Source organism: Camelus dromedarius, chromosome 3 (genome assembly GCF_036321535.1).
Source record: "Camelus dromedarius isolate mCamDro1 chromosome 3, mCamDro1.pat, whole genome shotgun sequence".
Taxonomy (NCBI): domain Eukaryota; kingdom Metazoa; phylum Chordata; class Mammalia; order Artiodactyla; family Camelidae; genus Camelus; species Camelus dromedarius.
The window spans coordinates 7,407,245-7,550,697 of NC_087438.1; the positions used below are offsets into that span (position 1 = coordinate 7,407,245).

Sequence of the window (143,453 nt, forward strand, 5' to 3'; positions counted from 1 at the left end):
AAGATGCTCAAGCCACCTGATGTGAGAGGTTCTTTTAAGGAAATGCCAGGTAAGGGTTCATTTGGATATGTCGACTAAAATAAAAACGCACAATATAAAAGTTATGAGTTGACTTTTATTCGGGGACCTTCCTGAGAGGTAGGAAAACCTCTTCTCCCAGCCTCTGGGAGACAGCCTCTCAGACAGCTCTGAGGGACTTCTCTGAAAGAGGTAAGGGGAAGAGACAGGATATATATCAATTTTTTGCTGGAAAAAACATGGAGTCAAACATCAAAAGATTACTGCTAGTCACGAAGAACAGACACCTAGAGTTCATGATTTTTGTGCTTTTCTATGTTTGGAAAGAAGCAAGAATCTGGGATCATTGAAATTTTTCCTTGGATGCATATCTTAATCATCTAGGGGCCACTATCCAAAGCACTGAATCCTTCCTTTTATCCCCATCCTTAATTACCCTGTTGCTGGGTGATTGCAGTAGCTTATGACTTGATTCTTGTAGGACTGGAAGGGCAGGCAGGCAACATTTTTCCCCCTTTACAGATAAAGTGAGAAAATGCTGTAAATATCCTAAATATCAAGACTAGGGGATTGGTCAAATAAACACTGGTATACCCAGTAACAGAGCCAAATCTAGAACTATTATGGTTGCAATCCAACAGTGGAGGAGCCGTAATCGGGAGATGGTTCTATCTGATATCACAACCGCTCTTTATCCCAAGCTACACTGCCTCTGAAAAGAAAAAAATAAAATGCATTTCTCATTCACCTCACGTGGGCTATTCTCTCGGCAAATAGGGCAACACATTTGGAGAAGCAGCTTCTGTAGAGCAGTTTATATCATAAGGCCAATGGATACTTCATTTTAATAATAATGAAAGTTCACACTTACTGTGTGCTAAATTCCAGACAACGTGAAATGTTTAAAATCACTCTGGCATTCAATCTACCAGGGGAGGTGGGACCCTGGTTATTTTATGGGCAGTGGGGTGGGTTCACCATTTGCTTCACCATTAGGTTCCCCTCCACTCAATTTCCCTTCTAAACAAAGTTGGGCGGTGGGGGTGGGGGTGGAAATCACTACAGGTGCACTTGGTTTTCAGTCTTTAAATCCACTGCTTGTAATTTTAAAAGATCTTCCTGTTGTAGGTGTTACAGTTAGGCGGCCTATTTGAGAAATATAACTCAAGTAGTGAATTTTAATGGCTTGAAGACAAGTTATTTAACTAAATCAACAAGTTGTTTAATCACCATACATATGTAAACTTTAAAAAGTCATAAATTAAAATAGTTCATTGAAACAGAACAAGTCATGGATAAAATACAATTTTGCAAAATGTGATTGGTTTACATTGAGAGTCTAGTCTTTGTGGAAATAGGCGTGCATTTCTAAAAGAGAAATTAATCAGCATGGGTTTGGAGTCTAACCACTCACAAACAGCTAGCTCTTCTTTGGAGCAGGGCTGTTCCCAAAGTTTATCTTTAAAGGTTAAACCATTTAGTGCTATTTGGACCCAAATTACTGAGGAAGGAAAGGAGGAAGTGGTGAACTCTTAAGACAGAGCTTGAATTTTGCTGCTAAGTGACCAGGGATGAGGACCTAGGGACTCCAGAAGAGGGTAAGTGGTGCTCCACTACAGGATTGCAGCCCCAAGCCCCCTCCCAACCCCCCAGGGGACCCTGTCACCTGCTGGCCGCTGAGGTTCTTTCTTTAATACAACACAGTGCCGGTTCTGGCTGGGAGAAAAGGAGAGCTAGCAAACCCAACACTGTCCTGGGCCATCGGAAAGGCAGGGGTGTGGGGGAAGGTCACTTCCATTTGTAAATCCCCTGACTTCATTGAACAGGCCTCTGGAAACACCAAAACAACCAACAACCTTGAAAGGGGGAAATTTCCAGTGGGAATTTATGTAAATAGGACCAGTTAGAGGAAAAGGTTAAAATCAAACCATGATTTGGGGTATTTTTGCCTTCAGAGAGAAAGCCCCGGACTACAGGAGGGGCCAGTGTGCTAAGGTTCACTTCTGCTCAAGGGCTCGCTCAGGCATCCATCGTTCTTTACCAGAAGTCGCTGTTCTCTGGCCCCTGCCCTCTCAGCCCCCGGGATGCGGGCATCCCAGAGGGCCCAGAAGGCATTGGAGGCCCGGGTGGTCACCACAGTGGGTCGGCTCAGCGCAGTGTAACACCTGAGGCCCAAGATCCAGAGGCCTCTGCAGTTCAAACCTCGCTCTGGCCCCCACCGCCCTCACCGGGTATTTTGGACCATGTTCCTCACTGTGCCCCTCAGCTTGTCCGCCTAGTCCTGGGGTCTTCAAGCTTGTCCCCAGTGCCTGCGTCCACCCAGTTTTGTTCACCTTTGCACCCCGAGGACCTCTCACAGGCTGGTACCTGGTAGACACGCTGTAAAGGTTGGGGGTGCGGCAGCGGAGAAAAGGAAAGGAGGGAGAGGGGACAGAAAGAGGTAGTGTCTCCCTCCTGGTTTCCACATCCGCCCCTGGACCGGCCACGCTTTCTGTCAAAGATGCTACATCCCTAATCCAGGCTCGGGGCGCGTCCTCACACTGCGCCTCCACGCAAAGCCTTTTCCACGAGGATTTGGCCCACAGTGCGCCCTCTTCCCAGAGGTGAGGGGCTCCCCGCAGCAGATTCTCACACGCGAACCGGGACAGACGGAGAGAGGCCCAGTTTCGGCCCGGGTGGGTTCGGGGAGCGGACCACGGCCATCGCCTGCATGTCTACTCTCTGGGTTTGGCAGCCAGCTGCAGAGTCAGCGCCCCATCGCGGCTTCACCCCGTTAATCGTCTCGGCTCCGCAGATCCAGGCACGGTGACATTGGCCAAGCGTGGGGGAGGAGGAAACCCTTCACCACTCTGGCCTGGAGCCGTCCTTTCCCGGTCTAATGTCTACCCCGTCTACCCCGAGGCTCCTGGACACCTCCCCGGGGTCGCTTTTCTAGGAGCAACCATCAAGCCACAGTTGGCCCGGGTCTGAATGACCTGGGGACTCTGCGTCCCGGGTTGGGACTTTCCCGTGGCAGCCCGGAGGTCCCAGTTCAGAGGGGCAGGGTCCGCAGCGCAGCCCTGGTCCAAGTCCCCTAGGTGGACACCACCTCCCATGCATCCACTTGTCCTCGTGCCCGGTGTGCCCCGAGGATCCCGGAGTCTTGAGACTGGAGTGAAGTCGGCCCCGGAGCCCAGGCTCCCTGGGGGGTGAAAAAACGGGCTCCGTGCCTCGGACGTTGAGAAACTCCCCCCACCGCAGTACGGAGGCCTGACTCCCCGCACGGCTCGGGGCCTGGGAGATTGGCTTCCCGACGCCGGAGCAGGCTCAGCCGGCGGCGTCCTCCGACCCCCACCTTCGCCCTCATCCCTGGGCCGCCGGAGGGGAGGGGGGGCGCTCGCCGCCCGCTGAAAGGGCGTTCGGGTTCTTTAGTTACTGCTTCTGGTTCTCCAGCGCGTGCATTTCTCAGCGCCGGGGCAAAGCAGACGGATGCACTGTCCCCGCGGTGCCGAGAAGCCCCGGTTTCGCTCTTAACTTTTGCCAGGATCGGGCCCGCGGGCGCGGGACCCGGGGCGCGCGCCTCCTCCCGCGCGGCCGCCCCGCCCGCCTCCCGCCCGGTCCCTGCCCGCGCCCGCCCGCGCCCGCCCGCTGCGTTCGGAAAGCCCCCGCGGCTCCTCCCACCCACCTCCCCGAGGGGTTTTCTCCAGCCTCCTGTGAGTCGAGTCTTGGAGTGCAGCCGCCGGGCGCGCGTTTCCGCCGGGCTGGAGCGCGCCGAGCACTGCTTTTCTCGGGCCGCCAGGGACAAGGGGCGGTGACCTCGGTGCGCGCCCGGCGTCCCGGTCTCCCCGCCCGCTCCCCGGCCCCCGGCCCGCGCCCGGGCCGCCAGCATGGTGCTGCTGGCCGGGCCCGGGCCGGAGGGCGGCGGGGCGCGCCGCGTGTCTCCGCAGCCGCCGTCCCCACCCCGGGACGCGCAGGCCGGGGAGGACCCAGATGACTACGAGGAGTACGAGGACTTCTCAAGTCTGCCTGACACCCATAGCATCGCTTCAGACGACTCCTTCTACCCTTCTGAAAGCGAGGAGGAGTACAGCTCCGTGAGCGCGGAGAGCGTCCCGGAGGGCGTCCCGGAGGCGGCGACCCTCCTGCGCGCCGCCAGCGCCAACGACGTGGGGTTGCTGAGGGCGCTGGTGCGGCGGGGCCCCAGCGCTGAGGAAGTGCAGGAGACCGATCGCAACGGCCGGGTAAGCGGGCGTCCCTGCTGGGTCCGAGTTCCCTCCGCCCTCCTTTCTATTCCCCGCTCCACCCAGATCCCGGCTGCGTCCCGGTCCCGCGGTGACTCTGCCGCGGCCGAGAGCGCCTCTTCCTCGCTCTCTGGGCGTTTGGCGCGTGCGGAGCTTAAGGTGGCCTGCCTATCCCAGGCTGCGGTGGGCGGCACGATTGCCTTGCCGGAGGTCACAGCGCCGCGGGAGACGCCGCTCGTCCCTCGTGCTCACCTCAACCCCTTCTCGTTTCCCTCCCCCGGAGTCTTCTGAATCCCCCGGGGGCCTTCGGTGGGATCCGCGTTGGAAGCCTCTCGCCGGGTCCCTTCACCCTGGGCTCCCTCTGACCATTACCCTTCCTCGCCTGCAGGGGAAACCCCTTTTGCCTAGCGGTTCTCGGCCTTTCGCGCCGCGCCTGCACTTTCCCTTCCACGCCCGAGCGCGGAGCGGCTCCTCGGGGCCACCCGAGTTCGGAGTTTCTTCCTGGACCACCTGCTAACTCGCACCCCTCCCCCTTCCCACGCCCGGCAGCGCCTGGTGACCCGCTCCTGGTGACCGGCGTGACCTCCGGCTTGGCTGTCTGCACGGTCACCGCGGAGAGCCAGTGCCACCCCCAGAGGCAGGCGCTGGGGAGGGCAAAGGAGGGGCGGGCACACACGCGGTAGGGCAAGCGGCGTGGGGGTGGGGAGAGGCATGAGTATGGGGTATCGGGGTATCCATGAGTCACGACTAGACTCAGCCGGTGAGAAACATTGAGAGAAAGAAAGAAAAAGTTGGCTTGAGAAGGGCTGGCTCGCAGAACACCACCCACCAAAGCACCTGGAGGGAAAAAACAAAACCAAACCAAACCGCAGAGTGACCACCGTGGCCAAGTGCCCGTGAATCTGTGCTGCGCAAAAAGTGGCCTTGGTCTCCTTTGATGTCACATTCCCCCGGTCCCGCGGGATCTGCAGCCTCTGCCTGGTACAAATCGGGAGTGGAAGTGCTTTTGCTCGGGGAGCCCACAACTGACAGACAAGATGTGCTTTTCAGGTGTAGAGCAAAGCGATTCAGTTATACATGTATGTACACACATACATACAATGCAATTAAAAAAAAGGGAGGGGGGAGATGTCCCTTTACTTGGGAACTCGTGGGACCCTGTGCCTTTGGTTTATTTCAGAGGGCAGGGTGGTCTGTCCCTGACTGTGGTCTGGGCCTGGCTTAGGCATACAGGAGCCTGTGAATGTCACTGTCTAACTTGACGCATTATTTGAATTTGGGGATGGTTCTTTGCTTGGTGTCCTGTGTCGGGCAGTGCTGGCCCAGAGGTCGCTAAGGCTACGAGAGCTAAGGTGGGTCCTCGCGGGCAGCATCACCGCGGTGGCCCTGAGACACCAAGATTGCACCTCAGTCCTCCCTCTGCCCTCGCTGGTGGCCGAGGGACCAGAGCTGATTCTTCTGCCCTGCTTTCTCTTTTACTAACGTGAATTTTCACACACATTTGTTAATATGAGATCTCCGTTTCCTGAAGCAGGTAACCGGGACTGCTTTAAAGGAAGTCCCAAAAGGATTAGGAAGAACATGGTTGGGGGAGGTCTCTCCCGCGTTCTGGACAGCCAGGGGTCTTCAGTGGGCTGGGGAGGGGGGCAGGGCAGGGGCTGGCTGGCCCAGCCCCCACTCTGAGGCTCCCCTGAGCTCTGCTTTACTGGGTTTCCTTTAGGGGCAAAAAATAAAAACTTGAAAACAGCTGCACTGGCGTCAACAGAGGACAACGTAAACCGTCCCCAAGGGGCACGGGTCTGACAGACTGAGTTTCTGGGCCACTTTTGAAAGCCCCTCCCTCACTCAGCACAGAGTCAGGGGAGGGTGACAGAACCGGAGGCAGGCTTTCAGCACCTCACGGCCTCAGTTTCCCCCTGGTGATGGAGGGCTGACAGCACATACCTCCTGGGGGCAGTGAGCATGAAATGGCGTAACACACACAACACCCTGACATGGCCTTGGTTACTATGTTGTCTTGGTTTCCACTCACCTGCCTTCTCCTTGCTCAGATGGGACATCCTGCAGCTTTTTTCTTTTTTCTCTTCTGCCAGGCAAAGCTATTTTTTTCTCTGCTTTTCCCCTTGATTACAGAGTCTCCCTTTGGTTTTCTGCTTTGAGCTGCCTGCTTTGCTCCCCATCAAATCATGATGGAGAAATGACACATGGTCCACCAATGGCCAGACCTCCGGCTCTTTTATCTTCTGATAGAGGGAGCCTGTCCTGTGTTCTGTGCTTGTGAGGGGGTGAGGCAAGAGTTTCTGTTCTTCCCAGTGGCTTCTCAATGCTGTTGATCAAACAGCCTTTCTGAAACACAGGGAAAGAATAAAGTGTCGCAGTGTCCAAATGCACAACCTGGTGGCAGATGGGGTAGTAAGTCACTGACAAGTGACTGTGTGCAGGGCATGGTTAGGTACTACAGGAGATTCGAAAGTGAATCAGTCTCTCCCTGGAGAGTCTTAATCTTTTAGTTGAGGAGAGAAGAACTCAGAGTAATAGTACCCAGTGCTTAGAGAGTAAGAGTCTGGTGCTTACAGCCAGAGGCAGGAAGTGAGGGGGGCACTATAGAAATATGGAGCAAGGGGCCTGGAAGCAGGGAGCTGAGGACAATTTTAGAAGCCCAGGGAGGGGAGACTGGCAGAGGAGGTGGTGGGGGGACATTCAGTTGGAACCAAGGAGTTGGTGGCAGGTGCAGTGTGGTTGGTGTTGGTGCCGGACAACGTGGGCACTGAAGCTGGAGAGGCCGCCTGGGGCTAGCTGATGAGAGGCCACCCTGGAATAGGAAATGGAGAAACAATCTGGTTTCAACCTGCCAATGTAGGGTTTTGGGGCTGTGCTGTGCTTCCCCAGATGATCACGTGACTCGTTCCCTCATTGCCTTCAGGTTCTGGTCTTAAGGGTATCTCCCCACAGAGGCCTATCCTCCCATCTTTAGCTAAGCCAGCAGTACTGGGATCTGGGTAAGACCATCCAGATACTCAGAGACTGAGGGCTAAAATTATGGGTAGGATGGTCATCTGACAGAACAGATGACATCTGAGTAAAGATGTAGAGAAGATAACAGGAAAAGCTCTCCAGGCAGCTGGCACAGCAAGTGCAAAGGCCCTGAGGCAGGAGCCCTTTGGATCTGGTCCATGAGGAGTAACAGTAAAAGCTTATGCAAAGCCCCAGCGCTTTTGGTGGAGGAGCAGGGTAATTGCATTAACTCCAGAACCACAGGTGCTGCTGCCAGCAGCTTCCCAGAAGTAAAATGCCTATAAGGGCTTTTTTTTTTTTTTTTTTTTTTTTTCCTTTCTGGAGGTGAGGAGTGTGTTTGTTGAGCTGCCCATCTCTGGTCAGCTAAGACGAGAGTTTGCCTTAGCTGACAGAAGTTTCATTTGGTTTGTGTAATTAAGGATCAGATGGGTTTTGTTGAAGAAACTGTGTTCTTTCCTGGCTCCTGAGATTTTGGATGTGCTCAGCACTCAGTCTCCCTTCTGAAATATTTATGGCTGTAAAAGGACTGCATAATTTAATATGCAACATGTAAATATTTGTCAAACAATTCTTCAGTAACATTCAAAACGCGCTCTGCTGTCTCTTAGGTTTCTGCTTGTTTTGTTCCCGCCAGCCTGGGGACGGTGGAAGCTGCCACAGTTCTCCTTCACTCTTCACTTCTCTCCTGAGTTTCAGCCTCCCCGCCCTGGCTGCTCTGGAGAAAGTACTGAAACCAGAGGAAGTGTCTGTGCTGTCTTCAGTGTTGCAGAACGGCAGTTTGAATGTCAGACAGCTCTTGGACCAAGTTAGGCCCAATTATGCTAAATTTAAAATAGCGCACTCCTTTCTTGATGTGGTTCCCCTCATGCATGCTTAATTTCCAGGGCCTCTCGCTGAAATTTTTCAAAGGCCCCTCCACCCTTTTGCTCTGTTGGCTCAGGAAAGCCCCCATCACAGACCGAGTACAGGGGTGTCTCCCTTTATTCCTGGGGGGGGGGGCTTAAATGTTTCATAGATTTGTAGCAGTGATTGGGACCTTTATCTTAAAAAACAAATTTTTTTTTTATTGCCGTGTAGTAAGTTTACAATGTTGTATTAATTTCTGGTGTACAGGATAGTGACTCAGTTATATATATATATTCCTTTTCATATTCTTTTTCATTATAGACCATTACCAGGTATTGACCATAGTTCCCTGTGCTGTACAGTAGGTCCTCGTTGTTTAGGGACTGTTATGTTGACCTGTACATGAGAAATGTTTTGTTTCTGGGTTTGGTTTTTCGAATGCCACAGAAGGATTGATACATTTTGGAATCACCTTTTCCTAAAATGAGAATCCAGTTTGGATTCACATCCAGCTCTTTGGCATCTACCAGGCCTCAGTATCCATGGGCCTGCGTGTGCTTAGAATCTGCTGGTTGGTACAGAAAGTGATTTCTGGCCTCAGGCCTGGCTTTGCTGTTTGGGGATGTACGCTAGTGTGTTAGTTGCAGATTCTGATGTGCGGGAAAGGGGATGAGAAGGGAGCATGAGCCCATGAGCCTGGGAGCCCAGGGGCCCAGAGCAGAGAAGTGAGTCAGCTGAAGGGAGCCCAGAAACCCTGGGCTTGGGGCCAGTGGGCTGACGGGCCTCGGCCTCTTCTTTCTCTGCTAACCAAGGTGGGGGCTGCTCTGGGCCCGGAAGAAGTTGAGAAGCCCATGTGTTTTGTTTTGTTTTGTAGTTTTCTGAAAGGACTTAATTTTTTAAGAGCAGTTTTAGGTTCACAGCCAAATTGAGGGGAAGGTACAGAGGTTCCCATATACCACCTGCCCCCACCATGCACACCACCAGCTACATTGTTAACACCCCCCAGGGAGGTGCCGTGGTTATACCTGATGAAGCTGCACTGACACAGCATGATTAGCCAAAGTCCCTAGAATTTCACTGGGGTTCACTCTTGGTGCTGGACATTCTGTGGGTTTGAACAAATGTATAATGATACATATCCATCATTGTAGTGTCATAAAGAGCCTCCCCAGTGTTCTTCATGTAAGTGTCAGTTATCTGTGGACACAGCAATGCTGTGTAACAAATAAGTGTGACATCTGATGGGTGTACATGCCAGTCACAGTTTGCTAAAGGGAGGCCCAACTCAGCCCATCTCAGCTGGGTTTGCTTTCGGCTGGGGCCAGCTTTGGTGGCAGGGCCAGCTTTGGTGGCAGGACCAGGGACATCTTGGCTGGGGTGGCTGGTCTCCACTCTGTGTGGTTTCTGGTTCTCTGGCAGAATGGCCTGGGCTGCTTCTCCTTGGTGGGGGGCAGGGTTCCCAGGGAGCAAGCAGAGCAAATGAGGTTTAGTGTCAGTTCTGCTCAAGCAAGTTATAAAACCAAGCCCAGATTTACCCTTAAGTGTGTGTTTGCTTTTGTTTGTAAAGGATGCTATTCACTAACCCTAAACATTTATGTTTATTTAAATTTTATTTTCATTAGAATCTGAAAAAAAATATACATACCTATGTATATGTGTAACTGAATCACTTTGCTGTACACCTGAAACTAACATTGTGAATCAACTATACTTCAATAAAAAATAAAATAAAAAAATAAAATGTATTTTTATATAAATAAATATACATAAGGACAATTTTAGCTAGGGGCCCAAGTGGAGGGTACCAGGTACCTCCATGTCCTAATCAAGAAGCATCAGACCCTGAAGGCCTGACTTAATTTGATGGAAAGGCTGCTTTTGGTGTATTTGTGTGGATGATGGTTTCAGACACCTAGATGGGCCATCATCAGGGGATTTTGAAGCTGGAATGGATCTTAGAGGATAGTGGTCCCCGTCATTTTGTAGTTGAAGAAAGTGGGGCTCAGAGAAGGGGGCATCTGGATGTGTCAGGAAAGCTGGGTTCTAGAATGACCCGGAAGCTGTTCATGGTGCTGCTTTTGATGCCAGTGGGTTTCTCCACGGGGCCCTGAGCCCTTTCCACCTTTGCCTCCTGGCTGCACATGAGAAGTGGGCTACCTAGGAATTCCGTGGGGTGGTTTTGAACATTTGATTTCTTTTCCATCCTCTGCCTGTCAAAGAAGGCTAAGGGAAGGGTGTTACACAAATCTAAAACAAGAGGGTATAGGAACTCTTTTGGAATCTCATTTATTCATCTAATATTCATATCGGTATAACATGGGAGCTGTTTTGAATGACGCCTTCTAGTAGATATGGCTACAACATAGGAAAAGCTATAGGTGTTATTTAACTAAATGCAAGTTGCTAAAATTCAAGCCCCCCATCAGACCTGTAGGTCAGTCACTAATGGTTAAAGGATTATTTAAATTTTCTCTTTCTTCCTGAGTCCGTTATAGTAACGTCTGTTGTTCTAGGAAACTATTCCATTTTTTTCCTAAGTTGTAAAGGTTAATTATATGGTGTTTTTATAGAGTTCTCTTTTAAATCTCTGCTATAATGGGATTATATCCTGTATTTCTACATTTTTGAATTTTTGCTATTTTTCTTTTGTGACATATTGTCAAAGGTATCTTATTTTATTAATCTTTTGAAAGAGTCAACTTTCATACTGCGTATAGTTCCTTCTTCACTATTTTATCAGTTTCTGCTTTTCTTTTTATTACTTTCTTCCTTCAGATTTATTCTACATGTAACTTTCTCTAAAAGTATCACTTTTGTTTTTCTCACAAGTTTTGATATGTAATATTTTAGTACTATTGTGTTCTCATTTGCATTATGATTTCCTCTTTTTTTGACCTAGAAGTTATTTAGAATTAAGTTTGCAATTTTTAAAATATATACATTTTTAAACTTTATTAAAATAATTTTTTAAACCTGATTCAGAGAATATGGCTTGTATGATACTTTGAAATTTCTTGAGACGAGATTTTCAGCCTATTGGGCCAGTAATTCTAAATCATAACCATGTGAAATTTTATGATTTCCCCAGTTAAGTCAAAACAGTTCCATGTGTAAAATAGTACATAATCCCTTTAATTAAAAGAAGTAAGAAATATGCAGAGAAGTTGTTAAAAATATGTGAATAAAGGAAATACGTTTCATTGCAGATGATTGGGAAGTAATTCTTTTAGACAGTGGTGGAATGATGGTGTGTGTGCGTGTCGTGTGTGTGTATGTGTGTGTGTGTTCTTCTGAGGTCAGATTTTATGATGAAGTAGGATGTTAAGAATCCTTGATGTCGGTGTGTGTGTTCAGAAAGAAGAGAGACTATTTTTAAATGATGTTCCTGAATCTGAAAGACAATTTAAAGTGGCATTTACTTACTTCTACTAAGTCGGAGACAGGGAAATTAAGGTAGACGTGAAATCCCGAGTGACAGTTGGCTTGGTGGCAAAATTGGATTGGAGTGGTGGGGATTTGAGCAATTTCAGAGTAACATAAAACAATGTATGCTTCTAAAGGCATATTTATGTCAGCTCTGAACATGTTCGGATCCAAAGTAGGCATGTGATGGATACAGAATCGAGCATGTTCCTCTGCTTCCGTTTCTGAGATTTAAGTGACTCCTGAACTAAAGGCCACACCTGGGGAGGGACATTCCAGCTGGGAGAGGCGTCGCAGGAGGTGCGGAGGGGAGGCCGTTGAAGAGGCAGGAGCCCTGCTCACGGGAGGTGCCCAGTCAACGGTGTTAAGTTTATAGTAGCACTTTCTCCGAGACCAGGGAAGGCACGTGAAGTTGGTTTAAAAATGAAGGAAGACGGAGGAATTAGGCTGAGTGAAAAAAGTCCATCTCAAAGGATTATATGCTGTATAATTCCATTTATGTAACATTCCTGAAGTAGTGCAGTTGTGGAGATGGAGAACAGATTAGAGGTTGCCGGGGTTAGCGCTTCAGGGAGAGTGGTGGATGCTACCCTAATTGGGGCAGCCCTGCATCTAGATGGTGCTGGTGGTTACAGGGAGTTGTACGTGGGTTCAAATGGCATAGAACCACACACATGCACACGACTGGGGACCCCTGAACAAGCCCTGTGGATTGCAATGAGGCCCATTTCATGATGCTCTTGTCCTGTATTTATGTGAGATGTTGATGTGGAGGAGAAAGGACGAAGAGGGCAACTTCCTGTCGGTCTGTCAGTATTTCAAAATCAAAAGCTTAATAAAAATGAAGGAAGGCATGCATTACCTTTTATCTGCAGCCTTACCACCACGAATAGACCGAACTTCGGAAACTAAAGCAGCGTCAGACCTGGTTAACATGGGGGAATGGGACCGACTGGAAATACTGGGGGTTTAATCCACTGATACTCAAGTGTGGTCAGAATTGCTGGCAGCATGGCATCACCTGGGAGTTTTTTCCCAAATGCAGTCTCCCAGGCCCTCCCGGACCTACAGAACCAGGATCTGCACTGTAAGCCAGTCTCGGTGATTGGCATTGTTTTAATTGAAGTACAGTTGATTTACAATGTTGTGTTAGTTTCAGGTGTATAGCAAAGTGATTCAGTTTTATATATATATATATTCTTTTCCAGATTCTTTTGCATTATAGGTTATTACAATATATTGATTATAGTTCCCTGTGCTGTACAGTAGGTCCTTGTTGTTTATCTATTTTATATATAGTAGTGTGTATCTGCAAATCCCAAGCTCCTAATTTATCCCTCTCCCCCACCCCTTTCCTCTTTGGTAACCATGGTGTGTATATATATACACACACACACCGCATCTTTATCCATTCATCTGTTGATGGACACTTAGGCTGTTTCCATGTCTTGGCTATTGTAAACAGTGCTGCTAAGAACATTGGGGAGCATGTATCTTTTCAAGTTAAAGTTTTCTCCAAATTGGCATGTACTCTTGCTGGAAGAGCTCTAGAACATTATTCTTAGAGCAGAAAACAAGCTTAGTGGCCAAAGATGGCAGGCTTAGGTTGATCACAGGATCCTGGACAAGTCACATGATCTTTCCATCCTCAGTTTCCTCCAGATCCCCGTACAGAAAACAAGGATGCTGTCTGTGAGGCTAGCAGCACCTTAGGGAGCGTCTAGGCAGAAAGAACCAGTCATGTACACAGGCAGTGTGTGCCATGTCCTGGGCACTCAGTGACTGGACCTGTTGTTAATGTGGGGGAACTGACCTCAAGATGGGGTTTCCAATACTGCTGCTTCCATTTTAGCCAGGGGAAAAGGAGCCAGTTAAATGTCTAACCAAGGAGGAGGGGTCAAGAAAACGGTGTGTCCACTTGGTTTACAAAAGGTGTTGTCCTTTTGTAAGCATCACAATTAGTTAAGAAGGTGGATCTCAAGTTAAGTGTTTATAGCGCCAGGAAGGTGGCAGCTGGGCCACGGGTGCAGGTAAAGCAAGGCGGGAGGGTGAGGAGGGGTGGGGCAGGGGCTGCGGCCACATCCAGTGCATCTTGGAAGCACCTTTGACTACAGGTAGGTGGAGGCCGAGATGCTCGCTGCCTCAGGAAGAGGAACAGAGGCAGTCTGGGGCTTGGAAGAGGATGAGCAGGGTCTAGACTCGTGACTGGTGAGGAAGGAGGGTATCCCAAAGGGGGCAGGGATGGCTACCATGCCAGGGAGTCGGCACACGCCCTCTTTCTTTCCCCAGCACCTCCCGTGACTACCAGTTAGTGCCAAGAGCCCCCGGGGTTGGGGTGTGGGAGCCCTCCTGCATCCCGGGACTTTCAGGCCTGATTCTGTCCTGATGTTCTGCTGTGAACAAGCAGCCACAGGGGGTTCCCGAAGTTCCCTTCCATTTCTGCTTCTCCTCGACGGCGTCACGCCAGGCCTCCCAAAGGGCCTGGCCTCCCCATTCCTATCAGGAGGATCAGGCTGTATTGCTTCCTTCCAGGCCTTCCAGCTTTTGTATATGAAAATACAAGTCCTGTGCTACAAATAGCAGCAGGGACAGAGCCCTGGGACAGTTTTGAAGCTGTGCGTCAGGCTTTCTTTCCCTGATCTTAGGCGACCGGCAGGTTTCTAGGAAATGAATTCCACTTACAGTAACGCCGTGTTTCTGGGAAATGCGTCTCCCCGCTGAGCCTCCGCTTCAGAGGATCCAGGTCTTTGCGGGGCCTGCTCACCCGCAGTGGAAAGGGACACAGGAGCACCGTGGAGCCGGGAAGGAGTGGCTTTGGTGCGTCATGTCACCGCATGCCCTCCTCTGTTGGGGGGTATGGCTAGAAAAGGCCACCTCTGAGGTCCCCAGGCTCACCCTCCATGCTCTGTGATGGATGGGAGGTACCTACTGGCCCTCCCCTGTGCCCCTGGCAGACTGGGACGGCGGGTCCCCCTACCTAGGAGAGCCGCTCCTGTGTCGGGGCCACACATGAAGTGTCACCTCAGAGAAGCGGAAAGGCCCACAGACCACAGAATTCCTCCTTTAGCAGAATCTGGAAACCCTACTTTGGAGGAGTGCTGTTGTGCTAAGTTACAGGATCTGGGGCACATCCACTGGGAGGGAAGTTTTTGCCCAAACGTAGTCGCTTAGGCTGGGTTCTCCTATCACACGAGAGAGCTGCCACCCAAGGGGACCCGGGACTGACGCATCTTCTAGGCAGGTTTTTGGGAGACAGGAGAGCCTGCGACTGGGGAGGGCCCATTGCGGGAGGGCCTGCAGTGGGTGGGGGCAGACTGTCTCCACGGCCACACATGGAAAGCAGAGTAAACACATTTCTTTAAAAGTTCAGTTACTTAAAGTGCACCAGGGAACCTATGGTGGATTTGTTTATAATCGAATTAATTATTTAAAAATGTCGTTTGGTGTAAACAAATCTAAATTCTTTGGGTCTGTTTAACATGAGGTGCAAGTGTATTGAGTTAACTTAAAAAAAAAAAAGCCCGCAAAATCTTATTTCATTTATTAAAGGCAGTGACTTAACAGTGATTCTTCTAATGACACTATTGGGTCCAAGAATACTATTCAATTATTTTTTTTAAATTACCTAATGTGAATTCAATTGAGGGGTCTTTGAAAGAAACTAGAAACTTACCAAGTTTTTGTTTACATCTAGCAAGTTCCATCTGTCAATCTGCAAATGCCTTGATTTCAATGTAAGTGTTTTAGCAAATACATGGAGGCCGTGTTTCCTTATCAATGACATGGGTACTTTAGGAAGAAAAGTCAGTGTAAGAAGGAAAAAGACTTTTCCCAAAGAAATGGAAATTCCTGAATGTTTGCTATTAAAATGTGTTTTGGTCCCTTTGGGCTCCTGTGACAGGACACTGCAGACTGGGCGGCTTAGAAGCAACAGACACTTATGTCCCTCAAGTCCGAGGTCAGGGCCCTGCAGATTCAGTGTTTGGTGAGGGCGCAATTCCTGGTTCACAGACCGCCGTCTTTTCTCCATGTCCTCGCCAGACAGAATGGGGGAGGGAGCTCCGAGGGCTCTCTTTATAAGGACCCTCATCCACCCTCAGGACCTAATCACCCCCTGGTACCATCACACCTGGGGGTGAGGATTTCAGCATATGAATTTTGGGGGACACGGTTAGTCTGTAGCAAAACATAACAAAAGTCGAAGGAATAATTTTAAAAATGCACTTAAAGTATCTTTCCACCTGCAGAAGAGGTATGTAGTTTTTCAATATTTGAATGGAATTATATGTACATGACTTTCACTCAAAAAATTCCAGAGTCTCTACGTGGAAAGTCAGATGGGTTTATATACAGATGATCACCATATCTAAAAATAGGGAATTCTGCTATTCTGTGATTTAAAACCAAAGTTTAAATGAATACAATTAAACAATTAAAAATTAAGTAGTCACAAGGTGCCTAGGAATAGAAAACAAATTTTTAAATTTTTGGGAGACAGGAGAGCCTGCGACTGGGGAGGGCCCATTGCGGCTTTCAAGTTCTAAGTGGTGGGAAATCTCCAAAGTGCAAAATAAAAGTAACCTGAAAAGGAAATGGAAAAAAATCGATTGTTTTAGAAAAAAAAAGTAGTATTGATGTATAATTCACATGCTTTACAATTCACCCGTTTAAAGTGTACAGTTCAGTGGTTTTCTGTATATTCAGATACATGTAGGCGTCGCCATGGTCCGTTTCAGAACACTGTCATCACCTCAGAAAGAAGCTTTGCTATCACCCCGCTGTCCCCTGCCCCCCCAAGCCCAAGCAACCACCAATCTACTTTCTTTGTTTACATTATTTATAAAAGAGTTTTTATGAAGGATGAACTATACCTTGACATTTTTCTCAGTAGAAGAATACAACTTCACATCACCGCAGGCAGTGCCTGCCAAACGAAGTGACATATGGGTTCTGTCTTCAAGGGTCTTAACCATAAGTTTCCTATAAATTATGATGTGTGATAAGAAATTACGTTTTTGGGTAGGAGGGTACAGCTCAGTGGCAGAGCATGTGCTTAGCATGCATGAGGTCCTGGGTTCTACCCCCAGTAACTCCATTAAAAAAAAAAAAAAAGAAATTACATTTTTAAAGAAGTATGCAAAGCCCCAAACTTGACCCATTTCCCGGTGAGCTTGGGCCGAGCTGTCCTCTTGTTCACCTCCACCTGGGCTTGCTGACCTGTCGCTGAGGTCCTCACAGTGTGTCCCCTGTCCAGCAGTGTCCGCAGCACCTCGGAAACTCTGGGGTGGGGTCAGACTCTGTTCAGCAGTCCCGCTGGTGACCGCATTGACATCTCCTGTTTAATGTTTCTGTCAACTCAACCTGGGGGCTTTCCCTCCCACCTCGCGCGGCCTGGCTTTCTAGCTGGAGAAGAGGATGGAGGTTGGTGTCCTCAGTCTTGTCTGGCTCCCCTCCCAACCTTTTTTGCTCCTGCCTCAGAGGGTGACAGCCATGTGGAAGGCAGGGCCAGCCTGGTTTTGACCTTGACTGGGTGTCCGGGGCAGGGGACTTGGAAAGTGCCCAGTAAAGGCCGTGGATGGACTGTCTGTCACCTCCATCCCTGCCCCTCTGAGCGCAAACCTCTCCCCGAATGGGTTTCGCCCCCATTCTCCCCTGACCCAGCCCCTGGCCATTGTCACCTCTCACCGCCTTTTCCACCTCTCCCTCTCTGCTGGTTCTTTCCCTTCTTCTTACAACATCTTTGGATCTCTTCTGTCATCAAAAACAAAAACAAAACCCCAAACTCCAAGTCAGGCAAAGCTGAAACCCATTTGCCTGCAGGCTCCTGAAGTCCTCTGCTTCCCAAGGCCGGGGGTGTGTGGGGCTGGTGGTGCCCGCCTGGTACCCGGGGCTCAGCCTCACCGCGGGGCCTGTTCTGCCCTCACTCACTCTGTTCCTGCAGCTTCTCCGGCTGCCCCAGCACTCAGTCTGCAGCTTCATTGTTGGGTGTCGTGAAAGCACCCATTTCTGGGTCTTGACCTCACCTTCTTGAGCTCTGATTTCTTCCCTCCCAGTTCACCCACTGGAGCTGCTCATGGCCTTGACAGGGCTCCCTGCACCCTCCCCAGCATTTTGGGCACTATTGTCAGAGTCGGAAACTGACAGCCCCTCCCCAGAGTGGGTGGAGACGGGGCCGGCAGGCTGTTCCAGGCGTAGGATCGGTACACAGAGCCTCACCTCTCAGCCAGGTGCCTGTGGTGGAAAACAGCTGGCTGCATGATCTTGACAGTGGCCTGACCTGGGGTGAGAACATCCATTCCCTGAAGCTGGGACCACGCCCACCAAAGCCACCTCCTGGGACTCCGTGGGTTTCCTGCACACTGCCTACTTCCTGGTCTCCCCTGGGGGCACTGTCTGGTTTCCCTTTGTCCTGAGGCTCTTTCAACCTGCTTATCCCTCTTTGCTCCCTGTGGCGGTTATTTTTGCGCGTTAGCTTGGTTAGGCTAGAACACCTCGCTGTTCAGCCACACTGATCTAGTGCTGTCAGAGTGTTTTGTGCATGTGGTTAAAGCTAGAGTCAGTTGACTGTAACTCAAGATTACCACTGATAATGCAGGTGGGCCTCATCCAATCAGTTGAAGGCTTTAAGAGCAAAACCGGGTTTCCTGGAGAAGGAATTCTGCCTCAAGACTGCAGCATCAGTGGGGAGGGTATAGCTCAGTGGTAGAGCACATGCTTAGCATGCACAAGGTTTTGGGTTCAATCTCCAGTACCTCCATTAAAAAAAAAAACAACCTAATTACCGCCTCCAAAAAAAATTTAAAAAAGGAAAAAGAAAAAAAGACTGCAGCATCCGCTCCTGCCTGAGTTTCCAGTCTGCCAGCCCCCAAGATCATGTGAACCAATTCCTTAAAATACATCTCTTTCTGTCTGTATCCCCTGTTGGTTGTGTCTCTGCAGAATCCTGACTCATGCATTCCTCCTTGGGAATTTTACCTGCTGGCAGAGGCCCTCCCAGCCCAGGCTTGTATAGCTGATGCCAGCTCTCGACAGCTCTCCTGAGCGACAGGCTTGTCTTCAAGATTGACTGCAGGGTTTCTCCCGCCGACCTCCGAGCAGCTCCTACTTTATGTGTTTGAAGCACAGTCCATCGCTAACCCCTCCACCCCCCAACTCTTCGGCATTGTTTCTGCTGCTGAGGCTTTTGTGGGTGTGTAACTCATGCAGCCCCAGGGTTCTGTGCTTGAAAGTGTCCTCTGTGTGTGGTGTGTGCTGCTCTGCTGTTGCTGTCTTGAAATTCTTAAGGATTTTGAACCTGGGGCTCTGTTTTCACTTTGCACTGGAACATACCCTGTTCCTCTCTCTCTACTGCAAAGCTGTCTCAGATGTCACCTTCCCTGTGAACTCCCGTGTCCCTTGCCGGATGCCTTCTTTCTGACCTTGGAACCTCATCACAGTTTGCAACTCATTTTTGAAACTCTGTTCTTCCTGCTTTGTTTTATAATGATTGGTTGATGTTCTCTCTCTGAGCTTGATGAGCTCTGTAAGGAGAGGAAGGTCCTCAGCATCATTCATTCATTTATGTTCTCTTCAGTTGAGCAGAGTTTGTTCCACATAGTAGGTGGTTTGTACCTGCTTGGTGGATAAAATGGGGGTCCTGTGTTGTCTTGCTGCCAGTTACCCACCCTTGATTTGAAAAGACTTAAAAATACAGTTTCAGGGCTTAAACACTTAAGTCATTAATCATTTTGAGTTGATTTTGTGGAAGGGGTAAGATAAGGATTCATTCTTTTATAGATGGATACACAGTTTCCCCAACACCATTTACTGAAGAGACGATCCTTTCTCCACTGTGTATTCTCAGTGTCTTTGTCTAAAATTCGTGGACCATACATGGTTGAGTTTATTTGGGGGTTCTCTATTCTGTTCTGTTGATCTATGTGTCTCTTTTTGTGCCCATATGATACTGTTTTGATTACTATAGCTTTGTAATATAATTTGAAATCAGGAAGTGTGATGCTTTCAACTTTGTTCTTCTTTCTTAAGATTACTTTGACTATTTGGGGTCTTTTGTGGTTCCACATGGATTTTAGGATCGTTTTTTCTATTTCTGTGAAAAATGCCATTGGAAGTTTGCTAGAGATTGTGCTGAATCTGTGTATCACTTTGGGTAGCATGGACATTTTAATGATGGTCATTCTTCCAGACTCAAGATATCTTTCCATTTATTTGTGTCTTCTTCAATTTCTTTCACCCATGTTTTATAGTTTTCAGTGTACAGATCCTCACCTCCTTGGTTAAATTTATGCCTAAGTATTTTTTTCTTTTTGATGCTATTGTAAATAGGATTGTTTCTTGATTTCCTTTCAAAATAAATCTTGGTTGGTGTAAAGAAATACAACGATTTTTGCATGTTGATTTTGCATCCCGCAACTTTACTGGGCTTTATTCTAACAGTTTGTTGGTGGAGTGTTCAGGGTTTTCTATATGTAGGATCATGCCATTTGCAAACAGAGATAATTTTACTTCTTCCTTTATGATTTGGATGCCTTTTATTTCTTTTTCTTGTCTGAGAGCTCTGGCTAGTGCTTCCAGTACTGTGTTGAATAGATATGGTGAAAGCAGTCATCCTGGCCTCGTATCAGAAGTTAGAGGACAGGCTTTCAGTTTTAACCCGATTATGATGTTAGCTGTGGGCGTCTCATAAATGGCCTTCACTGTGTGAGACTTCTCAGTCCTGGCACTCCTGACATTTGGGGCTGGATCATTCTTTGTTGTGGGCGGTCCTGTGCATTGTAGGATGTTGAGCAGCATTCCTGGCCTCCACCCGTGAGCTGCCAGTAGCACACCCACCCTGCCCCAGTGTGACAACCAAAAATGTCTTCAGATGTTGCCAAATGTCCCTTGTGGGGAGGTGCAGGTACAAAACCACTCCCTGGTTGAAGATTACTGAAATAGAGAATAAGGCAGCAAAATTGCTCGAGTTGTGGCCATGAGAGCCTTCTTCCATGGACGACTTCCTGAGGTTATTGAAGGGCCTAGGTTATCTGGCAAGCCTGGTGACTCTCTTCTGCCTCTTCTCACTAAAAGTTCTGTCAGGTGTTTTTTTAAAAAGAATTTACATGGCGTAGCAGGAAAATTGTATGTGCCAGCTCCTCCGAGATGCTCTGATTCCATAAAGTGAGAGAAGTCTATAATTAGAATTCCCAGCACTGTAAACACTTCTCAGTTTCTTATTTGGAGTGTTTGTTGTCAGAATCTTAACATTTGACTGTATTTTCCTTTTGAGAAACACTCAAAATTGGACAAGTAGTGCTTTTAAAAGTGTAATAGGAGGAGGTTCGCCCCAAAAGGCATGACGCATCTGCTCCAGATGTCACCAAGTCTGCCTTTCGTGATGATCGCTCCACCTTATCCAGAGCCAGGAGGACCTTGGAGGCGGCACCACACACTCAGTAGACATTTAATTGATAACGAAGATTATGAGCAGCCAGAGATGACAATCGCGTGCCCAGCGAGACCGCGTGCTGCGCACTCTACTAAGAGAACAAGCGGACCCTGAGCTGTAGCTCCTCCTTTAAAAAGAAATATCACCAAAAGTGTGTGCCCGGCACCGGGCACTGTTCTAGGGACCAGAGTGCTGAAAAAGATGGAAAGTCCACTGAGATGGCGCTCGCGGGCTTCTGGGGAGGAGACGCGGGGGAGCAGGCCGGGCGTGGGTTACGCGGGGCAGGTCCCTCCGCACCGAGGAGGGGGCCTTCGAGTACAGACCCCATGGAAGTGAAAGTCTCACTGCCTGGCTGTCTCGGGGACAAGCGGTCCAGGCAGATAGAGCAGGAGGCTCTGAGGTAGAAGTGCCTGGAATGTTCTGGAACAGCCAGGGGGCCAGAGGGGCTAGTGCAGACTGAAGCGGGGGAGCCTTCAGGAGAAGAGGTCAGAAGTGACTGGTGGTGACCACCCAGAGACAGAAGGACAGGCCTGGGCAACGAGTGAGAGCAGAAGGAAAAAGACCCTTCGTCTCAGAAGTGAGCGTTGTAGTCGCGGGTCCCTGAAAGTCGGTGCTCTTTCAAGAGGACAGAGGGTTCCAGGCCGGAGGTGTGAAGGACTGGTATGGTGAGCTTGCCTCTTCCGTTGTCCTTGACCGGACTGCGGTCTTTTCCGTATTCATGTAACTGAATCAGGTGTTTCATAGATGCACACAGCTTTGGAAAATGAGGTCCCCGGACACTGTCTGTGGAGCGGGAGGCTTCGCTCTTGTGAAAGGAGACCCGTAAAACTAGAAACCATCTCTTGTGGGGCTGGTGGCTTCCTCTGTCACCCACCCCTGCCTGGCTGCCAGGAGGCCTCCCTGCCTAACAGGTGTGCTGGGCGCCCCCTTGGAAGAGGAGGTGCTGGGCTGTGGGGTTTGAGGGGTTTCCATGCAGGGCAGGGTTAAGGGCACCAGATGGGGAGCATATCAAGCCGAGAGAGATGTGGTTCTGGGGTCAGAGATACAGGACTGCACCTCTGAGCACCTCCTAGCACTGCCAGGCCCACCCACCTCCTTCCTCGCCTGCACAGACTCACCCATCCATCCTCCATCCTTCTCACACCTCCCCGATGCCTTTTCTGCACCAGGCTTTCCACCGGAGCCTGGAGGCCCAGAGAGGGACACGTCCTGGGGGCTCCATCCTCAAGGAACTGACAGATGGCAACGTGAGTCTTATGCGTTTTCCATCAGCTCCGGTCAGTACCGAGCTGAGAGGTACAGCTGATTTTCGAGCAATGCAGCGTTGCAGCTCCACCCCACTGAGCAGTTGAAAATCCGTGTGCTGCTGTCTGCCTCCAAAACGCAGGAACTGATGGATGACTCACCTGAGGGCAGGCGGCTGAAACAGCCTGGAGAGAGGACTCGAGTCCCAGTTCTTTTGCTTCCACAAATTGTGATCACTGATTGAACAGAAACTTTCCCCCACACTTTGTTAATTTAAAGATCTGTTAAAGTGAAAGTACAGGTATTATGTCAATAGAAAAAAGTACGTGCATAAGTGGGCCCGTGCAGCTCAGACTCCGGTGGGAGGGTCAGCGGCATCTCATTTTTCTGTGATGTGACAGGAGGAAATAATGCAGCTGCACATGAAGGAGAAGGAAAGGGCCAGTGCTGCCCCAACGGCCAGCGGTGTTCTGCCTGGTTGGAAGTCATTGTTTAAATCTGATATGCTGAAAGGGGAGGGTATAGGTCAAGTGACAGAGTGCATGCTTAGCATGCATGGGGGCCTGGGTTCAATCCTCAGTACCTCCTCCAAATATAAATAAACCCGATTACCTCTCCCTCATAAAGAAAAAAGAGAAAAAAAAATCTGATACACTGTGAAGACACCATGTGTGGGGGTCCCTATGACCCTGTGTGTGTGTGTGTGTGTGTGTAATGCTTTCTAATCTCTATTTTCCATCCAGTTCGTAACAACATTAGGCCAACAGGATGGCTCTCACCTTCAGTCTTTTCATGCTTAGCTTGTGTGTGTCTGTTATCTTAATGCATCACTGAGGAAGTTAATTGCTATTGGTCTCCTGTAGTCAGAGCAGATTCAAACACGGAAAGATCTTTTCATGGCAAAATGCGGGCCTTTTCCAATACATTTACATTTACCAGGACCTTATTCACGTGTTCCTGGCTCCCAGCCACACTGTGTGCTTGGCTAAGAGGTGAGGAGAATCTTTTGCTATCTGAATTTCAAGGGGCAATGAAGTTGGGGTACATGGAATTTTCGCTGTGGCAGGTGTTTCTGGTTTCCGTGATCTGTAAAGGCTCTCCTGGATAGAGCTTGATTCTTCTCTGTGAATGATCATTTCCCTCTCTGATCCTTTCTCCTTTACTGTGACATTGAACAGTAGTATTTATTAGATTTTTTTGCTACCTCCAATAGAAATACGTAGGTGTAGAAAATGAAAAAAAAAAACAAACAAAGAAGGAAATGAAAACAAGTCACCTACACTAGTGGTACCTGGAGATCATGAAGTTAACATTGATATGATCTGTCTGTCTATCACCAAAATTTGTCTTATAAGTACAGTTTTTGGAGCCTGCTTTTTTCACTTACGAGCATACTCTGAGCTCATTTCAACATGTAAAGTATTTTAGAATCTTGATTTTCAAAAGTCATTTCATTACCCATCATCATTGATTTTGTCATTTGGAGGCATTTTGTTGGTTTCTGAGATTTTGCTGTATAAATAATGCTCTGATGAATGAATGTCTTAGTGTGTCTTCTCCTGGCACGCGGGGCATCCCCTGTTAGATCAGCTCTTAGAATGTGTATTACCAGGCTGAGGAGTATGAGTCTTTCAAAGGCTGTCTCGCTATCTAGGAGATTGTACTGATTCCTCCTTCCACCAGCAGGGTTGGAAACTGCTGTTTAGCCGTATCTTCTTCATGTGACATATTAATTATTAAAAATGTTGAAATGGCTTATTGGTCTTTGAAACATTAAAAGCCATACATGCTTATTGTAAATATTCAGATAACATAGAAAGGCAAAATGCCAAATACAAAAATCACTGAACTAGAGATAATTCTTTTTTTTCGGTGTAACTTCAGAGTCATTTTTTATAATGCGATATAAGTAGTCTACATTTTTTCCTTAGCAACTTGTTGAAGACATGTTTTCCTGTCAGCACACAGACATCGTTTTTAATTACTGCTATATATTCTGTTTTTTGGATATTTTCATTTTTTTAACCTGTAACTTCCCAGTGGACACTGAGGTTATTTCTAGTTTGTCATTTATGAGCAGTGCATCATTGATATCTTTGCACATTGATCTAATTGTTTTCTAAGGAAATTGTTGGGTCTTGAGTTTGGATCCACGTCGTGGGTTCTATTATTTTCACAAATAATTCTGTCTTTCCTTGGAGCAGGAGTAGACTTTTGCTCTCTGTAGCATCACACTTGGCTGTGCCACGTGCTCTGGCAAATTCAGTGTGAGAAGTGACCTGTGTAACTTTGGTCATGATTTTTAAAACCCAGCATATGATTTGTCACACCCTCTTTTCCCTCTGTGATGAGACTTGTAATATTCCAGCTGAAGGAAAAACAAAATGGGAGAGAACTGTAGCCCACGTGCAATGCACATGTTATGTGGGAAAGGAGACATTTGTCATAAGCCATTGAGATTTGGGGGTTGCTTGTTGCTGCCACACAACCTGACTTATCCTGACTGATGTAGTACCTGGTAACAAATTGCTGTCTAGGAAGAGTGAACCAGCATATGCTCACTAGCAAGATATGAGAATGCCTTTCCTTCCACTTTGCCAAAGCTAATTATTTTCACTTTCTAATCTTTTCTAACTCATGGTCAAAAAGTGATACCTCATTTTAATATGTGCATCTTTGATGATTAGTGAGGTTCAAACATGTTTCATGTAACATGTTTCATATAACATGTTTACTAGCCTTTTAGGTTTCTTTCTTTTTTTAATCGAAGTATAGTCAGTTTACAATGTTGTGTCAATTTCTGGTGTGCAGCATAATGTTTCAGTCATACAGTTACATACACATATTTGTTTTCGTATTCTTTTTCATTATAGGTTACTACAAGATATTGAATATGGTTCCCAGTGCTACACAGTAGAAACTTGTTGTTGGTTTCTTTTTTCTTTGATTTACTTCTTCATATCCCTTTTTCATTTCCTTTTTGATTAGTCTGTCTCTTTTTCCTGAGTTCTAAGAACTTTTAAAATAGGCTAAAGATATTATTCTTTGTCTAACATGTGTTCCGTACTGTTTTTTCAGTTTGCGTTTATTTTTAAAATCTTATTTGGTTTATAGAAAGTCTTGAATTTATGGCTTGGTATCTTTTGTCAATTTGGGCAAATTCTCTGCCACAGTCATTTCAAATATCATTTTGTTCTATTCTCTTTTGTTCACATTCTGTGACTCCATAGTCTCATATATTAAACCTCCCCTAGTATGCTCCATATCTTTCTCTCTCTTCCCCCACCCCCCATCTTTCTCATCCTCTTTTCCTTTTCCTGGCATTTTTGGTTAAGTCATCTTCCAGTTCACTAATTCTCTCTTTACGTTAATCTGCTACTTAGCTCCTTTTAAAATTCCGAATTTCAGTTTTATTTATTTTATTTCTAAAAATTTTACTTGATTCTTTATAGATTCCAGTTGTCTGCTAAATTCCCCTTGTGTCACTGTTTTCCATTACATATGAATTACAGTTTCAAACTCCAATATCTGTATCTCTTGGAGATGTTTTCTTTTTTCTTTTTCTTTTTTTAACATTTTTTATTGATTTATAATCATTTTACAATGTTGTGAGGAGATGTTTTCTTGTGTCTGTTTTTCTCTTGGTCTTGTCTTCTGATATGCCTGGAAATATTTTTTTTTTGAATAATAGACGCTGTATATGCAAAACTGAAGTAGCTCTAGATGGTGTTATCTTTCTCCAGACAGGATTTAATTTGTTTCCGGCAGCCAGAGTAGGGCTGATGATAGTAGGTTAGGTGGGTCTTTGCAAGGTCTGGTCTGCCTTGGGGTTATGTTACTTTAGGCCTAGCCCTTTAGGATTCCTGCAGAAAATGTGGCATGTTTAACAGTCTTGTCATCCTTGGCAGGCCATGAACTCCAGTACTGCCTCCTTAACCTCTGAGATGTGATCAATTCTGTGTCCGATCATAGCTGCCACTCTCTGCTTGGTTTCTCAGTCTCTCAGCCTCGTGAATCAGCAAATACCATGATGGGAAAAGGGATGAGGATGGAATGGAGGCTTATCTCAGGGCCTTCCCCTTCTTTCTGGGACACTGGGCCTGGAAATCTTGGCTGTCTTGGAAGTCTGATGCTTCCAGATAGATTAAAAAAAATTATTCAGTCTTACTTGTTCTCAGTAGAAGAGTGGGTCTGATTGAACCCAGCTTTTCACAGCGGAAAGTGAAAGTTCCTGTCATTTTCCTTTTCACTTTCTTTATACTGTTTTGCTGACAAGGTGTAGATTTTGGTTCAGTCAGATTTATCTGTTTTTTTGTTTATGGTTTCTGGCTTTGCTCTCATGCTTCAAAATGCTTTTTTAAAGCCAAGTTTATAGAAATAGTTATCTATTGTCAAAGGAATGAATTCAGTGAGCCCAAATGTTTGCTCCCTCCCATACATAGAAAAGAGCTAAATTCTTTAATTTGAGATACCTGGTTTTCTTTAGTTAACAAGTAATCTTTTATTGTTCCAACTACCTGGTCTTTGTTGTAAAGCTCCTATATATCCTAGCTCCTCCCCTGCCTCTTTGGAGCAGTCCCTCAGAGCCATCTGAGAGGCTGTCATCCCAGGCTCGAAGGGGTTCGAGTCTTCAGAATTGTCCACTGAATAAAACATAACTCTCAAAACAAACAAACAAACAAAAAAAAAAAAAAAAGAAAGAAAGAAAGAAAGAAAGAAAGAAAGAAAGAAAGAAAGACTGACTTATCTAAATTTTCTTCCAGTGTTTTTATGGTTGTATGTTTAATGACTCATTTTGGCATAGGACATGAGATAAAGATCCAACCTGACTTTTTTCCCATATGGCTAGGGCATTTGTCCAACACCGTTAACTGAGTAATCCATCTTCTGTGAATATCTGAAATACACTCTTTTTTGTTAAGTACATACTGTCTCATTAATATTTTACTTTGCTTACTAGTGATTTTTCTGTTCTTTATCCATTTAAGGTGCTGGGCTGTTGGTATACTCATGCTGATATTTAACACATTTCTGTGGATGTTTAAATAATCCTGTATATGTCATTAATTTGGTTGCTGTTTTTAAATTTCCTTCTAATTTTGCTTATGGTTTTTTATGTAAATGGAAGTTATGTTTTCATGTACAGTAATATTTTTATTTATTACTTTATTCATTGCTATGCTATTAAAACCCTTTCTTGTCTCAGTGAACAGTTTTAAGATGTATGTATGTATATATTTACTTTTGCTCTTTTTTTTGGTCTTTTTGATCTGTATTTTGATATATGAAGTATATATGTGTATTTTTCCTGCTTAATAATCAACTTTTCCAACAGTGTTGGTTAACTAATCCATCCATTTTCCAGATTATTCCTTAAATACACCTTGACCTTTAAAGAAAAGGGTATTATTTTGGGCCATCTGCTTAATTTTTTTCCATAAATGTATTTCTTAAAAGTTCTTAGTATTTTGTTTTCCTCTTTCCATTTAAAAAAATTGAGGTAAATTGACATATAACATTATATTAGTTTTAGGTGTACAACATAATGATTAAATATTTGCCCCTCTGTATCCACGACTCCCACATCCACAGTCAACCAACCACGGATCAAAAATATTGGGAAAACAGGGAGTGGGTTTATCTCCATGGTAGAGCACGTGCTTAGCATACATGCGATCCTGGGTTCAATCCCGAGTACCTCCATTTAAAAAAAAAAAAAAGGAAAAAAAATTCCAGAAAGTTCTAAAAAGGAAAACTTGAATTTGCTACCAGCTGGCAACTGTTTACATAGCATTTATATTACATTTATAGCCACTCACAGAGCTTCCATTGTATTAGGTATTATAAGTAATCTAGAGATGATTTAAAGTATACAGGTTTGTGTGTGTAGGTTATATGCAAACACTATGCCATCTTATATAAGAGCCTTGAGAGTCTGTTGATTTTAGTATCCGTGGGTGTCTTGGACCCAGTTCCCTGAGGATACCAGGGGACGGCTGTATTTTGACATGATCACCACAATAAGTCCAGCTAACATCCATCACCGCACATGCACACAAATTTTTTTCCTTGTGATGGGAACTTGTAAGATTTTTTAGCAACTTTCACATATAAAATACAGTATTGTTAACTGGTCACCATGCTGTACATTACATCCCCGTGACTCATTTATTCCATAACCGGACATTTCTGCCTTTTGATCCTCTTCCCCCATTTTTGTTAAAGCCATGCACGGACATGGTAGAAAAGAAGATCTTGCAGATGGGCTTGTGTGAACAGCCGCAGCAGCTCCCCCAGGCCCTCTCCTCTCCTGTCTGCTTCCCAGGACTGACAGCCATTCCCACTCCGCTCCTTCTGGCGGCCGCTCCCTGCGGATGTGCAGCTTACTCATCATGGGCGTCTTGAATTATCCTTTTGTGACGTTGCCATAGGCCCCCTGCAATGACAGAGTTTTTGCCAATGTGCACTACTCCCCCCACACCCCCTCACCAGTCAGACACATCCACCCATCACTTTTCATATTGATGGTTCTAACTCCTTATTGTTTTGTGCGTTCTCAGCTTATGGTTAGTGATGCTACAGGCTAGGAACTCCCGGGGCACTCGCCTCGCCCCATACTACCTGTGGCTTCCTCTGCAGACACTTCCCCACCAGGGCCAGTATTGTGCCTGGATCAGCCCTCGTGGTTCTTAGTATGACTGCTAGACGCACTCCGGCAACAACCATCAGGAAACTTTGAAAAGAGAAGCTTTGTTACTTATAGGACTTGTAGGATACATGGCATGCCTGGGGCCACACAGCAGAGGCCTGGGGATGGGGGAGAGAGGGAGAGACAGAGAGAGAAAGAGAATGAGAACACCTGGGGTTCTGCCTTCACTGGCAGGGGCCCAGGGTTTCTTTGGGTGAATTTATTGGTGAACTTAAAAGAGTGGGAGTTAAAGTGCAGGAGGGGAAATAGTTGGTCCAGCGGTCAGCCATCTAGGTCACCTGGAGGTTTCTAAAAAGGAAAACTCGCATGGGGCCGCCTGCCTCTTTTTGTAGTTGAACCACTGGCCGTGTGTTTATTTGAGATGGATGTCTTTGAAACAGATGCCCCAGCTGTCAGAAGCTGAGTGTCAGGCGCTTATATTACAGTTGAAAAAACTAATTGTCAGGCACCTACATTAAGCATATATTTTATTTCCACCTTGATTTCTTTTGAATCAGCTCTAGTCAGTCTTTCTATACTTCTCTGTTAGGGAGGGACATGCCGGACCCCCTTTTATTGTGTCCTCATTGTATTTCTGTTGACAAGATTAATAACATTTCCATATCTAATCTGGAATTATGCTTAGGTGTATCTTGACTTTATCTGTTGATTGGTTCTAACAATTGGAAACAAGTAACGTTTGTATGACTAACAATGTAACTCTTGTTAGTTGAAGCATCAACTCGTGTGCTCTGACCATCTTTCTAAGGAATTTTTTTAAATGGCGTATATTTACTCTAGACTTATTTTTTGTTTCTTTCTTGTAGCTATTAACCCATAGGTTTTTTTTAAGGCCAGTCTTAGCTTTTATAGCTGCTCAGTTGAAATTTGTAAGTAGCATAAGACATTTTCCCTGAACATCGTTTCAGGTATTAAAATTCTGCAGGTGAGGAAATCTCTGTACTTTCCACTCATTTTGCTGTGAATCTAAAGCTGCTCTAAATAGTAAAGTTGGTTGAAACAACAATGAAAAAATGTTACAAATATGTGTTGGGAGCATTTGATCAGCTGATGTGGTGCTGGTTTTGGAAAGACCAAAGGCACATGTCACTCTGAGTAAAAGACGGGAAACCAGAAAGAGAGTGGTGGCAGCTGTTCATTGGTTTGTGACTTAGAGGTGTGTTACATGCCCCAGCACCACATTCCTGTGGGTAACTCGTTCTTGTAACTGTAAAGGTCTCCTTAACAGGGAACTAGGAACCTGGAGTGGTAAGCGGGCTGCAAGCTGACCGGCCTGCTCAGAACCATAAGCTTAGGCCGGGCGCTCCCTGTTGTTGACTAGCGATGCGCTGGGCTGGTGTCAGTGGCCCAGACACTTTGTTTCTTTTGCATTCAGACTGTTTGAAGCAGCAACGTTCACATCGCAAGGCTCTCTTTGCAGAGTGTTTGTTCTATTCATTTCCCTAATCAGCCATGTTTTTTCTGTTTATTAAAAGCTGAGGTTAGCGGTGGCTGGAGGAATAAAAAAGCTAGGCAAATTACCAGGCATTGTGTGTATTTTACTGCACCGTGTGATTAGATCTTATTTTTGCAAATGCACCAAACAATACCTGCGTCTACCATAAAGGTGCCTCTGACACGTTGCCCGCTTAGGCTGGGGATGGGGGCAGGGGCCATCTCTGGGCTTTTCCTTCTGAGGGTGACCAGAGACTTGCAGTAATGGACATTTCCGAGCAGGGAGAACACAGGAGTATGGGGGATGGAGGGAAGTCAGACCAGGAGGCAGGTGATCTGATGTGGGCTTCTGCTACCCTTGTAGGTGAGAGAGGCTGGACCCCTGGGTGTCATTCTGAGAGGGACTGAGGGGGGATGGTTGGGTGGGGGAGATGCTCGGAGGATGCAGGGCGAGTGTGGTGCTGGAGTGTCGATGTATCAGTTTCCTATTTGTCATAACAAATTATCACAAATTTGGTGATTTAAACAACAGAAATTTATCCTCTCACAGATCCGAAGTCTAGAAATCCAGAATCAAAGTGATAGCAGTTTTGAGGGGGAGGGTTATGTTGGGAGTTTGGGATTAGCAAATACAAACTACTATATGTAAAATAGATAAACAAGGTCCTACTGTAGAGCCCAGGGAAATATATTCAATATCTTGTAATAGCCTATAATGAAAAAACATGATATATATATATACATATATATATAACTGAATCACTATGCTGTACACCAGAAATGAACACAATATGGTAAATCGACTAAACTTCAACTTAAAAAAGGAGACAACAGGTTCATGCTCCCTCTGAAGACCCGAGGGGAGGGTCCTTCCTTGCCTCTTGCAGCCTCTGCTGGCCCTGGGTGTTCTTGGCTGGTGGCCGCATCACTCCAGTCCCTGCCTCTGTCCTTGCCTGGCCTCCCCTTCTGTATGTTTGTGTCTCACATCTCCAGGATGACCTCATCTCAAGTTTCTTAACCAAATTCCATCTGCAAAGACTGTATTTCCAAACAAGGACATGTTCACAGGTACCAGGGGTTAGGACTGGGGCACGTCTATTTTGGGGGACCCACGGCAGGCAGTTAGTAGGTGGATGAGGGAGAGAGCTGGTGGCTCAGATCCCTGAGGGGAGCAAGGCTTGTTCTCAGAAAAAGGGGTCTGGAGGGTGGGGTGTGCTGAGGTTGTGGTCGGCGGGGGTGGGTCACTGACGACCCCTCTGGAGATGAAAGGAATCCTCAGAGGTTCATCAGTGCCTGCGATGCAATGCCACCTTTCTGGGCTCATCCCTGTACCCCAACTGGATATTTTGTCCTGTCTTTTCTAGCTACCACCATCTGGATGATGGATGATTATGACCCGGGAAATCTGTCCATTGTTTTTTTTTGTTGGAGGGTAGAGGTAGTTAGGCTTATTCATGTTTAATGGAGGTGCTGGGGATTGAACCCAGGACCTCGTGCATGCTAAGCACGCGCTCTACCACTGAGCTAGACCCTCCCCCACCATTGTTCATTTTTTACCTTCTTACTGAATGGGCAGGTGTGCGGTAGGAACCCAGGCCAGAGGCGATGGAGGTGCCAGGGCAGAAGAGGGTCCCCAAATCTGTTCCCTGCCACCAGAGGAACTGCACTTACTGACTCATGGAAGGGGCTGGAGGTGATCCTGTTTTGCATGTACCTGGGGGAACAGATTGTTTTTGTCATAAAAGTCAGACAAACTGTTCCCGGCCAGAAAAAAAAAAGCAAACCAAAACAAACCAACGAAACGACTTCATATGCACCAGTACCCTTTGAAATTAGCTACCCTTTCTACTACGAACCCTTGATTCAAGTTGCATATCTCTTGCGTATATGTATGATTCTTCTCTTAACTGACTTCAGATTTCTGGGTCCTCCTTTGTTTGCCAAGAAGACTGGGTTTTCTTGCTGTTTCTTTTTTTGGAAGATGACTTTGAAATTTTCTTAGGGCCCCCAGGTCAGAAGCCAATCACCCCTCCTTTTTCACCTCCCACACCCACCTGTCACTCCTGCCCAATCACTTCGGGTTTGTTTCCCTCTCAGCCCCTGGAGGCCCCTGCCTGACTCAGTGGAGTTCTTTCCACCTGGGCAACTGATGGGTGGCTGCAAATGGATTTCCCACCTCTGGTCCTGCTCTTCCCCATGCCCTTCCCAGCACTATCCATGCCTTGTTGCTTTTTAACCGTATTTTATGGCAATAGTTGTTTATTGAGGTATAATTTAATTTAGTACAGTATGCAAATTCTAAATGGACAGCTGGATGACTTTTGACAAATTCATGCATTTGTGCAGTCACTGTCCCCCCACCTCCACACCCCAAGACAAAGAACATTTGCGTCACCATCCTAAGTTTCCTCTCCGCCCTTCTGCCCAGGCCCTGCCCATCAGAGGCAACTGGCGATCAGATTTCTGTCACCACCGGCCAGTTTCACCAGCGCTGGCACTTCAGTGGCATCACACAGTGTGTGCTCTGGAGCCGGGCTCCGTCCATGCAGCACATAATGGTTTTGAGGTCTATTCATGTTGTGTGTGAATCACCAAGTTGCTTTCTTTTCTTTTTTTTCTCCCCCATTTTTAACAGTTTTGTTGAGGTATAATTCATACACCATGTAATTTGTCCGTTTAAGCTCTAGAACTAAGTGTTTTTTGGCATATCCCATTATGAAAAAAATTTCATGCAGAAAATATATAACATAAAACTCCCTGCTTTAACCGTTGTAACCAGCTTACAATTCTGTGGCATGACTTACATTCACAATCTGGTGCAGCTGTCCCTGCTATCTATTTTCAAAACGTTGTCATCGCCCCAAACAGAAACCCTATAACCATTAAGCAATAACTCCTCATGCCCTCCTCCCCCTAGTTTTGGTGGCCTCTAATCTACTTTCTGTCTCTCTGAGTTTGTCTATTCTGGATATTTCACATAAAGGGACTCATACAATATGCATCCTTTTGTGTCTGGCTTCATTCACTTAGCATAAGGTCTTCAAGGTTCATCCATGCTGTAGCATGGTATCAGAATTTCATTACTCATTTTAAAGGAATAATAGTCCATTATATGGAGGTACCCCATTTTGTGTATCCTCTCACTTGTTAATGGGCACAGGTTGTTCCTAACTATTGATACTGTGAATAAAGTCGCAGTGAACATGGCTGTACAAGTACCTGTTTGAGTCCCTGCTTTAAATTCCTTCGGGTGTATACCTCAGGGTGGAATTGCCGAGTCATTATGATAATTCTATGTTTAGCTTTCTGAGTAATGACCAAACTGTTTTCTGCGCTATTTGTATTCCTATCAGCAGTGCCCAAGGGTTCTAATTTCTCCACAGCCTTTCCAACACTTATCTTCTTTTTCTCTTTTCTTTTTTTAAATTATAGCCATCCGAATAGGCTTCTAGGATGTCGCGTGGTGTCTCATTGTGGTTTGGGCCGTTTGTATGTCTTTGGCCATTGTTTTATGTTATTGTTACTTTATTGAGATACAGTTTGCACACAGAGGAATGCATAACTTCACTACCCTAGAAGCTCCTCTCGTGTAAAATCCCCTTCACTGTTTTTTATCACCACAGAGCAATTTTGCCTGTCCTTGGATTTCATTGAGCGGAATCAGACAGCATGTACTTTTTTGTGTCTCTCTTATTTCATTCCACGTAATGAGATCTGTTGGTATTGTTGCCTGTATCAACCGGTTGCTTTTTGGTTGCTGAGTCGTATTTCTAAGGTTGAGCATAGCAGAGTGTGCTTATCCAGTCCCCTGGTGATGAATATTTGGGTTGTTTGCAATTTCAAGCTTCCGTCAACATTCTTGCACACAGGTGGATATGACTTTATTTCTCTTGAGAACATACCTGTGAGTGGAATTGCTGGATCATAAGGTCGGCACGTAATGCATTTTATTAGAAACTGCCAGTTTTCCGACATGGTCGTTCTGTTTTACACTCCCATCTGCTGGGAGTCCCACACCCTCGCCAGCATTGGGTATTGTCAGTCTTTTTAATTTTAGTCATCCTCGTGGGTGTATGGAGGTATCTCAGTGTGGGTTTAATTTGCCTTTCCCTGATGACTAATGGTATCAAGAACCTTCACATTTGGAAAGGTTATAATTTAAATTTTTACATTAAAAAAAATCAAGTTAGAAGATATGAGTGAACACCTGGAGAACAGACATCTCTAAGCCCAGAATGTTCTGTTGAAGCCATCCGCCCTGACAGCTATGAGTCAGACAGACAGATGTCAGTTTCAATCACTTCTTACATTACAAAAGAGTTGCCAAATCAGTTTAAAAAGGCGAGTGGGGAGGGCACATATTTAACGAATATTTTGGAAATAGAAAGAAGAAATGGGGAGGCTCTCCCCTTCCACCCCTCCTCCCACCTGAAAGGGAGGTTTTAGAAAGAAAATCTGATCATGACGCCCCCTGCTTAAGACCTTGAGTGGTTCTCTGCTATCTTCAGCCCCAATTCAGACTCCTTAGCCCTCCATGTCAATCCTCGTGACTTTCTGACCTGTCACCTCCTCTGTGGGCAGTGGGTGAATCTACTTGTGACTTCCTCCCTTGTCCACAAGTCGTCAGCTCCCAGCCCTGGTACGTGCTTGTCCGACACCTGGACCACCACCCCATCTTCCCTGGCACCCTGGGCTCCCTGCCTTTGGCTGAAAGGCCCAGCTGGGTGCATGCTGGCTTTTCCCCCAGCCTGGACCTGTTTCCAGTCCTCCGCCCTCCCGTCCCTAGGGCAGGGCTCCTGATCATTGTTGACTTTCGTGTCTCTTTCCTCAGACTGAATTTCCTAAGGGGTAGGACTGTCTGATTTCAAAGTTCATCTTTGTCTTCTCAACGCCCAGCCCAGGTACCTGTAGACCAGCAGTACCAGCTTGTTGGGTGGCGACCAAATGCTCATGGTTGATGGAGAAGGAGTTCTGAAAACAGTGTGACCCCCTCCCCCTGAGAGCCTGCTTTCCATTGCGTTTGTTCTGTTACACATTGTAGGATGAACACAAACCCCCAAATCTTGTGATCTCACCTCCTCTCTGTGGCCCTCTCCATCCCAACCCAGGACAAGAGGCCTGCCCTGGTGGGACCAGGAATGACTCACGGGGAAGGATCAGGGAGCAGGTGGCAGACAAGACCAGTCAGGCGGCATTTGACGGGATGTTCTTGGCACGTGGGCTAGGACTGGGTGAGAATTTGATACAATCAGAATGAAAAGGAACCAGAAAAGCAAGCTGAGCTCTGTTTCTGGCATCCCCGAAGAGGTGACTGAGAAGTCTGTACCCGAGGCTCCCAGGTGTAGTGACGGCCACCACCACTATCCATCTGAGAGCCCCAGCCTGCATCCTGGTGGTCCTCACATGTTATGTTCTGTAGGCCTGCTGTGGGCTTGTGACAATGCAGGCTCTGATCCACTAGGTCTGGGCTGGAGCCCAACGTTCTGCATCCGTCCCAGGCTCCCAGGTACCTGCTGCTGGTCCAGGGACTCCCACTTTGAGTGGCCTGGGCTGACCCTGCTTTCTTTGTAACCGAAACCAGTATTTGTACATTACAGACCTAATATCTGAAAAATTGCCTTGAAAAAAGGAGAGTTTTGTTTATTACGAGTAGAACATACTGTTGTCTGAAAGCCCACAGCAGAATGGCAGGGTGGGAGCTTTGGAGTGAGAAGCACTTGGCAGAGTAGGTTAAATAACAGGGATTTCAATTCTTTGAGGCCGATGTCATAGACAACTTGGATTCTTTTCTTGAAACTTTATGGAGCGTTTTTGCAAGAAGTTCGTAAAGCTGATCACAACCTACAGATCCTAAGAGGTCTGACTCGTTTTCATTTACTGATTGCTTGCTTGATAGTAGATTTATTTAAACTCTCTCCAGTTCTTTCCAGAAAAGGGCAAGCAGCAGCTTTCTCTTGCTTCGTGCTGTTTCCTCCCAGCCTACGAACTTGCCAGCGACTGCTTTTGCAGTTGAAGGAGCAGGAGACCGGGGAGCTTATCAGAACTTTCCTTTTCTTAAAATTTTTACATTTTCTGATTATTACACAGAAGTAAGTTCAGGGTTGGAAAAAAAATGGGACTTTTTATTACAGAAAAGTATAAAGAAAAAGAAGTCACCTATACTGTCATTATCCAGAATCAGTCACTACTGAAACCTTGGTGCATTTCTTTCTAGTTTTTTTTCATGCATTGTTGGTACATAATTTTACAGACTAGTTTATTAAAGTGTATATATATATATATATATATACACACACACACACACACATACACACACTATATATATATATATATACACATATATATATATATAATATAAAATATATACTTAATTTTATATTATAATTTAAGCCTTCCTCGTGACCGAAATTCTTTATGTTTGGTAACATATAAAATTATATGATGAAACATGTTCTTTCTTTTTTTTTTTAACTTCAAAAGGAGAACGTCTTTGAAAAAAGGAAAAAGTAGCATTGTTCTCATTGTCTTCTGAGACTATGATGAGTCCTGACTTAAGCCCAGAGGGGACATTTTCCTGTTGGTTTGTAGCATGAATTATATCTCACTGTAACTAGTAAACTACCTGGTAGATCTCAACGCTTGGTTATTAATGAAATACTAGTACATTTTATTTAATTACGTATTTCTTTGTATAAGCATGTGTTCAACCTGAATCCAAGGATCCAGTTCCCAGGATCAGTTTATTAACGTAAATTGTTATTAAGATGTGTGGGCCGCAGAAGGTTGTGATTAGATTTTGGATAGTGCATCCTTGGGACTTGCTGGTGTTTGTAGTATTTATCTGACGCTTTCTGACATCACCCCAAAATATAGTGGCTTAGAAGATGGTTAGTATTTATTTTCTTTCATGGTTTCTGAGGCTCAGGAATTCAGGAGCAACTTGGCTGGGCAGTTTTGAGCCAAGGTCTCTCATGAGGTTGCCATCAGATGTCCACTGGGGCTGTATAATCGGAAGGCTTGACCGGGGCTGGAGGATCACTTCCCTCGTGTGCAGAGAGGTCCACGCTCCTTGCGGGGGCAGCACACCCCTGTGGGCGCTCTTGCTCATGGGAGAGGGCGGTTTCTGTTCATTCAGGTTTCTATGTATTTTGCTCTTCCTACTGTTCTTTCTCTTCTAAGTTCTCTGTTGAGCTTTGTGTATCTGTTGTAAAAATCCCAAGCTTAACTTCAGAGAGGTTAAGTGAACAAGTGCTGAGCGGAACATATTACCGCCAAGTGCTAACCTCAGGCCAGCTGTTAGTTAACGGTGTGGTTTTCCAATACTGAATGCTTGTAAGGTGGCTGCGTGAGAAACACAGCCAGTAATGACTTGGGGAAATTAGACGCGATTCTGAGATACACAGCCTTTGGATTAGGAGTGTGTAAAATTAGAATTAGACTTATTTGGCAAGATGTATATAAAACTGGATTTCAGGAGAGACGATAGCTGAACAAAATAGTTTCCTCATATCATTAACAATCTAAAGTTAGAAACCCAAACAAGAGTTTTGCAGTGGTAATAATAACCATTCACATTCTATGCAAAATTCACATTTTATGCAAAATTTAGTCTATAGGGGGATTGTTTTGAGTTATGACAACCTTAAATTTATCCACTCCTAATCTAAAGATGAGCCCTGCTGCTGAAAGAATTCTCCTGATATACCTTTATACATTTTATCTTTAGTAATGTTTGTTTTATTTCTTTATTTAAAGCAACTTACTAGGCATTTCTTTAAAGCAGGAAAGCATGAACAAAAAGTAAGTATCTCCTGTAACCCCACTGCCAATATCACTTTATTTGTATAATGAAAAGATGTGTGTGGCTTGAAAGGACACTGAAACAGATCCAAAAAAAAAAAAAAAAAAAAAGAATACTGCTTTAAAGGCCCCTCGCTCACAGTATGTGGATTGAAGATGGCCAGTTAAATTTCTTATATCTTCTTTCTGAAAAGTAAAAGATCTTTCACGAACATCACCACTGCAGGAGCCACACATACATCTAAGAAGTTCACACAAAGATCATATCATATACAGTTGTCCATTGATATCTGAGGGGGATTGATTCCAGGACCCCTGACCCCCATACCCAAATCCACAGATGCTCAAGTTCCTTATATAAAATGGTGCAGTATTTGCATATTACCTATGGAATCCTTCTTTATACGTTAAATCATCTCTAGGTTACTTATAATACTTAATTCAATGTAAATATTATGTAAATAGTTGCCAGGAAGCAGCAATTCTAGTTTTGCTTTTGGAACTTTCTGGAATTTTTTTTCCCCAAATATTTCCCATCTGCAGTTGGTTAAATCTGGGGTTGTGGAACCTGTGAGTATGAAGGGCCGAATGTACCGTCTTCTGACCTGTGGCTATTACCAGCTTTTGACGTAATGCTACCCTGTGACGATCTTTCCACATCAGCACATGCATTTTAACCTCGTTCCTACTGGGGCTGACATAGTGCCAGAGAGCGGGTTTAACTAACCAGTCATCTCTTGATGTATATTTGGGCGGTTTTCAGTCTTTTTGCAGTTGCAGGTCCCTTCATGTACTTTCAGTGCCCCTAAAATGAATCCTCGCTGTGGAATTCTTGGGGAATGTTGCGTTTTCTTTGAGTTTGGCTGTTGGTTTCCTGTCTGTATCATTCAGCCCCAGATCTGGCAGCACCAGCCTAGAGTGATGCTCACCACATTAAAGGGAACTATCTTCTTTGAGGTTTTCTTGGGACCTCAAGTAAGATAAAAAACCCGGAGCCATGTCACCATGTGTCAGTGCCTCGGTTCAGAGTAAGTTGAGTACTCGCTCGAGGGAGGAGGTACTGACACATCTCAGGGGCATTTTGTTCATTCAGTAAATGCTTTCTGAGTGTCTTGCAGATATCGAGCACTGGGGAAAAGTTAAAAAATGTGATCCTTCTCCACTTTGAGCTCACCTTCCAGTGAGCAGTGGAGTGTGCAAGGCAGCCCCATGAGAGCCTCAGAGAATGGGTAGAAAAAGGCTGGAAGCAAGAGATGTGGAAGGGTCAGCTGTGTGACAGAGAGGCTGGGCGATGGGGGTGGTGGGGTGGGAGTGAGGGCGCTCCAGGCAGAGGCCACTGCCCGTGCCAAGGCTTGGAGGCAAGGAAACCGAGGCAGGGGTAGTTACAACGGCTGGCACTGGGAAAAACCCAACCACGGGGACTTGTTAGCGTTCAGAATCCCTGGGTGGCACCACACTCAGGCACTAAATGGTACCCACGGAGCAGTGGTTCCCAGGGTGGCGGACTGGCCTCATGTAAGATGTTTTTGGAATATGCAGCATGACAAATGCCAAATTCTTATTTTTCAGGCCAAGAAAGAAATTAAAAAGATAATTGTAAACGCCTAACCCCATCATTTTATAAACAACAGTACATTTTAGGCTCAATCAAGTAGCAAAAACATAATCTTAAAGGACAGCTCTTCCCAAGGGAAAAAATAAATAGTAATTCTTGACACATTTGCAAACATAGGCTCCTATGCATGCTATATATATGAGTTATGTTTGGGTAAGTTATGTTTGCTGTGATAACATACAACCCCAACTCTCTGGGGTTTAAAATGACAAAGTTCTGCTTATTCATTCATGCTCCTGGGGGTCAGCTGGAGGAGCTGGTGAGGCTCTGTGCTCCGCGACCTCACAGACCCAGGCTGAGAGAGACCCACCTCTGAGCTTCAAGGAGAGTCAAACAAAGCAGAGGACAAGGGAATGTGGGCAAATCCGGTTCTGTCTCTTAACACATCCGCCCGGAAGTGACACATGCCAGTGTGCTTATGTATCATTACCCAAAGCCAATCAGAGTCCAGAGCCACTCTTTAGAGTCAGTAAAGGCAATTCTCCTATGCGGAGGGAGAGGCAATCAACGTGGGAACACTCTAGCGCTTTGCACAACCGGATTGTCCTTGCTCTTTTGTTGTGTCCCTTCACCAGCTCCTCATGGTCCATCACATACTTGGGCGAGTATGTCTCCTCTACATGCCAACAACAGCACTGGTGGAAAAGACCGGAGAATGCCCACAGGGACATTTTTGAGGAATCCTAAGGGTTGCCTGGGACTGCAAAACACACTAGGTGGGGAGCTGCCAACTACTTGCTTTTCTGCTAGACTCTCTGTGAGTCCATCTTATTTAAAGCTTGACATTATTGAGGTAACGACTCCTAATGTGGCCACCAGAAAAGCTAAAATTAAATAGGTGGCTTACGTTTGTGGTGTGTCTGTTGGATGGTGCTGACCGCAAATGTATAAAGGACTCAACCTGATCAATGAGGAAAAGAAACCAACAGGAAATGGGCAGAAGACATAAATAAATCATTCACGGAGGAAGAAATGTGGGTGACCAATACACGTATTGTATAAGATCTTCAATCTGACTGCCAATTGGGGGAATGCAAGTTAAAAACACAATAGCAGTGTGTACCCATCCGACTGGAGAAGACTGAACGTCGGGATTTACTCACAGTATTGGGTATTGGTGAGAATGAAGAGAACTGTAACTTTCGTACACCGATGGTGACGTTTAAGTAGTTGCAATCACTTTGGAGACCATTTGGGCACATACTCTACCCCCAGCTAGTCCACTTAGGGTGAGGGTTCTTGCCTGGGGGCGATTTTGTCCCCCAGGGGGCATATGGCAGTACCTGGAGACATTTTGGGTTGTCACAACGGGGGTGACGGATGCTACTGGCATTTAGTGAGTGGAGGCCCGGGATGCAGCTGAAACATCCTACAATACATGGGACTGTCCCTCACACTCAAGAGCCATCGTTTCAAAAGAAAGTATTTCTGTGATGTAGAAACCCTGACTTCTAGGTGCAGATTCCAAGGTCGCACCGGCCGAGGCACATCAGGAGATACAGATCAAGGTCTTCACTCCAGGGCTCCATATTTAGAGCTGGGGGACTTTGGAAACAACTTCAATGTCTATAAATTCAAGCAATAAATGACTTGTGAGGGACCCACATGCGGATGTACTGTGCTAGTCAAGGGTACTTGCCCAATATTTGGGTAGATCGCACATCCAGCACTGAGTAAATCAAGTTTCAGGCTCATATGTACATGGAAATACTATTTTTCATAAATATTTAAAATACAAAGTAGTACTCTATATTTAATGTCTTGTATATGAATACATGCATGTGTACTAAAAATTCAAAAGCAAAATCACATCATCGCCTAATAATGGTTGCCTCTGGGGAGGAAAGCTGCAAAAGGGAATTCCTCTTGGAATGTTGATCTCTGAACCCTGAAGCAGTTATGACAAAATATTAGCCTTTGTTCGTGTAGCCGATGAGATGGGTGTTCCTTACGTTACTTTCTGTTTTTTCTCAATGCTGGAATTTGTTCGCAATATCACGCATGCGCGCTAGCCGCAGACCGGCGCGTGAAGAGCCGTGGTCCAGCGCTGGCAGGTTATTCGGGGCTGGCCTGTTCGGTTCACCTGCATTGTCCAGTGTCGAGCTGGGCCCCGCACAGGTCGGCCCTTGGCAAGTATTTGTTGCAGGAACTACGCGTGGGATACTGCACAGGGTTTGTTACTGTGAGCTACTGAGAGGTGCTGGGACCACACCCTGCAGTGGGATGACCCCGCGGGGACCTGCCTGCTGACCAGGTGGTCACACCCACTCCCCACCCGTCTGCACCAGCCCTTTACCCTCCAGACTTCTAACTGCACATCACAGAGAGTAACCCAGCTCAGGACACTAAAAATCACACCTAGGTAGTCTCGTGTGTGTATTTAAAGGGAAAGTGATGTCACATCACGTGAATTGCATGCAAATCTGAATGCCTGGGGAGACACTTATGAGAGGAAGTTTGCTGCCGGGGCTTTGCTGTTGAGTTCTTTCAGCAGCTCTAAGACTCAGTCGGGAGGATGTGCCTTCACATCACCCTTTCACAACTCTGAAGAATTTAAGACCAGCAAGGATGGGCTTCCCCACAAGCTGCTGTGTTAGGATTCCCCATCCTGCAGGGGGCGCCCTCTTACATGCTCATTCCATGTTGTGCCCATGCAAATGATTCCTGCCTGTGGAGCTAGGCTTGTAGCCCACCCACCATTTTTCTCGACTATGTTGAAATAATGAACTGCTGTCAGGGGAAATTAGAATTATTGAGGCATTTATAAGATACCCCTCCTCTTTGAAATCTCGTTGGGAGAATAGTTGGCGAGAAGGTGTTTTCAGAAGACTGTCAGAATGGAAAATCTGAGTCGGACTTCTGTTGGCTCTGGTCTGTGTGTCTGCATCGCCAGGTGAGGCTGAACAGGGAAGCCAGTTCAGCTGGGGCCCTCAGCCCTCTTATGCCACTGTATTTGCTGTACCCAAATACTACGATTTTTTTTGTCATGAATTCCCACCTTCACTCCCAAGGGGAATATTCTTTTCTTGGGCTCTGATATTAATTTGCCTTTAAAGTTAACAAAGGAGTGGGGAGGGTATAGCTCAGTGGTAGAGCGCATGCCTAGCATGCCTAAGGTCCTGGGTTCAATCCCCAGTACCTCCATTAAAAATAAATAAGTAAATAAACCGAATTACCTCCCCCACCAAAACCAAAAAACAAACAGACAAAAAATTCAGAAAAAAAAGAAAGAGAGAATACACTAAAGTTAACGAAGGAAAACTTTCCTGTAGCTTTAGTTTCAGAAGGCCAGCCTAGCAGCTGTTTTATAATGTTTGTCGGACAGGACAAGTTTCCAGGCTCACAAACAGTCCCTCTCCTGAGAGTCTGGACTTTGCTGATAACCTCCTATCAAGACCCCCTTCCTTCGACCTCATTAGCTATCCCAATTGTAAACTCGGCTCAAGGGACCTGGAAACAATTCTTAGACAGAGTAAAACGCCCTTCACACGCATCTGCAAATGTTTTCGGAGATACATAAGACCAAAGCCCCATTTAGCAAGTGATGGTTTTGGTGAGAATTATTTGCCAGTGTTTCTGTGATTGTCCTTGCTGGGCTCTTTTGCCTTCCAGCTCTGCAGGCGCGGTGCCTGTCAGTGTGTGTGCCCGGTGGGTGGACGTTGCCTGCTGTCCATGGGGTCCCGGCCACGCCCTCACCTTTGAACGTGGTAGTGCAACACTCAGATCCATTTACCGTCTAGGAAGAAACTGTTTACTGAAGACCTAGTACTCATTCATTTATTCAACAAGTAGATGTCAGCTCGGCTATGTTCTTAGAGCTGAGGACCTGGGAGTGACGAACAAAGATCAAATTTCCATCCTGAATTTCCTTCCTTGTCATGGTGCTTAATCATAAATGAGATTAATGAAATAATGCCTAATACGTTTACCCAACAAATTATGCCCATGATCGTGGTAACACATGGTAGCTTTTTAGAGATGTAGTGTATCTTTAGAGGACCAGAATTCTTAAGTTCTTTCATAAAACCACATCATCTTTCTCCTGCTCCTGTCGGTGGTATTATTATGGAGAAAGGCGTTTTGTAGAAACCGGATTTTCAAGTAACTGAAGTCTCTTGGCTCTGAACTTTAAAAATTATACTACGAATGGTGGAATTTGTTCGTGTAGTCGGGTATGGGTGACGTCTCGTTTGTTCTGTGTGATGGGGAATTACTCTTTTATTGTGCCATTTGCCTGTGGGCTTCGTATGCTTATCTTGCTGCCTTAGTCGCTCCCTTGGCTGTTTGTCAGTTCCTATTTTTTCTGTCCACTTCCCCTGTCCCCTCTTCTAAGACGGTTCTTTTCTATAGTTATTTACAGTTGTTGTTTTAAAACTGTATTTCCTCATGAGAGTGTTATTCATGTAAACACCATGTTTGTGTGTACTTGTTTCCCACTGTACAATAAAATCATGTTTTAAGTTCCTCACAAATGTCGCTTTGTTTTAAAGAATTTAAACTGTACAAAAAACATATAGAGTGAAAAGTGAAATTTGTTCTCTGAAGTGTTCTTTCCCACTTACTCTTTATTAATCAGGAGTCTCCAGAGATCCAGAACCAGTAGAGTGTGTGTGTGTGTATCTGTAGATAGAGGGAGATATTCACAGATAGAAAAATACACACATTTTGATATAGATAGATGCAGCTATATATGCTGTGAGATCTTTTCATATCTTTATATCTATAACTATATATATGGGGAGGGATGGAGAGGAATTATTTTAAGGAATTGGTTCACACAGTTGAGGAAGCTTGCCAAAGCCAAAACCTGCAGGGTGACTGGCAGGCTGGAGACCCAGGGGAGAATGGTAGTTCAAGTCCAAAAGCAGAATTTCGTCTTGATCAGTCTTTTTCTCTTCAAGCCTTTAACTGACTGGACGAGGCCCACCCACACCATGGTGGGTAATCTAGTTTATTCAGCATCTACTGATTTAAATGTTAATCTCATCCAAATAAATATATAAACTTCACAGAAACATCAAGAATAATGCTTAACCACATATCTGGGGACAGATAAAATTAACCATCCCACACCTCTATTCCCCTTTCTTCTCCAGGTGATGCTACTCTTAATATTTTTATGTAATCCTTCTAGATGTTTTCTATGCATTTGTGTGTGTGTGTGTGTGTGTGTGTGTGTATTGAGAGGTTTAACACACTTAGAAGATGATCATCTTTCTCTCCCCCACCCCCTTTAATCTGTTAATATAATAAATGATATTGTTAGAATCCTGGTGTGATATTTCCTTTTGTCCTGCAGGGGATGGGATTTTAGTTTGTTTATCTTTGTTTTTGGATGTACACATGCTTACATTTTTAAGCAGAAACATCTTAGCTTTTTTTTGTTGTTGTTGTCATTGTTGCTCTGACTTTTCTACGAGTGCAGGCTTCGAAATTAGGGATGTATTTTGAGGGCCAAGAGTTTCTCCCTGACCTCCACAATGGGTGTTTCCACTTGTAGGTAGCTTACATTTTTTTGCCTTTAATAATAATATTTTATTCTCATTGGGGTGGGGGTATTGCTCAGTGGTAGAGTGTGTGTTTAGCATGTGCAGGGTCCTGGGTTCATCTCAGTACCTCCATAAAATTAATTAATTAATTAATTAATTTAAAAAATCAAAACGTTAACCTATAAAAGTCACAGGACACATTCAAGTTTAGGTGCAAAGTCATCCAAACCTTCAAAGAATAAAGAAAGCAAAACAAACAAAAAATTAAAATGGATCTTACTTTAAAAATAATAACAATATTTTATTCTCATGAATGCTTTGCTTGTGATTTTAAAAATAAGTCATCTGTGGCTGCAGGGGACCACGTGCCAGCAGGTTCCTGCCGGTTCGGCAGGTGGACAGTATTTTCCTTTGTGACAAGTCTTTTGTTGAATGGTCTTGAAAAGCCGTGGTCAAGGGTTGCCAAAGATTGTACCTCCCTTCCCAGCTTCCTGAGCCCCAAAATGCTCCGGTTCAAATGGAGTTTAAGTTATAGCTACACACTGGTTTAAAATAAAAATGTCAGACATTTGGAGCAAATTCTGAGAAAACAGGCGAAGAAAGTAATGATTTCTATTAGTAATGTAAGTCTCTGTGCAGACTAGAGCTGCGACTTCTGTGTTCAATACCATTTTATCCTAAGCCCTCAAATTTCTTTGTTTTTTTTCCTGATAATATCATTTCTGACCCAAGGTTATGCTAAATTTTCCTAAGCCACTATCAGAAGGGACCTACTGCACATTTGGGGAAGGCGTATCATAGGGGCTGGGAGCAGGGCTTTGGTTCTAGAACAGACCCCCGTAGTGGCTGGGGTAGGAAGGAGACGGGGTGAGGCTGCTTGCAAAGAGAGAGCTGAATCAAGAGCCAGTGACTTCAGGAGCCCTGGAGTTCCTGCCCACGGGAGTTCCTCCTTTTAACCCAGAATCCGTAACCGAAGGTTGGATGGCAGGATTGGCGAAGGCGGATGTCCTTAGAAAGGGCAGGTTTGCAGTATGTGTTAAAAGATTTCAAAAGAACTCTTTCCTCTAATCCAGAAATACTATTTCTGAGAATGTCCCCTAAGAAAATGAGAAATGATACGCACACAGCCTCAGGTCTCGGAATTTTAATTGCAGGTTTTACTCCTAATAGAGAAAAGTGGGAAATAATCTCAGTGCCCAGGAGTAGGATCCATTAAATAACTAAGGTTCTGCCGTATGTATAGTGCCCCGTGGCTGTTGGAAATGTTGAAACGCAAGTGCTTTCATTGGTATGAAAAGATGTTGCTGATATGTTCCTGACAAACATACAGCAAACAGTCCTGCTTTGTTGCTGTTGTTGTCAAAGTAGAGTCAGTTTACAATGTTGTGTCATTTTCTGGTGTGCAGCATCGTGTTTCAGTCATCCATATACATACGTATATTCGTTTTCACATTCTTTTTCATTGTAGGTTGCTACAAAATATTGAATATAGCTCCCTGTACTATACAGAACTCTGTTTTGGTTTAAAGAAAAATGTGTGTGTGCGATTGTGTGTTTGGGCTATAATTTTTTTTTCTAGTCTATGTTTTTGGATTTTTTTCTGTAATAAATATGAGCCTCTCATGAAATTACGTAAAAACGAAGCGGTTGCATTTTGTACAACATGCCTTATCTGTAAGTCAGGAAATTGTAGAATATTTGAGAAATACTGTCATCCAAAGAAGTTCAAAATGAGATTTTGGCATTTACCAGGTGGAATCACAAGTTTTCCAGGCCATCTATTGTCAAGTTAGCTGGGAGGATGACAGCGTTGATGGCAGTGAACTCTGGTTATCAGAGAAACTGAAAGCTTCTAAGTAGAGTCTGCCTGGGCTGATGACTCCTTGCTCTTTTCTCTTTAAAACTGAATTATTGCAAAACATTTCATTCTATAGATAGAATGACCTATTTTGAAGAATGCACAAGCTGGAGTATATTAAATAGCCTTTATTATAGTCACAGAATTTATACAGTTCATTGTGCTGCCCTATGAATATCAGTGTTAAAAAATCAATCTCTAAAACTTTGAAAATTCTAATATTTGAGATTTAATGTTTTGAGACGGCAACTAGGAGCCTTATTGAGATAAGCAGGCAAGGTTGCCCATGCCCTCTCCTCATTCCACGAAAATTACATTCCTATTAAAAATCTGTTAAAAATATAGATGGGCCACTGTGGGATTGCCCTAGGCTTAAGCCTGGCATCCCCATGTGCTGGTGGGTGCAGCTGGTAGAGCTCAGAGTCACTTGATCATTAACTCTGGATCTCGAATTCTTACTCTGAATTTTAGGATCTCACTGGTCCCTTTGTTACAAGGTGTCTTAATCAGCTTGGGCTGCTGTGAAAAAAAAAATTAAAAATGGGTAGCTTAACAACAGAAATGTATTTCCCACAGTTCTGGAGGCTAGAAATCTTTGATCCGGGTGCCGGCACGTCAGGTTCTTGTCTTGATTTTCGGTGTTACCGAACTCAGGTTTGGCTGCTCGCTGCTCCAAGGCCAGTACTCAAGAGACGAGTACTGTTTGTTGGAAAGGAAAGTTTGCTTTATGCAGGAGGACGGCAGCCTGGGGAGAAGGTAGACTCATGTCCAAGAACCAACTCCAAAGATTCTGCTAGATCATGAAATTTCTTAAAGGGAGAAAGGAGAAGTTAATTGCAGTTAATCGTCTGGGGAAGGAATCGGAATCTTCCACTGTGTGCAGACTTTCTTCTGATTGGTTGGTGGTGAGGTAACGGGGCGGTGCTCCAGGAATCTTGTGCTCAGCCTGAAGTTACCGTCATCCACCTGGGTGGGGGCCTTAGTTCCTGCAGAAGAACTCAAAGGTATTGTTAAGTCTATTCCTTGAGGGAGAACCAGGACCCTGCCCCATGCTGCACTGTTGTTTCTTGACTGCTCCTCCTTTGTTTCTGCATTTTCTCCCTTCCCTGTTAAGCAAATGTTTGACTCTTGAACCCAGGGAAGACGAAGGAGGCTAAATGAAGCCTATTTCCTACAAACAAGAAATTGGAGCAGGGAGGGTATAGCTCAGGGGTGGAGCGCATGCACGAAGTCCTGGGTTCAATCCCCAGTATCTCCATGGCAAACAAACAAACAAACAAACTTAATTGCCTCCTCCCACCCCCCACCAAAAAAAAAAAAGAAAAGAAAAAATAGATGGAGGGGGACATGGAAAGGATTTCTACCCAGGAGGGCCCCACAGAGTCCGGCTCAGTGTCACTGGTGCACAGATGATGCCGTTGTCACCTGCCTGGCATCTGCAGGAGTCCCCTGTGGTGTCTTCTTTTCTGATGTCAGGCGTGTGGATTTTCTTTGACACCAGATATGTGTCGTTTTTCCACACCAGCTCTCCCATTCTCCGCGACTCCAGCAGGCTGTCTAACCATTCAGTTCAATTCTGACACTATCTAGAGTCAGCATGGACCCCCCCAAGTGAAGGGCTCAGTCCCACAAGACTGCCCTCACTTCAGATGCCAGCCACAGGACCCAGGAGTCACCTTCTGACTGACCGGCCCTAAATCTGGGGGTTCCTGCAGCTCCGCCTCCAGTTCAGCAATTTGCTAGAAAGACACACACATCTCGGGAGGGCGTTTTACTGCCTGTCCTGGTTTACTGCAACGGCTGCAGCTCGGGAGCAGCCAGATGGAAGGGCTGCGCGGGGCCAGGCGTGGAGAGGGGCGTGGGGCTTCCATTCTCTCTCCCCGGACTCAGCCCTCCTAGTGCCTCCGTGTGTTCCCCAAGCCAGGAGCTCTCGGAATCCCATCGTTCAGGGCTTTTTTTTTTTTTTTTTTTTTTGAGGTTTCATTAGGTAGACATGATTTGCTCTGACTATTACATCATTGGCCATTAGTGATTGAACTCAGTTTTCAACCCTCTCCTCCCCACCCCAGGGATGGGATTGGGGAGGCTGGTGCTTGGAGCTGAAAGAGACAAACTTCTAATCTCAAGGTTGGTTTTCCTAGAGACCAGCCCCCATCTGGAAGCCACCTAGCACCAGCTTCCACCACGAGTCATCTCATTAGCACACAAAAAACTGATTTCTAAGGGTTTTAGGAGCTGTGTTCCAGGAAATGGGGACCCCCCATTCCTCCACCCATCACACCTGGTCTCCCTGCTTCCACTCTTAGAGTCTGTTTTCTGACCAGCAGCCAGAATTGATGCAGATAATTGAAAGCGGACTGCTCACAACAGCCCTCATCGCACTCAGATCAAACCCCAGTCCTGCCCTGACCCCCGAGGCTGCCCAGCTCCCTCACAGGCCTCCTGGCCAGTCTCTGGGTGGCCGGGCACAGCCCTCTGCCTGCAGCCCCCCCTTCCTTGTCTGCTGGCGCCTTCCCCCACCTCCTCCCGCCTTTGCCCAGTGCCTCCTTCTCAGCGAGCCCATCCTAGCACCTATTGTGAGACTGAAGCACTTGGCCCCTGTACTCACAACCTCCCTGGCCTGAGTTAAACTTTTAACACATTCCAGCACCTACACCTTAGGTCTGTAGTTGAGGCTTTTCCCTCCCGTTAAAATAGAATGTAAGCGCCCTGAGGGCAGGGTCTTTGTTTCCAGACACAGGCCTCCTCAGCACTCAGCCTGTTACTGAACACAAATTCCTGTGCTTGATGCACAGTGAGGCCAAACAAACCGAAACGTTGGCGTTTGGAGCAGAGAAAGGTTTACTGCAGGGCCGAGCAAAGAGAGCGGGCAGCCTGTGCTCAAATACTCCAAACTCCCCGATGGTTTCCAGGGAGACATTTTTATAGGCAACGTGTGGGGCAAGGCCGCACAGTGTGTGACTTTTCTGATTCTTATGGTCGGTGGTGCGGGAACATGGCGGTGCCCCAGGAATCTTGCGGTCAGTCTGAAGTTGCCATCCTCCACCTGGGTGGGGGCCTTGGTTCCTATAGAAGAACTCAAAGATATTGGTTCCTTGAGGTGGAACCAGGACCCTGCCCCATCTCTGCACTATTCTGTCTTTGCCTTCCCTCCCATCCCTGATTAGCCGCTGTTTGAATCTGCACTTTGGAACTCAGGGAAGGTCAAGGAGGCTGATTGCAGCCCATTTCCTACAAACAAGAAATGGGGGACACAGAAAGGATTTGTACCAGAGAGGGTCCCCCAGGGTCCTGCCCCGTTTCAAGCATGCATTTGAGAACGAGCCGTGGCTGGCCTGCTGTAACCTGTGGCTGAGACCCGGGCCTGGCTCCACACCTCCTCAGCCCTGCTCGTCCTCCCCTGGGGGCAGGGGGTGCCCGTGGGGTCTGTGGTGGTGACGCTCGGCTCTGCCCCTCTGACCTGCTTCCCTCTTCATTTCTAGACTGGCCTTATTGTCGCCTGCTATCACGGCTTTGTGGACACCGTGGTGGTCTTAGCAGAGTGCCCCCATGTTGACGTCAACTGGCAGGACAGCGAGGGGAACACGGCCCTAATCACAGCTGCACAGGCAGGTAAGACCCAGCTTCCCTTCCCTCCCCGAGCCAAGGCCGAGCGGAGCTGCCAGGCAGTGGTGGGGGGGGGTGCGCATGATCTCAGGGCCTGAGTTAGTGTGTGAGGGATGGAATAGATCAGGAGTTATGCTTTACTGCCAAGAGGGACAGGAAAAGGGCTGAGGGTAGGTGCACATTCTCTTCGTGTGTTTGGGACAGTGTGTTACCAAGTCCAACCTCACACCACTTACCACACAGCAAGCCAGTAAATCGAGAGTTGTTGGGGCAAAGAATAGTGACTTTATTCAGAAAGCCAGCAGCTCAAGAAGATTGCGGACTAGTGTCCCAAAGTTAGAATTCAGGATGCTTTTCTACTAAAAGGGGAGGGGGTGTGGCTGGTTGTTGCAAACTTCTTGGTGCCAGAATCCTTTGTTCTTGCAGCTGTGCATGTAAACTTGGTCACTATGTTTCTATAAGCCTCCAAGATAGGTGTTACTGTTTGTTCTCCATATGAACGGAAAAGTGTTATACCCGTATAGGTCAGAGCTGTGAGAATGGGCTCTCCTGTGTATCTCAGGCTACAGGCAACATTCTTTTACAAAAGACGCAGAGCCAGTGTGACTGAGCCCAGGCCACAGGGCACAGGGCTAGAGCTAAAGGAACAGACCCGATATGGAGTCGGGTTTGTTCTCTCCTCACAGTGCAGGTTACCTACCAGTGCAGGACGCAGGGTGGGGCAGAACTAGCTCTGGAACTGCCCCAAGTCTTCGAACATGAAGCTGCACTGGAAACCCAGCCTCTGCTGGCACCTCCTCTAGAGACTGGGGATCGGGAAGTTGCTGGTGGCTCCTTAGTGAGTGGAAGGGACACTAGTGCCACTTAATGTATGAAAGTGGACATAGTTACAAGGTAGCCTTGCATTTTGCTTGGGGATGTAAAGAAAAAGCAGGGGCTTCTTGCTGAGCATGTATCAGTTTAACAAGGCGGGGCCGTTAGTGAGAACACCTTGTAAATATGGTGTCCTTCCGCCAAAGGCGGTCACCTCCAGAGGTGGTCCTTCCACCGGCATCGCAAGCCGCACTGTTCTCCCCAGTCCTCTTCTAGAATTGATGTGAGACAGACTTCGAGTCAAGCACGAAACTTTGCTCATCCCTTCAGAGCCACATTTCATTTGTAATCGTGGGATGAACCGAGTTTGTAACTGACCACTTTCAAAATTCCTGGCTTTCCAAGGCACATCTGCTGTATCGCGCTGCTTCTCAGTTTCCAGGAAAGAAGCTGCTTCCGACTGAATGTGGTAGAAAAGGCGCTTGTTTATTCAGGGAATGTGGGGACACATGACGATGTTGTTGAGAGTTGTTGAGACTTGGACTCAGGGCCAGGGAAGCTGCAGAAAAAGCCCCAAACCACACTCCATGCTAATTCTGGAAAGGGAACTTCTGCCGCGGCCGCCAAAGGGGGACCTCCCTGTCCTGTCTTGCATCACAGGCTCCTGTGTCAAAGCCAGCGTGGGGGACTGACTGGGGAGCCCAGAGAAACCAGAGACGTCAGCGTCTGGCAGTTTCACCCCCGGAATGGGAAGCAGTCTGTTCACACCTGCTTTTCACTTGAGGTGCCTAAGGTGGGGAACCCCCAAACTTTGCCAGGTGTTGGGGCTGTGCTCACACATGTCTACCCCGTCAGGTTTCAGGGCGTGAAGCTACCCCTCTGTGGAGGCCCCTCAGGCTTGGAAAGCCCTGGTGTACAATGTCCTGAACAGCAGAAGCGTAAAAGGATATCATGAGAGGTGTTCCGTGATCGTAGCCTCATCACTCATTGCCTCCCGCTGGCCGGGACCGGGGTGGGGAAGTGAAGGGCAGCTCTTCCTTTGGGTGATTCTCCAGCTAAATAGCCTCTGATGGGCCCTGTTGGAGAGTGCGCTGGGAGCTTCAGGGTGAGAGCACCCCATCTAGCCTGGTGGTTTGGGACAGGGATCGTGGAGAAGGGGCTTGTGCTGGGTCCTGAAGTCAAAGGTGGGCTGTTCCAGCCAGTGCGCTGCAAAGCCACGGGACCAAGAGGGAGCCCCGCATATCTTAGCAATGACCAAGGACTGCATGTGTCTGGGATGGGGGAGAGGTGGCCCCAGGAGGAGGCAGGGACCAGGTCACGAAGGGTGTAGATACAACACGAGGGGATGCATTTGAGTGACATGAGGTGGGTGTGTGGTGACGGGAGAGGTGACCCTGGTGCGCACGGGGCAGTTGCAGAGAGGAGCAAGATGCCAATGGCCGAAAGCACAGGTCCTGGTGGTTGTGATGTGGGCGATGGAGGAGAGGTGGGTCTGGAATAGCTTTCAGCCTGCTGGTCAGGGAATGATGCTAATTCAAAGGGATAGAAACCACAGGGTGGTGGTTGGAGAAACATCGCCTTCATTTGGTCCTCAGGCCTTTGAAATGCTGAGACCTCTAAGTGAAGAGGTCTCCATGGCAGGTGGAGAGTGTGGAGCACCGACATCAGTGCCTGCCAGAATGCAGATGCTTGTTACCAGGCGTTCCTGGGCAGCAGGCGCATGGCCTGGACAAGAGCCTGCGTGTCATACTAGAGTATGAAACTATGAGAAGAAGAGGTGACTTGCCTTACTGATTTGCCAGAGCTCTTTGCATATGTAAGGACATAACTTTTGGTTTAATACCCGAGAAGTGCTTTCTGAATTCTTGCCTCATTGATAATGTTTTTATTTTGTATTCACAATGAAAAAAAAAACAACTTGTCTTTTGCCTACCCCCCTGCCATTTCATTTCATGTTGCAGAAGAACAGTCCAGGTAACAAGTGCAGAGTCCAGCCTGATTTTTGTCTTTGTTGGTATCCTGATATTTCTTACACGTGTAAAGATCTCCTGCCTTCCCCCTCCCGCCCTGCATCCTTGACGGTGAAAAGAACCCAACCAACCAACAACCAAAAAACCTCAAACCAACGCTGCCATACGTGTCAGTTCCTTCTCCCTGTGGCTGTTTGACTTACGTTAGTCATATTTTTGCTTTAAAGGATACTTTTCTGTTATCTCTTTGAACATTGTGTCTGCCTTGTTTTTTTTTCCTTCCTGGGGTACCAGGAAGTATAGATTAGACCTAAGATTAGATTTACACCTAAAGGGGAACCCTACACCCGCATCACAACTGCTGACCCCAGGGTGTGGTGAGGGGAGGTGTGGCATTTATTGCAGGCGCCCGGCCAGGAGTCCAGGCAGCTGGTGCTCAAAAGAACTGAACTCCTCCACGGCCTTCAGGGAAAGGCTTTTACAGACAGGGTGTGGGAGGGGCTTGTGAGGTCTGTGATCAGCCCGGGGACAGTCTTCTGATTGGTTGGTGGTGAGGTCATTGCGAGTCAACGTCATCAACTTTTTGATTCTGGGGTCTGTGTGCTTGTGGGCAGCACACAGCTACCTCCTTCTACCTGGTGAGGGTCTCAGTGTCTGCAAAACAGCTCAAAGGATGTGGCTCAGACTATTATCTCTAGCTCTTGAGAAGGTCTTTGGCTTTGTTTAATGGCTAAACTATTGCTGTTTTGTCTTGCTTGACTGTTTTCTTTGGTTTCTGAACGTCTCTCGATTCTCTGATTAAATTTGTTCTTTGCACTCGGCTAAAGCTTTTCTACAAGCAGGCAGGTGGAGGGCGTGGAGAGGGGGTGGGTGGGGTGGGGCGTGGTCTGTCCTGGCAAGGCCCCCTGGGGTCCTGCTCGGGCGCAGGCGGAGTCGCCATCACCCGCAGGCGGGTGGCCCATGTTTCAGCCCCGATCTGGGTGGCGCGCAGCTTGCTGGGCCCGGCCCCCGGGGTCTGGGTGACGGGGGTCTGGGCTTGTGCTCAGGATGCTCGCTTCAGTGAGTTCCCGGCTGATGCTGGGCTGCTGGCCTGGGGGCCTCGCTCTGAGAACTGAGGCCTTGGAGGTTCCTATGCAGGGCGGTGGTGGGTGGCCTCTCAGCGGGCAGGAAAGCTGAGGGCAGGGGTGGTTCATGGACCCGGGTGAGACGTCGTCAGAGGGACACAGAACCATCACTAAATCACAGTGAGACTAAAGGGAAGTGACTGAGCCTTTATGTACTATTTTAACCAAAGAGAAGATGTTTGGGCTTTTAGCTGGTAGAATCAAATGATGTCCCATTTTCATCCAATTCCATAAACAGTTTTATTTATTTGATGATTTCTTAATTCTTAAAGATGTCTAGCAATCTGTGCTTACCGTGAAAAATCACTACAGAGGTATCAGTGAGAAAGAAGAAGAAACATCCCATTTCACTCTCCCTAATTCTCTCGTCCATTGACCACGTTCCAGCTGGTTACCGTCCCTGACCTCACTCTCTTATTTTCAGACACAGAGTGTGCACGCACCTTTTATTTACATGAATGGGATAAATCTGTAGAGATTGTGATTTTAACTTCTTCACGCAGTAGCTCTAGGAGGCTTTTCTGTGCAGCCCGGAGCACGCACGGTGTACCCGGTTCCCGCAGCGGCACCGCTGAGCGGTGGTGTGTTCACAGCACGCACCCCCTGCCACGCGTCCCGTAACTGAGGCAGTTCAATCAACTGTGGCTCATCTTTCTGTACAAGGTCCTCTTTTAGAAAAAATATTTATCCAGCAGTCACTTCATGTCCAAGGGCCGTCCTCAGTGCTGGGTCTACAGGGCGGGGAAGAATTCTGTCTCCCAAATTAAAAGTCTAATGCCCGCAAGTTTCTGAATGAGCCTGTTAGAGACAACACTGTCGTCAAGTCGTTTGTGTCGGGGGGGCACGTTTCTGAAGAGGGTGCACCCGTCAGCATCCTGGTGCAGCGGCAGGTGCACCCAGAGGGCTAGACTGAGGAGTTGGCCGGGGGACTGTGAGTGGAGGTCAGGGCAGAGCTAAGGGGTGGGCCCTGGGGTGAGAGCCCAGCAGAGGGCACCCAGGGGACCTGGGACACCCGAGCCGCAGCCCCAGGGGTGGGAGATGGATGTGGAGGCGCAGGCACACACCCGCTCCCCTCCTGGCCGGCCCTGCTGAGCCCCCCGAGCCTTCGGGGCTGAGGAGCCCGGCAGGGGCGGTTGGTGAGGTCAGCCTCCAGGGCCGAGAGCAGGGCAGAGAAGGAAGGAGCGGAAACGCACGGACAGATTCTCAGAACTCAATTGCTCCATCAAAGGACACGCACACTTTAAATGCGCACATTTTCGCAGCCCCTGCCAAATGGCTCTTAGGAAAAGCAGTGCCAATTTACACTTCCCACTATGTTCTCAAGGGTGTTCTTGTTCGGGTAAAGGGCTTTTTTCAGTGTTTGTCAACTCAAAGTGAACTTTTCTTAGTACTTGCTGTTGTGTTTCCCTGATTTTATTGGAGCCCAGGATCTCTTATGATGCTTTTGGGTGCAGTTTCCCGAATCCCCAACAAAACAGGCTTCAACAGTGAGGAAGCTGCCTCTTCTTGCAACACGACCTGTCTGAAGGCGACAGCTGGCGGGGGAGGGGTGCTTCATTGCGTGGCCTTGTCGTGTTCTGAGCGTCTCAGAAATGCTCTTGACCTTTCCCACATGATCCCGAGACGGCCTGGCAGCTCCAAGCACCGTGGCCTCACGTTACAGCGCAGGAGGCGCCAGGCAGGATGAGCAAATCCCTGCCTGTGTTATTTTCTGAGATGGGAAAACATTTCCAGAAGCCTCCAGCACAGATTTGTTTACATCTGCCGGGGTTGTGTCACACGTCTCGCCTCGAGCCCAAACAAGTTGCTGGTCAGGGCGGGGGAGTGACCTCAGCTGACTTGGTCGAGTCAGAATCGGACCCTGCAGAAGCTGTGTGGTTAAAGAAAAACTGTAAAGCGACCATGTATGTGTATCATTTGATACTGCAGCCGCCCAGCAGGGCTTTCTACAAGGCCCCCTCCGCACTTGTGAGTGTAAATTCGAATGCAAATGCCTTGATCTGCCTGTGGGGTGTTCTCTAAAAAGCCTAGCCTCCCAGGGACTTACACATAATCGAGATACAGCCAAATCTGAACTCAGCCTTTACAATGGAGAGACTGTAAGAAACTAAAGCCTCAGATAATCCCTGAATCTCATTTAGCTGGTGATTTCAGCTGCTCTCATACGTCCCCTAAAAAAAGTAAAGTAGAAAGCAAGATAACCAAAGAAATGAACTACAAGGCCAGGGATGGCCGTTACGTGTTTACTCTCTCCATCTCTAGTTCTTCTTTCACAGAACGGCAGCAGCGAGGTGCACTGAGCACACAGCAGGGGTCCTTTTGGACTGGTGATAATATCAAGTTGGTTCGTGCCAAGTAACCTCTGGTGCAGCCTTGAAATTGCTATTCCTGGAACTTATCTTTAAAAATGCGGAGGAGATGCCCTGAGAACCAGCCTGGCATTATTCACGCCGCTCGCTGCTGGGGACAAAGTGGCAGTCAGGCTCCCAGGGGTGGCCGGCCGGCGCAGGCTGCCCAGACGAGTCCTGGCTCGTGGAGGATTTGGACAGGGTCCCACTTGAGAAGAGAATGTATGACTGGGCCTGGGCCGGGGATAAACACTCCCCACTGTTCATCTTATTTTATTATTACTGCACCCGGCCAGGATTTCAGTCTGACTTCACTGTGAGGTTTATGGTTTTTTAAGAGGTGTTTTCCTTTTGCTAGGTTTCTACTGTTTCAAATAAATTAGAACTTGGCAAATCTCTGAGGTTTCCTAGCCTTGCCTGTTCTTGGAAACTGCAGTTTTCAGAGTCTTTCTGACTAAGCACAGCAGTGCCACCTCCTCCAAGGCAGCTAGCCCTGCTCCTCCATCAGAGAGAGGACGGCCTGCTGGACACACCCCCCTCCCCACCTGCACGTCCCTCCTCTCCTGGTTGGGGAGAATCTGTTTTCTTCTGCTGCGCTAGTGGGATTTGCTATTTCCAATCAACAGTTCCCTCTACTGGCCTGCTTTGGAGAACTACACTTTGTGTACCCGGTGTCAGAAAAATCAGGTCTTGAGACAACCCTAATTCTGTAACATTTTCCCATTTTTAGAGCAGCTTGGGTTGATTGTTTCCTTAGATTTTTAGCCCATAATTGGTACCCAATTACATGTTGAATGAATCAGTAATTAATAATTGTGATGTCCGTGCCATCTTAGATAATGTGGGTTATGGCTTGATAATTAGCAACCTTTTTGATAAGTGAACTTTTTTCAGGGGAGAAATAAGAATCCTTCAGTCTTTTTACTTACTATGTAATTATTGAGGTTGCAGTCAGTTGGAAGTTTTGGACTTATGAACAAGGGTCGTGAGGGTTGTGGTGGCTGTGGGAATCCACAGGCACACAGAAATGTGGACCGTGCGGCATCACGGTCCAGGTGCCTAATCCAGGCTCGGAGGGCAGATCTTCTGTTGGAAGGGATGACTCATCAGGTAGCTGGGTAAAAAGTCAAGGAAGGAAAATGGGACTAGGTCGTGCAGAGGTCACCAGATGATCCCAGAAAGCATGCTGCATGGGTAAATTAAAAAGAGAGTTGTGTGACTACAGAGTAGACTAGAAGGGCATTGGTACAAGAGCTGAGGGTGGAAAGCGGATGTTGGGGAGGAAATAACCTTCCTTCTACCCCCTGGTTCCCAACTGAGACCCCTGTAATAACAGACTAACGAGAAAACCAGACGTTTATAAACACCTGTACCTCATGTAAACATGGGGGACATCTGGGAAAAACAAGTAACTCAAGGAGGTGGCTTAGAACCCTGGCTTAAATGTCATCTTCCATGAAGAACAACAAATTTGTGGAGAAATGGCAGGATAAACAAAAGCAGTTTGAAGAGTTTTCATCACAAAGAACAAAAACCATTATTTCTTTGGGTAGCTATATGAGATGATGGATGTTTAAACTTACTGTGGTACTATTTCAAAATACACGTAACTCAAATCATTATGCTGTACACCTTAACCTTCCACAATGCTCTGTGTTAATTATACCTCAATAAAACTGGGGTAAAGTAAAAAGAAAAAGGATGTATGTCTTGCTTTTAGGCAAATGGGGAGGGAGCTTTTCTTGCATCTGCTTTTTTCAGTTGCCTTCAGCTCAAAATAATTTTTATGTCAAAGTGGCATGTTTTGGGATGGCATATTCTGCTACCCTTCAAAGAGCAAGGCCAGATAAAAAGGAGATAGCTGGTAAAGAGTTGAGTCTTATATGAAATGTAGTAACCATGAAGGATTTTAGGTAGTAGCTGTGTTGGTCAGAAGAGTTTCTTGCTGATAGCTTGAAGAATGAATGGAAGGGCAGAAGTGGGACCAGGGAGGACATTTAGGAGAGGGGTGGACCCCAGTAAGGATGTGGTGGCCCAGCTCTGGGGTGGAAGTGGGGATGAAGAAACACGGACAGGTATGGAAAATATTTACCAAGTGGTCTTGGCAGAATTCACTGATACTTGGATGGGGAGGAGGTGGGGGAAGGCTGAAGAGAAAGCCCAGATTTCTGGCTTGGGTACCCTGGTGACTGGTGGATGTTCATCACTGAATAAAGAATGTGGGCAGGAGGAATGGGTTTGGAAGAACCATGCTTTGGATTTGATGTGTTGAGTTTGAATTGATGGTGGGTTGCCCAAGATGAAATAGCCACTGGACTGATACTTAGGTAAGAAAGTCAGGAAGAGAGACTGAGCTGTAGATAAGTGATCTGGGAATTTTAGGGTGATTCCCAGATCTATGAGAGTAGATGGGGTCACCAGGGGAGAGTGGATGGGATGAGATGGCGTAGTCACACATCTGAGGAACAGCGGCATTTCTGGAAGGAGAGAACAGGGGAACTCATAAAGAAAACTGAAGAGTGGCCAGAGAGATAGGAAGAAACTCAGAAGGGTGGACAAGCCGGATATCTGCAGAGAGTATTTCCAAAAGGGTGGAACAGACAAGTGGGAAATGCTATGGAGATGTCTAGTAAGATGAGAGCTGACTAGTAACCATTGAATTTTGCCACAAGGCAGTCACTGGGTCAGAAGGAAGACGGTTTCAGGAGACTGTGTGTGGGGTGGGGGTGTAAGTAGCAAGAGTGAGAGTGGATGAGTCTGGAAGTTAGACTGAAAAGGAGTCAATTGATTGATGGCCGGTGGCTGGAACGCAAAGACAGGTCCACGGGGATTCTTGTTGGTCATCGCAATGGACTGAATGTTTACGTTCCCCCACCCCTTCCAATCAGATGTTGACTCCCAATCCCCAAGTGATGATATGAGGAGGTGGGGCTTTGGGGAGGTAAATAGGTCACGAGGGTGGAGCCCTCGTGAATAGAATTAGTGCTCTTGTAAAAGAGCCTCCAGAGGGTTCCATCACCCTCCACCTTGTGAGGACGCAGTGAGAAGATAGCCGTCTATGAACCAGGAAGTAGACGCTCACCAGACACTGAATCTGCTGACACCTTGACCTTGAACTCTCCAATCTCCAGAACTGTGAGAAATAAATGTTTGTTGTTCAAGCCACCCAGTCAATGGCAGTTGGTTACAGCAGCCTGAGTGGACTGACAGTCGTATTTATTTTAAGATGGGTGGCCCTTGAGCACAGCTACCAGCCTCTTGCTGCACAGTAGCTCCCAAACTCTAGTTTAAAACGTTTCTAGTTGATGTATCTGTGGCTGGGCTGGGGACCGGCGGACAGAGACTGCCTCCGTTCATGTGTCTGGGGTGAGCGGGGCCTTCTAGCTGTGGCAGCTCTGCTCTGTGTGTTCTCACCCTCTTCTTGAGACCAGCGTGCCAGCCCGGGCATGTTCTTCTTAGGCAGACAGCTGAGGCACAAGTGTCGGAAGGAGTCCCGCCGAGTGAGTGTGTGTCAAGCTTCTGCCTGCAGACATCCTATTGGCCAACGTTCTTCTTGCAGGACTTTGAGGTCACATGGCAAAGGGCAAGGTGAAGAATTTAGACCACGAATATAATGTGATGGGAGTGAACTAAGGGGAGAGGTTGAAAAGAAAGAGGAAGTAGCTTGTAGCACAAATATATTCCTCAGAAGTCATGGGGAATGGCTTTAAAGCCCCGGAGGGCGAGGAGAGATGGGCGTCTTTAAATAGGAGAGGAGTCACCTTCCTTTTCACTAGCATGGGTGTGGGTGACTGTGGGGGGTGATGGGGGAAAGTTGAGGGGGTTCCCTTCTTGCGGTTTCAGTTCTCTCTGTGAAGAGGGAGTTGCGTCATCTCCTGGGAGAGGGGTTTGCTGTGAGCTGGGTGACTTAAGGGTGGGAAAGTTTGAAATTTCCCACATGGGGTTTGGAGGAGAGTGACTCAGTGGAAATCAAGGGTGGACCTGAGGCTTCTAAGAATGCATAGACATTAACCTTTTTTCTTGAAAACCATGACAATTAACCAAAGGGTGCTTTCCTTGGCTTTGGTAACATAGGTAGATGGATAGATAGTCAAGCGTGGCTAGCATGGGTTTCTACCCCCATCGGCTCTCAGAGAAAATGCCACTGACCATCCAAAGCGAAGCCAGAACCCTGGGGCTATGGTTGTACCAGGAGTGATCGTTTTCTCTTTCTGTTACTTGGCTCGGTCAGGCAATCACCGAGGCCTGTCTGTTTATGAGTGCTTTGTGTCAGCATCTCCTCTCCATCCACCTGGCCTTCCCAGGGTCCATCCTGGCGTCCAGCCGCCATCGTCTGTGCCCACCACAGCCTCCTGGTGAGCTTCCTGCACCACTGGTGAGGTTTGTGGATGGCGTGGAGAGGCTCCACCCCCGGCAGCCAGCTGAGAATTATTGTCCCTCTGCTTCACTCTTGTCGAGTGGCCCTGTCCTGAACCTCCTTTCATGAAATACACTTTCAGTTTTAGAATAGTTCAGACTTACAAACCGCAAAGATTGTGCACAGAATCCCTGTGTTACCCACGCCAGGCTTCCCCTGTGGTTAGGGTCTTATATTTGGAGGATACATTTGACAAAACAAACAAACCCACACTGATGCATTTTTAATATTAACTCAGGTCCATTTTTATTTGGACCTCCTCGGTTTTTTCCCAATGTCTCTCTTCTGTTCCACCATCCCAGCTAGGATCCCACGTGATGTTGAGTTGTCATGTCCCCTTAGCTCCTCTTAGCTGTGACAGTTTCTCAGACTTTTGGGGAAAACTTGTCAGGTAGTCTGTAGAATGTCTACCTCAATCTGTGTGTGTCTCATTTTTTTAATGATTAGACTGGAGTTACAGGTTTTTCAAAGGAGGACCACAGAGGAAAGGACCACTCTTATGACATCATATGAAGGATTTTGTTAAAATGAAAAGAATATCCAATGACACCTGTTACAGATGGTAAGGCAGACTTGATTCAGAATTGTTTCCATTGGTATAAGGACCATCGCAATGGGACTTTGCAGTGGATGAGAGAGACTGGGCTCAACTCTTGAATACAGCAAGGGCCAGTGGGGATTTATAGCCAACGGGCAGGGTAGGGGTCTGTGGATGGAAAATTACTAAGAGGAAATATCAGGGAGATTCTGGCCAAAGCGACCTAACAGGATTCTTGCTGAAGACAGGCCAGGGTGATCAGATATCACCTGGGGGATGGTGGAACTGATCAGATACCAAGGGTGGAGTGTTCTGGTTAAACTGACTTATGAGCTGGGTTCTTGCTAAAATGAGATTTTACCAGGAAGTGCATAGATGGGCCTGGGAGGAATTCAGGAGCCCAGCTAAAGTTTGATCGAGCAGAGAATCGTTACCAGCACATGCTGTGGGCCTGCCTTATCCCTGTGGGCCTGGACCACCAGGTTGAGGTCGTGCTGGCCAGGCTTCTCTGCTGTAAGATGACTCCCCCCTCCCTCCTTCCTCCGGTCTGCTCTTTGGAAGGGGGGGTCTCTGTGCACAGCCCGGAGTTAAGGAGCGAGTTGCTGTGTTTCATCTCCTTGGGAGTAGAGCACACACCTAAATTCCTTGAAATTTTTCTGCCGGGAGATTTGTCCATCAGGCACTTTTTATACAACCCCTATCTCCTGTCATTTCCACAGTGGTGAGGTTGATATTATCCCCCATTTTCCAGATGAGTCAGTAGAGACTCAGTGCAGTTGACTTACCTTCCTAGGGTCACCCAGATTTTAAATGGCGGGTTGGGAACTTGAACTTGGGAGTTCTCAGGGCCAACTCTCTTAAGTACTGAGTTCTCCATTTACACTGCCATGTAATTACCACACGGAAGCTAGTTCATCAAGAGTTAACTGATTCCCTGGGCCACTTGTGCCCTTCTCTTAGGCAGGTTACGGCTCATGGGGCTGGGGTGGGTGTTTGGGGGCTCAGTATGGTCAGCCCACACTTTAAGTCCACTCTGAGGACTTCAGGAGCCAAATCCTATTCCATAAGGTCAAAATTGGACTAGAGTCAAGCTAGATTTCAGAATGAGGCACGTTTGGGTTCTGTTACACGAGGAAGGCTATGTTCTCTCTAGTATCTGTCATCCAGCTAGCTAGCTGTCTCACTAAAGAAAAGGAAGGCTCATTTTGGTTAATTGTCACGGTTTTTAAGAAGAAAGGTTAATACCTATTCATTCTTAGCAGCGTTGGGTCCACTCTTCATTTCCGTTGAACGAGGTCATCTGCAGAATAAGCGGTTATTCTGTCATCCTGGGAAAGACAGTGGTGCCGAGGGTGCTTCCGTGGGTCACTGACAGCTCAAGCCAGGGGTCAGAGTAGTCAGAATGGGTGGGCTGCATGCTGGTTTTTCTGACCTCAACGTAAGACGCGGGACTGATCTGTATAATGGGCTGTTAGCTTTGTGGATTGTCAACTTTCGTCTCCCACCTCTTCGCAGTGTTTAGGACATGTCACTGCAGAGGAAATCCTGCTGAAAATTGAGAAGGACACGCTCCTTCACGATTGTAAAGAAACGGCTCTAAAAGAATTGCGATGCGTTGCACCATGACCCTGGCTTGATCTAAGTGACAGATGCCACAAAGTGTTTAGCTGGATGACGAGCCCAAAATGAAAGCCCCACCCCCACCCTGCCCACAACACACACACGGATTAGAGCAGATAAGTGGCTTTAGGGCCCCACAGCTAGCATCCGTCTACGGGGGGTGGGGGGAGGGGGGGCTGTAGATGACAGCAGAAGGCAAAGTGATGTGAATGAGTCAAAATGCATCAGCTGCTGCTCGAACCTGTGGGTCACGGGGCCGGAGGGTCACACCCATTTGTGTCTGGCTTGTTAACCCCGCAACATGATCACATGAATCAGTGCTTCTCTCAGAAAGTGAGAAAGGTACATGTTTGTGTAGCTTTGAATTTTTGCGGTGAGTTTAGGAGATGGGCTGAGGTCTGTGATGAGCAGAGGACACTGCTTCTGGAAGAGTCCACATGCTAATTTTTATCACTTATTTGTAACTTGGAAGTTGATGAGAAAGATGCAGTTTTGCTGGGCGGTGTCTGGGTGCCATGCAAGGAGGGAATTTGGGTCCCTGCCTGATGGTCGTCTCGCCAGGGTGTGATGAAAGGACAGCCCCCACCCTGGGAGGACTTAAGGTGGGGCATGCACGGCGGCACCGGCAGGAAGGGGATCGAAGGCCCAGGAGGCGTCGCTGCAGCAGGGAGGGGATTCTCCGAGATGCTGGATGCTGTGCTGAGGGCCTTGGCTCCCTCCGCCTCCCAGTCTGCAGAGCAAGGTGACCGAGCCTTGGGAGGCCCCTCGTGTCTCGGGGCTCCCCGCCCTCTGGAGGAGGCCTCACCTCCTCTGCCATGTCTCACATCGCACCCAGCACCCTTCCCGAGACCAGCCGGGAAAGGAGCCTCAGGGGCCCTGGCTTCCCTGTGGGGCAGAGGCCTCCCTGCGGGGAGCAGGGAGTGCAGTTAAACGTCCACCAGCTCCACACCAGCGCCCCCGACTGTGGGTGTTTCCAAGGCACGTGCACTGGGTGGGGGTTGGGGGGCGGAGTTTGGAGCTGAATCCTCAGCATATGAGGATGGAGACTGGGCAGCCAGGCCCCCCAGCCGGGCTCAGGAGAGAACTTCTGCAGGTTGCTAATACCCTAAAGGGTGTTAGCCACCACCAGAGGGGTCAGGATGGAGAAGGCAGCCAGGAGGCAGGCTGGAGGGTGCAGGGGCCAGGGTACAGGGAAGCAGGGGAGCTCCCTCTCCCCTCCTGGTCCCGAAACAGTGAGGTCTGAGCCTCCAGCTCAATGGTTTCAACAGCAGTGATTCCGCACCCACAGGGGACACTCAGCAATGTCTGGAGGTGTTTTTGGTTGTCAGACCTGGGAGGGAGGGCACAGTAGCTGCCGGCATCTGGTGGGTGGCGCCCAGGGGTGCTGCTGTCCGTCCTGCGGTGCCCAAGACAGCCCTATGACAAGGAACAGTGCGGCTCTGGGTGTCAGCAATGCCGGGGACGGAACCCTCCTCTGAGGGACTGAAGGGTCTAAGGGGAGGATGGCGTGTCATTTCACATGAGGACTTGAGCAGTGTGGCCAGTGGGCCTCGGGCAGCATGGATAATTGACCCAGGAGCCTCTTCCCATGGCCCAGAGCCTTCTGTGGGAGGAGCTCTCTGCTCCATTTTGGTTTTGCATGGGCGAGGCTGGAGAATCTGGGAACACTGCTCTCACATGTGTTCTCCTTAGTCACTGCAGTCTAAGAGCACGTGGGCTTTTTGAAAATCCTCTGGGGATGAGCAGAAAGTCAGGCCCTTTTGGAAGTGCAAGGTGATGAAGGCGAGAAATCCGTATTCTCAAATGACTGTCCTTAACTGCTTGGGTTTATGGCTGAGGGTCTGGGTAGTCACACTGCCTGTATTCCCTGCCTCTGTGTGTGTGTGTGTGTGTGTGTGTGTGTGTGAGAGAGAGAGAGAGAGAGAGAGAGAGAGAGAGAGAGGTAAGTAGCAGGGTGGCAGCGTGCACTGGCATACCGTGTTGCTATTATGATGAGATGATGTCTTTTCTCCTCCCTGAATCTCTGAAGCCCCGGAGTTCCAGGGAATGGCTTCAAGTTTCATTTCCCGTTTTGCACCTGCTTGCGTTGGCATCTGCAGGGAGCTGACAGCATCCAGGACCACCCCCTGACCAGGCAGTGTCTGCATGGGGCTAGCTCTGCATTTTCACACGCCATCCCTGCAGCATCCTTGCCCACCATGTTCCCTCTTTAACAGGTTGACAGGACAGCTGGGTTTCCAAGTGGGTTGGCAGAGGGAACAAGAACCGGAGGCAGCCACACCATGGCCAGGGCGGGCCTGTGTTTCCTGCACTCGTGAGAATTACTTCTTGCAGCCTGAGAGGCAAACACATCCCCCCCCCCCCAGACAGGCTGGCCCTGGAGTTTGGCCATGCAACATTTCTCTCTCTCTCAGCAGGAAGGCCTCTCTGGAAGGCGCGCTCTTTGTGGAGTGTGGTTAATGCACGTGTGCAATTCTCTTCGCAGGACACGTCACCATCACCAACTACTTGTTGAACTATTTCCCCGGCCTTGACCTTGAAAGGAGGAATGATTTTGGGTTCACGGCCCTGATGAAAGCCGCCATGCAGGGCCGAACGGAGTGCATCCGAGCCCTGATGCTAGCAGGTACGCCCCCACCTGTCCTGTGTGGCCCTGCGGTCCCGGGAAGTGCCGGGTTTGCTCCTTTAAGGAATAAATGTGTGTGGAAGGGAGGCATCACCCCCTAGAACCAGCCTAGTGTATGGCTGTCATCATTCGCGCTGAAACAAACAAAAGCGAAAGCACCTGTTTCCAGGGCGGGTGGGAGGTCGCAGCACTGGTCACCCCACAGGACAGCCCTCCTTGTCCCCTGTGGGCTTCTTCCTGCCTGTATTTGTTCTTCTTCAGAACTGTGTGGTCTGGTCTTGGCTCTGAGTGGCAAGACGGTCCTGTTGAAGGTGGGCAAAGTAGAACAAGTCAAAGACGTGCGTCAGAGTGTTATGTCTGCCCCTTCCGGAGGGACCAGGGGTCCTGTGACTCGTGCTAGCCGTTAACTGCTCCAGGCTGCTCTTTGAAGCTTTGGGAAGGACACTAAATAAAGCCTTTTTTCTACAAAAAAGAAACAGGGGACACGGAGGGGCTTTTGTACCTGGGAGGCCCTGCAGGGTCCTGCTAGGTTTCAGTCCCCCTTTTTCTTTGATACCCATCAATCCTGAGGGGAACAGGGGTTGGGGAACAACAAAGGGATTACAGTTTTGGGTAGAGAAGTTAATCATAAGCCGGGGTGGCAGGGGGACTCGTGGAATAGGGGTCTCAGTCTCAATGCGTGGCCGTTTCCTTCTACGCTGTGTCACCGAGTGGAACATTCTGGGGCTGCAGCCCCCCTTTGCCCTTTGCGGCCTCCTTATCTTGGAGGAAGCCCTTCCTTCTCTGAGCCTCCCTGTCCTCATCTGTGAAATGGGGGCAGTGACTTCTTCCCACCGCCCTGAGGATGAACCACGACACCACTTTGTAAACTCTCTGACAGGTTGAATGAATTACGAAGCTGAATTGCCCGCGACTGTTCTCCAGTTTTTCTCTTTCACTCTAAAGTGGAATCAGTGATCATCTTTCCAGCACAACCTTCTTGAGTTATTCTGAGAATTAAACGAGGAAATGTACGTGAAGGGCTGGGCGCCGCGGGAGCATCTGACCCCTCAGTCTCACTCAGTGGGAGATGCTGATGTCACATTATTTAATTTCATTACCTTAATTTATTTTGGTTTTGTTCTTGGCACTGGGTCCAGGCATTCATTCTATGTGCTCCCAGAGGGGTGGCATTCCCCCATCTCAGTATCTTGAGGACAGAATTAAAATTCTTCCAGGCATCAGTCTAGACCAGCAGTTCTGTTTAGGCAACTTGCTGCTGCTGCTTTTTTTTTTTTAAATAAAATTTATTTTATTAAAAATAGAATCTTCTATTTAAAACAAAATCTATTTTGGAATAACTTTAGGTATATGGAAAAGTGACAGAATCGTAGAGAGAGCGCACACTCAGCCCTCACTCAGCGCCCTGTGTTAACATCTTACCAAGAGGCTGAAGCTACACACGACTAGTCAGTAAACCCCAGGCTTTATTCAGATTTCATCAGTTCTTCCATTAATGCCCCCTTTCTGTTCCAGCATCACAGCCTGGCTCCCACATTTAGTTGTCCCATGTCCCCAGTCTTTTCCGGTCCCCAGAAGTTTCTCAGTCTTTACTCCTTGTTCATGACAGGGTTTTGACACCCACCAGTGAGTCGTGTCCCCTAGTCTGAGGCCATCTGTCCTTTCACTCTTGATTAGATCAGGGTATAGGATTCACAGCCTGCGTTGGATTGTTTTTCTCTCTTGCTTCAACTGGAGGGCGTCAGGGGATGCTGTAAGAAAAACAAATTCAGTAAGCGAAGATGGAGGCTTCGAAGATGAAAACCTTCTTGGCAATAAAAAAAGATCCTCATTAAAATTAGTCCTATTGATTGTGCTGTTGACTCAGCGACGGTGTCATTTTCTTTAAAGCGGTTGCCAGTTTCTGGGGAGTTGAGGCCCTGCGGGTCCTGGATCAGCGGCGTCAGTGAGGGGCGGCACCTCCCAATTAGGGGACTCTGCCGCTTTTGTGTCTGAGAGGCACTTCCCCTGCTTTTGCTGCTTCTGGATATCATTATAATTGAGTGTAGATTTTTAGCAATTTACTTTTACAACCAAAACTTACGATGTCAATCCAGGCGTTTTCCCCCGAGAATCTGAATTACAAACCCTTCTGTTTCTAGGCCAGTTGCCTTCCAGTCACTCTGGAAGTGCGCAGGGCTTGCTGTCATTCTTTTCCCTGGTCTGGTGGAGGTTTCAGGCCTTTACAGGATCACAGAACCACCTTTCAGATCTCACAAGAGGTGGTCTCACTGCTTAGGGGCAGCGTCCAGTGCTAACGGGTTTTCTCCCCACTCAGTTATTTGGGTAACAAATTTGGCATTAGGTTTTATATACCCTCCCTCTTCTGTTTCCTCCTCTGTGAGCACAACCCCAGCAAAGCCTAGAAGTACCCACACGAGTGCAGACCCAGGGCGGCCATCCCTGAGCTGCACGTGGTCAGAGCAGAAGGACACATACAACCAACTTGGAAATCAGGATCCCTGGTCTCAAACTCCAGCTCCTCCACTCAGCCTCTCTGTACTCCAGGCCAGTCCCCTCCTGCTTGGGCTGGGCCCCTCTTCTGTAAAATGCGGTGAATGTCAGTAGCTTGCGCAGGAGGTCAGGCCGGGGGCTGAATGGGTTCACGGGTGGACGGCCCTAGGATGCGTGCCTGGTGTGGAGGGAGCGCACAGTCAGTGTTGTCATTATTGTTACGGGGGGATTTCGGTGTTCAATGATTATTATGTGAACGAAAACCTATGGTATGTTTTTCCCTTTGAAAAATATCTTGTGGTGAGATGCTTCTCAAGGGGGATAGCAAACATGTAAGGTGAGGTTTCTTAATCCTGGCACTGCTGGCGTCTGGGGGCAGATAATTCTTCCTGGGGCTCGTAGGGTGTTTAGCAGAACCCCTGAACTCTGCCCGCTAGGTGATGTAACACCCCCCAGTTTTGACCACCGAAAATATCTCCATGCGATGTAGAGTGTCCCCTGGTGGGGAAGTCGCCTCTTGCTGAAAACCGCGGATGTAACTCATGTAAATGGGAAACAATGGAAGAAGTGCAAAGAGAATCTGTCCCTCTTACATGCAGCCCTCCTTCCAGCTTGTTCCGTATTCCTTCTCAGAACAAAAATCTGACACCTCTCTCAGGCGGCTTTTGAGCTGCCCACTAAGGCTGTCCTTGTCCAGCTCGTAGAATATTTTCATTTTCTACTATTGCCTTTAGCTTATACTTTTTCCCAGGAAAGTGCATTACATTCTCCTTTCTCAGTAGATGTGTATATGTTTTAAAAGAAAAAAACAACATGTGAGTGAATGTCTTCCCTGGGTGTGGTACATAGCAATAAGGACACCTGAGATATTTAAACAATTTAATAAAAATATTAAACAATGTTTTGAAGTCTTATTTCCATTTGAATGTATCAATATTAAGAAAAACTAAAGCCTGTGAAGATCACCAAATCTGGGCATTTCTTTTGGAAATTTCTTTTATGTCCACTTGAGAAAGGTACCGTGAGAGCAAGTCACAGAGTGGTCATCCCGTGGTCATTCTAAATCAAAAGGCACAGCATGATAACATGTTAATGCTTAGGGTGAAATGTGTATCACCGTCTCCTCTCTTTTTTTTTTTTTCCAGTGCAGTATTCTTCTGTACCTGAGTGTACTTCTGCACCTGGGTTGGATTTCCGAGTCGCGATTTCATTATAGTCAGCAAGAACCATTTCCTTTTAGGAACGATGAGTTGCTGAGTTGGATGCCCTCCTAAAGTCTACAGACTTTCCAATAGCTCATAATCTATATGCGCTTACCAGCTCTTCTCTAACCTTGTCAGGCAGAACGGAGTAACGTTAGAATTACCAGAGCTTAGGCTTTGAATAAAACTAAAACCAGGTTCTGGAAGGTTGACTTATTGGCTCTTTGGTTTTTGGCTTCACAAGGGACAATGCCGACTCTGCTGGTAAAAGTCACAAGGGTGCGGGGTTGCGGCGGGAGAGCTGCAGAAGCTTGTTAATTCAGTGGAATATTAACATCCCAAAGTGGCAGGTCTATTTAAAATAGAGTGGCTCTGAGAAGCTGTGTGGAGGTTTTCTCTGAAGGGAAGCAGAACTCAGAGAAGGTTGGGAGATTTCACACTGGCTCAAGAGAGCTGGCTTTCCAACCTGAAGTGTGGTGTGTGTGCTGCCACGTTTGGGAAGCAAACGAGCAAACAGAGACCTTGAATCTCCCCGTGATTGCGGGGATCAAAGCAGACAGAAAAGAGGGTGTAAGCGGCTTGTGTAATGAACAGAGCAGAGGCACCCCCACTGCTGACTGTGTGGTCATCCTTGTCCGAGGCAAGCCCTGACTGTGTGTTTCTGGAAAGCCCTGAGGATATGGTATCACTCCAGAGGTTTCTTTCTGTTTATAAAAGAAAACATGAATTTCCTGTGACCTAAGAATTCGCCACGTTGGAATAGTTTTAAGTTATTAGTCAGAGAAAGGGCTCAGAGGCAGGCATTCCATCCTACTGAGGGCACTGTCTTAGCCTGGGCCCCATGAAGGCAGACTCTGAGACCAGCTAGGGGCAAGGAGTCGTTCTGGAAAGCAATGCTGGGAAGCCGGCGAGGGGTGAGGAAGCAAGACCAGGAATTCTGGAAAACTAACTACAGTGAGCTCAGTAGCCCATTACCCTGCGGGCAAATGGGAGTCAACCTGGCTGAGACCCTGGGAAAGACTGGAATGCCTGGGGGTGGTGTGGGTGGGGCGAGAAGTAGTAGATATACCCCACGTGCCCAAGATACAGGCCAGAGGTGGCACAGGAGGCCTGCAAGGACCAGTCGACCACAGGGGTCCTGTGTGACCGGGAAGGCCTCTTGGCGGGAGAGGGAGGGACCAGAGCTGGGCTTGGAAGGGCAGGTAAGCTGGGTGGGGTGAGGGCTTGCAGAGAAATAGAAAAGGAAGTGATGCATCCGGGGCTCTGCCTGCCTCCGGCTGGTCCTGCGTGGACCTGGCCTTGACTCTTGGGGGAAGCACCCTATGAACGAGTGATAGAAAGTAGATTGTTTTTTAGAATTTAGAGTGCTTTCTGCTTCCAATAACAGAAACCTTGACTTGGCAGTGGCTTAAAGAAAATAATCACCTGTCTATTTGTCTCAGCTCACTAGGAGTCTTGAGGTTGGCAGTCACCGTGAAGAGCTGACCCCAGATTCCATGAGGACACCACAGACCCAGGTTTCTTCCTCTTGTGTACCCAGCTTCCCACACGCCCCCCTCCGACTCCCCACTTTCCTGCTTGTTGACTGGTCACCTCGTGATCGCCAACATCGGTCCCTTTGATCAGGATGCAGCAGCCTTCTCTTTGGGGCTCGCTGACCAGCGGTAAGGGAGGCTGGGAAAGCAGGGAATAAGATGGCAAGTCATACAGGTTAGATGAATAATCCTTACTGGGGTGGAGATGTGTGTGGTTCCCCGGGGACATTTTTGACTGTCACAGCTGGTCAGGTGCTACTGGCATCTAGTGTGCAGAGACCAGGGGTGCCACTGGAAGTCCCCCAGTGCACAGGACAGCCCCCGCAGCAAATGGTGATCTGGCCCTAAATGTCCGCAGTGCCGAGACTGTGGAACTCAGGATTAGACCTGTCAGGGTGCATTGCCTAGAACTGCACCTTGCTTGAAACAGAGGATTCTGTGCAGACGGCTCACAGCGCTGAGTATGGCAGCAAGTGGACTCACTGGCAGGAGCCCAGCTCTTGTCTGTGTGGCTGGAGCCCTGGGCGAAACAACAGAGGGAAGGGGGTGAGGATGCCAGCCGTCTCACGGGCAGAAGACATGTACCCTGGCCTTTTAGAGATGCTCCATGTTCTCTGAAAGGTATGTGTGTGAAGTGCTAACCATTGGCGCTTGTGTTTCATGATTTAATGACTGTGTCCAGGCCTTTCATATTACCCTTAATGGTAATTTCTTAAGGAAGTGAACCCCTTATTTATATCCTGACTCAGATTCTCGGGCCGCATTACAGTCAGAATGGCCTTTGTTCCTTGGAGTCTCTGTATTTTCCGAGGTTGTTTTGGAAAGGAAGAGGTGTGCTAAACTTTTGACAGCTGTTCCTTTAGTTTTCCATTAGCATTTGAAAAATGTCTCTTTCAAGCCATGTTCATTAAGATTTTAATTTTGCAGTTTGTTCCTTTTCAAGTGACATGCAATTAATTAAGGTTTAATGTGTCATCTATTTTTTGCAATGACATTTTTACTGCCCCCTTTCCCTTTTAGTCAGTTTATAAATTGTCCTCTAGCTAATGAGTTCCATCCTGATTTCCAGTTCCAAATAATTACTACTCTCCTAAGATGGCTGTTCTTTAATGTGTCACAGAATTAAGAGCATTGCCAGGTGAACTCAGGTGAGCTGTGGGTCTGCCTGGGCCATGGGGCCACTGGGGGCTGCGGGGCAGGGAAGCCTGAGCCCCCCTGCTCCCCTCCCCTGGTTCAGCACATTCTCACCAGTCATCACACCCGGGGCTGAGCGGGATGTAAATGCAGAAGACTCTGCCGGGCTTGGCCCTCTGGAATTTGCGGACTAGATAATTGCCCTGCTTCCCCACATTGCTTTGCCAGTGGAAATATGACCAGTGGGACTTGAAATCCTGAATGAGTTTTAACTGTAGATGGGGCTGAGATTGGACCAGGATGAACTGAACAGCAGTTCCTTATTAATTTCTATTTTACTGCCACGCTGAAACGTATGAACATTCCATCAGGCTGGGCTGAAGTTTACCTTTGCAATGTTAGGAGGGGGTAGGGGGTGGTGTGGGGGAGATTTACTAAGGAAACGACTCTTGTAAGGGAGACTGTGAGGATGTAGGAGTCACTTTTCCAAAAGTCAGAACCAATGGGAGGCACATACTAAGAGAGTTATCTGAGGGAACTGGCTCACGTGATTCGGGGGGTGGGTAAGCCTGGAATCTGTAGGACCAGCCAGTGGGCTGGAAACGTGGGCAGCAGCGGATGCTGCTGTCTTGAGGCTGAATTCTTTCTTCTCTGGGAAAGCTCAGCTTTGGCTCCTAAGGCCCTCAGCTGGTTGGATACAGCTCATGTTTTTGGTGATAATCTCCTCGTTGTGGGGAGTGATGGAAATGTTAGCTAGCTTGATTGTGGTGGTGGTTTCATGGGTGTCTACATCTATCAAAATTCATCAAATTGTCCATCTGGAATATGTAGTTTACAGGAACCATACCACAATAAAAGTGTTTAAAAAAAATAAAGTCAACTGCTTATGGATGCTAAGTGTATCTACAAAAGACCTTCACTGTCGGCCAGATTAGAGTTTGATTAAATCCCTGAGTACTAGACCCTGGTCATGTTGACACAGAAAACTGTCGTAGAGGAAGAGGCCCCCTGTGGGGAGGTGGGAAGTGCGTGGGTGCTGAGGGCCAGGAGACCCAAGGTGAGGACTTCTCTCTTACCAGCTTCGGGGCCTCAAGCCGTCCCCTCCTCCACTGTGACTACCATCTATTCTGTAATAAACTTTTATTAAATGCATGCCTCTACCAGCCAGAATGATGTGTGTTAAGGAAGCAAAGACAACTAAGATGTGCCTCTGTCCTGGAGAAGTCCATAGTCCGGTAAAGATGACAGACTCATGACCAACTACCACCAGCACGAAAAGTGAAGGACCACACATTTCTTGCAAAATAAGAACCATAGGTGTCCTTACAACACATCTCGGAGGAAAAAGGGAGACGATAAATAAGTGAGACACCAAGTGCTTTGCCAGTGACAGTTACTGTTAGTATTTTTAGAACATTTTAGTAGCATCAGCCAAGTGCTTCAAAGTACCTTTGTGGTCTGGCCATCACTCCATTGCTGAAAAGCCAAGAAATCTTATCTCTATTAAAAAAAAAATCCCACGGTTTAGGAGCTGAGTTTAGGTGGTTATTTTTAGGAAAGATGAACCATTAAGTGGAGCTCTCATAGGCAGGTTGTGTTATAACAGTAAACACATGTGAGGTGACTGTCACATGTGGGTTCATCCTGGTGGCACAGTTCCAGGGTGGAGGCGGTTGCTAGGTTTTGGAAGTTTTGCCTTTGATCCATTTCATTGACTTTCGTTTTCTGCCTGTGGAAGGAAAATATCTTCATTGCATCCATCCATTCCTGTCTCTGCTCTATGGTTTTCAGGGGCAGATGTCCAGGCCAGGGACTCCCGCCGTGGGATGACATCCCAGGAGTGGGCGGCTTTCACAGGACGGTTCGAAGCCGTCCGCGTCTTCCAGAGGCTGCTGGAGCGACCCTGCGCGGAGCAGTTTGGGGAAAAGTACAAACCAGAGCTTCCACTGCCCCTCGAGGCGGGTCCGAAGCCTCCGGGCTCCAAAAACTGCTTGCAGAGGCTCACCGAATTTGTGCGGTCTGCGCTGACCTCCCGCTCGCGCCAAGGCCTGGAGGATGGAGGGGTTATGGACCACATGGTCAGGATGACCACGAGCCTCTACAACCCCGCCGTGGCCATTGTTTGCCAGACCGTGTGCCCCGAGGACCCCCCCTGTGTGGGAAAAAGGCGGCTGGCGGTTCAGGAAATCCTGGCGGCGCGGGGGGACCCGGACACACAAGCTCAGGAAAGGGACAAGGCGGAGGGCACCGAGCAACCATTCCGGACCTCCCCGGCGGCGGGGGTCTCCAGAGAGGAGACCCCCAGAGCCAGCCTCCCGTCTCCCCAGCTGCCAGCTGCCCCGCGGAGGGCCAGCCTCCTGCCCCTGCAGCTGCTTCGGCGGAGCAGCGTACGGCCGGGCGTGGTCATCCCCAAAGTGCGCATCAGCAAGGCGCCCGCGCCCACCTTCCAGCCCGAGAGGGCGGCGAGGGGCAGCACCAAGGACAGCGCCCACCTGCAGCTCCCCAAGTGGCGGTACAAGGAGGCCAAGGAGGAGAAAAGGAAGGCGGAAGAAGCAGAGAAGCAGCGGCTGGCGGCGGCGCAGAAGGAGAAGCGGACACCGTCCTGGAGGAGAAGGACGTGAGAGGGGCAGCCGCCCGGAAGGTGCGTCCGGCGCGGGGAGGCAGGACGCCCAGGCCCGCCGCGGAGGTGCTGCTGCCCGGAGCCCCAGAGGAGGCGGCGGGGAGGCCGTGCGGCTCCGTCCCGGGAAGGATGCGCCTCCGGGCGCCCCCCGCCCCGGGCTTGCCTTTCACTCGCCGCGCACCCCTGCGCCCACAGGCTCCTTCAGGGGCCCAGAAACCGGTTCCTGTCTGTTTGGGCCGCACCAAGAATGAACTGGGCATAAACACAAATCAGTCTGCGTAAAATCAGTTCGGCTAGCATCAGTACACCTAGTGGGCATTTTGCCTGAAAGTCTGCCTTTAAAACCTCAATTAAGAAAATTTTAGGAGCAGTTTATCAAAAGAACATTTTCTGCGTAATTTTGTATTTTTAATCACAATCAGATTTACAGCATTTTACCAGTGTATTTAAGATGGTTTTTAACACATTTGCCTGAAGACCCTTTGTTTAAAATACCGTTTCTAGCAATAATTAGTTGTAATATCTCTGATTTCGCACAGAATTTGTGACACTCTCCCCCTTTTTTGCTGTTTGTTTTGGTCTCTGCCTTTTCATCTCATTGTGGGTGCCCATGAGCACTGCATGTTCTGAATTTGATCAAGTGATGCTGAATGTTTGTTTCTACTTGGTGGAGGCAATTTACTTTTACAGAAAAATGATCAAGTAAGATAGAAGAATCAGATTTCCTTGGATCTTAGTTTTTAAGCTCTCTTGTCCATACAGTGGTAATAATGAAGAAAAGCCAATCATCAAAGTATGAAACAGTGCAAAGAGAAGCACATATTTATTGCTAGAATTAAGTTCATTTTAAGCAAGGGACTTTTGATAAACTGGATACAAAGTCTTGAACACATTCAAGAATAGACATAAGAGAAAAAAACTTGTTTAATAAAATGGGGGTAAATTTAATGAATTATTAGGAATAATAAAATTAAGTCATATATGCTCTTAGGTAAATTGAATTCAGATATCTCAAAATGTAAAAAAGATGCAAGAAGAATAAGGAACCTGGAGTTCTGCAAACTACTGAACTAGGGGGCGGGGATAAATTCTTAGGGGGTGGGGGCTTAGAATTGAATATTAAGCAAACATGTTTCAGGCAGATTCTCCTGGAGTGAGCTCGGTTGTTTCCTCCTCGAGACTCAGTTCCAAAGGAACCCCTGGTGTGGAAGTGCTTTTACTTCCCTTTGATGACTGCCTCTGATGTTCATTTCACCCTCACGCCGGCTTTGCAGAATTCCCAAGGTGTGGGACTTTGGCAGCGCACGTGTGTGATTTGCCCTGGGCCCTGTGCTCTCCGAGAGAGTTTTCTGTCCCTACCTTTTATCTCCAAAGCACTGAGAAATTCTAATGAATCTCTGCCCATCTGGGCTGTAGAGTATCTGTCATATATGCACTACCAACAGCACTTTATTTAAATATTATCCTTCTTGGAAGCCATAGACTTAAAACATTATAGGCTGATTTGGAAGCTCTTTATTATAACTCTGGATTCGCAGGGGAAATCGTGCTCCCTGGCCATGTGGTGATGAGTGCCGGTCTGTCTTGTGATGTGGGTGGGTGGCGCCAGCCTCCCCTCCTCTCCTCCCACCCACGGGTGTTGAGTGTCTCACGCTCATCTCTCCAAAAACCTCAATAAACAGGCTGGCAGGCTGCACCCAGCCTGTTGGGAGACAGGTGTGATGATAACACAGCTTTTAAAGCCAGATTTTAGTGAGTTCCTCCCTCATCCCAGAAAGACACAAGAAAAGTGGCACAAAGGGCAGGACCCACTCTGAGCATCACTGGTATCAGTCAGTTGGCTGTGAGTCACCCACTTGCCTATGAGTAGGGGTTGGCCAAGAACTCTTGGGTGAGATGAGAGCTGGTCCCCGAGATGGAGAGAAACACCCCTTGTCTCCCTGGCAGTTCAGTCCTTTGAGATATTTTTTGTGTTGATACACCCTCATTGCTTTGAATGGCTGGCTGTATTTTTCTCATTAAGGGGTCACTCCCTGCCCCCTCTCTTCCAGTGCCGGTGACAGACAGGGGCACTGATGGGTGGCGACCTCCTTCTCTCCACATGTCCCCTCAGCTCTGTCACCACATATGGTCCCTACTGTCCCTTCTGTCTCCTTTCCTCCTCACTTGCTTGCTCTTTCTTTTCTTTTCTTTTCTTTTCTTTTCTTTTCTTTTCTTTTCTTTTCTTTTCTTTTCTTTTCTTTTCTTTTCTTTTTTCTCTTCTCTTCTCCCCTCCCCTCCCCTCCCCTCCCCTCCCCTCCCCTCCCCTCCCCTCCCCTCCCCTCTCCTCTCCTCTCCTCTCCTCTCCTCTCCTCTCCTTTCCTTTCCTTTCCTTTCCTTTCCTTTCCTTTCTGCCTATTTTCTGCTCCAGATTTGGCTAAATGCCTTGATCATCCCTGGCTCCACTACTCTGAGGTTTGAAAAGGGCAGAAGAGGAAGGCAATCAAGGGAGATCAACAGTGTCCCTTTGGATTATCCTGCTATGTCCTCCAAACCCCCAAGGGTGGACTGATGGCAGATTTCGCCAGCTGCTTCTGTGTAGAATTTTGGCACAGTCCCCCTACCTCGCCCCACCCCCATTTTTTTTCCTTTTAGGAAGGGAGTCTCAGTTTGCTCTCCTGACCAATGACATCACCGCCCCGCTGTACAGAGCAGGGGGCTCTGGTGTCTGCTTGCTCTCCTGACGTTTATTAACTGTAAATAGTGAATTTCAAGTTGACAGGTACCTTCTCAGGGATTTATATATAAACATAGTTAGGGGGGAATGTCGACGTCTATTTTAATATTTTTTAGCATTGAGTGAGTTATGATTAAACTGGACAGAAGAACTATTTCTAAGACAGTGTCAGTGCTGCTCTTTGCCAGGGTGATACCTGGGAACTACCCCTCACATTGGGATTTGACTATTGGAAGCCCAGAACTCTGGCAGCTGAAATGGCTTTGGAGTGGATGTGAAGTCACTCCTGAACCTCTCAGTTACCTCTTGTGGATGTGAACCCTTGTATTTAAAAAGAAAAATTCGACCTCTCTGTAAGTAGAGGTGACTGTGACATGCAGGTAGACTCTTCTTCATTGCTTTCGCCTCGAGAACTGGTTACTCCCCGTCTGACCCCGGGGAGCATCGTGTGCGATGACAGTGCTTTCTGTTTGCTTCTGTGAATCTCATGTTCCCCAGTCAGCCCAGCACCGAGCTCCTTGCTGGGAGGGATGAGGGAAAAACTGGGAGAAATTTCCTCTGGAAGGACCTTGGTGTTCAGAGGCCATAAACTTTCCAGGTCTTTGGCTCCACTGGAGAAATGCAACCCATACGATTATGGATGTTCATGACTTCTTCTGAAGTGCCTGCCCACAGGCTCCTGGCAGCACCAGATACCTCAGAAGTACGATCAGAAATTGCAGTCCTTCGTCATCTCAACTTCGGGCACTCCTGAGACTCGCTCCTGCTGTGGAGAAGGAGAGAAAGAGTTCATGATGTCCGTGGGCAATTGGGACTTGTGGATGCGGAGCGCCATCCGGGCTGCCCCTGCCCCCCTCCTTCTGCACTGTCAGTGGGCGACCAGGTCTCTGGAATTCCCCTGTCTGAGCAGAGTTGAGGCCGTTGTCTGTGAAACTGAATCCCGTGAGGTGGGGCCAGACACCAGTCCTGAAGTGGATGCAAAGCTGGCTGTCTCCAGGGAAGAACCATGGGTACCGAGTTATCATGAAGAAAAGGTGAATAAATGAGCCAAGACTCAGCAGTAGGTATGATTTGTCTCGTGCAGCCTCCGGCAGGAGCACTGTCCCCACCCTCATCTGCACACACTACATCAAGACCGGCTTCTCGTAATTTCCCCAGTTTGCTCTGTGAGACGAGGTCCAGCCCTGACGTCTGTCAGGTATTCCTACCCGCAGGTTCCCCTGAAGACTCATGCTCGCTCATTTCCCACCCTAATGCAGGACTGTTGTTCCCGGCACTGCTGGGATTTATCAGGGACTGTTGCAAGCTCCTAGTCACCATCAGTCTTTTCTAGGATGAAGCGCTGGCACTTTTTCTTTCTTACAGGATTTGGGGAAATTCTAACGCGCCATCCAAGCATTTGCTCGAGAGCCTTTGTGTCCTGTTGTGAGTAACTGGATTCTGCCCAGGGCTGTGGGTGCCCTGCACACAGGACCCCTTAGAGCCCTGGTCTGTGTGTCTGGTTTTTGTTTCCTCAACAGCAGGTTCCTGCTGGGCCCCTCTGAGCCAGGCAGCTGCCCGCTGGACCACGGTCTTCTGGGGAGGGAAAGGCAGAAGAACCCTCACCACCGACCCTTATAAAACCACAAAGTCCTGCTCACGACCACAGCTGACGTCGGGTACCTCCTCGTGGCAGCGGGGGTGCTGTTGCCATAAACAACTTCCAACAAAACAGCTCTTCCTGAAACGCTGACAGCCATCCTCTCAGCGTCGTGTCTCTCAATGACTGAAAACTTGTTTCCAGCGTCTCTGTACCTCTTGAGTCAGCTCCTCACTTCTGTGTCCTTGAATTCACATGTTTCTTCATTAACATTTAGAATGAGCAACTAAAAAAATTCCTCTGGAGTTTTTTTGAAAGAAATGGGGGGCAGAGCAAAAAAAAAAAAAAAAAAAAGCCCACCACTGCCTGGTTTGATTGAGCTAGTTTTCAAGGGACTCAATTGCATGTCAGTGCCGCGTGCACGAGCTCCTCCCCCGAGCCAGGGGGAGATCAGGCTGACACCCTGCAGGACTCTGACAGCCCTCGGCGGCGAGCGGATGTGTGTGATGTGATGTGAGTGTGCACGGACACACACGTGCCCGCACACACACACACAAACTGGAAGTCCAGGTGCTCACAAAAGTGACTGCTGCTGTGGCTTCCAGGTGACGCCAGGTGTGACCTGCTTGGATGGCGTGTACTGAAGGATGGACCAGCCCAAGACCCACTGGGAGCCCTCCGTCCAGTGTGACGTGTAACACAGCCAGTGTGTCCCAACCCAGGTCTTCTTGTTGCAAGGTGGTGTTGGCCCAGGCGGCTCCTGTGGGACCACCGTTTCCATCTAGCTGGGCCACCTCTCTGCTGCTGATGGCACATCCTTGGGGTGGAGTGGCCGAGTCAGGGTGGACTCTCGGCTTGGGGAGCCCCACCAGGCATTCAGCCCCTGGCCACAGGGTGAGAGCTGAATCTCTTGTAGTTTGGTGCCAGGCTAAGCACAGAATCAGCATCTTACCCTGAAGAGGCACCGGGATGTCCCCCAAGTCTGCCAAAGTATCAGATACTCTAATTCATCAAAGTGAACACAACCTGGTTTTTGAGAGAAATCGGTTCATCATCATGTGACACCTTTATACTGGTTTTGATGAAAATGTAGGAGAGAAACCAAATGCAGCCAGGACCCGCAGGCACAGCGTGGCCTGTGTTGGTGTGATGCTTTATGAAATTTTGGGAGGTCGCATTGAAGCACTTTAACACCAGTTTTTGAGCAGAAGTTCTAGAAGCTGGAACTACATGAACTGGTTTCATCTGTTGAACTGGATGAAAACCAGAAAAAGATGCTGTAAACCTGGGGGTGTTACCAGTAACCCCGTGAGCCTTTGGGCCACCCTAAGGAATTTGAATAACAGACCCCATTCAAATGAACAGGTCAAGCTGATCTCACTGGATTTTTTTTTTTTTATTTGAATCCTTGTTCTGCCTGGCATATACCAGGTGTCTGAGGATGTATGTTTTTAACAAGGGTGACTTTGTGACAGGTTAAGAATTGAATGGACTCTGCACAGGTGCCAGGTACCAGTTTATGACGTGCGGGAATAAGCTCTATTTTCTGAATGTAAAGCTATTTTCATTGACATTTCTAAAAATCCCATAGGCTTCTGGATATTACAAAAATGTTGAATAAGGATATAATTGTGTAAATTTCAAAGTGCTTTATTTTGAGGTGAGAGTTTTGTTACAGTTTATAAAAGATATTTTCCTATTTAGACCTCAGGGCTATTTGGGGATCTAGAAATAAATGACTCCCAGCAGTTTCAATCCTTGATATCCAAAACGTTAATCATCTTTAAGATAAATATGATATATTATTCAGCAGAAAGAATGTGTCTTTCCCTTTTAACTCCTAACACACTCTTGTATCTAAAGTTTAAAAAGTAGAGAATAAAAGATGTGTGAATGTAAAAATGTGGGGAAATTGTGGCTACAGAATTAAAAATCACTTGTGACATAAACATTCTTACGGTACAATGGTGTGGTATTTAAATAAACCTAAGTGTGTGTAAATTAGAAAAATGATAAGTGAAATACACCAATATTTTTAATGTTACTTATTTTGATCAAAATGGACGTGTACTTTATCTGATCTGCTTTTATTTCTCAAAGGTAAGATTTTTGTCCTTTTTTTTTTGTTTGTTTATCTTTTTGTTGTTGGGGGTGAGTAGGTAATTAGATTTATTTATTTAGTTAGTTTTAGTAGAGGGACTGGGCATTGAACCCAGGACCTTGTACATGCCGAGCATGCACTTCACTACTTGAGCTATACCCTCTCCTGCCTCAAAGGTAAGACTTTTAAATTCATAAGTTACCCATGAATACTTCCCACAGGTTAAAATAATCTTGTTATAGTCTCCTCCTTCTCAGAAGTACCCATTGGGACGGAAGCTTCCTTCAGCTGTGTCTCCGCATATTTATTTACATGTGTCTATAGAAAGACATTTAGTTTTGTTTCTCCATGTATTCTTTTTACCTAAGTGCTACAGGATAAATGTTGTTCTTTAGTTTCTTTTCTTTACTCCAGACATGTCCTTGAAAAGCTTTTTAAAGAGCTTAACAATTAGTTTCATATTCTTTTCACAGCTGAAAAAAAGTAATGCTGCAACACAGGAGAAACACACCAAACACCGTAAAAGATGAAAAGTGACCCACCCTCTCCCGGGCCAATCCCTCAGATGCTGTTTGTGTCTTTCTAGAAATGTATTTTTGATGTCTTCTCCCCTTCGTGTGTACACAGGAGAGATGGTGTTGTCTACAGTCTCATCCTCCGTTCTTGTTGATTGCTGTGCAGCGTTTCTCTGGAGAGCTGCACCCTGGTTCATTAAAGCATCCCCTCCCAATGGACTGTTAACACTGCTTCCAGTTCTTACCACTTGCACTTACCCAATTGTATACATGCGTATACACGGGTGAATGCTTCCCCAAGACAGGCGTGTAGAGGTGGGACTTGCTGGATGGAAGGGGAGACGCGTTTTAATTTCAGTAGTCACTGCTGTGTTGCCCTTTTCAAAGGCTGCTGAGTATTTCCCGCTGGCAGTGGACAAAAAAGGCCACTTCCTGCCTGCAGCAACAGGTTTGCAGCCACGGTTCCAGCCAGGGACATGAAAGGCAGCTGGAAGTCCCAGGCTGGCCAACCGAACAACCTGCTGTTTGTCAGACAGCCTAATGTTGGCCAATCTGCTGGTTAAAAGTGGAATCTCACTTGAGTTTTTATTTCCTGTTTTAAAATCTATTTTTATTTGTTTCTCATTTTTAAAGGATTTTACTTTTTGGTGTCTTTTTTTGCTGGTTTGTAGGAGTTTGCTATACATTTCAGGTCACAAGTCTTTGACACACGCTGTGTCTCTTTTCCTCACGTTATATCACTTATCTTTAAGGTATCTGGTATAAAAGCTTTAAATTATGATTTAGTCAAACTTGCCAAACTTTTTACTTTATATTTGCATTTTTTTTTATTGAAGAAAGCTTTTCCTACCCCAAACCAGCAACGTTGTTCTTCTACAGTTTCATCTAATGATTTGTGGGTACTTTTCTTTTTAGCTCAAAAAAAGACATTTGTACACAATTCATCACTTAGGCTATTTTTGATGGGACCCAAAACCAAGCAGCTCCTATTTATTTGGGAACTTCTACTCTGCCTTTGGGAAATCTAAAGTCTAACGCATTAAAAACCATAATTCTCATTAAATTCTACTCACCCCAAAATCATAATTATTAAGGAAGGACATAAATAGGAAGCCCAGTTTTAGATAAAGCTTTGTTCTGGGCCAAGAGTCTTATTGGAGGTTATTTGTATTTGTGGTTTGTGAAGGAGCAGATGGCGGGAAGGTAACATACAAGGGGCAGTCCTTATTAAGCTAGCAGAGGGTCTAAGGCGAGCAGAGGGATGGTCCTCAGGCAGTGCGTTCCCCGGATGCTCAGCTGTCCACTGGCCTCTGCACTGGGCAGCCGTGTGGTCAAGAATGTCACCCCTGAGACCTCGAGGGCTTCTGTGTGCAGCCCTGGTTGCCCCTCACAAAGGCCCTTCACATGGTCACTGGCTCCCAGCAGGTCACTCTTGCTGCTTTCCTTGACACTGACCACTGACCGGACTGGGTTCCAGCTAGGGACATAAAAGGCGGCTGGAAATCCCAGGTTGGCTGACAGAACAGCCTTTGATGTGCAGATTGCTCAGGTCAGTTGTCAGCTTGACCCAGAGGTCCCAGTCCCAGGGCGGGCAAACTGTCCCTGCAGCAGGGGTGACCGATCACAGGCATGGGGCGGCCACCTCTGCCCATCCCGCATCACCCAGTCAGCCTGTCTGAGCTCATTACTGTGCTCACTTAAAAAAAAACAACAAAAACCTAACAAAATGTTAACACATTTTTCTGGATTAAAAAATTTAAATATATCAAGCACACCCAAATCCACCTTGCTATTTCAAAAGCATTATTCGAAACACAAAATCAGGGAATCAGGGAGCAGCAAGAATATGATGTCAACTTTTCATGAGCTCTTACTGGAAAAAGCGGCTTTATTAGTGCCAGGAGCCTACTTGAGAAGCTAGACCAGAAAAGCCCCTCTCTGGGCCACCAGAGACAGGAGGGCTCGGGGACATGGATTGTGGTGGGGAAGCTGTCACCCGAGAGTGGAAAGGGTTGCAAAAGGTCTTCACTCCCTGGGCAAAGGAGTCCCTTGGCTGGGAGCCCTGAGCCATCCCAGGGCCACTTCACCCCTGTGCCTGGGGGTGGGATGACCAGCTGTTACCTTCCAACCTGAGTGGTCATTGAAAGATGCGAACGTGATGTTCTCCCTGACCAAACCCCACTGGAAGGGGCAGCCCTTGGTTGAAGTGCATGATGCCTTCTGTGGGGTGAGAGGTCACAGTCTGGGGGTCTGAAAAGTAATCACTCTCCTTCTGTCCCACTGCTGTTTCTCTAACTCAACACACTTCTGGTCCTGGACTCAGGCCAGGGGGCCCTTGAGATATCTGGGCAACTCTCATGTTCTCTGCAAGCCAGCAGACGGACGTCTGCAGTTGCATAAAGCAGTGATGCCCAAAGGGCCGCTCCCCAGGACCACCAGCAGCAGCAGCGCTTGGAAAACTGTCAGAAACACACCTTCCCGGGTCACATCTGTATGAGTCTCCAGTGATCACTAAAACAAATTACCACAAACTTGGATGGCTTCAAGGGAGAGAAGTGTATTGCCTCGCAGATGGGGAGGCCGGAAATTCGAAATCATGGTGTCAGCAGGGCCAAGCTCCCTCTGGAAGCTCCGGGGAGGACCAGTCCCTGCCTCTTCCAGCAGCTGGCGGTGGCCAGTGGTCCTCGGTGTTCCTTGACTTGTGGCAGCCGCCGCCTGCCTGCCTCCGCCACCACACGACCCGCCTCCTCTTGTGTGTCTGTGTCCATATTTCCCTCTGTTTATAAGGTCACCGGTCACTGGATTAGCACCCACCCTAATTCTGCACGGCCTTGTGTTAACTGAATTTCATGTGCAAAGACCCTATTTCTGAATAAGGCCATGTTACAGGTACCCAGGGTCAGGACTTCAGCAAATCCTTTCGGGGGACACAACTCAACCTGCATCACCACCCCAGACTACTGAGTCAGAGATGCCGGGAGCCTGGGAGTGCATCCACCCAAACTCTGCCCTCTCCCCGACACTCAGGCGCCAGCCCTCCCACCTCGATGGCCACTGGTGTCCTGTCGTTACCATCCCCATCCCCCATCCCCCTGCGCCTTCCCAGTCCCTCAAGGTTAGAAGGCTTCAGAGCTCCCCTCCCCCTGTCTGGGCTGTGCTGCCGTCTATGCTGCTCCCTGTGTGCGTCTCTGGAGGTCACTCCCGGGGCCCAGGCTCTGTAGATGAGCAGGACCTGAAGGAAGCTCGAAACACCCTGGGGCAGCCCACCATCTGCACCCCCACTTCACCTGCCCAGGAGTCGAGGAACTGACCTGCCACCAGCTGCTTCCCGGTGGCTGTCCGTCTACCAAGCGCCTCTCGGGACACACTGATTAGACCCTGTTGATGAGGGTGCTGGTGTTTGACTAGAAGGATGTTATACGACAGTGAAAACCAGTTAAGTCAGCTTGGTAGAAACAGCGACATGGAAAATACTCTGCTTTATTAGACCAGCCTGGCTCTTCTCCCAGAAAAGCATACGGGGAAGAAGATGGTTGGCTTGCTTAATTAAACCGAATGACAATATGCATATTCTAAGCTGTGTGGGGACAGGTCTTTGGAGACAGACAGACAAAGGTCTGGCCCTGGCTCTGTTACATGTTTTCTTTGTGATGCTGGCAGTGTGAGTCATTTCCTTACAGAAGATGGGTCTCTGTATGAACGCTGCCCACCCCTGCCAGTCCTGGGCAGAGAAATGCTGGGGGCCACTCTGACCACAGACTTTGTGTTCATTGCCTTGATTGACAGTCCTCAGAGATTCTCCATCTCTTCTCTGCCTCCATGCCCTCCCGTTGATCAGGAATGTCTCTCAAGAACCCTAGTGATTCTCAATGGAAGGTAGATCAGCATAATATCGTCTGCAGTGGGGTGAGGAGAAACGTGTGTTTTAAAAACCTTCCGAGTTCTAACATCCCCCCTGGAAGAATCAGGCCCAAGCCCTTGAGCCCCGGGCCCCGTGGGAGCCGCAGTTCTGGCCTTGGACCATGCAGAGTCTCTAAACAGGTGGAGAGGTGACCTCAGCTCCTGGCCCCTAGGGCCGCACTACCAACATGGTTGGTGGACTCTATGCTGTGTGCTTGGCTTAGCTGCTGTGGTGTCCTCAGTGCCCGGGACCGTGTCCCAGACCAGCTTGGTCAAGATCTTTCCAACCATGGAAGAAGGAAGAAGGGTAGCCCTTAGGATAAACGATACATTTCTCCCCAGAGCCTAAATGAAGACTGGCCAAGAGTCCACCCTCAGGCCTTCTGAGAGGAGAACTTAGAACTGGGTTTCCATGCAGTGAAAGTGCAATCTAGTCCTTCAGGATTTCTCCCCTTTTGTAATCTGGCCCAGTAAAGACCTTCAAGAGGAATGGGTTTCAAATGTCTCCTAGGGTTACCCATCCTGAGAGCAAGACTTAGACATCTCTGAGGTGCCAACCAGCGTTTGACAACCTGAGGACTTGAGTATTCCTCCAGCTGTGGGGGCCCTGCCCCACCTGGGATGACGTCTGCTGTGGGTTGACGGGAGCCGTGTAAGCAGAGGGACATCTGACCTTTTCTCTGAGGAGACAGAGGACACCAGAGACGGCCTGGGTAGTCAGAGGGTGGGGGGTGAGAATTAGATGGGTACAGGATGAATTGAGTGTGGAAATGACAGTGGAGTGTTCTGGTCTTTCAAGATGGTGGTGTATGAGGTATCACCTCACACCAGTCAGAATGGCCATCATCAAAAAGAACACAAATAACAAGTGTTGGGGAGGATGTGGAGAAAACGGAACCCTTGTACACTGTTGGTGGGGATGTAAATTGGTGCAGCCACTGTGGAAACTAGTATGGAGGTTTATCAAAAACTAAAAACAGAATTACCATATGACCCAGCAATCCTACTCCTGAGTATATATCTGAAAAAAAAAAAAAACATTCATTTGAAAAGGTACATGCACCGCATGCTCATAACAGTATTATTTACAATTGCCAAGATGTAGAGGCAATCTAAGTGTCCATCAACAGATGACTGGATAAAGAAACTGTGGTATATGTAATGGAATACTCTTCAGCCATAAGAAAGAATGAAATTTTGCCATTTGCAGCAACATGAATGGACTTGGAGGGTGTTATGCTACATGAAATATGTCAGACTGAGACAGACAAATACTGTATGATATGACTTATATGCTGAATCTTAAAAAATACCACAAACTAGTGAATATAACACAAAAGAAGCAGACTCACAGATACAGAGAACAAACGTGGTTACCAGTAGGGAGAGGGAAACGGGGGGGGAACAATATAGGGGTAGGGGATTAAGAGGTACAAACTATTAGGTATAAAATAGGCCAGAAAGATGTATTGTACAACATGGGGAATATAACCAATATTTTATAATAACCATAAATGGGGTATAACCTGTAAAAATTGTGAGTTACTATATTATACACCTATAACTTCTATAACATTACTGTACATCAACTATACTTCAATAAAAAATAAAAAAAATTGGCGGTGAAAAGCATAGAACTTGGTGTCAGATTGATCTTAGCATTGCTACCTACTAGCTATGTAAACTAAGTTATTTTACCATACTAAGCCGTAGTTTCCTCATCTGTGTAACAGTAATAATATCAACATCTACCAAGTAGACTTGCTGTGAGTGCCTGGTACCTAGGAAGTGCTCAGTAAGTGTGAGGAGGAGGATGACAGTGGTGGTGATGGTGGTGATGATGGTGGTGATAGTGATGGTGGTGGTGGTGGTGATGATGGTGATTTAGGCTCAAAATCTCTTCCTGTAGATTATCTCTCTACTTGGATGCATTTGTGATTCATGAAAAATAGTAACTCTAGTTAAGTTTAGATAGTTTAAACAGAGTGTTAATTAACAAATGCCCATTTATCATTGCCGTCTTGTGTTCAGGTTATCTAATTGTCCTTGAAGAAAATACTCTGTGTATCGACGTAATGCCAATTCTCTTTCTTAGACACTGCAGTTTTGTGCCTGCACATTAATAACCTTGGTATTTGCCTCGTTTCCAAGGAAGACTTTTTTGGAGGGGGGAAGCTTTTGATACATTAAGAGACTCTATGAGAATTGTTAAATAACGTAACCTATTAACTAGAAAAAAATTAGTATTAAGGCAGGAAAAGCTTTAGCTGTGAAACCCAAACAATAAATATATGAAGGAGTTTCTTAGTTATGTTAACTGGCGTGATGGGCTTAGCTCCGTCTTAGGGCTGTTAAAGATACATGGCGTGACATTACACGTAATTTGAGGGGATGCCCTTACTATGCTTTATGGAAATCTGACTGGTTACCCCAAGCACTGTTTCTTAGATTTTGTTTATGTTTTGTTTTTTGGGTTACTGTTGTTTTTGTTCAGAGGTCCTTTCTGCTCCTAAAATCCGCCTTCGTAGGTCCAGTTTGTACTTGGCTGAGAGCTGGCACTTGTCAGGATGTACGCTTCTCACTCCGGTCCCACGAGGTGAGGATGGATGTCCACCCACAGTGCTCTGGTTTCCAAATTGCAGCTAGACTGAGACGATTCAGGAGCTACAAACACCCTCATAGCCCTCCTGGTTCTGCTCTGAGACACCTGACGCTTGCGCGTTGTGGTGCCTGGAACAGACGGAGCCTTAACTCAGTGGAAGAGCTGCTTGTTCACGTTGAGTGACGTCTGCAGCCACGCGGGGCCTCCACTGCTAGTGACGGCAGCCCGACAAGTAGTGCTTTTTGGAAGTGACTGAACCTGAAAGTTTCTGGCCAACTGACGGACAGAGGTGGGAGCATCATTGGTACCCGAGGTAGAGAATTGTCTGATAAAGCTCGTGACTTTTGCAAGCTGTTGTTCCATCTCTGTGATGAAATTTATTTTTCATATACCTTGTGCCATAATCGAGGGGTCCACGTTGCAGCTAAAAGTAGAACCAAGTCCTGGAACATTTTCAGTCCCGAGAGATGTAAAGGATGCCAGCAGTCCACGTCTACAATCTCAGTAGTGCGGAGTTATGGGTAAGCTCCAGGGGTAAGAAATGGCCACGTTCCCCAAGAATTCACAGTAGCCTTCGTCTTTCTGAGATAAAGGAAGGATTTGTGCAGGGGCTGCGGGGTGGGGGCTATGCTAGCAGACCGCGATACAAGACTAGGCTAACTCCCAGGCTGAAGGCGATCATTACCTACACGAGCTCCCCCTCCCCCTACGTCAGGCTTAGCTGCTCCCCTGCAGAATTGCTCACGTTTCCCTCTTCCCCTGAAAGCAGCACTTCCGGATGGGTTAAGACTCACCCTGTTCCAGCCACGTGTACTGGTGACTCTGAGGTTGATCAGCTTGAGACACACGGTCCATTTGGGAAAACAGGCTGCAATCGTTTGGACAGAAGTTTCTACATCTTCTTCTTTTTTTTTTTTCTTTTTTTTCTTTCTTTTTCTTTTTCTTTTTTTTTAATGGAGGAACTGGAGAATGAACCCAGGACCTCATGCACGCTGAGCATGCGCTCTACCACCGAGCTCTGTCCACCCACCAGATCTTTGGAGAATATTTAAGTAGCTGAGCCAAAAGCCCGTGCCGTCCCACCTGTCCTAGGTGAGTGTGCTGCAGAAGCCACGAGGGACGTTTATCTCGGCACTTCTTTGAATCGGTGACTGAGAAAACAACCCCTAAGCCGCAGAGCATTGCATGCTCTCCCTGAAGGAAAAGGCTTGCTTTATCTAAAATTTTCCATTGTATCCGGGAGCAAATCTGCATCGTAGCAATTTGCTCTTTTCTGCTCCAGGGACTGAAAAGCACACACAAGCTTGAGCTACTGTAGCTGCTTCTACTGAACGTGCCCTTGTCACTGACATACATATAATTTTTTTTTCAAGATTCCAAGATGAGGGGAATTTGCCTTTAATTGTTTAATTGCATTACTGTAAGGCCAGGACCATTAAGGTTCCTCAGCTTTGGTACTGCTGACGTTTTGGTCTGGATAATTCTTTGTTGTGGGGGCCGTCCTGTGCATGATGGGGTTTTTATCAGCATCCCTGGCCTCTGCTCACTAGTATCCCCCACTTCCTCTGTAATCCTCAGTTGTGATAACCAAAGCCATCTTCAGACATTGCCCAGCGTTCTCTGGAGCTACCATTGCCCCCAGTGAAAACCACTGCCCTAGAGATAATGAAGATCGTTACTGATGCTCTAGGCACAGTTCATGCTCTCAATGCATCTCTATTTAAAGAACAACACAAACGGGTTTCTGGGAACTTGTGCAGAAGCTGAGCCCTTGTGCTACCAAGTGTCAAACTCTTTCTTTTAGGTGACCCTCGGCAGCACAGAATGACAATGCTGAAATGTGATTTAAAAAAAAAAAACTCATTCAGGGCTCCTGGGTAGAGTCCCAAATCCTCCAGATTATATCAGTTCATTATATCAGATCATGTTGGGTCCTTTCCAGTTGACAAATTGGTTTTTTTTTTTTTTTTGAAAGCATGGCAGTTGGACTTATAATAATGTTTAGGATTAAAGGGGAGGATGAGGGAAAAATTATTTTGTCATGCCTGCCTTTAATTGAATTTCAGGATGTCTGTTTGGAAGAGCAAGTTAAATGTTAGACAGAATGTTGTGAAGGCGTGCAGATGCTTCAACGTGGTTGTAGTGAAAACAGATCCAAGATGCTCCGAGGAGCCCAAGAAAAGTGAACTTCAACAAACTCTCGAGATGGTCCATTTTATGTGTCAAGTTGGCTGGGCCATGGTGCTTAGATATTTGGTCAAACATTATTCTGGATGTTTCTGTGAGGGTGTTTCTGATTGAGATTTACATGTAAATCAGTGGAATTTGAGTGAAACAGAATATCTTCTGTAATGTGGGTGGGCCTCATTCAATCAGTTGAAGGCCTGAAGAGAACGCAAAAGAAGACAGAATTCTGCCAGAGGGCAGCTTATTAGACTTGACCTGCGTGGGCTCTTCTCTGGCTCTGCAGCCTGCTGGCCCACCTGAAGATTTTGGACTTGCCAACCTCCATAATCACTGAGCCAGGAATTTCTGTTTGTTTAAGGAATTTAAAGCAAATATCTCTATCTATCTCTCTGTCTATTTAATCTATCGGCTACATATTTCTTTATATCCATTTTATCTATCTATTTGTCCAGCTAGCTAGCTATCCATCATCTTTCTCCTGCTGGTTCTGTTTCTCTGAGAACCCCAGTTAATACAAGTACCAAGGATATTTCAAGAATTCCAAATTTCATGGTTCACTATCACCCCCCACTCACCCCCCACTCCATTCTTCTGGAACATATGGTTGTAGACGCCTCCTGGGAGGGTTAGGAAATGCTTGGTTTTTTTGTTTGTTTGTTTGTTTTGTGGTTTTTTTTTTTTTTTTGTCTTTATGCTACAGAGGCCAGCAGGTTGCCAAGTCTTGGGGGAAAAAAGTTGACTTTGGGGTTTGCCAAAAGAAGCATTTAACCAGCACGGCAGCTGTGAAGTTAGAAAAAAGCCTCAGAACAGCAGAAGAACATCACAGGCTGCCGAGGCAGGAGGTAGAGGTTTTAAAAATAATTCATTAATTAAAAACACGCTGGGTCTGGCAATAATTCTCATCTCCCCAGGCCCTCCGCCCAACCCTGCCCTTTCTGCAGGTGCCGGAGCCCGGTGCCTATCCGGGCCAGGCGGTGCCCCCCGCGTCGCGGGGGCCTGTCGCACCAGCAGCTTTGCTCCCATGCACACATGCGCTCACGGCGTCCACACCCAACTTGTGGAACAACCAAGACCAAGCTCGGGCGCAGGCTTTTCCCGGCCGGCGTGCGCTTGCGCCCACTTGACGCAGCGTTCGCGAGCGTAACCCACAAGCGTGCCCAAAAAGCTCCTCTCAGCGCCTGGTTTTCTCTGCACCTGCTCCTCAGCCTCTTCCTGGCATTTGCCTTAATTGGGTGGAATCTCATGGTGTTTCTGGACCTGAATCATAAATTCACAGCAACCACAGTAATGATGAAAAATTAACGTCGCCTGAGTGCTCACACAGCCCCATCGGGGAGGTTCCCGAGGGGTCCTCTTGGTGGTGAGGAAGCTGAGCCCAGAGAGTAAAGTCCAGCTGCCCGGGTCCTGCAGGTACCAGGTGGGACGTGGACTTTGAGGGCCACACTTACTCCTGGGCTGCGCGCGCTGCCGGCCGACGTAGCTCCACTGGGGCCGACTGGTTTGAGGAGTGGAGCTGGGGCGGTCCCCAGAAACGGACAGGCATGATGCTACAAGCGGGGGCCTGAGGACCAGCACAAGTTCTAATTCGGCCCCTGTCTTTCTCCCTGGACCCGGGGAAGAAAGGTCTCAGGGCTTCTCATCCCACGAGGAGGAGACGTGCTGAAAAGGGACTGGTCTCCCCAGGTCCGGCCAGGGCAGTGGAGGGCCTCACACGTGACACAGCAGGGGTCTGGCCAGAAGGTGTCTGCTTCTTAGGCGATGGGGGCGGGGTGGGACACAGGGCTCAGGGCTCCAGGGGTGGCAGCCAGATGAGGTGGAGGCACAGAAAGATGATGTGCTCCTCTCCACAAGCTCACGAGGCTGGAATCCATCCCATAGCACTTGTAAGTTATGAGCGGATTTCTTGCTGAAACCATTCAAGGGCTAGGCTTTGTACTGGGGTCACTTGAGTCCAAACATTTGTGTACAAGTTTTTGCAGGAGCCAGGGGCAAAAGCCAGCCTTGACCTCTGGGTCCCATGTGGTCCCTAGGGGTCTTTTGGGTCCTCAGGATGCCCATCTCTGTACACTGCCCACTAACCAGGCCTCCTGCCTCCTCTCTGCTTCCTCGCTGTTGCTCCTGCACACAGTCTAGATTGGCATTGCACCAACCATCCCTTACTGGAATCTTCTCTCCCTGCCAGCCAAGTATCTCTGCACCCTCCCAGCATGCTGTCCAGGTTGGAAGCCCTGTTCTATTGATACCAGTATTACATTAACCAGGAGAGTAATGCCCACAATTTCTTTTCATCCTTACAAAACTTACGTGATGGCCCAATTAGACAGGTGGGGAACTTAGGTCCAGAGATGCTAATTTAGGAACTTCTGACTCTAGCAAGGTCAAGGTTTGAACTGAGCAGGTGGGAGCTTGCCCCCGTGCGATGCCTACCACCCCACTGCCTTCCTCAAGTGCCCCATTGCCACCTTACAGTTACTGGTGAATCTGCTCCAGCCAGTGCTTTCTGTGTGGCTCCCATTTAAAGTGAATCATTCCACGGGTCTAGTGTGAGCATCTTCTCAGTTGATTTTAGAACATTCCATCATCTCAAAAAGATACCCTCTTTCCTTTAACTATCACCCCCCCATCCTCCCTGCCCCCCCACCAGTCCTGAATAGCCATTGTCTCTAGATATTTCCCTATTCTGAACATTTCACATAAATGGAATCATATGTGGTCTTTTGTGGCTGGCTTCGTTCACTGAGCATGTTTTCCAGGTTCATTCGTGTTGTACCACATATTAGTGCTGCATTCCTTTTAATGGCCAAATAATATCCCATTGTATCACATTTTGTGTGTGCATATGTATTTTGTTTATTCTTTCTTCGGTGGATGGACATCTTTGAGTTGTTTCTACTTTTTGGCTATCAAGTATAATGCTGCCCTAAACATCTATGTACAAGTTTTTATATAGACATGTTTTCATTTCTTTCGGATAGATAGCTAGGAATAGATGTTCTGGGTCATGTGGGAACTCTGTTTAATTGTTTGAGGAGTGGCCAGGCTGTTTCCCTAGTGGCTGCCCCATTTTACATTCTCTGCATGGGGCACTGTCTGAGGGTTATGATTTCTCCCCATCCTCATCAGCACTGGTTATTATTTGACTTTTTGATTCTAGTCGCCTTCGTGGATGTGAAGTGGTATCTCATTGGGATTTTGACTGGCATTTCTCTGGGGATGTGTGATATCAAGCGTTTTCTCAGGTGCTTATTGGCCCCTTGTACATCTTCCCTGGACGAACCTTTGCTAACAGTGACTTTTGACCTGGGCACTGAGCTTCAGTCTTCCCCTCTGTAAAATGGGATGACCACCGCCCATGGAGCAGTCTTACAGAAGACAAGATGTGGGCTCTAGACCCACTTGACTCGGACCGGAGGACAAGCGCAGTTGGGAGCTCCTGGAACAGGGGGTAGACGGCCCCCTGCAGCCCGGAGACACCCGTCTCTTCGCACCTCTGCCTAACTCTCCTCCCTGCCCCACCGCACACAGGTTTTCACCGCTCCATGGCCAGCAACACTGTTATAAAATCTGCGGTGGGTGAAGCGCTGTCACGGTAAAGTTTATTCAGAAAAGCAACTTACCAAATGAACAGCCATCCAAATGGTGTGACCTAGGAGCGAGGTTTCTCAATTTTCAGTATCTGGTTGATGTCCTGGGTTGAAGAGTGTCCCCCAAGAAGATATGTTCAAGTCCTAAGCCCTAATATCTCTGCATATGATCTGATTTGGAAAGAGGGTCCTTGCAGATTTAATTCATTAGGATGAGGTCATGCTGGATCAGGGTGGACCCTAGTCTAATGACTGTTGTCCTTACAAGAAGAGGAAATTTGGACACAGATATGCAGGAAGGCGAGCATGTTAACAACAAAAGCAGAGACTGGATTTATGCTGCAAGAAACCAGAGGTCTCTGAGCACTGCCTGCAGCTGCCAAAAGCAGGAAGAAGCAGAGAATGACTATTAATACCTTGGGCCCTCGAGGGCGCGTGGCCCTGCTGACACCGTCACTGTGAACCTCTAGACTCTGGAGCCGTGAGGTAACACATCTCCATTGTTTTAAGCCACCCCATGAGTGGTGTTCTGCTGTGGCAGCAGTAGGAGACTGGTGCAGGTGACAGTGACGTTAGTAGCAATGGGGGAGCCCTGGGCGGCAGTTCTGCACCATGTTTTTTGTGTCTTTGGCATTTCTATTCACCAGCATTAATGTACGAGGATGAATCTCTACCCAGTGGCATTAAGTTAGTAAGATCCCCATTCTGTCCTCAATTTAGTGAGGGAGATGGATACGTGAGTACAAACAGTAGCATCCAGAGGTGACACCAAGGGCTAAGGAGAGGCCAGGGTTGTTGAGACACGCAGTTTCTGGCCACACCTGGACCCCTGCTCTGCTCAGAGCCCCAGGGCTGCACCAGGTCCTCCTGGGGTGAGCACACCTCAGGGGGCCTTCCCAGCTCAAATCTGTGGTCTGATTCTGGATCTTGAGGCTTGATAATTGAGATTATTTCCTCATTCTGCTCATAAGGGTTACAGGAGCACTTTGGGTAAATTGGATGAGTGTCCTATTCATCAGACGCTGCTCGCAGCCACCCTGGGCTTCCGAGTAACAACGCCGTCTTAGTCTGCTCCCGGGGGCCTTCCCAGCACAGGGCCAGCTGCTGGGCCCAAGGACTACATTTTAATCACCTGCATTAAGCGTCTCCATGTTATGACATTTGAAAGCAGACGATTAGACTCGAGGTGCCAGGTGTCCAATAGTTCGGCTTTGTGTCTGGGAAACAATTTGTGAAAATACGCCTCATTTTTGCATGTTCGTATTTCTACTGAAACCATCTGGCAACCCTAGTGAAATGAGAAGGAGAAACTCTGAAATATAAGAAGAAACAAACCATGAGAAGAAATGCAGGAGCTTTATTATAATCATTATTATTCTTGAAGTTAATGACTTGACAGACTCATTCAGGAGAACATTTTGCTTTCCAGTGAGCTAGAGCCCACAGACACACACCAGATGTAGCTGAAGGGACATGAAAAATGCACCTTGGGAAACAGCACGGCGCTCCTGGCTGCGACACTGAAGAGTGTCAAGGATGCGTCTTCATCTCTGCAGCGGAGGGTGCAACAGTCCGCAGACCTGACCTAGCGCCGCCCGCTCTCAGCATCCTTCTGAGATGCCGCCTGCCCACCCAGTTTGCATCACCAAAAGCCAGCCTCAGTCTACAGCAATATCTCAGCAATTAAGAAATACAGGGTGTGACTACACGGTGCCTTGAGGGTGAGACCCCAGCTTCTTCAAGTCAAGGAGATGGGAAATCAAACATTATCTTTAGAATGTGAAGCAGTGCCGGCTTTGCCCACAGGGAAGGGCGCGAGGTGGGTCAGCTAGGTGCGGGCTGCTCACACTGCCGACCTGCGGCAAATACCATGCTGGTGAGCTGGACAGTTGGGCCGTACCCTCTCCCAAAGCACCTGCTCTGGGCGATTTGAACATTTGAGTAAAAGAGCCCTTTGGCTTTTCAGAATAGCCAGGCACTGGATAGCCATGAGCCGGCGAGCAGTCTAGCGCGGCTCTGGGCAGGAAACACAGGCAGAGCACACAGGACAGCTGTGGTGCCCAAATGACAGTGGGCCCAGGCAAATGTGCCCTCGGGCAGGGGGAATTCCAGACACTTGGACTGACGGACGAATAGGCTTTCAAATGGTATGTGGTATTTCTGCTTTTCCCTAGGGAGACAAAGGGTGGCTTTTCACCTGTCTTTCCATAAATGCTCAGCACTCTTGCTCTCGGGTTCCAGAATTGGCAGTGTGTCTACTCCTCCACCTGGTCAGCGATCACTCCCAGAACTCCAAGGCAGCTCTAGAGGTGATGACTAAAAAATGCAGGTTTGCCGCGATTTCCCGGCGAGCCTGTCTGGATGGCAGGGCAGTGCGGGACTTGGGACCCGCACTGAGAGATCTCATTCTGGCAGTCCTCCCTTTGGGCAAATTTTTCAGCAAGAGGACTCCTGTAATAAAAGAGCCGTTTCAAAGCTGGGAGCTTTTCTTTGGCTTTCCCCGGAGTACCTGTCGTCACCCTGTGCTGTGATCCCTCATCACACAAGGGAGGGAGGTTCAGGGATGCTGTTGCCTGTTTCAAAAGTCCTCCCCACTCAGACTTTCTGTGATTAATGCCTTCACCTCTCTCCCCACGAGGTGTTAAGACTTTATGGTCCTTTTACTAAAAAGCATGAGATTGAGCTTTCCCCTGACCTCATTCTAACCCTCCCAAATTTGAGCCTGCCTGTTTTGAAGACCACTGGCAGGGAAACTGATGAACCAGAACTGAAGCTAAACTCTGAACAACTTCATTTCACGCAGGTCTTTCCAAGTTCTGCTAATGGCACGTGCAGGGTCACAATGATCCTCAAAGGACACCAGCCAGGACTCCCTGGAAACAAGGGTTGGGGCCTGATTCTGATTTAGATATGGACATTTAAGGCAAAGGAAGGGGCACTTTGTTTTGACTTAGGTTTCCCAATGGAGCAACGTTTTGAAGAAAATGCCAGTTCTCTTTGCCAGGGAACTACCGAGTGTCGGGGTACTGAGGCACGGCTGGTGAGGGCGCTGGGTCCTCGCCGGTCACTTGCGAGGCTGCTGGATGTGCTGGGTTCTCGGAGAAGAATGCTTGTCCATGGAGGCATGGGGCTTCTGATGAGCCACCTGGGCAGCTGCCGGGGGGAAGTCTTTGTCGCCCTGTTGGGAGACACGGAAAGTATAGACTCATCAGCCATGAGCAGCTGGGTGAGCACATGAGCAAGCCCCAAACCCTGCACCCCCTGGCTTCCCTGTGGGGCGGCAGACACCGGGGGCGGGTACCATGGGCAGTGACAGAGTAGGGAACCAGTCTACAGGTAGCAGCCCATCTCATGGGACTGCGGGGGTCCTCAAGCTCTCTGGGGAACTTAATGGGGCAGTGTGACCCACATACCTTCCAGAAGGGGAGAAAGCTCACTGTCTCTTCCCCTGAAGCCATGGGATCAGGTCACCATACAACTCACTCAGAGCTGAGTTGGGTGTTGGGTAGCTTTTTTTTTCCTGCTAAAACTGTTCCTGTGATCTTTTGAATTGGGGGGGCAAGACAGAACCAAATTCAGGGTCTTAAATTCAGATTTGCTGCCACTGCTGCGGGTGGGGCCAGGGCACTGGTTGGGGAGGAAACACACAGGGCAGGGGCTGGATGCTGTGAGATAAGCCAGAATCAATCCACTGAGTGTCAGAGACGGTACCTGGCTATTTCTCAGGAAGGAATTGCCTTCTTGTGTGTGTGTGTATGTGTGTATGTGAAGGGGCTGGAGCCCAGGCCACCCCAGGGCAGGTGAGAGCCATGGTGAGCTCTTGGCTGAGCCAACTGGCCTGGGGTGACCTTGGACGTGTGTCGGCATTTCCTTTCATCGCATGTAGTAGATGTGCCACCTGTCTGTCTCAGGGTCTCTGGACGGCTGTGATGAGCTGTCCCCCAAAACAGCATTTTCTGTACACGTCATATGCTAAGGGCTTGAGTGGGCTGTGAGCCGCAGAGCTGTGGATGGAATAAGTGTGCTACTCCCAAAACGGGGGTTTGCTGAGGGGAGGTCTGTAGTTGCAAAAAAATGCTCGGTCTCGCCAGAAGGCGGGGCTCTTGAAAGACAAAGAGTGTGACCAAAACTCATGAGTTTAGTCCAGGGGTCAGCAACTCTTTTCTGTAATGGGCCAGGGAGTAAACGTTTTAGGCTTTTCAGGTCATTACTCTTTGCTCAACTATTGGGTTCCGCCAGTACACCCTGAAAGCGGCCACAGATGCTACATCCATGAACGGCATGGCTGTGTGCCACGAAAACCCTATTCACGGACACTGAAATGTGAATTTCATGTAATTTTCACATATCATTCCATATAAGTCTTATTTCAAAATTTTCAACCCTTTAAAAATGTAAAAACATTCTCAGCTCACTATCACCCAGAAGCCCTCAGGCCCGGGGGATAGTCTGGCCCTGGGGATAGTCTGGCCCGGGGATAGTCTGGCCCGGGGATAGTCTGGTGGTCCTGGCTGAGTCTAAAGAGAAGGGAGGCGGGTGAGGATGCAGGAGGGACAGGCAGCACTAGCTCATGCTGCGGGCTCCGTGTCACCACTGTCCCGTCCACCCCCGACCACAGAAGCACCATCCACAGACATGGGACAACTAAGAGACCCCTGGACCCTGGGTGGACAAGTGAACAAAGACAGGAGGAACCAGGAGGTCGCGTGCTGAGGCCCCGATTTGCTGAAACGGCTCTTACCCGGGCGATGACTCCAGAGATGAACACGGTCGGTTTGGGGGGACTGGAAGACAAGAAGGGAAAAGACCTTGAACATCACAAATTACAGAAGAGGAACGAGGCAGGCGACACGAATGTGGAGACTGGCTTCAGGGCAGTGGGACAAACAAGGACTCTCAGGAGGGAGGGGGAAGTGGGAAGCAACCTTCTTCCTCTGTTACTTCATCACAACGACCCGCTGGCCGCTGGGCTCAGGACGCTTGGGGGTCCTCCTCCTCCTGAGGCTGAGCTCCGGCAAAGAGAGAGAACGACTGTGCAGACAACAACCAAGTTGCTGGAAAGCTCTTTCTTTTTTGTTTTTGTTTTTTTTGTTAATCCTTAAACTGTAACTATGGGCAAGTCCAGTAGTTTCGGTTTCAACAGATGGTGGACATCAGCGCTTTCTGAAGCAGGGAAGGAGCAGGGTCACGCTGGACGGACGCAGAGACTCCAACCAAGGAGCTTCCTGTCCTGTAGGCTGAGGGGTCCCTCTTCCAGAGTCTTTGCAGAATTCATGGCTTCTGGAAGCTTCTAATGGGTGAGATCCCAGAGCTGGTGCAAAGCTCCTGGCCCCTAAGGGACCCCACGTGTTAAAAAACCTACCGTCCTTGTGAAGCTACTGCCATTTGTTAGCTTCTTTCATCATACTGAGCTGGCCCCCACTGTCACCAATATGGACGGGATGGAACATAGGACCAAAGCAATACGTGTTCATTGCTAAAAAGTGGACAAGCCGAGCATGTTAAAATCACTTGTAGTTCCACCTCCAGGAGGTAATCACTGTTAACACATGAGTTCTCCTTCCAGTCTTCCTTTCTATAGATAGACAGACTTACTTGCTTTCTTATTAAATTTCTTTTCTTACCAGAGAGTCACCTCGTTTGGTAGTCTGCTTTCTGCACTTAGGGTCTGATGGGCATACTTCCACGTTATTACATACTCTTCTATGCAGTTAAAAAAATGGCTGCACATGTCATAGTTTAAAAATACCAGAACACAGTTCTGGGTGGTACACGGGGGTGCACACCTTTGAGATATCTCGGCCAGGGGCAAGGGGACCTGGCAGCAGTAGATCAATGCAAGGCCAGCCAGCCAGCAGCGAGAGCGCGATGTGGGCAGCTCCCAAGGGTGGCCCGTTTTGCTGAAGGCTGGTCTTGTGGGCAGACGTCCTAGGAGCTGCTCAGCCCGCCTCCCACCAGCTCTGCTGCTCTGCTCCACTGCAGGGGGTCCCTTAAAGGAAATCACTTGTCTCCGCTTTGTTTTGCTACAGGCAAAAGTCCAAATATTCAGAACGTTTACTGTTTACATCCCAGAAAGTTTAGCAAAACCCCCCAGAATTCCCCCAAGTAATTTCTGTTACTCCACGAGGCTAAGAAATTTCAAGTCTTACTAAGCAGCACAGAAATGTTCCCTACATGACATTGGTTTTGTTTTATTTAGCTTTTGTTGTGTGGTTAACTGGGTTGGTGTTTTTTTTTTTTTCTTTCTTTTCTTTTCTTTTATGACAAATATGACTCGACTATGGGATCAGTAGCCAGTCAGGGAAGAATAAGTTCGGCTCAAGTGTAAGTCTCGGATGCAGTACGTTTGTATTCATTGGACTCTAAGCACATCCTGCCCTGACGGTTCCAAATCACCACGAACTCTGCCCCCAGGGTATTCACCGCCAAGGGTATCACAACCTAAGCTTGAGAACTGTGCTCTGGATTCTAACATTTTCTAAGTGTTTTGGGGAAGGAATATGAAAATGGCAGCACAAATTTTTCTTAAGTTTTGAATGTTCCTTTAAAAATCGAGGGAGAGCTTGGAGTGGGGATGGTTCCATTCTGATAACTAATTATGCGGCATCGCCTTCTGATAAAGCACGGCCACCTTTTGGTACCGAGAGTGCTGATGGCTTCAGTAATCTCCGGTTTTTATTGGTTTTGTACCTAAGTCAAGACTCTGAAAGGCAGAAATAGAGACAGCCCCCTCTCCCCAGCAAGAACGTGATGAGAAAGTCACCCACACAGAGTGAATTAATTAGAATAAACACACAGCAGAGGAGAGTCGCCCCCTAGCTCCAAAGTGAGCCCCTTGGGTGGCCGGGGAAGCTTGGGTCTTTACAGATATAAATATATATTCTCTCTCTCTATGTATACTCATTGTTGAAAAGCAGACCAAAAAAAAAAAAAAAGTTAAAATCGCTTGTAATTCTATATTACTATGTGTATAAGATTCACAAACACACATTTCTGCACAGAACTGGACTGTAAGAAAATCACAGCCGAATCAGTCCATCAGCTCCTGGCGGTGTGGCGTCATGCTGCTGAGTGATGAGCGGGTCCCAGCAGAGCGCCAGCCTGCGGGGGCCCCTCGGACGCCCAGTCCCCGCGGGACCGCGCCCTTGCCCCGAGGCTCCTGGAGAGCTGGTTATCAGGAGTCTGTTCCCGTACCCGCTCCCCTGGGCACGGAGGAGGGGTCCCCAGACCCAAGAGCCCCATCACTGAGTCCCTCCTCCAACCTGATGGCCGTCCCGGTCTCAGCGGTCCGAGAGTTAACCCTCCGCGCTCCGGCTTTTTCCATCCAAGTTAGATCCTGGGTGTCTCCCGCGTTAACACCAGTGTTTTAGGCCCTGATTCGAATGCATCTCAGGAAGTATGTGTATGAATGACTTTGATAAGATATAACGATGCTGCTCCAGCCCAAGTGTTCGAAAATGCACATGAAGGAACCGCCTCACATCTGGAATCATCCGCCGGGTACAATGTTTATTTTCCTGGCGCCCACTTCTGCGTCTCCCCACCCCCCCCACAGTGAGCCTCCCAAGGACCTGTCCCGTCATGACTATGGACACTCTGGGGACCAAAGGAGATCCCTGAAATAAGAGTGACCCCTCCCCGCAAGTCCTGGCTCATTCCCTAAGGGGTGATCAGGGTCTGTGGGTGCAGAACCGAAGGGTCCCCGGGGCGCAGCAAGATGGTGCCCCCTCCCCTGGTTCACCTCTCTCCCTCTCACCCCTGGTCTCACCCTTGCACTTCGACACCTCATTACTTAAGCTGTTAAGTTTTGACAGCGTGTTGGATTCTGCTTCTAAAGGGAGAGTCTAGCAACGAAGAACATGTTGACCCAGAGGAAAGAAGTGTGCTGCTAATAACAGTTGGGGTGACGGTGGAGGTGAGCCGGGTGCGGGCTTGCTTTGTAAACCAGATGCCTTATGGTTTGTGTATTCTGTACAATGTGGCTACTCCAGTTTGAGGTGGGGGGATTTTAGAAACACAATACCTGAAATGTATGAACGACTTCTTGGCTGGGGGTGAAACTAGGGAACAACGTTCCGTCAGCAGTGGTCTCCCCGTAGGGGGCCATGTACCCCAGGGAGGCCCCTGGGAAAGGAATATGGAAATGGTAAATACCAAAAACTACAGGAGTAAAGATGAAAATTTTACATGAATATAAATATTAAACAAAAAGTAAATATGAAATAATTAAGAGTTAAAGTTCAACTATCCTCTTTTCAAACCTTTGCTTTCTGTATGTGCCTTAAACATACACTGTTATCTTATCAACGTGTATTCTGTCCAGTTAACCTGGGGCAAGGTGGGGACAATGGCATGACCTCAAAGACTTTATCCCCAGTCTCTGCTCTCCAGCATGGGTACCAGTGAGAAATAAATAAGGAAAAGCCCTGCAGATCCAGCATGTCTGAAGAGAGGTTCTTGCTTTAAGGTTGCACTTTTTCCATTTTTTAAAACAAACAAACAAATAAACAAACAAAAAAACAGACATTCAAGGATTGTGCTGTAAGTGCAAAGTCTTATCCAGTCTGAGAGGAGACTCTGGCCTGCGTTAGCTCTGGTCGGCTCTAGGTAAATGAACAGAGTTCAGGTTCTCCCCTCCCTTCCAAGTTTCCCCAGCTAGCTCAGCAACTAATTTTTTAGAAAAATTGTTTACCTTTTAAACCATTTTTAATTGTACAATTCAGTGTCATTAAGTGGATTCGCATTGTTATGTTATGTAAGCATCCCCATTATCCACTTCCATGACTTTTTCATCATCCTCAACAGACCCTGTACCTATTAAACAGTAACTCCCCACTACCCCTTCCTGAGCCCCTGCTAACTGCTGGTCTTCCTTCTGTCCTGAGAACTGAACTAATCTAGGTACCTTATATGAGTGGAATCAGACAATAGTTGCCTTGTTGTGTCTGGCTTTTTTCACTTTGCATAATGCCTTCAAGGTTTATCCATGTTGTACCCTGTGTCAGAATTTCCTTGCTTTTTAAAGGCTGAATAATATTCCACTATATGGATAGACTACATTTCTTTTATCCATTCATCTGCTGATGGACACTTGGGCTGTTTCTACTTTTTGGTGACTATGAATAGTACAGCTATGAACAACATGTGAGTAAGCTCTCATGCGGACACGTGGAAATACACCTTCATTTCCCTGGGTAGATCTCTAGGAGTGGGATTGCCGGGTCACGTAATAATTGTCCTTATCTTTTAGAGGGACCCCCTGACGGCCGTCTACCATTGCAGGTTCCCTCCAGCAACGCGTAAGGGTTCAATTTCTCCCCATCTTCACCACATAGTATTACTGTTATTTTTTATAGCAGCCGTCCTAATGGGTGTGAAGTGCTATTGCATTGTGATTAGACTTAGCAACTAATTTTAAGAATAAGCTTCCTTGCAGCAAAGAAATAAATACTGATCTGTATCAATCATTTAAGGTCTTTATGACATAAAGCTCCTCCTCCTAAAGTCTTCTTGCCTCTAAAATGACAAGGCCGTAGTTGACTATAAGGACATATGACAGCTTCCTGGGAAAAGATGACAGAAGGCTGGACTCTCACGTTGTAATCGAGAACGATTGTTTCCTTGGATTGGCAGAGTGTGTGTGCGCTGTGGGTTTTCATCAGGCTTGGCCAAAGGGCCCTGAGCTCAATGCCTTTTCCATCTACAATTAATAACATCTAAAACTGGTAAATGATTGTTCATTACATTTATACAGTGAAAACACTTTCTAAACTTGAGCTACGGCAGCATAAATTCACGAGCCCCAGGAAAGCGTCTGCCCTCGAAGCCGTGTTTGCAAAAACACACGCATTTTAAATTCCATTAGGGTTCCATGCAAAACGCAACCTACATTTCCAAGATTCTATAAACTGTGATAGCGGCTTTGAGGATTTATTTAATCTGATGAGAATCATTCTGACAGATGTGGTTTTGAAGAAGCCACATGACTTTCTCTCGGGAAACAGAGACAGTGAAAAATATCATGCCTGCCCTCCCCACATCCCCAGGCCTTTCCAGTTTCTGAAAACCATACTTCTTTAAATTGAGAGGAACCGCAAGCAGGATGGAATTCGTGGGGATCAGAGCCCTCGTGACACTTCTTACACATCAGCAGACACCGTCCCTTCGTCACACCTTGCCTGTGCGGCTGCCAAGTATTTGGTGCACGTAGGTTTCCAGTGTTCACCTGTCAAGGACCACATCACATTCTTTTTTTTTTTTTTTTTGATGGTTTAAAAATAAATTGAAGTAAGTCAACTTACAATGTTATGTTAATTTCTGGTGTACAGCATAGTGATTCAGTTGCACGTATATATATTCTTTTTCAGCATAGGCTATTACAAGCTATCGAATATGGTTCCCTGTGCTGGATAGTAGGACCTTGTTGTTTATCTATTGTATATACAGTAGTGTGTATCTGCACATTCATAACAGGGTCATTTGTCCTTAACAAGTTTCCTGTTCTTTAGAGAAGGAGGGCATAGTTCAGGGGTAGAGTGCATGCTTAGCACATGCGAGATCTCTGGTACCTCCATTAAAATAAATAAATAAACCTAAACAAACAAACAACACTTCCTATTCTTTATTTTCCTAAATTTCCTTGATGAGTAAGGTTTATGCCTTACTGACATTCTCAGAAAAAGCAGAAGGCAGGACAGACACCAGAAATGCTTAGTGAGCGAGCACGTGACCCTGTGACATGCAGGTGTCTTCATGACTGAGTTTTGATGACTTTAAATGAAAGTCCCCAGGGCTGAGAAAACTGAATTCAAATTTTTTAAACTCCACTGAACTCTAAAACAGCAATTATTGAAATATATTTCAATCTCTTTTATTTAACTCAACATATCCAAAATCCAATAGCTAATCAGTAGAAAAATTATTGAGATTACTTGACGTTCCTTTTTTGTGTCCTAAGACTTCACAAGGACTGTCAGAGCAGGCAGGTCCTGGGCGACGTGACATTTTCTGCTCAGCTCTGAGACATGGAAATCCACTGTCCCAGGAGTCAGGGCTGGACGGAGCCTAATGGACACCTAGTCCAGCTTCCCTCTCGTGTGGAATTCAGCCACAGCCCATGCCTTTGTGCTTCTGCGGGTGAGGAACTCGTGGCCCTCAGGGTGGACTCATGGTGACACAGTCTCTGGCTCCCTGCACTTCACCCAGTGGCCCCAACCCAAGTCTAAGGCCTCCTCCGTGGGACAGCCCCTCCATGTTTGAGGAAGGTGACCACAGGCCTCTTGGCCAGACTTGTGGGAGTGACTGCAGATTCCTTCACGATCTCAGACTCTCCCTACCTCCGTCTGGTGTAGTTTCTCGAGTTTTCCCTGGGACCCCAGTCAGCACTCTCGGTGTGCTCAAGCAGCCCTGCCTTCTGCAGAGCGCCCGTGTTCCTGGTCCCAGAACACGGATGCCGCTCCTCCTGGGGGCTGTGGAGAGCAGCTCAGCCTGGGGAGGTGATTCTGGGCTCCTTGACAAGAACCGAAATGCCGCCAGCCTTCCTTGGGCTGCTGTCAGTGCCACGTGGTCAGAGAGCTAGGTACCCGCTGTCCTGCACCAACCCTGCTTTCCCAGTCATTACACGGGGTGCTTTCCCTTCTTTCCTTGACCCCTAGAGGGTTAAGCCCTTAGAAATCCTTTCCTAAGGGGGTTCCACCCTCCCCAAAGTGCAGGGCTCTTTATTCCTCTAAAAATGGGCTCCTGTGAAGTGGGGCTGTGGGGGCTAGGGGTGTGCACAGGATCCAGCACCCGCTTAGCTGGCCAGCCCATGCCTTCCCAGCCGTCCAAATGGGGACTGGAGTCACTGAGCTGCCAGGCAGGAGCATTCTGAGCTGAGGACACACACACAGAGTAATCAGTAAGACAGGGAATTCAGGCAAGTCACCAGTCCTATAGCAAGTCATCAAAATGGTGGCAAGGCATTGCCAAGAGTTCTGTTTAACAGAATTGCTTTCAGGTTCACAGTTTGGGTCTGGGTTCAAGGAGGTCCACCAAGTCATCCCCTGCAAATGCTTTCTCCTCTTCACGTATGTGCGTTCTGAAAATACCAGTGGGCGTTTTATACACAGAAGATGGGGACACACAGCTTTCAATGAGTTGTTCTTTAGTTTCTCTGAAGGATGGGAACGATCTTAGGTGGTAAGAGCCACTCTTCACTGATCGCTTACCCGAGGCCAGGCACTGAGTTCAGTGCTTCACACAGAATTGTTATGTCTAACCCTTTCAGCCCTATGAAGTAGAACTATTCTCCCCATTTTACAGATGAGGGGACAGTAGATCAGAGAGGTTCAGCAACTTGCCTGATGGTTGCACAGCAGATAAAGGCTCTGAGCCAGACGAGGAACGAGGGCGGCCCAGGGCGTTGGCCTGATGCCCTCATTTCAGGGCTGAGAAGTGGGTCACGGAGCAGCCTCTGATTTTAGGTTCTGGCTTCTGTACATGACTTAGAGATGCAGAGTTTTAAAGTAAGTCATCTAAATGCAACCAGAGAATCCTTATTCAACCAGACAGTACGATGTATTCAAACCTGCCTAAGCACTTACTTTCTGACTTGATAATGGTTTTTTTTTCCTTGAAAACTACCGTGTATGTCTGTAGTCCTTAACTAGGGTACAGAGCGCTTCCACCTAAATTATTAACTCATCTGATTCTCTTCAGCAGTGTTATCCCTATTTTATGGGTGAAGGGATGGCTGCTGGAAGAGGCTGAAACTTGTCTGCGGTCCCGGAGGCCGAGCCCAGAGGCTTGCTCAGCTCGGTGCTCTTTGTTGGGTCATGGGTCCCACCACCACCCACAACTCAGCACCTGAGCTTCAGGAACAAAGCCCAGTGAAGGTTTCAAACTGTCCCTCAAGTTCAGAATGCAGTGGACACCGTCTAAGAAGGAAACCAGGAGGAAAGGTGGCAGGTGGTCGCCCCTGACTGTGGGCTCTGATGTCAGACCATCCTGGCTTTGCCAGTGGTTGGCTGGTGGGCTGGCATCTGACCTTCTGAGGCTCAGTTTCCTTATCTGTAAAATGGGTGAAAGTGGACTCTCCCTCACCAGGTGACTGCACATACCCACACGGCTTAGCACTCAGCAAATGATAGGTGTTGGGGTGACAATGACACCTCCCCGGCCCCTCCCGTGTACCCTCTGTGCGGTTCCACTAATTCACAACTGGTTCAGTTGTCTCACCTTCAGTTTCCCTTGCCGCATAGAATAAATAACCCTACTTATCTGGGACAGAAAATCTTCCAAGTAAGCAAAAAGAGGGTCTGTGATACACAAAACAGATGTCACCAAACCATGGACTTCAAGGAAAACTCTGTGGACTGTCAATCTTTTTGATTCCTATTTTGACGTCATCAGAACGGCTTGGTTGTTGGTTTCCCAGCCCAGGAGAAGAAAGAAGATGAGAAGAAAGGGCTGAACGTGTGTGATGAGGCCACGTGAGCTTACAGCGAGGCTGCTGCCCCACCGGGAAGAGGCTCTGTCTGCGACCACCCGCTCCTCCTCCATCCCCAGCTCCTGGTCACAGTACGGGAGGCGAGTGTGGAAGGAAGCCTGGCGGGGGTGCTGGCAGTGGCCTGCGGGTGCACCGCGCCATCAAGGCTACATCAGGACCTGGGAGCTGTCATCAGGTGATGCTCCCTCCCTTCCTGGTAAGAAAGCACATGACTGCTCAGCAAGGGATTTCCCCCTAAAAATTTCCCTAGAAGTCAGAGCTGCCCTGTGAGTCAGGGAGGGTGCTCTCCTGGACACGCAGGCCTAGAGACCTGAGTCAGGGTCTCGACTTCTTTTTCCAACAAGCAGCTAACACGCTGGGTCTCGGAGGGGTACTCCATGGAGGGGAGTCAGTGCAGACCCCGAGAAGGTGGGGTTTAGGCTGAGATCCACGTGTGAGCGTGTGCACACGCGTGTGTCATGCGAGGGACACGATGCCAGAGCACAGTGAGAAGGAAGGGGCACAGTTCCACCTGCTGCCGTCAGCACGAAGCGAAGGGGGTCGAAGGCCCTCTCCGCTCACAGTGATGGAGTGGGGTGGCTTGGCCCCCCCCACCCCATGACAGATTCCTGGGGAAAACCATCTTCTTGCCGACCCTCCTCAAGACAGGACACGCAGCGCCTTGAGGCTGTCTAGAAGCAGATCCTGTGACTACGTTCCAACTCTGCTCTAAACCTGTGGTTTTGTGTTTTCATAGAGTTTATGGAAAAATATATTCCCTCGTGGGTGATTTTAAACACATTTCCTAGTAAACAGAAGGGAAACAAATCTTGTCTAGCCATTGTAGCTCTTGAAATATCTTTTTGGTTTGGTGTTCGCTTATTTGGGTTATTAATTTTCTAGACACCAAAATAATAATTTTTTGAGTTAAAAAATTTTTTTTTGAGGCGGGGAGGAAATCAGGTTTACTTATTTATTTTTAGAGGAGGTACCGGGGATTGAACCCATGACTTTGTGTACGCTAAGCATGCGCTCTACTACTTGAGATATACCCTCCCCACCGAAATAATAATCAGCGTGGCTGGTGACCAGAGGGACCCACCTCACTTGACTGCACCCGGACATTTCTTCGTACGTCATTCTTCAGAGTGTGACAGTCTTTGTTGTCTCCCTCCCTGGGCCTGATTTCAGGAGCTTCGAGAACCACCACAAGATGGCACTGCTGGTCCTTTCAGCTGGGGGCTCTTGGGCTGGCGAGGCTTGGCCAGCTCCGCCAGGCCCAGGCTCAGTGGAAGCTGGCCGTCCCGGTGGGCAGGGGCTCCTGGCCTCTTAGGACAAGTGTGTCCCCTCTCCCTAAGGAACAGGTCCTTGTCCAGTGAGTCTGACTAAAGAGAAACCAAACACAACTCCAGTGCTTTCAATGGAATTCTAAATCAGAGAGAAAATAATCAGGATTTGGCACACGGAGTTCGTAGTATCTTGTTAAAGGGTGTGAGCCAAGGTGCTCTTTGGGCGAGAACGTCTGAACTCGCACGTTTCCACCTTTGTTTAGAGGAGCAGCGTCTCTCGTCCCCAGACTCAGACCTGCCGACCCCAGGGTGCCGTGACTTTAGGACAAAACTCAGCCCAGCCTGCTCCTCTGAGTCTGTCCTAGGGACGACTGAGGTCTGCGTCTCCGTATGGGAGGGCAGACAGATGCTTTGGGATTCTAAAAAGACCACTCCCAGATGACGTTCCACCCACAGATATTCGGCTAAGTACTGATGCAGATGCCAGCCCCTCACCACCGCTTGTAGAGAAGGCTGATGCCCCGAGAACTGGGTGTGCGGGTGAGCATGGCCTCCGCGTAAACGATGTGTCCCACACACGCAGAAGGTACAGTGAAAGCTACCCTAACAGGGCCTGGGGACCCTGTCTTCCCTCCAGACACATACTTCCAGAAAGCCACGCTAAGCCTTGCGTCAGTGCCCTCTACGTACAGGACGTCTCCTCGCGTCACCTACAGCTTCCCCTTCTCCGTCTTCCCGCCGCCCTTACCTTACTCTCTCTCCTTTACTGGATGCAAGAAGAGAAGATAAATACAGTAATTCTAATAATGAGAATTTATTAGCTTGCTGCTTATGGATTTAACACATAGGGGTCATCCTGGGCCAGTGTGTGTCTCCACTCCTTGGCTCCTGATTACTTTCTCTCGGATTTGAAATTTCACGATACAGAGTGGTCGCCAAATCTGACTACGCTTGAGAGAAACTTGGCCACGCTTCCCAACAGTGTGTGGAGGACCCAGGCATCCGTATGAAATTCACCTGATTCTGCCACTGTCTGCAGAGCTCAGAGAAGACTTAGAAGCCCAGATGAAAGCCGGGCAACGGAGCGTTTGAGGACTGGGCTTTGGAGGCAGTTGGCTCTGGGTTCAAATCTTAGTTGAGACAAATAGCCTCTTTGAGCCTCAGTGTCCACCTGTAAAATGGGTACAATCCCTATTTCATAGAACAGGTTGGGGTTCAAATGAGAAAATGTATACACTGTGCTTAGGACAGAATACTGCTGCCACTGACAAAATCACATTTAGGGGTAATGAATACTCAATTAGTTCCCTAGATAAAGACAGTGCAGAAGTTGCTATTGTCTTCTAAACTGTCATTTAAGAATTCTTTTCTTCTTTCCTTTTTTCTTTCCTTCCTTCTTCCTTCCTTTCTCTCTCTTTCCCTCTTTCTTTCTCTTTCTTCCTTCCTTCTTTCTTTCTTCCCTTCCTTCCTTCCTTCCTTCCTTCCTTCCTTCCTTCCTTCTTTCTTTCTTTCTTTCTTTCTTTCTTTCTTTCTTTCTTTCTTTCTTTCTTTCTTTCTTTCTTTCTTTCACTAGAGAATTTTAGGGCTTCTTAGAGCTTCTCTGAGAATGCCAAAGGACCCACCTTAAGTTTTTTCTCCTTGTTCTAAGCACCAGGCTGTACTGTGGGAAGGATTTGAGGGCATCACAGAGAGAAAATCTCCCTGCACCAAAGATTCTGAACCCTGGCCTGCCTTCCCCACATCATTCCCAGCATCCTGTGCTATTGAAACAGTATGGGGGGCAAGGAAAACCCTTTGTGTTGCTCAATGTCCCAGGGAAGACACACCTTCCCAGGAAGGCATGTTGTCCCAGGAAGAACACGTGATAGAAAAGGACAAGTCCGACTCCACATTAGATCTGTTCTTTTGGCTTTAATCCTGTGCTTTGTTTTCTAGGCTGAGTCTTGCTGGTTCCGCACCTTTTGTAAAAGAGTGCTGCCTAGAGCCTGACATAGACAGGAAGGCCCATTCTCAAGGCTCTGACCTTTAAGGGTATTAACCCTTTTGCATTCATGTAAAGAAAATAACATTTGTTTTGTTGGAGGTTTGTAGGGACACCATGACCTGACCCAAGTGGAAAGCTGCAAGAACAAAACATCCCAACACTGAGAAGTCTGCAACAAGCGCCCCCTCCCCCCATCAAATATAAAAGAAGCCTGAATTCTAACTGGGGGGGAAGAGATGGTTCTCCAGGACATAAGTCCACCCTCTTCTTGGTTTGCCCACTTTTTGAATAAAGTCGCTGTTCCTTGTCCCAGCACATCGCCTTCTGATTTATTGGCCTGTCATTTGGCAAGCAGAATGCGTTTGGACTCCATAACAAATATAGGTTATCATTATTACAGGCAAAGGCTAAGTTCTAAAATTAAAAAAAAAAATCTGCGTGTTTTACCATGTGGCAATGCAGGAGACGTTGAGAGGGGGACCTGCCTGTTGGTTGGCTCCAAAGGTACGCCGTCGGAGTACGCTGGCTGTAGGCGGGCTGCTTCTGTGGATGCTGACTTAGGCAGTATTTGGCGATATTTGAAAGGCTCCCAGGTACTCTGAGGAAGTGCCAGTTCACAGCTCTTGCTACACGGTCAGCTCAGCTCCTCACATGCAACAGGGAAATGCTCTCCGCCTAGCCTGGGAACACTCTGTGTAACCATCAGACGCTCCGTGTAACTATCATGTATGTAGTCCACATTCTAAATGTTGCTTCACTTCAGGAAGGAGCGTTTACAATGAAAAACAATCCCATCTTTGATTCTGAACACATTCGTTTCAGTGTCATTCTTTTGAATTTCAGCATAGGGAAGTGCCAGTGAATAGTTAATACTGATGAGACAGGTGCTAAAAATCAGAGTGTTGCTTGTCCATAGCTTGAAATTAGATCTAGTTGGCTGTCTTCAGGGTCCAGGTCATGTTTTATAATGGTATAATTTGAGGGAGGAGGGTATTCATGGTTCAAAGTACAAAGTATGTATTTTCTAGAGGACAGTTGTTACGGCTTAAACAGGAAAATGACCCTGTAGGTAGAAAAAACCTGACAAGACAACTACTAATGGAATTGCCATTAGAAAGAAGTGCACACTGATATTAAATCAAATACAGACACCAAAACACTCGTCTGTTCTGGGTCTACTCCCATCGTAGGAAGTACAGGGGGCTGACCTTACATGGGACCACCTCACATTAGGATGGTTCTGCGAGGATCTAGCAATGAAAGAGGAGAGACCAGATTAACTTGCTCTCAGGAGACCGTCAGCCTGGTCTCTCTCGGCCGTGGGAGCTTTGCTTCTTGCAAAAGTCAAGACATGGCCTGGAAGCACTAAACACAGCTCAGGTTAAAGTCAAGTACATGGAGTGATAAACAAGAGCTTTTGGATTTCTCTGTGGCTGGATTCACCACTAATTACATCCTTAATCCACCCTCCAAACTCACGGCAGGGAGGGATCTGGGGAGCTGATAGCGGCCGTCACTCGCTCCCCAGGCAGCGGGCGCACACGATAAGCGACAAGCTGCCGTCCTCAGCGGCCTCCGGATTTGCACACTCAGCTGCTGCCTGATTAAATCGCTGGCTCTGCGGACCCTCCTCAGATCACACCACGCCCTTGTGCCTCTCCCAGAATTAACAGCAGAAGAGGAGCAAAGTCAAGTACACAGAAAACCAAACCCACCTCTAATTCTGCTTGCTTTTAAGAAAACCAACTAGTGAGTTAGGGTGACTTCCATTCAGTCCACCGGCTCCCACCCTCACCCCCATGTTTAGAGCCGACGCTTCAGAATATTCTCATAGCACGGAGCACAGGACAGACTGTCAAAGTCACTGCGGTTTGGGAGGTGCACTCTGAGTGCCGATTAAAACTCTGACCCTCTCCTCTGACCCGGTCACTGTCTGGGTAAATCACCATTCAGGGTCCTGAGGTTTATTTGTTGATCATCAGTTTCATTTATTTGTTCACTCAACAGAAATATATGTAAATACATATACACTCTAAGTACCAAACATGCCCCCAAGTGAGGAAGTGTTTACGTTAACGTGTGGGGCGCCTCCTGATTCCTGCTTGTGCAGGAGCTGGAGGGAACTTGTCCCTGCTTCTCATCACCATCATCCTCTTCCTCCAGGCCACCAGCACCCATTGGACAGGGCTCTGGTTCAGGGCCAGGTGGAGACAAATGCCATCAGAGAGCCGGTCCCAGGCGGCCCCTTGAGTTTCATCAGGAGGCTGACGGGGCACACCTGTGAGGTCTACCAGCTGGAAAACAGCTCATATTTTTCTGGAAAAGGATATTCCTTAGTTCAAGGTGGCCAGTCTCTGTGGCAACCACAAGAAAACCAAGGACGTCCTTAAGGACAGGAAGAACTTACACAAGCTGATCCTCCGATGGGGATGTGAGTCCTCCCAGGGCTGCTCCTGAGCGCGTGCTGGGGAACCAGAGAATCTCTCTGAACTTGGCAAATAAAGATTTCAGATGAAGGACAGAAAAGCAGGAGCAGGCATGCCGCCCTGGACCCCGTGCCAAAGCTCTCACCACCACCTTCCCTTCCCTTTGGGTGTCTCCTTCCTTGGGGCCCCTTGCTTTCCATGGGGGCAGCCAGATAATCTACTTTTGCCACCAGCGAAGCACTCAGCATGCCCAGTTTATTAACAAGTGATGTGGATGACAGTGGCGAGGCAGCCGCCTGGGGCTGGAAGAGAAAGTGGCCGGCGGATGGAAAACACGCGTTCTCACTGATGGTCAGGAGGCCGGGGGCACTGAGCCTCAGCTTCTTCATTGGGATGAGGAGCTGATTCCTTCCTCTGGAGTTCACAGGATTTTGGGGAAGTTCAGGTGAGTGCCACGCATTAGGCAAACTGCATACGGAGTGGGACTCAAGGAGAGGCCGTTGTTGGGTTAATGTGTAAATTGAAGCAGATTTATCCCCGTAAGTGGGGAGGAAGGAATGGATGGTGGTTATTATACTTATAGAAATTAGAGCAGAGAAGCACATCCTTGTGTCTGGAGGACAGCTGTCATCTGTAACCAGAGGCAACACTTGGGGACCACAACATGGATCGGGCCAGGGCTTTGGGGAAAGAACTGGACAAGCCGTAACCTGGAATTTCCTGCCAAGCCGACTCGCACCTGGAGAGACGGTCCCATAGCCACAGCCACAAAGAGGGCGGCCAGGATGAGACATCCTGGGCTGACCGCCCAGCAGGCTGGACATGACACATGTCTAGAGATACTAGGGTTTAAACTTCATGTTTAAGAAATGAAAGGAGAATGCATGTTTTATAAGCCTCATATTGGGATGGCATGCATGAACACACAAACCCGCCGGAGCCTGCCTTCCACCATCGTGGGGCAAATAAATCCTCACTGAAGGCTCAGCCATTCCGAGGGAGTGATGGAAAGTGTAAGAACGGCACAGTCACATTTCAGAGGAGTAGAAAACTCCCGCACTCAAGCTAAAGGATTTGGGATGCAAACTACGGCTGGGGGAAAGGAGCATCTGGGGAGCCTTTTTCACTTTTTCTTTTTAACATCTGCTGGGATTTTCGTTAGGGTCGGGAGAGGAGCAACTTTCAGCTGAAGAGCAGCTTCTGGCTGGGGAGCTTGACGTGGCACTGTTGGGACCCAGGGCGGCACGGATGCTCAAAGCACGGTGGGGGCGCGTGTGTGGATGTTCACTGCCACTAGTGCCTGTGCCCGGGCACTGAATAAACACAGAGCAACCACTGGTGCAGCCACGGGCCGGGTGATGGAGACCCAGGGCCACCAGCGCAGCCTGACTGCACTGGGTGCTGGGCTCCGCAGGGTGGGCTGGGGTCCAAGACAGACTTGCCCTACGTGCAGGTGGACCCAGAGCCTTGTTTGTCGGGGTCATATGCTACGGGTAAGTGAACCCTGTCGATTTGCATTTTGTTATCCCAAACTAGAACACGTGGCCTGATAGGTAGAAGTTATCGTGTGGACAATGGGAGAGAATATTTGAAATCAGAACTATTCCAGGAAATCTAGGCCACATGGACTCTGGTGTAGAGGGTTTGCATTGTCCCACAACCTCAGTTAATGCGTCCAGTGATGGAGCTGTCACCTTGGCAACCAGAGGGAAGGACCCTAAGGACTGGTGACATCCAGGAGGCAACCTGGAAAGGGTGGGGCACGGAGTTGGCTGGGCAGCAGGTGTGGGGGGAATGGTCAACATGCACTCAGGGGCCTTCCCAAGGAAACGGAGGGCAGGAGTCCACGTGAAACACGTGGTCGAGGACACAGATAAAAGTCATTTGCATCTGGGCTGCTGCTTTCACAGAAGCAGGTGAAGATGGGATGGGAGTACTAACCTGAAACATGAATTAAAAAAAATTGGGGGTTGGGGGAAGTAGTTAGATTTAATTATTTACTTATTTGTAATGGAGGTACTGGGAGCTGAACCCAGGACCTTGTGCAGGCTAAGCACGTGCTCTACCACTGAGCTAGATAGACCCTCCCGCCCCCCGCCTTGAAACATGGTTTTAAACATAATTTCCATCCCCTACAGAGACCCCCAGTCAAAGAGGAGTTCTTCTTAAACTCAAGGTGCTATTTGTTGCTGTCTCTCGGCATTTGCCTCAGAAAGGTGCTGATCTGAATGTAAAGGAAAAAGCAGCATCTTTCTGGCTCAGTAGCAGTAGAGTCCTAACACAATGCTCAGTGCCGTCAGTACATTTTCTGCACTGCAGCCTTCAAAAACGATCGCAGAGGCAGATGGCATTGTATTTGTCTTCCTATCTTCTTCCAGAAGTGAAAAAAAAAAAAAAAAAAGCAGCCAAGCCCCTCCTGCCTCCTCCCTGACCAGTAGAGGGAAGACGGAATCGGCCCCAGTCGTCCTGGAGATGGTCACGTGTCCCCGACTCCCTGAGACAGTCGGGGTTTAGACCAAGGTCACAGTGTAATTACCAATAGCACCTCCTTTCACTCTCAGAACCACACCAATCTACACACATTGCACAGCCACTCCAAGCCAAGACACAGAATTCTAGAAAGACCCTCACCATTTCTGGGGCTCTCAGGAGTTCCATCGTGTGTGTTAGAAACGCTGGTATTCCTTCTGCCTGTATGACCTTAAACTAAGCCAGCTTTAAAGGTGGCTCACATGTTATCTTTCCATGGCTTTCCCTGTCCCTCCCACCAGAACTGACCCTTTCCCAGCTGGGTTCCCGTAAGAACTTCCCACTTACCACAATGCAGTGTAGGCTCTTGCATTGCTTAACTCCCCTTCAAGGTCAAGGGGAACTTGTTGTGCTCTCAGAACCTGACATAGTGCCTGGTGCACACAGAGGCTCAGTGTATGCTGTCAGCACCAGATGAGTGTCTCAGGCACGGTCTGTAGCAGCGGCAGGGAGTGAATCAACCAGGGTGACTCAGTGGGGCTGTTTGGGGCACCGATGTCTTAGGAATGCACCAAACTCCTCTTGCACCAGAGCCCCAAAGGCTTGCAAAGGAGCTACTCAAGATGTGGACTTCTTTTTGTCACCTACCAATCTGGCTCGGCCAGATCTGCTGGCGCTGGGGGGACAACCCGGAGTTCCCGAGCACACGGGCTCTTCCTCCAGCTTTTTGCCAGAATGATCTTGAAGACCAGTATATGGTCTCTCTCCCAGTTAAGAGACAGCTCAGGCTAAGAGGTGCATCTTCACATCATCTCAAGTCAAACAGAGAGTAGGGATGGAACCATGAGTTGAGTCTTAAATGATAAGAGCAGTTAGCTGGGGACAGAAGGAAGAGAGGGAAAGGCGGTGCCTTACTCAGACTGTTTTTGAGAGTCTGAATTAGCAGGGAAAAAACCTCATCAACTGTCTGTACGGCAATTCCTCACAGATGCCAACAAGGGCTGGGTTTCTTTGCAGGACTTTTGCCATATTTCCCTAAAAATCGGGGATGGTTCAAAAAAATACAGGTGACCAGACTGAGGCCTGGGCTCAAAGACAGCCAACCTTATAAAGAAACCAGTCTTTTAAAATAAAATATGACTTCATTTAATAGAAGAGGGGCCATGAGGTCCAAGGCATTTTCTCTGGAGCTTGGGGAAGATAAAAATGTGCAGCTGCTGTTGCAGCCCTCAGCATGGACAGTGTTTGGTTTTTGGTTTTTTTGTTGTTGTTTTTGTTGTTTTAGCACGTTTTGCTTCTGCAGCTGGATTCTCAAACACCTGAAGGGTCCAGGTCTCCCTTTTGAAACTTTCTTCTCCTTGACTGCGGTCACACCTGATCACCGGCTTTGGGGATCTGCGAGTGAGCATTAGGAATCTGGCTACTTGCGCTGACTCCCGCTTCTCACACAAGAGCACGGGAGAGGTAGGGGGTCTGTGAGGAATGGCTCCCCTGCGGGCGGCAGCCCACCCCTCCCAGAAGAGAGAGCCCGAGAAGCAGGCGGTCACTTGTTTGGATATAGGATCTCTTTCCCCTTAGAAGTGACATCAGTGATGCGTAGGTCCCCAGACTGTCTCATCATCCAGGTAACCCACGTGTAGGATGCTAAACACCAGTGTCCCGAGCCCTGGGGCTCAGAGACGAGACTGGCCAGTTGGCTGGTCTCCGCAGGTGGCAGCCCTGGACGCGGGCAGGGAGGTAAGCTCCGGCCTCCAGACAGGCTGGTCAGTTTGATGCGTGTCAGACACTCTGACCTTAGGAACAGTTGCGTGTGATTCTAGTTTAGAGTTCTGGAAGCATCGCCGAGGGAGTAGCCCAGTGAAGTGAGCTCTAAAAGGCCTCTTTTCTCAAACAATTAAAAGAAATACACTAAAGGACCCATAAGGGATGAGTGAATCATTAAACTATTAAGAGGTTGCTATAAATAGGCAGGGTTAATTTGATAACTGAAAGTGGACTGGTGCAACCAGGTTTCCAAGGCTCGTAAAAGCCTGGCGGTGGCTAGCACCTGGGATGCGTGCCGACTGCTGCTCTACCTGGAAGCCGGGGTGCGGGAGGCTCAGGGAGCCTTCTCCTGGGCTGGCCTCCAGAGGAGCCTGGGGGAGCAGAGAGCAGGGCCCTGCGATGTGATGTGCCTCCCAGCACATCACCACCCAGCCCGGAGTCAGGCCTTAGTCGCCTGTGGCTTTAAGAGGGAAGCAGGGAGGAAGGAGAGAGGGAGGGCTTCCGAAGCACAGATGGGGCTTTTCGCCTGTGGCAGTGACATTCACAAGGGTGGGGCAACCTCTCAGATGAACCCATAACAGGGCAGACTGCTCCTCAAATCCCTGGGCCAACGTGGGTGACAGTCACCTTCACACGTGCCTTTGTGCCTCAGAGTTTCCATTATGGCCCCTGATCTCACACCCCAAACCCTTGGGGCCAGACAGGTTTCAGAATTCAGACATTTTTCTTTTTTTCTGCAAATATTATAAAGGCACCACAGCACATAAATCACATGTAATGAATATTCCCGTAGGGTCCGGGGCAGCCCCCTGTAGTCAACCCAATAATATTTTCTACAGCAGAGTATGGCGGTTACACGAGGGAGGGTGAGTAAGGACTATAAATCACCGCACATCAGTTCAGCTTCCGCCACCGTATGAATTTTAGTGTGAAAGTATGAAAACCGTTGCAGCTTTCCAGGCCCTCCGGACTGGGCATTTTGCTCACTCTGGGGACACTGGGGCACTTTCCACTTATTACATCCTGCAAGGCTCTGGCTGCCGCTCCCTCCGCCACCAAGAAGGAGAAATGGATTTGGAATAAACAAACAGCTGTGAAGCTATTTGGAATAGACCATGTAGCTGTAAAGGGGTGACAAGAATCAGAAGTGTTGGTCTGGGGTGACCAGAGGACCTGCGGTCAGCTCTATGCATTTATCTATAGAGACGAAAATCTGACTCACGCATTGAAACCAAGCCTTTGGAGAGGCAGAATAAAACAAATGCTGCCAGAGAATTCCTCCCAAGTTGGCAGCCCTCCTCAGCCTCTTCCGGGCCCAGAGAACTTGCACTGGTAACCCTGAATCACACCTGCAGGCTTCCGCTGGTCTCAGAGCCGGCTCGCCACGTTCCAGCCACCTCACTGCGGTGTGCAGGGCGGGCGGCACACAGCGCACGGACAGAGGGGGCCGTGTCGCTTGTGGTCCCCGAGCTGAGAGGAAGTGGAGCTAGACACGAACCTTGGTCCTCAAATTCTCTGGCCAACTGTCCTCCTTACCCCAGCCACAGTCACAGCCCTCAGGACTGTGGCCCCAAATACGTTCCGCCAACTCTAGTCTTGTAACGTGATTTGAGTAAGCTTGGTCAACTAACATTTGGAAACACTGCTGTCTCTCTCTGCCTCTCGGAGATTTAAATGCACCGTCGTGCATTAGGGCCCTGAGATGTCATAAGGAAACCTGATTAACTTCATTTAACGATGTTTCCTGAATGCATCTGAAGATGGAACCCTTTGGGGCCGAACTCCCATCAGCACCGACACACTCTGGGACGCTGATTAAAGGCAGTTTCAACAGTGTTCAAAAGCTTACCATTTGTAAAGTGTTGTACCTCGAAGGCTAGAATAGGAGCTTATCTCCACCGGCTGCTAGGGTCACTGGATGCACAAGTCTGGCCGCCCCGCTGCTGACTGCGGGCAGGGCTGTGTATCTGGCTCACAGATGCTCAAGCGCCTCAGCACTCGTAAACAAGAGTGCCCCCACTAAGGGCCAAACGCCCTTGTCAGCGCCCGTTTTCTGTGCAAAACCTGCTGGACAATGGGCATTTTTTAATGCCCTTTGGTCTAAGACTCTGGCCTCCTCCTATCTTCCTTTCCAAGCAAGGTAGAAATACCCTTTCATGAGCAAGGTGACAGGGCACAGATGCAGACTGAATGGTCACATGAAGTCATACCTTTGAGCTCTGATCTTTTTCCTTTGGAAGAACTTGCTATATCTTTATGCTGGGAAACATCTAGAAATCATGAAATCCTCAGTCAGGGAGGAGAGCTGAACCAAGTATCGTTGGTGGAACATTTTCCACCAAAGTCACATGCATTTGGGAAATAGGAATTTTGCCTTCATTTGGGTAATTGTACAATTGCCCTCAAAAGCGTGTGAGATCCAAACAAAGCATTTTTCAAACATTCACTATTAGGTGGGACGAGAAAGCCACAGTTCTCTCTAAAACTCTGGGTGGAGGAGTTTGAACTTTACTCAGTGTCGGCACTTATAGCAAACAGCGCAGCCCTGCAAAGATGCCCTAAAGCCCAGGAGACGAGCGGCAGCCCCTGGAGCAGCCCTGAGCACCCGCCTCCTGCCAGCCCTTACTGTGGGCGGCATTCCACTTTGAGAACCAGCGCAGGTGGTCCCTGAGCATCCTGTTCCATGAACAACCAGATCGATCCACTTACAAAGTGTGAGGATTGCTTTTAGCTCTAGGATTTTGACGATAAGGTGATTGCGGTAAAAAGTCCTAACAGACATACTGCTAATAAGACCTAATATTTCTCTCACTCTGTGCCAGGAACTAATCTAGGTGCTGGAGATGCATTAACTCATGTCATCTTCACAAGGGTCCGGTCAGGTAAGACCTATCATCAATCACAGCTTCTTTACAGATGGGGACACAGAGGCACAGAGAGGTTTAGTAAGCTGCCCAAGGCTACACAGCTAGTAAGAAGGGGAGCCAGGATCCAAACTCACAAGCCTGGGCCCCTAACACAAGTGAGTGTAAAACCTGATCTCTTGAAATATTTGAAACTGTCTAACATGCCACAAATCCTGCCCTGGGGTACACGCTTCCAGGTTTGGGGGCAAGGGGAGAGCAAAGGGTCCTGCCCTTCCACACACCACACGGGAAAGTTAGGGGCAGGCAGAACCAGGCATCAGCAGCGCCAAGAGGAACTTGCAGCTCGCAGCTGGCTGGACGGATGGCCTCCCACCCAGCGTGGGCTGGACGACACTTTCCCCTTCATTGCACCTCCCAAGCCACAACTCCGGGCCTGTGTTTGTTCTCTACCAAAAGCCAGCCCTGCAGATGGTGGGACTGGGGACACGATCACCGCGGCTTGAGGAAGGCAGAATGTTGACCACACGCTCCTAACAGTCATCGTAACTGGTGCTCTGGGGACACTGCCCTCTTGGGCATTTACACCCTGGAGAGCTACGCTAGCTCTGCGCTCTTTCTCTCTTGGCTTTACAACCTGCTGAACTTGTACAGAACTTTCCCTCCTCCCTCACTCAGTCGTCATTCCCCGCGGCCCTGCCTCTGAGTCTATGTGCCTGATTAGACCATGACCAGTTGATTTAGGGCGAGACACCTGTTCACATCCTTCGCACACAGCCCTCCAAGTGCCCGCAGGGGTGCAGAGTGACAGAGATGATGCCTCCCCAAAGAGGAGGCGATCTCCGTGGAAACAGAGCACACAGGCAGCCATGGAAGGACCCCGGGCAGGTGATGATCATGTGCTAAGTGAGGGGCTGAATTGGGCCCCCCAAATTCATATGTTGAAGTTCTAATTCCCAGCACCTCCGAATGTGACCTTGTTTGGAGATAGGGTCTTAGAGAGGTCATTAAATTAAAATGAGGTTGCCAGGGTGGGCCCGAATCTGGTCTGACTGGTGTCTTTATAAGAGAATCTGGACACAGACATACACAGAGGGTAGACCATGTGAAGACACAGGGAGAAGACGGCTGTCTACAGGCAAGGAGAGGCCTCAGGAGAAACCAGCCCTGCTGGCACCCTGGCCTTGGACTTCCAGCCGGCACAACGGTGAAGCCGCCCAGCCTGTGGGACTGGTCTGGCAGCCCGAGAAGTGATAGAGACACACATGGAGAAAGAATTCAGATGGGAGAAGTCCCCAGGGCTGCAGTAATGCAAGAAGAAGCTTTATGAGAAAGGAGCTCACGTGGGGCCTCGCGGTGAGCTGAGAGAAACTTCCAGACGTGAGGAGTGGCCGTGCGAAGGTGTGTGGGAAGAATGGGCACCAGGTGCTCTCGGCTCAGGCCTGGATTCATGGAAGAGGGGGCGTAGCGGGATCTGCAGGGGAGGTTGGATGGAGTGAGACTGGGTAAGGCCTTCAGTGGCAGGTTACAAAGACTAGGAAGCTGAAGACCCCGACGCGGCAGAGGGAGCTGTGGGCCAGCGTTCTGCACGTGAGCCCCGCCGTCGCGGCTGAGGAAGCCCTTAGCCCCCCGCGAAGGCCACAGCTGCCGTTCACAGAGGGCCTTATCTGTGCCAAGCTGGTGTCTTCTCCCCCTGGGAGGGGTTGTTACTTTAACCCCTTTTCCCCCCGCAAAGCTCAGGCTCTAAGAATTATAATTTTCCCCCCACAGTCATTCAGGCAACAGGTCACAAGCTGAGGCTGAAACCCAAGTTTTCTGGCCCAAATTCTGTGCTCCCTGCACCCCACCCCACTGCAGAGGTTGAGGGAGACCGGACACCCTAGGGTGCTGTCCTGCTGCCCGCAGGCCGGCCTGGTGCGCTCTGGGGAGCCACGGAGCTGGGGGGAGAGGCTGGGAAGGGAGCCCGGCTGGGGTGAGGACCGCGGCAGGAAGACATGCAAACTAATGCGCAGTGAACAGAGAACAGCACAGAGGCCTCTGAGCGCTGAGCAGATGGAATGCTTATCGTGCGAGGGGAAATCTCAACAGTCGTATGTGTTCTCGTTATATCTGAAAATGAAGAAGGTACTTAGAAGTGGCAGGAAGGCAGACTTGCTGTCCAGTCGCTTACTCTAAGCTGTGGGTCCCTCCCACATTGACTGAAGGTACATGTGGGGTTTAGAACTGGGAGAATCACGCTGAAATCCAGACCTTTGAAAAATTGTCTGATGTGATGGAAAATTAGAGGAAACTGGATATACAAGTTTAGACATGCATGTTTTAATATAATATGACTCTAAGAGTGAGGTGGGAAGCCCCATGAAAAAGACGGCAGGATCCCCCGGCAGGGCCACTACCCTCCTGCCAGCAGCATTCAGTTCCTTGGCCCAGTGGCATTATTTAGCTTTTTAAATTCTGTAATGGCTTAATTCTAGGAAAGTGGAATTACCCCTAAGATTCTATTGGTTCCCTGAGCGAACTCCTGACTGGTCCATTTCTCACTCCTAATTGGTCCATTTCTCTCACTCCTGATTGGTCCATTTCTCTCACTCCTGATTGGTCCATTTATATAAAGCTTGTTCCTAATTAGTCACCTTTGTTATACCTTATTTGCATATGATGCAAAATGTTTTAAAGTCTACACTGGTAGCCTATAAAAGTGTGTGTAAACCTACAGACGGGGTCCAGAGCTTGGAATGTTAACCCCTCTGGGCCCGCTGGCGTAATAAACCTGAGTTCTCCAACCCTCCGAGTGCTGCTTGGTCTCTCGCCTGGATCCAGGTTGCTGTAACACTGAGCTGTAACACCGAGCTGCAACACTGAGCTGTAACACACTTTGCTGCAACAAGAGGACAAGGGTTTTTAACTCAAGGGACACAAATAAAAATCAAGGTCCCCCTGAGCTAGGCTGGGGGAAAACAAAACAAAATACAAACCCTGTGTTTTTATTTTCCTTCTCTTTTCACTATGAATTCAGCAACAAGCCATAGCAGTATCAGCAGGACCTGTAATTTTTATATCATGTTACTGCTGTTGACCGATATCTTGAAATACAGTTTATATTCATCACTACTTCAATGTGAGAGCAGGGATCAGAGCTATCTTGAAAGCTGGTGATAAAACATTTAATAAATAAATATATCACGGTTTAAAATATTTTGATAAGTGCATTCATACCTCTCATGGTGAGAAAACCTTTATTATAAGGAAACAAAAACAAAATCAGGAAAAATATACAGGAAGAAATTTGAAAGTATTTGAAAACCGGGAAACCTAGGTGTGCAGATGGCAGGACCGTGTTTTAGGAGGGTAGGGGTTTCCCATGTGGGTCCTTCCTAGAGGTGAGCCTCCAATGTGGCTGTGACCTTCCCTGCACCCATAGTGAGGGGAATCATGTGGACAGCTGGCGAGCTGCTATTTTTAGAGGGGAGAGAAGGGAGGCCCCACAGGGCAGGTGCCACAGAGGGTTAGATGCCGTAGTCTGACGTCCCAGGTCTGCCCTTAGGAGGATGTGGCTGCATCTCGTCCTAGACAGAATCTGTGAAGTAATGGCAATGGCTCCAACCCCCCCCCGGGGAGTAACTTCCCAGCCCACAGCCTGCTGATGCTTGCGCCCACCTCCAGGTGACACTCAGGTGGCCGAGTCTCACGGCTGTGGCCCGCTCCACTCTCCCCACCGGACATCAGGAGACGCCTGACCCTGTGGGTCCCCACAGCGACATCCTCTGACCTTGAGACACTCAGGCCAGCGGCAGTGCTCTGCCTGTCCTGTGGGCTGCTTAACAGGCAGTCCCTGAGGCCCCAGGCAAAGGCCCCTGTAAAACAATAGCTTGGTCCCTTCTAGGTGAACAGCCCCCCTTGAAAGCAATTCACAAGAGTTTATCTGGGGAGGAAGCAAAAGAAAACGTGAAGAATTAACACAACCGTCAGGGAAAGGAGTGGGTGAATGAAGGCTTCTAGGCAAACAAGGCCGTTTTGCCGATGCCTCGGAGAGGGGTGGGCAGGCTGCTGCAGGAAGGGACGCTCTCCTGCCTTGTCCATCATCCGTGCCCCGGGGCCATGAAAACTCACCGCGGAATTTATCACTTTCTTCACATGTCAGCTTGTCACATGTAACAATTAATTTATGATCCCAAATTGGACCTGACAAGAAGCCTCTTGACGATATGGCATGCCTGGATTCAGCAGAGATGAACACTGTTTTAATTTCTCCAGCAGAGATGCAAGGATCAACCCGGGCTGCTTTTATAATTTCTGTAGCACTCAACCCAGCGCCCACCTCATGGCCACGTGGCCCCTTCCTCTGACAGCTGTGGCCAGTTTTAGGAAGCATGGTAACCCAGGGTTGCTTACTGATCATTCACAGTCTTCAGAGGTACACAGGAAGTGAGGAACAGAAGCAGAAATGGAGTGCCACCAACGGAGAGTCAGTGGGAAAACAAGGCTGAATAAACTCTGACATCATGACAGGAAAGGGAAGAACATTTGATTGGGGAACCTGATTTACGATGAACTTTTCAGGAACACATCAGTGGTGCCAAGCAAACACCCTCTGGCATCTAGACATCCGTGGACAGCCAGAGGAAGTCTCATCTCGACCTCTCCTCCCTCTTACAGGCAGCTGCTAACACAATATGGTCCCTGCGGCAGGTGGCTCAGCTGCTGGCTGCCACACCCCATCAGGCCCAGATGCCACGAGAATGGAACGTCGCCCTAAGGGAAACCATCTGGGGGACAATGTCGGCATCTAAATGAGGATGCTTGGCCACTGATAGTGATACCCTCCCTGCTCACACCCGCCACCCAGTGCCTGACACTCAATGCTAAGTCCTTCTCAAAGTGACTATTCCTGACCACCCTTCAAGGAATGAAGTCAGGAAGGAGCCCACAGAATGATGTTCAATCACAGAAGCTGCCTAGCAGGACACTCAGTGTTCGATGTACCGAAAAATCCTCTTTACCCGTCTTGATGGTCCTGGCCGCCCCCGCCGCCAAGTCCAGGCCCTTAGAAGGGACAGCCATTCTTCAGAGTCAGGTCCCTTGATGAAATGTCAATGCCAAAGAAATATAGGTGGACATGCCTTACAGATCGCTGCCTTGCCTCGCTCTCGGCACAGTGGTCTCCTCTAAAAAGAGGAAGCAGTTTACAGAAGAAAAAAAGCGAACCGTTTCCTCCCTCTGAAACGGCATTTATGATAATAAACTGAATGACAAAAGAGGGAAGATACTATATTAACAGCTCATTAGACAAAAATAATAGAAGATAAGAATGTCAAAAACCATGGAAATTAATTCAGTTCCCCTTACACACAAACACACACATATTTATATTTCTATGTGTGTGTGTGTCTATCTCCTAGCCTATAAATAATTTGACTTGCACAAGGTCACTCAGCTAGCTGGCCCAACTCAGGTCCTCCCCCTGGGTCCTTCTAATGCCTTGTAAGAACCATTCAGTGGCTGCAGAACCTTGGAAACAATACTTAGCTCCTCTGGGTCATCCTACTGTTAAGCCCATTTCACAGGAACGCTTGGGAAAAAAATAACAGACGAGAAATGGAGGCACATGTAAGAACGATCATTAAGAATACCCAGGCAAGAGAGAAAACAAAACAGTTCGGAGCATCTTTAGTAAAGAAAAAGACAGCATGCTATAGTCACTAATTAACATGTAGCACTTCACCAGGAGAGACTGTTTTGCAGCTCTGGGCCAGATACTAAAACTGAAGAACCAATGTGTAAAACCAAGCTCCCGCCTCATTAAAAATCTTGTTCTGAGTTGGCTATGTGTTTTATTGTATGTCATTATCTCCAACCTCATTATAATGCTGAGTCGTGACACCTGCGGTGTGGACAGGGCTCCCCAGGATACACGAGAAGGAGGCTCGTTCACCTCGCCCTGCATCTTAAGGGGATTGAGTGCTCTCCGAGTGCATCTGCCAGGTGTCCATTTGGAAGATTATTGAAGAAAGGCCAACATACAAATGGCGCCTTGTTCAGGTGCAGAAAGACACACACAGCACAAAAGTAAACTTGAGAGATTGGTTCAATGAGCCATCGTGCATAGACACTGCGTTTCCTTGTGCTATCCTGAAACTGGCATCCGAGAATTTTTAGTAAAAACCTTAAAAAGATTTAAGAGCACAACACCTTTAATCCTGTTTAAGGCTGAAATGGTTTATCATCACCTACCCGGCATTACTCTGCCACCAAGGGATGCAGAGGAGCGCAGTGGGGACGGAGCTGTCTCCCCAGATTTCTGGAGGATGGACTCATGTTTTCTCATCTCCTCCAGAGTCGGGTGGAGTTCCGGCCATGTTGCCAGAACTCCGTAACCAGGCCACTTACTAATTCACACTGTGCTGTTAGTTCTCTTCAAAGCTTGTAGATACTCATGTTCCCTCACTCGGTTTTTACTGTGAAAGTCCTGTAAGAGAAGCAGGCTGGTCTACTAATCTTATGCTACCGATGAGGAGACAGGGCCCTGAAGGTTAGCGCTTTACCTGGGACCACCCGGGAGCCAGCCCATCCCAGCCTGGAGCCAAGCTGCTTTCTACACATTTCAGGCAGACACAGAAGGCTGACTCTTGAGGACCACATGCACCTAAGTTGCTTGACTTCGTGGTCGTAACTGTAAGAAGAAAGGAAGCTACAAAGACCAACAGATAAACTAACAGATAAAATGCCTAAGTTGGACCTAGAGATCGTCATTCTAAGTGAAGCAAGCCAGAAAGAGAAAGAAAAATAACATATGATATCACTCATACGTGGAATCCAAAATAAAAAGAAAAAAAAAGGATACTATGAACTCATCTATAAAACAGAAACAGACTCGCGGACATAGTAAATCTTACGGTTACTGGGGACAGGGGGTGGGAAGGGATAAATTTGGGAGTTTGAGATTTACAAATGTTAGGCACTATATATAAAAATAGATTTTAAAAAAAGTTTCTGCTGTATAGCCCAGGGAACTGTGTTCAGTATGTTGCAGTAACTTTTAATGAAAAAGAATATGGAAACGAATATATATATATACATGTATATGCATGACTGGTACACTGTGCTGTACACCAGAAATGGACACATTGTAACTGACTGTGCTTCAGTTGAAAAAAAAAAGCCTGAGTTGGGTCAAACTCAGGTTTCCAGGGGAAGCACTTCTCTTCTCTGGGTTCTGTGCCCTCTAAGAGATGCGACTCAGTAACTCAGCGAGCCTTCATGCTCGCCCCCAGGCTTGGGTTTTCAGTGTCTCTCATCCCACACAATAAAAGCCACAAGCTCTGGTTGCTGGAAGATACTTGGGGCAGAATTCCTTCCTCTTCCCAGGAGTAGGGTGGGGGTCACTAGATCCTTGCTGACCTGAGCCTCTCTCCCCTTCAGGCTCCGCTGTGGCCCAACAAAGGCAACAAAGGTGTTTCTTGTAGAAATCCACCCCGGAGGCTCAGCCTTGCTGAGGGTGGGAAGGGTTTGCATTTGTTTTCGATCTAAAATCACATTTGAAACCTTTGGTGAAATGAAAACAGACTCCTCCATTCTTTTGCAGTATTTGTTTTGGGCCCATGTGGCACCACCCTTCCCATTTAAGACTTATTTTTTTTTCCCACTGCAAATCATAATGAATTTAGTGGCTGTGAGTCATCGGTTTTTACCCTGACGCCAGCTTCCTCTAATTTGTATTTTTTCTGGTCTGATTTCCTTTCTTTGCAGCTGACTTTGGAAATCTCAGATCTATGGCTTCTCAAACAAAGCTGGACCCAGCCCTGTGCTCTGTGTCTCCCACACACGGGGCAGGCGGTTCCTAAGTGTATGTTCATTTCCTGGCTCTGGGGCTCCTGTCATAGAGACTTCATGACTTGCTGGAGCAGCGACGGCAGATTATTCAGGCTGAGGGAGCAGGGGTGGGGGTGGCGGTGGGAGACATGCCCCCAAGGGAACCCAGGCACCTGCAGAGCTACTCCGACACGAACCTGGTGAAACAGCAAAGCTTGAGTTGACAGTTGGAGTAGAAGGAAAATTCCAGAAACTCTTCTGTTTAAATGAGCTTAGATGGACCCCAGTATCTAGCAATACAATCCTAGTGCTGAAAATACGTCTCTGAACTTTACAATTCTAAGTAGAATTTAGGCTCTCTTCTCCATAAGTCCTCTCCAATTCCTTGTGAAAGGAGGGCTGGCTGCCAGAATACAAGGGCTGGACAGCAGAGCGGCAAGTCTTTGGAATTATGAAGATGCGAGTTCAAATCCTACTTCTATCAGTGCCTCTCCGGATGACCTTGGGCACGTCATGGGCCTTTCTGAGCAAATGTCCTCATCCATAAAAGAAGGGTCCACCATCTCCCTTGTCGGCTGTGAAGACAAAATAAGACTAAGTATACAAAGCACCTGGTCTAACGGCGGATTTATTTGGCTAACAGACTCTCCCAATACTGAAGAATTGCTTGTTTGATAGTTGGAACAATCTTCTAAATTTCTCATTCCCCAAGGCCCGATTCAGATGAGACATAATCATAAACTCAACAGGTTGAGTGACAGATACTTCCTAAATAGATTCAAGTCCCACAGAGAAAATGTTCAGCCTGCCCTATGGCCAGTTCTCACACTGTCTGCTTCCTCCCCTCTGGAGTACTTATAAATATGGTGGTTATTTAATTAGGAAGTCGTAATTACTTAGGAACAGCTAAAAGGTAAATTATATAACATTTTCTACCTTTTACATAATGCCAGTACATTTCTGAGAAGCATAGACCTCATTAGCATCACAGAGGCTGGGATGGACTCACTACTCCAAGTGTGCTGGGAACATGTGCACCCCTCCCTTCCCAGCCCCCGCCTGGTAGAAATGCAGCCTCAGGCCCCACCCCAGACCATCTGCAAATTTTGGCAAGATTTCCAGGTGATTTGCAAGAGCCTTGAAATTTGAGAGGCTCTGCCTACTCCTTGGTCACTTGGGGGAGTCAGCCGGGGAGTGGGGTGGCCCAGGAAACCAGGATTCTCCTGATTGTTGCCACTTCTGCTTGGCCGAGCACCCGGAGGCAAGTCACACCACCATCCACGCCTCCTCCCTCCATCCCTCCTGTGAAATCTGAATCTGTGAAGGGTCTGCATTTTACCTTACTTGCCAGCTAACCAGTCATTTGGTCACAGGGTATATATGTATATATGTGTGTGTGTGTGTGTGTGTGTGTGTGTGTGTGTGTGTGTGTACCCACAGATCTCCAGGACAAACCCACAGCTAACATCATACTCAATGGTGAAAAGTTGAAAACTTTCCCACTAAGATAGGAACAACACAAGGATGCCCACTCTCAAAACTCCTATTCAACACAGTACTGGAAGCCCTCGCCAGAACAATCAGGCAAGAGGAAGAAATCACAGGCATCTACATCGGAAAGGGAGAAGTAAAACTGTGTACAGATGATATGCTGTTAGAGAATCCTAAACGCTCCACCAAGAAACTATTAGAACTAATAAACGAATTCAGTAAAGATGCAGGATACAAAATCAGCTCACCCAGAAAGCAGCTACATTTCTAAACACTAACAATGAACTATCTGAAAAATAAATAAAAGAAATAATCCCAGTTATAATAGCATCAAAAATAATAAAATATTTAGGAATAAATTTAACCAAGTAGGAGAAAGATCTGTACACTGTGATCTCTAAAACATTGATGAAAGAAATTGAAGAAGACATAAATAAATAGAAAGATATCTTATGTTTATGGACTGGAAGAATTAATATTCACATGTCTCTATTACCCAAAGTGATCCACAGAGTCAATGCTATCCCTATCAAAAGTCCACTGACATTTTATACAGAAATAGAAAAAAAAATTCTAAACTTGGTATGGAACCAAATAAGACCTGGAATTGCAAAAGCAATCCTGAGAAAGAAGAACAGAACTGTAGGCATCACATTCTCTGAATATATATAAACTATATTACAAATCCATAGTAATTAAAACAGTATGGTACTGTCATAAAAACAGACACATAGACCAATGAAGCAGAATTCAGAGACCAGAAATAAAACTCTGCATATACTGTCAAATAATATTTGACAAGGGAGCCAAGAATATACAATAGGGAAAGGATAGTCTCTTTGTTAAATGGTGCTGGGAACACTGGATACAGACACACAATAAAATGAAATTGTACCCTTTGTCTTACACCACTCACAAATATTAACTTGAAATGGATTAAAGACTTAAATGTAATACCTGAAAATATAAAACTCCTAGGAGAAAACATAGGGAAAAAGCTCCTTGACATTGATCTCGGCAACAATTTTTTGGATATGACACCAAAAGTGAAAGCAATAACAGCAAAGATAAATAAATGCAACCACATCAAACTAAAAAGTTTCTACACAGCAAAGGAAACAACCAACAGAATGAAAAGGTAACCTATGGAATGAGAGAGAATTTTTGCAAAACATATATCTGATAAGGGGTTAATATCCAAATATAAGAAACTCATATAGCTCAATAGCTCAATAGCTCCACACACACATGATTCTAAAATGGGCAGAGGACTTGAATAGACATTTTTTCAAAGAAGGCATCCAAATGGCCAATGGGTACATAAGAGGGGGCTTGACATCTTTAATCATCAGGGAAATGTAAATCAAAACCAAAATGAGAGATCCTCTCACACCTGTTAGGACGGCTATCTTCCAAAAGACAAACGGTAGATAACGAGTGACGGCGAGAAAGGGGAATTCTTGTCTATGGTTGGTGAGAATGTAAATTGGTTCAGCCACTATGGAAAACAGTACAGAACTTCTTCAATTAAAAGTAGCTTTGGCATGTGATCCAGCAATCTTACCTCTGGGTCATGCCTGAAGGAAATGAAATCACTATCTTTTTTTTTTTTAATTGCAGTATAGTCAGTTTACAATGTTGTGTCAATTTCTGGTGTAGAGCATAATGTTTCAGTCATACGTGAACAATGCTTTAGTCATACATGAATTCTTTTTCATATTCTTTTTCACCATAAGCTACTACAAGATATCAAATATAGTTCCCTGTGCTCTACAGTATAAACTTATTTATCTATTTTATATATACTAGTCAGTATCTGCAAATCTCGAACTCCCAAACTTATCCCTTCCCACCCCCTTCCCTGAAATCACTATCTTGAAGAGATATCTGTACCCTTTGCCGTGACCCCACATCAACAGTGGCGCAGAAGTGCTCCATTATCCTGGTGATGGATGAGGGTGTGGCTCTCGTGGGCTAGGAAGACATGGACAGCTGTGTCCTGGCATGGCACACAGTAGGCGCTTTCAGGGACGGGGTGAACGAAATGTAAATGAAATGCCACAAGCAGGGAGATGGAGGACTTAGATGTCCTGGGAAACAGCTAAAAGCTACCATTATAAAAACTACTGGGGCTATTACAAGATACTGTAGCACAGGGATCTGTGCTTGTTGTTTATCCATTTACATACAGTAGTTTGTATTTGCCAATCCCAAACTCCTAATTTATTCCTCCCACCTTTCCCCTTTGGTAACAGTAAGTTTGTTTTCTATGTCTGAGTCTGTTTCTGTTTTATAAATAAGTTCATGTGCATCACCTTTTTAGATTCCACATACAAGTGGTATCATGATATTTGTCTAACTGAATCACTATGCTGTATGCCAGAAACTAACAAAACATTGTAAATCAAATATACTTCAATAAAAAAAAATACTGGGGCTACTGGGGCACAAAAACTTTCTGTTCCATAAAAATCCACTAGAAGAATGGTGAATGGTGCAGTTCTAGGAACTTAACCAGTGGTCTTTGGCCAGTTCTGATGGTACCGACAGGGAATAATCCTTAAGAAGATTTGGCCTAACTCACAAATCCCTCAGTTTTTGTTCTAAATGTGTATGGACACCTCTTCTGCATTCAAACATGCACTCTGGGGATGGGTCTGGCTTTAAGGGGGATTCTGTGGGTGTCCTTGGGAGGGGAATTTTTCTGTGGGTTTGGCCAGGGGTCAGTCCTTAACTCAGACCCCGGTCTAGGCACTGACCTCTGGCTGCCAGCCTCACTAGCCTGGGGTCCTCAACCCTGGGCTGTGGTGTTCAAACTTTGTTCTCCAGGCTGTAGACTGAGGTTCAAAACTTTGGCCCCACTGCCATCTCTGGACATCACTCTTCTCCTGTGTATGAGTTAGGGAGTGTCCCGTGACCCAGTTCTGGCCAATGAGTTTGCTACGGGGCTTCTGATAAAGCTTTCTTGTTCTTACAAAAGATACAAGAAGAGATGCCCGTTTCCTCCTCTGGGGACCACATATCAGGATGTGAAGCCTGGACCTGTGTGGCCAACTGGCTGCCAGGAAAAAGATGCTCCAGGAGGAGGCAGAGCCACCAGTGGTGCAGGGCCGTGTCCCTGGAAGAGCCTGAGGGACCCACCTCACCTGCAGCCAAACCTACCCTGGGACTTCTTCACAGGAGACAGTACGAGTCCTTGCTGCCTGGGCCCCTTTGCACTGGGATTTGCTACTGCTGGCAGTGAAAGGCATCCAACTAATGCCTCGCTCCCCACCTCCCCCCGAGGTGTCCTGATGTCCCCCTGTATTGCAGCCAAGGCCCTCTGCAAAGTCATTCACCACAGGGCGCATCTGCTTTCCCAGCCACGAAAATGTGGGGTTGGATGGATTACAGCCATAGTCCCCACCTTTTCATGCCTGAGGACTTTTTTTTTAATTGTGGTAACATTCACACATCATAAAATTCACCATTTTAACTATCTAAAAATATATATCTCTTAATACCACCACCTCTATCTAATTTCATAATATTTTCATCATCCCCAAAGAAAAGCCCTTACGCATTCAGCAGTCACTCCCTATTCTCCGCAGCTCCTTGGCGACCAGGAATCTGCTATATGTAATCTGTATGTAAAGTAATCTTCTCTCTGACTTTGCTTACTTTGCACATCTCACATAAATGAGATCATATGATGTGAGGCCCTTTGTGTCTGGCTTCTTTCACTGAGCATAATGTTCTCAAGGTTCATCCAATGCTGTAACACTCACCTTCCTTCATTCTTTTTTATGGCTGGATAATATTCTACTCTGTGGGTAGACCACATGGTACACATGGCATGTGGGTTTTCCCACTTTGGCTGTTGTGAATAATGCTGTGATAAACATTCACGTACAAGTTTTTGAACTCCTGTTTTCAAGTCTCTTGGATGCACCCCCAGGAGCAGAATTGCTGGGTCACAGGGTAATGCCATGGTTTACTTTTTGAGGAGCCACCAAACTGCTTTCAACAGCAGCAAGGGCTTCTTCTGTTTGTTTCTTACAATTTTTTTTTTATTGTGGTGAAAAACACATAACATCAAATTTACTGTCGTGACCATTTTTAAGTGCATAGTTCAGTAGTGTCGTCTATTTACATGTTGTGAAGCAGATCTTCAGAAACTTTTCATTTTGCAGAACTGAGACTCTAAAACCATCAGACAACAGCTCCCTTTTGCTTCCCCCCAGGCCCTGGCAACCACCATTCTACGTCCCGTCTCTCTCTGAATTTGACTACTTTAGAGACCTCATATAAGTGGAAACATATAATCTCCGTCCTTTTACGACTGGCTGACTTCACTTAGCATAAGATTCATCCATGTTGCAGTCTGTGACAGGGTTTCCTTCCTTTCTAAGGTTGCCTGGTATTCTGCTGTATGCATAGACTGTGTTTTGTTTATCCATTCATCCATTCATGGACATTTGGGTTGCTTCCACCTCTGGGCTATTGTGAATAATGCTGCCATGAACATGAGTGTGCAAATAATTCTTTGAGACATTGTTTTCAACTCTTTTGAATATATTGCCCACAAGTGGGCAACAGTTTCTTTTAACACAAAAAATCTGGTGGCTCTCTACCCAACGGATGTTTTGCTTTTAGTATCAAGATTCTCCCAGATCTTCAGTAAAAACCTGTCAGCTTGCCTCTCAAGAGCTCCACTTGGGAGCACTGGAGCAGGTGACCTCTCAGGTGTGCCCAGCTCTAAATCCAATGATTCTATAAGAATTTCTTGAGTATAATCCCATTCTTATGACTCCAGTCCTCACTAATTAGTATATCTCTGCCCCTGAGGATGTGCACAACCAGAAATCAAAGTAAATATCCTCCTTGGAGAGAGCAGAGGGCTCAATTGAATATGCCCAGAAGGATGGAGAATTTTCTTCCCCAACACTGACCTTACCTGGGTCACTTCTTCCCCTAGCTGGGAAATAGGAAGTAATCTAATTAAGAAGTTAATTAACTATTTAATTAACTATTTTCCCTTTAAATAATCAAATCCTAAGCTCATTATTACTGATGCACTGAGTATTTTCTGAGGGCTATGCATTCTGACACAGTTGAAGTCAGTGGAGTTTATTTAAATAGATGATTTAAAAATTTCAGGCAAAATAATTGTAATGTAATAAACTCAATAAAGGGTTCTCATTTCTATGCAGTTATTGTTCTATGCAGCACTATTCTATGTAGTTATTACTACATATGGCATTCTATAAACTCCAACCGCTGGAGAATTGATTTAAATTCAGTTCATATGTTTACGTAGTAAGAAAACACTCCTGGTAAATAGTGCAATCCTTCGAGGAACAGCATGAAAAGAAAAGGGTTATCCATTCCAAGAGGTGGACTCCAGCGCAGGTGCGCAGGGCTGCGTCCGGACAGGAAAACTGAGAGCTTCCTTGCCTTTCTTCCCCCTTTCTAGCTGATAAAAGGCACTTTCCTGGGGTGGAGGGCAGGGTGGCAGTCTGGTAAGGAGGCTGCGGAGGGAGAGGGAACAGGAATAGGGTGCTCAGAAGCTAGTCAACCATACCTGGTTTCCGCATCCATTATGGAACCAGGTGTTGTGCAAATATGGCTTCCAAGCTGCTCACCAGCACCACCAGGCGCTGGAGGGAAGCTGAGCCTTCCGCGGTTTCCTTCTCATCCTCACACGGATGGAGCCCATCCAGGCCCCTGAGACGCCTGGGTGCCCCTGCCGTTTCTCCCTCCACGGCTCCGCGAGGTTCTGATCACCGCCTGCCAGACTCGAGCCTTCCTACATGAGAGGAGAACTGACGCTGAGCTCCTGGCTACGCCGTTGCCCTTGACGCTTGGGACGCCAAGTGTCTGCATCCGACACAAGCTGCTCTGGATTCACTGGGCAATTCTGGGCCGAACTTCTTAAAACGCACTTAGTTGCACTCCTACTGATCATCCTAAAACACACGTAGCCATGGGTTTTGGAAGATGTGCTTAATTTATGTACATACAACAAGAGATCTGGTATAGGAGCCAACACCAGTGAATCAGTGATGAAGACAGTTCCTTGTGCTTTAGAAGACCACAATGTAGTCGGGAAAATGAGATAAACATGCAAGTCTATTCTATTTACAGTTATATTTCATCTAAAACAAAACAAAACAAAACGAATTAAGCTTGACCATTATTTATGATGTGGACTGTTTCGCCGGTCTGCAAGGCAGACTGTCCATCACCTGGCTTCATGCTCCTCAAGGCTCTGGAGGAAGGAGTAGGGTCACCACCCACAGGTCTCTGTAGCCCTTCATTTGCTTCCAGTGTCTTGCAACAGATACAGGGCACTGTCTGCTTAACAGGGTAACAAACTAAATGCTCCAGTTATATCTTTGATGTATCGCAAGTACTTAGAACTGTGATCAAATGTACAATGAATAAATTTAAACTAACTCTTACAAAATGGACACGTGGCTTAAAAAGACTGCTACAAAAAAAAAAAAAAAAAAACTCCAGAGGTTGAAGTTAACACCAATACACGCACAAGTGAGCACGTCATAAAAGAGAAGCGCTCACACGTCTCCTGGTACACGTACTTCATGAACCGCATTACAAACACCGAAGAGCTAATCAGATTTGACAGGAAGCCACCCTTCCCCACAAAACCCGAAATCACTGGGAAGGACATTAGAAATTTAGATTTACATCCTGAATCATTAATGAGAAACATCAGCTCAAGGGCATTTGGACCTTGAGATATCACCTAATGATCATTAAAAGTCACAACGATTAGCAAGACATTTAAAATACTGCTCATTTCACCTTTATCAAAACATTAATATCCATTCCATATTCATTTTACTACATTTTACAGTTTATATAATGGTCACATAACATGTCTGTGGAATTTACAAAAGAATATACAAATGTTGAGGGTGCAGGCAAAAAGCAGTTTTTAAAGGGATGGGGTCCACAATCAAAGTTTGGGGCCACACCCCTGGTACAGAGCAGCCACCTGGCCGGAAGACAGATTGTTGCAGTGCTCAACCTGGGCAACTGTAAGTGCCGGTGCAGAAGCAAGAGTCATTTGCCACGGAAGCCTCACAATGAATAAACTATTGTGCTGCCATTGCTGTTGGGTTGTCACTGGAGCTGGGAGCTGGCAACTGATGCTCATGGCATGAGGTGCTGCCTGCTTTGTAAGGGTTGAATTGTGCCCCCCTCCCCAATACACACAATTTCCTATGTTAATGTCCGAACCCCCAGTCTGTCAAAATGTGGCCTTATTTAGAAACAAGAGTTGTTGTATAGTTAGCTAAGATGAGGTCGTGATGGTGAGCCCTGACCTGATATGACTGGCATCCTTATGAAAAGGGGAAATTGGACACAGACACACACAGGGAGAATGCCAGGGGAACACTGGAGTTACCTTTCCATTAGCCAAGGAATAACAAGAAAGTGGGAGAGGGGCCTGGAACAGATCCTACCCTACTGCCTTCAGAGAGGGCACAGCCCTACTGACACCTTGATCTCAAACTTCCAGCCCCCAGAACTCTGAGACCATAAACCCCTGTTGTTTAAACCACTCAGTCTGTGGCACTTTGTTATGGAAACTCCAGGAAAGGGATTCACTGCTTCTTGTGGGAGGTGGCCAGCCTGGCGGGAAGTCCTGCCCTCGATGACCCGGGTGGAAATGAGAGTGGGTTTGTCGGAGCCTTTGCAGAGTGATGGGGAGACATGCGCTGCCTGCGACGGTGGACTCCGGACACAGACACAGCCCCCCTCCCCCACAGCCCCTTCCACGCTCCAGCTGACTTGAGGCGGGGGCTGCCACGTGGGGACTTGGGGGCCCGCACGAGCTCTGTCAACTTCTCTGCTGTCCCAGTGGCCCCAGGCAAAATGAAAACTTTCACCACTTCCTTCCTGATGCACAAGCTGTAGCCCTTCGTGCACGCCCTGTGCTACCTACAGACTCAGGACACGGATCTAGGAGCCTCGCGGGGGCAAACCTGACGGTGAGGGCCACGAAGCAGAGGTCCGTGACTATTTCATGCTGCCTTGAAATTGTCTCAAATGCTTTCTATTCCGAGGATCTTGCTGGACTTTCAGGATGGTTTTCCCTGGAGGAGGCATCTGGGCCCACGAGCAGGTGACAAGTTATCCCTGTCACCAGGGCATCCTCTGCCACTCAGCGCTCCCACCATATCAAGACTCTGCCTTTGGCCAAGGGCAGGTGTCTGCGGCTCACCGCACTCCAGCACCCAGGTCAGCTGTTGCCGCCATGACCTGGGCCCTGCCTGCCCACACGGGCCACCCAAACAGCATGGGAGCTGGAAGCTGGTCGGCCCACAGCACTGCAGTCCACTGGCATCCACACACCCGCTGAGGAAAAGGCTACATCTCTTTGAAAAGGCGGCTGACAACTAGCCTGGATATAAAAGATGATGTTGTTGGAAGGTAAGGATGATGCTGAAATTGGTTCACTACATGGTTTTAATTAAAGTTCAAACATGCAGATAATGGCTTAAAGATACAAATTCCCAGACATATCATTTGTGCCATCTCTTAACTTCAGCATTTTCAATTTTCTATGTCTTATCTTAAGAATTAACTCGATCACAATATTTGTAAATCAAACCATCATGCTGTATGCCTTAAACTTAAAAAAAAAAAAAGAATTCACTTTAACTGAGAGAATCATTAAAAATGGCCATGGATTACGACGTGGCATCCGTTAGGGACCGAATTTTCCCCGACCCCCAATATGTGAACTCCTTACCCTGACCTTAGGATTTGACCTTTTTTGGAAGTAAGGTCTTACAGAAGTAACTGAGTTAAAATGCAGCTTTTAGGGTGGGCCCTAATCAAATATGGCCGATGTCCTTACGAAAAGGGGAAATTCGGACATGGAAACAGACACACACAGAGGGACGGTGATGTGAAGAGACACTGGGAGAACGCCTCTTGACAACAGAGATCAGGGTGACACATCTGCCCGCTGAGGGTCACCAAAGATGCCCCACAAACCAGCGGGAACTAGAGAGAGGCCTGGGCGGAGTCTCCCTCATGGCCTCAGAGGGAACCGACCCTGGGGACACTTGGATCCTGGACTTCCAGCCTCCAGATCTGTGAGATAATACATTTCAGTTATTTTAAGCCACCCTGGTTGTGGTGTCTGTCACAGCAGCCCTAGGGAAACACAGGAGGCGTCTAGTGATAACGGTTTCAGGCCAGAGTTACCAGTGACGCCTGAAAGCAGGAGATGAAAGTTTGATGAGAAACAAATGCTCCCAGCTCGGTTACGGTCATTCACAGACGTGCACGGGGCAGCGAACGTTAACATCCCTGATACACAGGTTCCTGTCTGAGGTCTGACAGGATGGTGCTCTGCCTTCTGATTTCAGCTTTTATATTGTAAACAAGTGTCCTTTTCATGGTCCCCACTGTAAAGATACTCTTTGTTTTGTAATTAATAAATATGCTGGGGAAAATACTTTGAGGCAATTCAAATATCCTGTTTCACCTTAAACTTGCACCCACAAATTGTAACATCCATAGGTGCATCTTGTCTACCCCGGTCTCTGTGCTGTTAGCCTCTTGGTGATATTCTAGCTCCCTCCTTCCTATGCATTTATTAATTGGAACTCTTCTTTACAGAAGAGCTGTCCCCCTTCACTTACGTATTCAATGATTAATTTTGGTATAGACTCAGGGGTATCTACTTTACTCTATACTCTTGTTATTTATTTTAGCACAAATTGTTCCAGCTTTGCCATTAGGAGCGCCTCTGGGCTGGCTTCTGTATTGTTCTGACATGACTCCATCCTTTCACGAACACTCCCTCATCTTCTGTCACTACAAGTTGTTCCTGGCTCAGCCAGTATTTTTCCTGTCTTGATCCTAGAATTAACCATTTCCCCAAGGAACCCTGGTTCCCTTGACTGGGGAATGGTACTTAGAAACCAGGATCCAGGCCCGAGGGGTGCTCATGGCTACGTGGGTGTCAGTTGGTTAATGCCCGCTCAGTGAACACAGCTAGAAGTACAGGTAAGCACACTGACCCTCCCCCCACCTGTATTTGTGTTCGTAGGCATATACGTGTTGGTATGTATCTTCGATCCATCCATACATCTATTTAAAACTATGCGTTCATACTACTACTTCCAATTCCAATTAAACACTGCAGGTCATTTTAATCTTCCCCCTTTCCTATTTGCACCCTCTTTCTCTGACAATGAAAAATTTGACTCTCCTTAGCCACAAAATATTTACTTATTTGTTCAGTCCTAGTATACACATAAAGCAATTTCAGAACTGCCAACCCAAACCCCTGTAAGAAACATTCACTAAGTGGAGTGTAGCCCTTATGCATAGGTTTTTGGATTTTTTTTTGTCTTTAGTCTTACAGTAGCCAGTCACAACACCATCTCCCAAAGTTACTCAGGTGAGGTCCATCCCCTCTGCCACCCCGGCCACGCCCCTTTCAGTTGGTAATATTAAGCATTCATATTACAATTAGGTCCACCCGTTCCTCTGTGTACTCCGTTTGGGGTCTCTCCCACATCCTGGATGATTGGAATTGCTTGCTTATCTTGGGGTGAAACATGAAACAGTGCCACAGTCCTTTATATAATGGAAGTGGGCGTTTCACCTTAACACACTCAGCAGAAGGCTCTGGGGAAAATCACAGCTTTCCTTGACTGGGTCCGTTCTGAGAGGGAATCTAGCAGCCACTCAGGAGGACATTAGCTGATAATAATGCCTGCTACTCTTCTCGGATATGGAGTGCCACAGGTAACTAGAATTTAGCTTGACGAGAATTCTTGGGAAACATTTTCAAATGTCTGCCATGGTATCATTTTTTCTTTTTTTTAAATGTAGTGTCTCAAAACAACTTGGCAGCATAAGAAATGATTGTTTTTAAATATCTGAAAAATTACAAGATCAAGGGGAATAAGTAACAAAGATTTGCAAAAAAAATTACAAGTGAAAGTGTTTTTCTTTTTTTGGGGGGTGAGTGAGGTCACATAATAACCTCTTTAATGCTCCAGTTGTTCATTTTCTCTGTAATTAGTATTTGATTTTCCGACTGGGGAAGGAAGCCACCAGAGGTAAGTCAGTAAATGCAAACACAGTTCTAAATATCGGGAAGGAAAGCCAAGTGTTTGCAAATGCAAATCTAAGGAGGCAACTAGCATCTGAGAGTAGGTATTTATTTTCCTATTTGGAGAACACTGGGTTCAAAACATCAAAAAATATAAAACTGCAGGATTAGGGTAATGTGAATGGTGAAGTCACATGCCATGACATTTCCAAGGGAGATTAACGTAAAGCATTAAATGTTTGACAAATTCTGGAAACAAACAGCCCTTTCTGTGTGTAAAGTAAAACCAGCTCAGTGCTCTGAAGCCTTGTTGTAAATGGTAATGAGGCCACCCACTGCATGGGTGGGATATGAGCTTGAGGAACATGGAAAAGGCTGTGGGCAACCCCAGAATCAACAAGTTTATTCTCCACAGGAACCTGGATTTATAGTCTGTCTTGATTCTGAAGACATTCTGTCAATGCGGAGGGTTTCTGTAGCCTATTAGGACATGAGCTTCCAAGTCAAGACAGAGTCAGGACTGAATCCTGGCCAGGCCACCGACTGGCTATGTATCATTGTGTCAGATCACCTCATTACACCTTGATTTCTTCATCTATATATTGGGCATAATAACACCAACTTATAGGTGGCATAAGCAGTAAACCCAACGTGAAGTACTTAGTAAGTGCCCAGCACAAAACACACACACACACACAGCCCAGGGGCTAAGAGTGGGGACCTTGGGCCCAGCTGCCAGTCGGGAGTGCTGGCTCTGCCACTCACTCATTGTGTGTCCTTGGCAAGGTCGTTTAACCTCTCTGGGCCGTTGAAGTGGGAGGAGTAATCTGGAATGGGGATAATGATCAATAACCTGCTCTGCACTAGGGATGGGGATAGAGTTATTTGCAAGGATCAAATGAATCAACATGGGCAGAACACTCAGAACAGAGCCACCAGGTTCACTGCCCTCTGTAGTACTATCAGTGATAATTATTAACCATGATTATTCAGTGAGCCCACCAGAGAAACGAGATGTGCATGGTGGTGGACACGAACTATTACACGGAGTGCCAGGTCTGGAGCAGGGGTTTGGAAGGCGTTGTGTTGGCAACATAGACCAATAACTTCGGAATCCACAGAGGCTCACCCCATCTGTCAATGGCGTGGCAGGTGGTTTAACCCACAGCAGTAAAGAGAGAAGCCAAAGTCCAGAGGACAAGAGCTAACACACCCATAAGGAACATATTTCAGCAATTTGACTGCAGGGAACAAACAGACCCTCACTCACGTGTTACGTAAACCCTGCCCTGTGGTCGGCTTGATTCAAAATACCTGGTTCCAGGGGAGACGAGCCTTCGCAGTGGATGAGATGCTCAAATCTAGAGTGCGAGGTGCTCCCCTCTTTCCCCTGCAATCATTCATCCTCTGGCATATTTACTTAAATTGTGCATCTTCGATAAATGCTGTATTTTACCTCATGAGAAAAAAAATCAATAGAAAGAAAACTAATGGGCTGTTCTGTCCTTATTTCTAAACACACTAATAAATTATCATCTGTCACTGTACTGATACTGTGCCATCCAGGGAAATAGCTATTTGTCCCGTATTCCGCTTAAACTCATGCAGAGAAGCACGTTTCATTAACTTTCCAGGATTTTTTTTCCAGGCAAGGCTCTCTGTCCTTTTGGTCTCATCCTTTTTCTTCCTTCTTCAGGAACTACAGGATGTGAAGGGAAATGACACCACAGGTTTCCTAGTGGAGGAAATGACTTCAGGCCACGTGCTCTTATCCTCAGTTCCAAGTCCAAGAACGTTTTGAACACTGAAAAGTTTTGTTCTAACTCTTAGGCAGGCAAAACTTAACCTGAACTGATTTGAGTCTGTACATTTTTAAACTGGATCTCCCCTGGCATGAACAGGCTGCCTGAGGCCCCTCTACAGGCGCTGTATGGAATCTGTATCATTTTATTCTCCTAAAACCTGTTTATTCTCCTAAAACATCAACATTTCTCAATTCTGAAACCAATCAGGCCCCAAGGTTTTCAGACACAGGACTGTGGACCAGTAGGAGAATTCCTGACGCTGTTATGTGCCAAACACAACTTTGTGAAAGTAACCAGCGAGAAAGATAGTTCTAGAATTTTCTTTAAACAGTCTTCTTCTTTTAAAATCAGAACTTGGGCTGAACCTTCCCGTTTCTGATCTCATGATTTAAAATGGGCAATCATTGCTCAGAAACTTCGCCACCAATTTGTCCTCCCCTGAAGAAACTGCCCTGTCAATACCACACAAAGTTTCCTAGGAAACACTCCATGGTACAGCACATATGTAAGCAGACATGTGGGGTCACCAAGCACAGGCACATCCTTCTTCAGGGGTGCCTGCTATCAGGACTAACTCTTGGAAGCCTGGCCTGCTCTGGACCCCAGACTTGGGTATAGATTCCTGCTCAGTGTGGCAAGCGTACAGCGTCCTTGGAGTTCAGTTTCCTG

At 47.6% G+C, this 143,453-nt stretch overlaps 2 protein-coding genes across 4 annotated transcripts in view; one reads left to right on the forward strand and one right to left on the reverse strand.

The window, feature by feature from the left end:
* The first annotated feature begins 3,704 nt into the window (after window positions 1–3,704).
* On the forward strand, window positions 3,705–77,425 carry ANKRD33B (ankyrin repeat domain 33B). 2 transcript variants are annotated; one of them, XM_031440720.2, is made up of 4 exons: window positions 3,705–4,238; window positions 50,582–50,711; window positions 66,021–66,161; window positions 74,317–77,425. In XM_031440720.2, the coding sequence occupies exons 1-4, from the start codon at window positions 3,885–3,887 to the stop codon at window positions 75,144–75,146; spliced, it is 1,455 nt and encodes a 484-aa protein (XP_031296580.2). In that variant the 5' UTR covers window positions 3,705–3,884; the 3' UTR covers window positions 75,147–77,425. The 2 variants fall into 2 exon arrangements, with proteins under 2 accessions (XP_031296580.2, XP_064335626.1); XM_064479556.1 differs by lacking the exon at window positions 66,021–66,161.
* An 18,241-nt stretch (window positions 77,426–95,666) lies between these two features.
* The window catches only part of DAP (death associated protein), a 60,613-nt gene continuing 12,826 nt past the window's right edge, over window positions 95,667–143,453 (reverse strand). The window contains exons 3-5 of one of the 2 annotated variants that reach the window (XR_010378012.1): window positions 99,071–99,113; window positions 97,342–97,507; window positions 95,667–96,780 (exon numbers count right to left, since the gene is read on the reverse strand). Coding sequence is in view for 1 of the 2 variants with exons in the window: in XM_031443318.2 (XP_031299178.1) it covers window positions 97,394–97,507; window positions 99,071–99,113 (157 nt within the window). In the remaining variant the exon portion in view is untranslated. Of the gene's footprint in view, window positions 97,508–99,070; window positions 99,114–143,453 lie in introns of both variants that reach the window. The other variant, XM_031443318.2, reaches the window with a different exon arrangement.

Bases quoted from the DNA above. Each gene is read 5' to 3' on its own strand.
- ANKRD33B (XM_031440720.2), top strand. From the start codon at position 3,885: ATGGTGCTGCTGGCCGGGCCCGGGCCGGAGGGCGGCGGGGCGCGCCGC. The intron at 4,239-50,581 runs GTAAGCGGGCGT...CTTCATTTCTAG, and splicing joins AGACCGATCGCAACGGCCGG to ACTGGCCTTATTGTCGCCTG. The intron at 66,162-74,316 runs GTACGCCCCCAC...TATGGTTTTCAG, and splicing joins CCGAGCCCTGATGCTAGCAG to GGGCAGATGTCCAGGCCAGG.